The sequence below is a fragment of the Accipiter gentilis genome, chromosome 8 (assembly GCF_929443795.1).
Source record: "Accipiter gentilis chromosome 8, bAccGen1.1, whole genome shotgun sequence".
Taxonomy (NCBI): Eukaryota; Metazoa; Chordata; class Aves; order Accipitriformes; family Accipitridae; genus Astur; species Astur gentilis.
The window spans coordinates 39,590,493-39,724,510 of NC_064887.1; the positions used below are offsets into that span (position 1 = coordinate 39,590,493).

Here is a 134,018-nt window from a genome sequence, read left to right on the forward strand (position 1 = left end):
CACCCCCCACCCTCCCAGCACCTTTGTCCCCCCATGGTCCCCTCTGAAATGGGGGTGCAGAGCTGGACGCAGCGGGGATGGTGCCATCCCGGAGTAGGGATGGATCCCGAGGATTAAATACCACAGCCTTGTGCTCAAAAATGCCACATCTGATTTCTCGCTTGAAATTTGTTGCAAACGATGCCAGGTTGGAAAGGGCATGGCCTGGCAAGCTGGAGGCTGGCGAGAATGCGCCAGACCCTGCAGAAAGCTCGGTGCTGGGTGCCCCCAGCCCCGGCTGCCTTCACCGGGGAGGAGGACAGGGGGTGCCAGGCTCGGCCAAGAGGCATGTTGGGGACAAAAGCCGCCCGGCTGCTTGAGCCGGCTCTGAGCTTGCAAGTTCCAAGCACTGGGGGCAAAAAAGGGCGACTGAGGTGGGAGGGAGCTGCGGGCACCCCCCCACAGTCCTCCTGCGGGACCTGGTTTGGCCTCTGTCCCCGTGCGGGGTCACGGCTGTGCTAGGGGCTGGGGCAGGGCAGAGGGTCCCCGTATGGATCCTGCGGCCCGGGGATCTCTCCAGCAGGGTGGTGTTTGCTAATGCACATCAGGGCTGTGGTGCCGGGTGATTCAATCTCCAGCAGAGCCTAAAAGGATGAAATTGGGGTTGTTTTTCAGTGGCAAAGCAAAGCTCTGACAGAAACCTCCCAGGGCAGGGCAGGAGGCAGCTGGGATGGGCTTCCCTGACCCCAGGCTGTGCCGGGGGGTTCAGCTGCTCGGCAGCCCCCGAGCAAACTCCAGTCCGGCTCCACGATGTCCAGTTGGCCTCAGCCCACAACAGCCATGTCAGCACTCTCGCAGAGCTGGGTTTTCCAGCAACAACCAAACAAGTGGGTGTGAACGGGTGCAGACATGCACCCGGGAGATGCCGGGTTCCCAGATTTCAGGGGCCGCACGCGCCAGAGAGTCCTGGGCTCAGAGCAGAGGCGAGAGCCACCATTTTGTGCCTGCACGTTGCACTCTGCAGCGAGGGAAACGCCTTTGGGGTTTGAACTCCAGTGCAGCTGGGTTTGGGCTTTCCCGGGATGCCTGGCCGTGTCACTGCTCGCCCAGTGGGTTAGTCCCCCACCCGGTGGGTGGCTGGCTGCTCTTGCCGCCACGTCCCGCCACAGCCTGGCTCCCTGCCGGGCCCGGGTACCACCGCGCGGTGACTCGCCGGCACACGGGCAAGCCCACACGGCTGGCAGCAGCCCACGAGCATGGAGCCGGGGCACGGCTCCGATTCAGAGGTGCCTTCCTTCAGGCTGCTTAGTGTGGAGGCACGGAGCCAGGAGGAGGTTAATGGCAGCAGGGGAAGTTTCCCTCCTCCCTGTGCTCCCAGCACCCAGCCCAGCCTGGCGGTGATCCCCTGGGGGAATAGGATCCCAGGGCTGCGGGGCAGAGCCCTTAATCCCGGGAGCGCGGATCTGCCCGAAGGACATCATGGAAAGGGGAAAGTTTGGTAGGGTCACTGCAGCCCGAGGGGATGGGGACTGAGGGGATGGTTGGGACACAGGGTTTGTTTGCAGCCAGGGTGGTGCACAGGGAAGGGCAGCAGGAGGGGATGGGCTCCATGATGCCCCGGTGCATGCATGGGACCCAGTCTTGGCTATTTGGAAGGGAGAGCTGGGAGGGTGTTGCATCCCACCAGTCCCAGTGCTTCCCCCAGTCCGTACTGGCTTCTGATGGGGGACCTCCTGGCCAGCTGTGCAACGTTCTGCACCCCCCCGGGGCTGAAAAATGCCGAGGCAGCCACAGCACCCATGGGGATAGACAGCAGGTGCCCTACGGCCCCAGCAGCAGGGATGCCAGGGACAGGCACCGCAGACCTCGTGGGGCACGTGGCCGTCGCAGCAAGGGGAATGCAGCTCTGCAGGGCACCATGCACCCAGCCATGCTGGAGATGGGATCAGTCTGGGCTTGTTCCAGCGGAAACATCCCGTTAACTTCGGTGGGGTTTGGGTCTGGTCCAGGGGGGCTGAGCAGAGCCGGTGATTTGGCTGACATTGGCTGTGCCTGGTGTGGCAGCAGGCTGACCGTCCCCCCAGCTTTTTCCATCTTGTTCCCCAGTAAATTTGGGGCTCTGGCTCCTGATGTACAGCACTCCTATCCCTGGGCAAGGGCAGCTCCAGCGGTGGCAGCCACCTCTCAGGGAGCAGAAAAGTCCCCAAACTGGGCTCAGACCAGTTTCCAGGACCAGACTGGAGATACTCATGACCAAAAAGGGCTTTATCCTGCCCAGACCTTTGCCGGCACCAGCACGGCCACGGTGCCTGTCGCCCACCCTGGTCCCCAGCATTAACACTGCTTCTGCATCCCGAGAGGAAACTGTTGCATCATTTTGTTGTTGTGGCAACTGCAGCCGGAGCATCCCCGGAGAGATTTGGCCCAGGGAGCTGCCGGGACAGATGGAAAGGACAGATGCTGCTCCATCATGTGGAAGGGAACTCACCGGCATGATGCAGGATTGACCCCGGGAAATTAAAGTGGGGCTTGGAAAATTGCACATGGGCCATTTTGCAAGGAGGGGAAGGGAAGCTCTGCGCGGCCAGGTTTGCGTTCATGTTGTCAAACGTCCTGCCTTATATCACGGGGCCATCGAAAGGCTAACGGGGGACTGAGACGTGCAGTTCCAGCTGGGGTTAAACAGCTTAACTGCTCCATGAAACGAGCTGTGCAATGGGAGCCATTTGCAGAGCCTGACTTTTATTGGTCCTACCATGAAACAGTGAACAGAGCTTGGCGGTGCTCCAGGCTTCAGGGGGAGAGAAGGAAAAACCACGTACCACGAAGGGCACCAGCAACCCCGTCCCAGGAGAGACTGAATTAGAAATAAACAGAAAGATGTGTACCCAGAATGAGAGGAGGCTTTTGCAGGGCTGGGCTGTCAGAGCAGGGAGCTGCCCCCATGCCCCGGGGCTATGGACCACCAACGGCGGGCCGTTATGGGGGCAAATGCATGGGGCTCCGGTTGGAATATTTAATCTGATGGGAACAGACTTGCCCTCATTAACCTGCCTCGTGATCTAACTTGTTATTGTCAACTAAATTGGGTCAATACTCAAGATGAGACATCACTGAAAAGGCTCCGGAGGAGCTGACGTGCACCTTGAGCCCCCGCGCCCACCTTGGCCCCCACCCCGCAGCCAACCACTCACCCCACTGGTGCCACATCGGCCACGAGGGTCAACGTACCCACGAGTGCAGCGGCGTGCCGCTGCGGGAAGCTGATCCCACAGCCCTAGGGGAATAACACCAGTGTGGGAAAGAGCTCAGGAGGTACCTTTGCATGTGGCTTGTGCAAGGTGTGCTCGGAGCATCGCTTGTGCAAGCCGTCCTTGGCGCATTAATGCCCTCCCTGCATCCCACCCATGCCGGCAGGAGCTGGGATTCCCTGTTCTGTTCCCGGGGGTCCCCAGGTGGGGACCAGGCTGCTGCGTGGGAGCAGAGGTGGGACGTGGGAGCGGTGGAGCAGGAGGGACTGCTGGCCGGCTGCCCGACAGCCTCCACAGGGCTGGGTGCCAGCCGTACGCTGTACCTGGCTCCTGCCAGGGAAAACTCCTTTCTCCAGCGCCCCAGAACCGCAGCTGTGTGTGGGGAGCTGGACGGCACTTCCCAGTTCCTCCCTCAGTCAAATGTGGTTTACCTGGTGGTGGCAAAAAAAAAAAAAAAAATTCACTCTGAATTACGCCGGCACGGAACTGGGAGCTGCAGCCGGGGGCGGGGGATGCAGCAGGGGCAGCAAACCCAGGGAGGAGACAGGCACCTCTCTCCGCACAAACCTCCGCACCAGCAAAATCCAACGGCTGCTGATTTCGGAGCCGGTCGTGTGACTCTGGAGTAGGCGAAGCTGCAGGTCGCTGCCTGATGCCCCTGAAAAATCATCGGTCCGTGGAGCCCCAGCAGCACATGGCAGGTCCTGCTGCAGCACAGAGCTGAGCTGCGGGCAAGCATGGGGACAAGCAGGCAAAGAAGACCCAAAAAAGCAAAATTTCAGAGCTGTCGAGGGGGCAGAGCTGGCTCCCACCTCTTGGCGGCCAGTTCAGCTCACTGAACCGGCAGAAAACAGGGCATTGACCCTTGCTCGCTTCTCTCTTTGCCTGGATGGAAAACTCAGAGAAATAAGTGAAAAAAAGATCTTCTGGTCAGGGCAGGTGTTTCAAAAATGACCTGCTCTCTGCTACCTGCCAGAAGATAGCGGCGCTGGTGCTGAAGCCGTGCACGGCAGCCAGATGGCCGGGCGCAGGCTGGGGCTGTCCGGGAAACCCTTGTAGCTTCGATACCTCTTTATTAGCAGCCCAGGAGCCTGCTTGGGCCACACAAGGACTTTGACGACAAACTGATTAAAGACCAACCTAACGAACTCAAAGAGAATTCTTTAAACGGAGCCTGCTGTGCCTCGGAGAACTCCTGCCATGTCTATTTATTTAAATTTAATGGAATTTTTGTGGTAAGCTAATTAAATATGAATTGATTATTTAAGAGGCAGTCAGAGCAGTTTAAGCACTGCTGACTTGATGATTTTAGTGTTTTCTTTAGAAAAGCATTCCTAGTTATGCAGCTTTCTGCACGTATGGACATTTAAGGGGGAAAAAAAGGATACAAAGAAAAGAGTGGCCAAGTTTGGACCTGGACTCGGAGGCATTTCTGGACGGGGAGCAACCTGCGGTGGGGACAGGAGCAGGGGCACGTCCCAGCCCGAGGTCTCGGCTGCAGGGCTGCGCAGTCGCCGCCAGCAAACGGCTGCTCGTCTCAGCTGAAGGCAGCGACCTGTCAAGAAATACAAGTGTTAAATAATGCACAAAATACCTTGCCAGAAAACAGCCCACTCTGGCACGCGGCAGCTCCGGGATGCATTTCAGGCACGGTGCATGCCCCTGCCCTCCCACGCCGCGCTGTCGGGGCGATGGGAGCAGGAACATGACAGTCACAGGCTGCGACCCCAAACATGATGCGGGTTTTCAGCCCAAATATTGGACGTTCCCGTGCATCGCTGAGGCGGAGGGAGCAGGATCCCGAAGGACTTTGCAGACACCCACTGAACGCGGGTGGCCTTGCCCAGCCCCGGAGCTTGCAGCCCAGCGCAGGAGGAGAGCAGATGCGATCGCACCGAAGCAGGGGGACCGCCGGCTGGTGCCAAAGCCCGGCTCCGTGGCAGGCGGCACCCCAACCTCCCCAGCATGTTTGTGGCTGACCCACATCCTCTCCAGAAGGATAAAAGGAAGATAAGATTAATAAGCTGGGGGACAACAGCCAGAAGAGACAGATGGCAAAAGGATCCGGCCATGAGCTGTGTTTACCTGTCTTTGGCTGAGAAAGCGAGAAACCAAGTGGGAGTGTTACCAACCCCACGCCTGCATTGCAGGGAGGCAGTTCCCAGCGCAACTTCCACTGCCAGTTTGATGGGGAAAGGCTCGATTTTCCTTCCAGAAAGCGTCTGGCTCCGCTGCACCCGGTTGCAGGTCAAGCTGCACCGCAGAGCCCGCGCTCACCGATGCCTGACCGGGCTGTGGGTGCCTCCCCGGGACGCTCTTGACCCACAGGGACGCTCCTACCCGGCAGACACGGGCTCGCTGCTGCTCTTCCAGTACTCAGATGGAAACCAGCACCCGTCGCGGTGTGGCCATGCCCCGGCCCCATCCGACAGCGGGATGCGAGCGGAGGCGGGTGGCGAGGGTGCGGGTGCTGTGCTGGGTGCCTTTCCCTTGGGGTTACTCACTGCTGAGCTGGGGGCCGGAGAGCCCCGATGCGCTGGAAGCTGCAGCCTGGTGATGCACTGGTGTGCCACGGGCTGAAAACCACTTAAAAAACCCACCTGCTGGGAAAAAAAACAACTGCTTTCGAGGGTGACAGAGGAGCGAGTGGCTGCAAGGCTCTGAACCGACCCGAGGGTGCAGGTGCTTCACCTGCGAGAGCTCTGGGTGCACCGACATCACCCAGCTGGAAACACTCCTTCACCAGAGCAAGGACCGCATCTGGCGGCCGAGACCGGCTCAAGCCGTCGCGACGCGGTGACGGCACCTCCCCAGGTCCTGCTGCGACCTTCGGCACGGACGCTGCCTTTCGGGGAAGGGTATTTCTCCAGAGGGCGGCCGAGCCGTCGGTGGGTGTCGGGGCACACTGTCCCTTTGCCAAGGTGCAAGCGTGGGGTGAGGTGACCCCCGTGTCGCCGGCGGGTGGAACTCCCGCATCGCCTGCCCCGGTTGCGCCTGCCCGCATTTCCAGCCCTGCAGGGCTTGCAAGCTGTAGTTAATTTGGGGGAGCTGCACACAGCACCGGCAGCGTTTCCTCCCGCCTGAATTTTTTCGTCCCCAGAGGTGGCAGGGCAGTGTGGCAGGGCACCCAGATGTGCCTGCATCCCAGGGCACCCGCATGTCCTCAAATCAGGGAAATTAACACCCAAAAGGCTGTGAGGGGGAAGCTCTTGCCTGATTTTGTCACTCAGCTCCCATGGAAAATGGTATGGCTCAGCTCCTGGCCACTGCTGGGCACCCATAGAGATGCAAAACGATGTCAATTCACCTCCTCGCCATCACAGGACACTGTGATGCAGGATGGTGTCACTCTGCTCCCGGTCACGCCCCGGCAGCCCCAGGTTGGGGAGAGGGGCCAGGGGGATGCCAGCCCTCACCCAGGACACTTGGCGGCTCACCACGTGCCCAGTGCCAGCTGCACTGGTGGTCAAAGAGCCCCAGCCGGGTGCAGAACACCAGCCGCAGCACTGAGACCGTGCTGGGGTGCGCTTCGTCCTACTATCACGTTACACCGTGTCGTAAAGCTATAGTTGCTGGCGCAGCAGCTCCCTTGCCCCCCATTGCTCCTCTCTGCAACCCGTCCACCGGTCCCCGTTGGAAGATGCACTGATGCACATGCAGGGGTGCTGCCTTGGTGCATGGGATGGATCCCCCATCCCAGTAAAGCTCCTACTCGGAGACGCGCGGAGCCCCTCGCACCAGCCTGGCACCCTCACCCACGTGCAACGGGAAGTCCCCGGCCGCGTCACCCACGTGCAACACACGTTCCTCGCACTGTGACCTTGCGGCGTTGTGCAAAGCTCACACTGTCACTTGGCGTGCAGACTTTGCACCAGCAGCCACGCGGCACGTGGGCTCGTTCCATTGTTTTACTGAACCGTGTACATGCTGTGCCATCACGCAGGGTGCTCCGGCCTTGCACGAGCCCCCCCCGAGCGGCGTGCCAGCCTTGCGCAGCCACACGCGTGTGGCACCGCAGCCTCGTCCTGCTACCTGTGTGCAACGTGCCAAGCCTTACCCTGTCACATGGAAGGTTCCAGCCTTGCACAGTCCCCCGAGTTGTGCTGCGTGCCAGCCTTGCACCGTCACCCAGGGTGCTCCAGCCTTGCACGCCCCCCCCCCCCCCCCCCGAGTGTCGGGTGCCAGCCTCGCACCATCACGTGGGGTGCTCCAGCCTTGCACCCTCCCCCCGCGAGCGCTGCGTGCCAGCCTCGCACCGTCACGCGGGGCGCTCCTCGCACCGCCACCCAACCACCGTGGTGCAGCCTCGTGCAGCCACGCGTGTGTGGCACCGCAGCCTTGCCCTCTGCAGCGCTCCAGCGCTTGCACGATCCTCCCCCCCCCCCCCCCCCCCCCCCCCCCGCCTCGGCGCGTGTGACCCCCGCCCGCCTCGCGCGCCCGGCCCCGGCCCCGCGCGCCGCCCGGGGGCGAGGAGCAAGAGCTCGCGCGCGGGTGCCCCCCCGCGCCGCCTGGCACGCACGCCTCTCCCCCCCCCCCCCCTCCCCCCACGTCTCCCCCCCCCCCCCCCAGCCGACGCGCGGACGCGCGCGGGGGGGGCGGCGGCGGCGCGCGCGCGCGCGCGCGCGGGGAGGGCAGCTGAGGACAGGGGGAGGGAGCGCGAGGCCGCGCCCGCCTCCGCCCCCCGCGTCTGGCGCGTCGGTCGGGCCCGGCCCGGCCCGGCCCCGGCGCCTCATTGTGCTTCGCCTCACGCCGGCCCAAGATGGCGGCGGCGCCGGAGAGCCCCGCGAGCCGCTAACGACAATAGAGGGAGGCGAGGGGAGCGGGCGCCCCCGCCGGCACCGGCCTCCCCTCCCCGCCTCTCCCGCCGCCCTGCCCGCCTCCCCCCCCCACCCTCCCGCCCCGCCGCCGGCGCACCTCGCACACGCCCCCGGCTGGGCCCGGCCGCCACACCCCACCCCGGCCGGCCCCTCTAGCATGGTGCGGGGCCGCCGCCGCCTCCTCCTCCTCCTCCGGCTGCCGACATGGGCGAGAGGCTGGAGCTCCGGCTGAAGTCGCCCGTGGGAGCCGAGCCCGCCGTCTACCCCTGGCCGCTGCCCGTCTACGTGAGTATGGCCCCGGCCCGGCACCTGCCCCGCGCCCTGTCAGCGCCGCCCGCTCCCCGGGCCCGGCCCCGCGGGCTCCTGGCCCCTTCCCTTCCCTTCCCTTCCCCGGCCCGCCGTGGCACCCCCCTCCTCCCCCCCCCCCCCCCTTCCCCGAGCGCTTTCTGTCACTTGTTAATCAAATCTGTTAATGCCTGTCCTTCCTGGGAGCGATTCGCGTTATTTATCTGGTAGCGCTCCCCATGCGGGAGCACCCCCCGCCGCCGCGGGCTGGAGGGTGAGGGGCTGCCGGGCTCCCCAGCCCGGGGTGCTGCTGCTCCTCTCCTGGAAGTCAAATCCCCAATTTCTTTTTATAATTGGTTGACTAAACTTAAGGGCGGGGAGGAGGAGGACTGGTTAATGAAAAGTTTTCGTGTTTTCCTGAGCTCGGCTCGTGTAACTGGTTAATAACCAGAGCTGCTTCGAGCGGGGTGAAATCAAGAGGGCTTTCTGGCTGATAAATATCGCCTAAATTAGCGATGGCTTCGGGTGGCCGGGCGACCCCCCCCCCCCCCCCCCCAAACCAGTCGCAGGAGTGGAAATAAACAGAGGAGAAGCGTTAATTGTGGGTAGGGAAGCAGGGCTTTGCCTTCGGTACGTGTTAGTGGGGTTGGTGCTGTTGCCTGCGTTTCCCTCGATCGAGTGCCCTTGTAGCTTCTCTTTTATTTAGTCTGAAGAGAATTCAAGTCAGGTTTGTCAGTTGATGGCAGCCGTAATCCGCATGCTTTCAAATAAAATGTCACTTGTCCCTGTTTAGTTACATGAGCCGCGTTTTTTTTTCTAACTTGCCTGACTTTTTCCTGCCTCTCCTGAGCCCCTGAGTGAGGGATGTGTGACCTTGATAACAATGTCCATGTTCGAATTAGTGAAAATCTCACGAGAGGAGAAAGGCTTGAGGGGGTTGTTTTTTTGTACGTGTGTAGGGTTCGTACCAGTCCTTGAACAATTTTTTACCCTAACTGTTGTAGCACCTTTGAGAACAGTTGATAAAAAGAAAAACCTCTCTCTATATATATTTTATTTGGCCTGAGTAGTGTTGATTATTCCTTGTATTTCAGGCTTTGCTGTTGTACGTGTGCCGCTTCACGGGGAGAACATGCTGGGACACACAGGCTGGGGCAGCTGATATTGCTGACATTGTTGCTCGCTTGGCAATCGTAACGTGCTTGTGTGTGAATGATTAGACATACATCGCTTGTGGCAGGGGAGATGGCTGTGTGTTCGTATCTACTGCCTGTCTTTTGGTGCTGTTGCTGTATCTGTGGTTTCCAAAACATCCTCCATGGATGCTGGTGTGCTATTTTCATCGGCTGCTCCCAGAGCTGGAGCCTCCAGCACACACTGGTTAACGCAGCCTTTCCTGTTTGGGCAGCTCTGTCATTCGTGTGTGTGTTCGCGGGCGCGCGCTCTGCTTAAATTGACAGAAACTGAAAGCATAACGATGACCAGTTCAGTTTTCTTCATGTTGCCAAATATTAACTTGTGTCTCCACGCGGGTTGCATGAAGTATAGGTTAAAGATTACATAGGTTAGGGATTAATCTGGAAGGAAGGAATGGTTTTGTGGAAATTCACAAAACTTCCTACAGGCTTAAAAAAAACCACAACAAAAAACCCCACAAGCTCTAACACCCCCCCGCCCCCCAAAATGTGCATTTTAATGCTGTTTGCAGCATGGGAAACAAGGATTTAGTTAATTTAGGAAAACTTCAGCAGCTGGTTCTGAAGATGGCAAAGTACATAGATTTTCTTTTCCAGTTAATCACAAATGCAATGGGTAGGGGTGTTTATCCGTATGTGCTATCTGCATGCGTTAGGAAATACCTCAAAACCTGAACATCCTGCCATTAAACTGGCCTCTTTGCGTTGCAAATTTTTCCACAGTAATGCAGAAGTGGATGGCTTGTCTGGAGCCAATCAATATTCAGTCCTGCAGTTTTGGTGAAAAGATCACACCACATATTACAGAAGCGTGCGCTTGTGTGCGTGGGCACGCATGCATACACACACGCACGCCGCTTGCAGCTCTGGCCTTTGCAGCAGCAGATGAACTCTGGAGCTTTAGAAATAAATCCTCCTCTCTGTACATGGCAGTGTTTGGCCTGCTAACATTGTACTCTGCTGAACTGTAGACTTTCTTTCCCTCGTTGGCTCAGCCTTGAGTTGGCAGCAGGCTATATGTACCGTTGTGGTTTTAGAGCTCAGCTCTGTTTGACGTAAGCAGAACATTTCTTAGTTTCACCACTCTTTCTGCTGCTTGGTTCCTAGGAAGCAAGGTGGGATACCTAGGGGGGAAGAAAAAAAATGTAGTTCAAGTAGTTTTATTTAGCAGCATTCTTGCTGCTTCCTGTTGTATGCTGTGAGATACGTTTTCCAAAAAGAGCTGGAGAGAAAGGGGAGGGGAAGCTCAGAGTCCTTGCTAATTATTTTTGGTGAGAGCCCCAGGAATGGCAGGGAATCATCTTTCCCAACATCAGGGGCTGAGTGGTGGCGTAGACCTGCTGCTTGATGAGCACCGCTGTGTGATGTAACCTCGTATTGAGTAACTTGGCTATTTTTATGCTCTTACTACATCTTAAATTAGCAGCATCGGTATTGCTGCGTGAAAGGCTAAGGGTCTAATCTCTTGTATTAATGGATGCCTGGATTAATAACGTGTCTATTATTGCAGGACTGCTGCTTATTTCCTGTATAATAGGAAAAGTGGGGTCTCTTCAGACTGCTGAGTTTGCATAATAGCTCAGCTGACAAACTGGTGCTTGTTGGGATGCTAAAAGAGTCTGGGAGGGTGATGTGAAACATGTATTTCCCTACGAGTCTAATTAGGGCCGTGGGAGGAGAGAGCATTGGTGTTGCAGATACAGCCTCCCACTGGCTTACAGACAAAACTGAAAGTATGACTCTTTCCCCCGCCTTCTGCTTTTCTCAAAGGAAAGGCCACGGTTTCCTAATGAATACATGGTGAGCAGTTCTGTCCGTAGCACACTGTGATGAGTAAGTTGAATAGTACATGGTGAGTAATCTCTCCTCATGACTCACAAAATATTTTCTGATGTTGACCTCTGTTTTTATGACTGCCCTGCTTAATCAGAACTGAAGTGAGTATATTCTTTTGTATGCCGTTTAACTTCTTGACTCCCACATACCTGCCCCATTTTTTGCTTGCATTAGGTTGTCGGAGACCACTGATACTGTGTTAAAATTTTTAATTTTGGTATTGGGTGAGATACAGGCCTGGATAAATGAAGTATTTATGTGCTCAAATGGGTGAGCGAGCAGTTGATGCATCTATGTCGTCTTATGTAGGCTAATGCCGATAGAGGATGGCATTTGTAGTCATACTCCAAGTATTGATATGCACGACTTGAGGCTTATTACTTAGAGGTAGATCTGGTGGATACAAAGGGTGAAGTCCCCTTGTAGTTCCAAGACTTGCATGTGTTTAGGTTTTTTCCAGAGAATTGTCCTTAAATTGGTTCACTCTCTTGTCTCTGACTTTCACTATAGTTAAATCTGAATATTTACTAGGGTTGAACATGGAGATTTTTTGTACCATGATAAGTTCTGCCTAATCTGTGAGGTGTCTGAGGTTGTACTTTGAACTTCTCTTGTCAACAGTTCCTGCTTAAGGAGTCCAAAAGGTGTGTGGGGTGGCTTGGTTTGTTTGTTTGTTTCTTTGTTTTAAATCTGGATCAGTTCCACAATCTGGTCTGGCACAGTTCTGCTGATACATCTCTGGCAGCAGTGAGGGATTTCTTGCATACAGAACTGAGCAACAGGAGGCTTCAGAGCTGCTGAAGCTGATTATTGTCACCAAATCAATGTTTGTTAAACGGCACCCCATTGCAATGTGGAAAAGCCTGTTTTCTGGTAGCGTGTGCATCAGTAAGAGGACACTGTGGTTCATTTATCGCGTCTCCTTTAGGCTTGCACTGAACAGGGTTGCAGTCTGATCAAAGTAAGTGTCAGTGCTGACAAAGGGGGACGGGGAGGCACAGCCAGGTGATGAGAGGAGGGCGAGGCTGGTGTTGACTTTGAGTGGTTTACTGTGTCGTGGCACTGCGTCCTTCACCTGGATGGCTGCAAATGACTCGCTGCCTGTCATGTTAAATAGTGTGCAAGTCCTTTCAAGTTTCAGAATTAGACATCTGCCTGTCTTGCCTTGCTCTTTTCGCCTGGTAGGCCTTCCCGTTGTTCGCCTGCTGAATAGCATTCCCCGGAAAGATAACTGCAAACCTCCATGTGTGTCAGGTTTTTGTGTGTCGTGTTCCCCCCTGCCCTGTTTGACTTGTGAGGGCTAGGCATTTGTGTTGTGATAGTGCCTGGCAACTCCTCCTGCAGCCTAGGCCTCTGACAGGCAAGCTGCTGTGGATCTCAGCAGGGATATGCTCTGGGTATCTATTACCAATTTTGTTCCCATCTTCCAGCCTGGAAATCTCAGGCCCTTGACTCTGTCCCAGGAGGGGACAGTCCTGGTTGTGCCACTGTGCACATCTTGCCAGGGTGAGGTACCTCTGCCGTAAGCTGCTGAAGGTTAAGCCTCCAAATTAGCAACTGTGATGATAAGTCTGGCTTAATAATTCATTGGTTTGTCCGTGTTCCTCCTCTTTGCTGCTGACTTTCCACTCAGCTGTAATGGCAAAAAATTCTCGTTAGCTAATTGAGTGTTGTCAGAGCATCACCCTGCAGCTGTTTGAGAGGTTTATGTGTGTCTGCTACTGAGGAGTAGTGGGATACAAGCTTGATAATACTGGACTTTGTACAGGTGGAAGGGTGCAGAGTGTGTGTGTGGTGTGGGTCCCCCCCCCCCCGGTCGGTGATACAGCTGATACCATTCTGTCACCAAAGGAATGTGCTGTGCATGAAAAGCTCAAGGGCAGGCAGTGATAATGAAAATCACAGCCCAGCAGGGAGTGCCACCTTTGAAATTAAAGATCAACGGTAGAGATGAATAACAAAAACCTTGTTTAAGAATTTAGTGCTTTTTTGTGTGTGTCACTCAGCTTTACTGGGAATAGTTTTTCTGATGACTAGCTTTGACTTCTGAGACAGCAAAGTAGGTGTGGGAGCAGTTGCTAGAGTTGAGTGCCATACGCACAGTACAGTAAGATCAATTTAGGAACATCCTAAATTGGACCTAAATTGGTCCCTTTGGTTGTTGCACCTAACCTGCTGGAGCTTCAAGCCACTGCTGGGGGGGTGGTCCTGTGCCTCCTTTCCCCCAGCCACTTGCTCTTGCTGTTTCCCCTGCACAGGTCCAGCCCTTCCTTACTACATACTCCATTGCACTCTGGCAGAATGAACTGATGAAAAACAGTTTCACGTTTTGCAGGTGTGTGTGGGTTTTCCCTTGGATCAGTCTGTGCTGGAGGGAGAAGGTGGGGTGCTGGGGGGGGCATGGTGCGGCTGCCCCTTCGGTCACTGCCTGCAGTTCCTAAGTGTGGTGGCAGACCCTCTGTTGTGCTGCTGTGAAGCTGTGTGTGGGGCGGCTCTGTGAACTGGATCGCTGAAAATATCTGGGCTGGAAAAAAATGTTCCAGTGTTTTCACAGCCGGCCCCCCCCTCCGCCCTGATCTGTAATCTGACTCATGCTGCCTTCCCAGGGCAGCGGTGCCGGTACAAAGGAGGGGGTGGCGAGCAGAGGAAACTGTTGAGCTGACTTTGCCAGGCAAAACCTCCTCACACCCTGAGTAATCACCCAGAAATTCAGCAGTGGTGGCAGAGGTTAGGGGATTTTCTCTGATTTAATAGGTGCTGTCGATGCAGCTTGTTGGGAAACGTTTGTGAGGATGACTAATTACTTATAGAAACTTCTCTGGTGAAGAAAAGGTTTGAAAGCTTTAGCAGACTTCTGATTTCTCAACACCCCTCTACCCTCCCCAGTTCTAAAAAAACATGGAGTGGGCAGTGTGACTAGTGTAAAACTGGGAAATAATTGACTCGGTCATTTCAAAAGTACTTGGGTTTCTGTCCTGCCCAGCAAATAAACAGAAGCAAATGACAGAGTTGGCACAGTTGCATCATTTTTCTGTACTTTTCTGCTCTCACAAATGCCAAAGGGAACCCAGCAATGTGCTGTTGGGAAGTGAGGTAGCCTCACAAGGCAAGGAAGACCATAACCATACTGTGTTTAATTGTGCAGCACGTGGTTATTACAGAATAGCAGTTTTTTTTCTGGGCTTCACCCTTTGAAGTAGAACTTGCCATGAGTGACAATCAGTACTTGTTCAGTTTTCAGATGGCTTTTGTTCAGAGCTCTGATCTGTTGGGTACAATATAAATCATGAGTTCAGTTAGCATACACTTTTTTCCTAGTATGTCTGTATGAAAAGTAAAAGTTGTTCTCTTGTATTGCATCTTAAGACCACAGTAGTCTTTATTTTTTCATATAACTGAATTATCTGAGAGGTAACTGTTGAAAGACAGAGTAGCTGTTCAAGATTGCTCCCCCCCCCCCAGATGAGTGAGGATTAATGTTCCTGTCCTGGCCAAAGTTCCAGCTCAGGCAGTTCAAATTTATCTACCTAAAATTCACCCATCAGTTATGGTCAGACACTGTATTGAAAGCTTTTAGTGTGCCAAGGGAAATCCATGCCACCACATGCAACTCCAACCCTTGTCCTTCATGGCAGCATTAATATATATGGAGACGATTATCCTTTCAAGTCTCAGATATGTGACTGAATTGTGTTTCTCCTGGGAATTTAGGCAAAATATCTTACCTCTTGGTATGCAAGATTTATGGGAAATTTAATCACCCTTCTCCCCAGACATCCATATGTCTACTTTTGTACTCTTCCTTCTTTCTTTCTCCCCTTTCATACTGTCTTGCTTTTTTTCTTCCTGCTTTGAGTTAACCTTTGACTGTCTGATTAAAGCTTTTTACTGTAATGATCAAAACAAGGACCAGAGGTGGGGTGCTTTATTTTCACTTACAGTATATTTACTGCAGATTGATAATCATAAAATACTTAAAATATTTTTGCTTAATTTATTTTCTCCTTTGTAACAGAAGGATCCACAGAACCAGAAGTTCATATTAGGAATCGTGAACATAATATATTTACTTTCGTAGTAATTATTAAGACAAAACTAACTATGAAGAGGAAGAAGAAATAAAACTGAATATACAATGATATGGGCCACATGGTGCTATAGACACCAAATTGAGTAGGTACTATTTTTAGAGCATAGGAAGAGGGTGAGTATATTTTACAGCAGGAAATGATGGCTTCATAGATATGAACAGATCTATGAATAACGAAAAAGTTCCTGTTCTGAGTATTTTGTTTTGTTTCATTTCATGAGTGAATGAGAGTTTCCTAAAAATCTACACTGAAAGAACTTTTTAGTGTTAGATGAAAAATCGAAGGAACTACAGAAAATGGCTAAATGAAGCATTGGAAATTTTAAAAAAACAAAACACTACAGAAAGTTCTGAATAAGTTTCTTGGCAAAAATTAATAGGTTTTAATACTGTTTCTGTGATTGAGAGTCTTTCAGATGTTCTCTGTGTAGTGTGAAGTGCAGTTTCCTGAGGTTTTGGCATTAATTTGTCATTTATTTCTTGGAGCTCAGTGGTATTATTAGTACTTGACAGGAGATACTTTTGAAATTCTAAAAAGTTTGAGCTTTGAAAACTGCTTTTTCATTCCTCAGCTGGATTTCCATTGGGTTGCAGGTGATTCCCTCTTGTTTGCATATCTGCTGGCAGCAAAGCCCGTCGGTACCGAGAGGTCAGGTGCTGGCGCAGGGTGGCCTCTGACCCTCTGAAGATGGGGATTTGAGTCTGTGTTGAACTTACTTTGGCTTCTGTCCCTGCTTATTAGAACAAATAGTCATCTGCAACATATGAGGATGTATTGGTTTTGTGTGGCAAGGTTTTGGTAGCGGGGGGTGGGGGGGGTTACAGGGGTGGCTTCTGTAAGAAGCTGCTGGAAGCTTCCCCTGTGTTCAAGAGAGGGCGAGCCCATACCAGTCAGCTCTAAGACGGACCCGCCGCCGGCCAAGGCCGAGCCAATCAGTGATAGTGGTAACGCCTCTGTGATAACATTTTTAAGAAGGAAAAAAATGTTGGGACAGGGAGAAACAGCTGCCAGAGAGAGGAGTGAGAACATGTAAGAGAAACAAGCCTGCAGACACCAAGGTCAGTGAAGAAGGAGGGGGAGGAGATGCTCCTGGCACCGGAGCGAAGATTCCCCTGCAGCCCGTGGGGAAGACCCTGGTGAGGCAGGCTGTCCCCCTGCAGCCCAGGGAGGTCCACGGTGGAGCAGATCTCCACCTGCAGCTCGGGGAGGACCCCACGCAGGTGGGTTCCCGAAGGAGGCTGTGACCCCGTGGGAACCCTGCGCTGGAGCAGGCTCCTGGCAGGACTTGCGGCTCTGTGGAGAGAGGAGCCCACGGAGCAGGTTTTCTGGCAGGACTTGTGACCCTGTGGGGGACCCACGCTGGAGCAGTGTGCTCCCGAAGGACTGCACACCGTGGGAAGGACCCATGCTGGAGCAGTTTGTGAAGAACTGCAGCCCGTGGGAATGGCCCACGTTGGAGAAGTTCGTGGCGGACTGTCTCCCGTGGGTGGGACCCCACACTGGAGCAGGGGAAGAGTGTGATGAGCCCTCGCCCTGAGGAGGTGAAGCGGCAGAAAATAACGTGTGATGACCGTAAACCCCATCCCTGTCCCCCTGTGCCGCTGGGGGGGCTTGGTGGTGAAATCCGGGAGTGAAGTTGTGCCCGGGAAGAAGGGAGGGGTGGTGGGAAGGTGTTCTGAGATTTCATTTTATTTCTCATTACCTTACTCTGGTTGATTTGTAATAAATTGAGTTAATTTTCCCCAAGCTGAGTCTGTTTTGTCCGTGACGGTAATTAGTGAATGATCTCTCCTGTCCTTATCTCGACCCGCAAGCTTTTTGTCATATTTTTCTCTCCCCTGTCCAGTTGAGGATGGGGGAGTGACAGAACGGCTTTGGTGGGCACCTGGCATTCAGCCAGGGTCAACCCATCACAGAGGAATACAGTGTAATATTGTAGGGTCATTTACAAGTCTTTAAAATGGAAGCTTTTAAAAATGGTTGGCTCTTGGAAGTTTGTGTATACTGTTCAGAATCTGCACTAGGTATACAGCTCTGCAGCACAAGCTGAAGCTTATGGGGAGGAAGGGGAACTGTAACCATTCATATTTTTCTTTTGTACCTCACAAACCATCTTTCTTTTGGAGCTCAGTGGGCTTCTGAAAGAGCATGAGGTTTTATTGGTAACTTCTGTTATGTAGAATATTTAAGCATGTTAAGTAGGAGCAGAATTTCTGAGCTGTCTGAGGCCGAGTTATCTTTACAGAATGTAAAGTGGTGGTTTAAGATGTTGTTGCCTTACCAGTGGCCTGCAGGATGCTTCCCTTTGGTCTGCCAGTTTTCCTTGCAGGAGGTGGGGATCAGCTGTTCAGACAGCAGATTGCTGACCGATCCCAGCCCCCACCAAGGATGTGGGAAGACTGTGGGCTTGAGAAAGAGATGGTAGCTGCTTTCAGCAACAGCAATTTTGGGACTGGGTATTCATTTCTACCAGCAGTAACCCTTTGCTTACGTTTCAGATAACGGTTTGTTTCTGGCAGTGTGGATGTATATGGCTGTGATCTTTACTGCTCCCCCCTCCTCTGCAGTTACTGCTGCATGGGAGGGTGTTATTTCTTTATTAACACAGGCCATGGTTCATGGTTAGGTGAAAGTTTGAAACTGGTACAGCTGCAAGTAGAAATAACTCTTGCCATCTCTGTCCATGCTGTTGTGTCTAAGCTGCCCTCACCCTTGTAACAGTGTGTTTGTGTACACTGGTGTGGTGAACTGGTTTGGTTGAAAGGTAGCCAAGCCAAAACACCAAAAAGGTTTAGTTTTAGCTTAGGCCTTCCCTGACTTTGCTGTGTGCCTGTACAGGCGCTGCTGGCCCAAAGTAGAAGCTGGCTTTTGGGGAAGCAGTGGCAGGGCAGGTGGCTGTGTTCGTTTAAGCTGTTTGTGAAGTGATGGTAGGGCCGCCTTTCTTGTTGACTGGAGTGAAAGCCCAGCAGTTCACTCTGTCCCAGAATAAGCAAACACTGGACTCCTTTGCATGTACCCATAGTGATTCTTCAGCTGCTGGGATGGCTACAGAATCTGCGTGCTCCCTCCAGCTGTCATATTGTGGGAACAGTTTATAATTGCCTAAAACTTAACTGAAAGGGCAATAGGATATACCAGTGTAAGGTACTGTTTAATCAAAATAGTTGCATTCCCCTATATATTCCAATATAAACATTTTGGACTTTTTTTAACAAGTCTGTCTTTTTGCATAACAGAACTACTTCTTACTTATGTCTGGGCTATGTCTGGTTGACGCAGTCATCCTGCTGTAACTGTCCCATGTGTGTGTTGCCTTAGACACTCCTGCAGAGTGATTGCATGTTAATATATTTATACGGCCCCTCCTACACGCTATCATGGGAACCATTCCCTCTTGCATTTGTGCAGTGTCCGTAGCAACAGTTGGAATTGCTGTGTGGAAAGGCAAAACGGTTTTACTCTGGTTTAGGTAGCTGCAATGAAAGTGCAAATCCCTGTTGGAACCAGATCCATAACTGTCTTGTCTACAAATTCTGGATCACCTGTACTCATGCTATATAAGGATTACCTGGAACAGTTTGGATCTTCTTTTCTAATGCCTATTTCCTTTGTTAACTTGGTAGTTTCGGTCTATTTTGGATCTTGGGCTGAACTTTTTTTTCTTTAGAAGTCCTATGTAGCCATTAAGGAGGCCATAATGCCCTCCATGTTTTCCATTTAGTTTTGTGTGACAGTAAACTTACTAACTACTGAAACTACATCAAACTTGTCTGCTCCCTTGCTGTGTGGGAGATGGGTTTCAAAATGCAGTCTTGGTAGCTCTTGCTTCCCTTGCAGCTTCTCTGAGGCTGGAAGAAAAAGAACAGACACAAGCTGTTCTCTGCAGGAGATCTCTTTTTATACATACTAATATACATGTATACTTGTGAATGTCCTTATACTTTCTTGAGTAAGGGAACAACAGTAATTAAATGCTTCAGATAAGACTTGGTCCTTGTCTCACTTGGTATGAAAACTTGTGCTTTGGTTGCTATGGAAGCTAAATGACACAATCCTGATTTGGGATAAAATCTGGTAATATTAAAAGAAGTCTAGCTATACAATATGAAATATTGTACAGATCAGACTTTCCCTTTTCCTTACTCAAAGTGTAACTAGCATTTGAGCACAAGGCAAAGACCTTAAAATGCGAAGTGATTGAAGGCAGTAGCTGGCAGGACTGCGAAGCTTGAGATCTTTCCTTTTGTTCAGCTGGCCTGCAGGCAGCTCTTTGCTGCTATAGCAGCTGGAAGTACTTCGGTTTCGGTTTTTATAGGCTCCTATCAACCAACCACTGTTTGCAGGTGTATTGAATATGGACGTGGTCTGGACATAGAAGCTGTACTGGTGAATCTTTCTAGACAAGGTGTAAATTAAGTTAAACCCTGGGGGAGGAGGAATGCAAACTTGTGACAGGCTGAAGGCAGTGGTTTTGAGAGGGCATCCATGTGCCACGCAGAATGCTGGATGCTTTCCTGGTTCCTGTGGGGAAGCTGCAGCTGCAGTAGCTCACATTGCCTTTCTTGGTGTCTAGAGAAATGCTTATCATCCTCCACAGATGGAGGAAACCTAGGGGACATTAAAGAGGCACTTGTCCCACTAGCCTTCTGCAAGATTGATTGGCTTTTCCTAATCCATCTTTTTGATCTTTTGCTAACCATCTTGTCTCCAGCTGTAACATCCTCTCCTTTGGATTTATGGACCACTGCCTGGGGAGAGAGCTGCCACTACAGGCAACCAAGCTGTTCTTTAGAACCAGGGGCTAGTGAGACTGACCTCTTTTGTTTTGCGAGTTAAATAGATCATATGCAGATCAGAATTTGGCAGATCAAAATGACCTCTGTTAATACATGAGTGGAGTCAGTGTTTAGTACTTGGGAGCCAGTGTTAGATTGTTGAAGTGTTGGAAGTAGAGCGGTATCTAAAGACAATCATTAAAAGGTACATGAGTGTTGCCATTGAGTTATTTGTAACTAGTTTGTTTCAGGTTTTGTTTTCTCTGAATTGTTTGGATTCATCTGGTGGACAGTGAAAAGCTTATAGGAGATCTCTTCCTCCTCCTTTGCAAATGCTTGACCACAGCTTGTTTGCACATTTCTGAAGAGCTGCTTTGGTCACTTAGCCTGTTTTTAGGGAGGAAGTGCGGTCTGGTGAGTCAAACACTAAACTGGCTCTGCAAAGGTAAGAATTGCTTTTGCTGTAGGGCAGTTTAGTCTTGGGCAGTCAAAGCTGTGCACAAAAATGTTCCAATCTGTGAAGAGTAGATAAGGGGTCTTAAAGTTCTGTGTATGGTGCTTCAAGAGCTACTGATTGAAGGTGCATGAGCTGTATTTCTTTTTTTCAAGACCATTTGTTTTCCTCTCAGGTTTGGGCTTTTTGCTACCTCTACTGTGGAGCACTGTGTAGACTGATTATATTTCACAAGGATCCCATTTGGCATGTGGGGAAAAGAAGTTTAGAAAAATACAGTGTTCACCCCCAAGCCTGAACTTAGGCTTATCCCCAAGGATAAGCATAGTTTCCTAAGAAGGACCTGAATATAGAAAGATGTAAATTTGGAAGGGCACAAGGGTGTTGTTCCTTGCTTCAGGCAATGGTGGCTGCCCAATTTAATTGAACGTGTTCTTTGTGTTTGAGGAAGAAACATATAATGTTTAAATCTGTTGCTTTAGGTTAGAGATTCACTTTAGAGTACAAATTGTTGCACTGCGAGATGACTAGTCCTGTACAAATACACCCAAGAGTCTAGGATACAGTACTGGAACACAGAATTATATCAAAACAATGCTATTAAGATATCCTAAGGGATGTTAACTTGAAAAAATAATGTAACCAAAACAGCCACACCTGGTGGAAGTGTGTGTAGTGCTTTGTATTCAGTGTGAATTACAAGTCTTTGTAACAGCTACCTTGTGGCAAAAATGTAACAAATTGTAATTTTCACTTTACCTTGCTCTTGTAAAGAGAGGTTCTGCAAAACCTTGTGATTCAACTGTTTTTATTAGAAATTTGGTGCTTTGTAGAACAAAGTTATGTATAGATAACTGAAATGTGCCTGGTACTGTTCATATGATGCATGGTATGACTGGGGATCCTTTAGTTTTCTTACATAGGTGTTAGAGTAATAGCTGTGATTACTACTGAGAACTTAAAAGTTCTGGTCATACTGATGATGATTATTATTTTTTTTTTTAAATGTGGGTTAACAAACAGAATATGTGATTATAGAAAATGATAATGAAATAAGAGTGGATAATGATAATGAGGTAATGATAATGAAAATATATATTTGGAAAGAGCTTTTGGGTACTGTTTTATTTGGCCACTAAAACCACATATAGGACTTCTCATATCTGCGAGATACAAAATGTCTTTTTTACAAAGAGGGCTGCCTGACTTGACCATTGAAGCACGCAGGAACATTCATAATTCTTTTTTTTTCTCCTTTTTTCTTTTTTTTTCTCCACCCCCCACCCCATGATCAGAGACTGAACAATCAGGATTGGATACTTTGGAGAAGAGGTGAAGGGAAAGATCAAACTCTTAAAAATTGCTCTATGGCATCTTCTCCATGTCCTAAAGGGCAAAATGGCTAATGCAGCTTGTTGACTTCTGTAGGAGGACTCTGTCTGCTTGGTGTGGTGTGTAAGCAGGAGTTGTGCATGCTGGTAGGGCTTCTGGGCACAAGTGTACTAAAAGTAATAGCAGTGGGTGTGTTTCTGGCTTCAAACTCTTAACTGCTGTGATTGGAGTTGTAGTAACATGTGGATGGAGAAATCTGTTGTAAGAATCAGAACTGCGAAGCTGTTCAATCATGCTGGCTGAAACTGTTCTCCACTGTTTTCCATAGAAAACTGGATTCTTTTATAAGTGAGTTTTGAAAAAGTGTCTGCTTTCTTTCCATTATTTTTCCAATGAAATGTCTTGGCAAAAACTATTGACTTTTCTCTGGGAGCTCGCGTTTCAGTTTTAAATTGGATGTTTAGGTTGAAAATAAGAACTTTATTATAAAGTTCAGCTGGAGAGAATTGACTACAATAACTAACTTTTAATGTGTGTTTAGTTTTTTTTTTTTTATAAACTTGTTATGAATAGCTTTGGGCATTCTCAATAATTATTACAGACTGCAACTTCTTACTTTAAATACTTAGTGCATAGACCACATTAAAGAGATAAGGTCTTGTCCCATGAAATAGCTTCCATTTATGTGGCTCAGAAGATTCCAAGGGCCTCTCAAACTACATAAATATAAGAACATTGCAGAAGTACAGCCAGGCCAACGAGCAGCACGTAGTATGCTTCACATCAGCGTGTAGGGGAGGGAGAACAGCTTGGAGCAGAGTTGGAGGATGAATGGAGCTCCTCTTCGTGACAGAGAGTACTGTGGCATCATCTCGTGACTGTGAACAGAACAGATATGTTTCTTGAGACTCATCCAAAAGGCTTCTGCACAGTGTACTTCATGATTGATAGCCAGTCTGTTTGTAGGAGGCTTTTTATGAGGATATTTTACTGACAAAAGCTGTGCTCTCATGGATGACTGTTTGCCAAAGTATAACACAATGTGCTTGTATAATGTGCCTGCGCTAGAGGTGTAGCTGGCATGCTGGTGTTGATCATGGGTCATTGCAGCCTGAAAAAAGAAAAAAAATCCAACCAAACCAACAACATAACAAAACAAACACCAAACAAAAACAAACAAACAAAAACCCCAAAGCCAAAAATGTGTCTGAATTTGAGAAGCTTCATGCCATCTTCAAGTGTGCTGGGTTGACTGTTGGCCTAGCCAGGTGTAAGGTGTGTCAGACTGCTGTGATTGCAGCAGAGCCATTGGGAATTGCTGTTGGACCCTCCCAACCTGCTGGTTTCAGTGTTCATCCACTGGGTCTGTAAAAGGATCTGGGTTAAAGCTGCTGCACTGAGCTCAGTTGTGAGTCTGGCCAAAACCAGTGCATCTGCTTGAAAGGATGATGGGCGGAGGCTGATGCTGGTTGGGAGTGAAGCCTGGTTTTGGTGAGGTTTCTATTCAATTTGCCTTTTGAGTTGCTGAGGATTCTCTACCAGTGTCATAAACAATTGCATGAATACAGGTGTGATGACTGGTGCTGTTTAATGTCTATTGTTATTAAATCTTATGCTATTCTTATTAAATTTTACAACTGTAATATTGAAATGGGACTAAAAGAAAAGGGAAACTGCTCTGTATTTCCCTCAGATCTGTTTCCCCCCCTTCTCTCCTCCGTTTTCCATGGCCGTATCTGCTTTGAAGAAATGTTAGGAGATCATATCTGATTTTGTTTGCAAGACTTGCATGAGATCTTGGGAGCTTGTCTACTTGGAGAAAGTATGTTCGTTATAGAGTATAGTGAACTTGGTAAGTGTTTCAACATGAGAAGTTCAGCAGCAGTAAATGTGGAACTGTTTTCAACTTCATTATTCCTAGATAATGACACAAACTAAGCTCAGAAAGGCCCCTCTGGCTGGAGTTTCCACATGAAGCTGTGTTAGTAAATCCGCTTGCTTAAATTGGATGATCTGTAGTTGTAGATGTGCATTGTGATTTCTATTTTTTAATTTTTTTAAATTTATTTTTCATTTTTTAAACCCAAGGCAAAGGAATCTGTTAATGAAGCAATTTTGATCATTTTGATCATTTATAGGGGTGTTTTCATGAAGACCTATAGGACAAGGGGTTTCTTCGTGTGTTCTGCTAGCACTGAAACTGTCCAAAACCATCAACGAAGAATATAACTTCTTCAGAGAAAATGGTTATGCCAGAATATGCCTGAATTCACTTTTCCGGTATAATGTGCTTATGTTGATAAAGCATATTCTTACTATACAGGAACACAGTTTACTGGAAGAGCTAGATCAGCCCTAGGGGTTTCTACTGTGATAATTCCACATGTGGCAGAAGGTGAAAATTTATAGAGGATGTTTATGGATGAGTTGACTGTCTTGGGTTATTTTTATACTTTGCAGATAAGAAATGAAAAGAAAGAAAAGTCCTCCTCCTGTATGCTTTTTCTATATGTGCACTGAGAGTCAGGAGCAGATTTTAGTTCAGTTGCTTGGTGGGTTTTCTAGGCCAAGATTTACCAATGGAATTACTTGCTTGACATTTCTGGACTTAACTTGAGTGACTGTTTATTGGTGCTCTTGGTTTCTGTTGGATTTGGATTGTCCCAGTCCAGGCCCTGAGTGAATGCCATAGACTGGACGAAGCAGAACTTCAGCAGAGCTGTTTTGCATGGCTTGCGATGTTTGGGGTGTTTGTGTAGCATCGGCATGTTGTTATGAAACATGACCAAGGTAATGCTCAGCTTCTAGGCCACTGTGTATTCGATCCCAAATGTCCTGACTATTTTTATGTTGGCTGTTTCTCCTTTTTGATATTGTAACTGGAGTGTTTTGTTTTTCTTTGATTAGTCTCTCGTGTGAATCCTAGATATGGGATATATTTGCATTCTGAAAATAAAAGCTTTTCCTAGTAAAATAGGAAGTGTTCCTTCATACCTTTAATACAACAGACTTTCAGAAGTGTTTGCCTGCCTTTCTATCCCTCCCAGTCATGAGATTTTTATCCAAGTATCTAAAGGGTCACATACAAGTTTCTTGAAATGAGAACTTCTACAAGACTGGCTGATCCTAAGTCTGTAAACTGGTTATACAAGGGGAAACCTACTTCCTCATACAAATATGAGGGCTGTGATAGTGATGGAAAAAGTTTCTATTTGACTTATATCATGTCCTTCCATGTCTTGAAGAAATAGAAGTAATCCCAGCCATTTTCTGTCATCTGTCCATTAGTGTTTTTCTTCTTCCACTCCCTTCCTTCCCCTACCCCCAATCCTCTGCTTTCTGTTGCCTGTCCCTACCCTTTGCTATAGAATTTCCCCCTGGTAACTCTATAGAAGTGACATTTCTGCAGCAGAAGACAAGGGCAATTATTTGAGAGTGGGTGAGCCTTTACACCTCTAACTCTGGAAGGTCCTTAGATACTAGGCTGCTAATTAAAAGGTCAAAGCCTCTTCAAGAAACAAACGTCTAAATATAACCTCAGCTTTGTGCAGATGGACTCTGGTAACTAGGGCTTCACAAGATGGATGCAACAATATATATAGGAACTCCTGTAACTTCCCTAAAATAGAATTTTTTTGTAGCATGGTGCATATACATGCACCTCCAAGGGCTTTATTAGCATGAATTTGGAATGGCTTGCTAAACTCACTTGTGCTTCTGTTGCTCCTGAGTAAACTCCCCAATGAAAGTCAACAAACATCTGTGCCTTACAGCCCAGTGTATACTTGTAATGCACAAGTTTTAATGTGTTTTGTGCATGTGTGTTTTGTTTTTCAGTTCATCAAAAGGTCTGCATATTCAGGCTTCCTTTTTTGTGTGTGTGCTGTGAGGTTTTTTATTATTTTCTTTTCCCTTCACTGATATCCACTCCTCCTGTTTATTTGATGCTTTATTTTAGAAAGCCATTCACTGTGCTAGAATCTTACTGCCCATATGGAGATGTGAGCATGTACCAGATGCTAGGTCGATGAAATCAGCTGTTCATTGTGGAACTTGCAGTCAAGTACCTACTGCATACCAATAATCCTCAAGGGTATCAGCTACACGATTCCTGATTTCAGGAAATGACAAAGAAATAAGAAGTAGAATGACGGTTCCTTCATGTAAATCTTATGCTAGTCCATAGAAACTTAAAAAATGTATTTCCTTATGCCTTATTTTTTCTTAGAGGGCTCATTTTGATGGGTTTAATGGCCTGGGTGGCAATCAAAGACTCTTTTCCTAGTATGCTTGCCACCTATATTCTTAAAGATTGTGATTCCTGTAATCTTCTGACAAACAACACACCTGATGTCTCTTTGAACACATCTCTTGTTTTATTTTTATTTCAGGACAAACACCATGATGCTGCTCATGAAATTATTGAGACAATTCGGTAAGTGTTCAATGCAGGCATGGCTAAAACCCTTTCCTGTGTCTTACTGCATCTCAGTGAATGGATGTCTTGAGACAAGATATAAAGGAGGGCAACAGTTATAATTTAGTGGTTCTAAATTATTTTTGAAGCTGGATTGAGATTGTTGCAATACAAATCTCCTTGTCCAACAGACTTTGTTTTAACTTGCTATATTCTATTTTTTGAAAATAATTAAAAATGAGTAGTGATATTTAGCTTTGGTGCTTATGGCAGTCCGTATTCGATCTTTAGAAAAGCAGGGTTAAGAAAACATCATTGGCATGATGTGTTTCATTCTGGTCTTGCATATCCTCTTGCGCACCCTCTCCCTTTCCCCTTGTTGCTGTGATGTTACAGCATTGTTAGCATTTGCGTTATTTGGGATTGATGTCCCTATTAGCATTCCTCTTAATTCTGCTGATAGAATTGGACCAATGTGGGGAACACGGGAGGATAAAGGTGAAAGATGGATACGAAGAGTAGGAAGTCTGAGAATTTCCCAACACAGGCAGTGGTTATGACATGGCTTGCTGTTATTTCATTAGGATTAGGAGGTGACTTGCTGTAGAATAACTTTTATTAAATGCTAACATGAATTCCCCAAATGCGTGAGGGATGTTAATGTGTTATTCACATTAGATTGTTTAAAAGCTGTTCTTGTTAACTGTTTTGGATTATTATCATACAGGCTTCCTTTGTCTGGGGGCTGTATCTGCAGCAGATTTTAATGATTGGATGGTGCAGATACAGGTGAGGTACAAAGAATGGTGTTTTATCTGCATAGCCACCTGAGCCTGAAATTTGGTCAGTTGCATTCGGCCTGTGAAAAGGTAGTGAGCCGTGTTTGCTCCCAGTATGAGTGTGAGAGCTAAGTGCTTGCATGGTACTGTTGATAATATCACTTATATACGTGAAATCATAGCATTGTCCCATGGTCTGTGTTGGGAGAGAATGTGTAATGAGGCTAGGGGCTAAAGCTGAGAATTTTCTTCTAAAGAAATTTCTTTTTCTAAAATTACAAAACCTTGACACAAGATGCACTGCCATTGCTACTTCCAGTTCACTTGTACTGGTGTTGGTAAGGTTCTGTGCCTTGGGAACTTGTGGCTTTATTTGTCAATATGATTATTCAGAAGACCCTTTCTGAAGGGATTTAAACACAAAGTGATTGCTGGAGTCATTGATGCTAGTGGTTTCTGTGCTACACTAGCTGAAGGCAAGGGGAAAACTGTGTTAGAAAGCAGTTGGACCAAACTGATGTTTCACAACTGTGTTGTAAGCATGATTGCAGTGAATACAGTGCATTAGAAGGCTTTCATGCTGCCTTTGCCTGCCTTGTACAAAGTAACCGCAATGTGGTTATGAAAGTGGTGGGTAAAAGAATGTAAAGAAGTATTTATCTCTTGAAGCCAGTGGTAGACAGCTGTTGACTGCCCATTCCCGTAATTTAAGAGAAAAAAAATTGCAGAGGTCAGAGTCTTAATGTTTTTAGGGAGATGGGAGATATTAGTCAGAAGAGTCAGCCATAGATGTGGAAGTTCTGGTTTTTTACTTGCTTATATATTTATTTGATAAGTGAATGAGCCAGAAGGAACCATAACTGTTGGATCTCTAGTCATCATTAATTTTTTTTTCATCACTTTAATAATGAAGCATGCATCAAGGTGCATGAAGAAGAAACTCTCCTGTTCCTATTGGAATTCATCCTATGACATGCTCTGAGGTTTTTTGATGATGATAGTGCTTTCCCATTTTGATGCTTTTGGAGGAAAGTGTGTGCAAAGTTTGTGTGGCTTTTAAGTTGTCTTTGAAAGGAATTAATCTTCCTACATTCCAAGAGTGAAGATCTCTTCTGTGAGATGCCATTGTCAGATGCATTGCAAGTGGATGTGCACTTTCCATTCCTGATGGCAACAACATACAGGGCTTTGTTAACTCAGCATGTAAAACGGATCTTTTATCAAAATAACTTTTGAAAAATCTGTTTTGGGTTGGGTCATGTAAGGTATAAGAGTAGTTTAGAGCACTACACTGAGGAGAATATCCTTGCAGTGAATTGGTTGGTGGCATTAGTTTTGGGTGCTGTAGGAAACGTCTCCTCCACATTCAGCTTTGTCAAAGCTTGTTACCGTATCAGAATTCTTTTGAAATATTGCATTTCTGCATTACATTTTATGTTAGATTAGCATCAGCCGTGGCTTTGAGTATTTTTAGATGCATTGAATAAATTTATCATCTTGTTTTGAAATTGCACCATTTCAAGAGCTTTATGCTACTGCCAGTGTCTACAGGCACCTTACTGTTTATTCAATACAAATGCGAACTATTGCATCTTTCCAGTTAGCATTTTGTGATGTCTGCCTTACTCTTAACAATATTGTGATCTTTCAGGTCTGCTGCAGTATTCTGTCTTTACATATAGCAATGCCAGTCTAGAATTGAGACAGACTGCTTTATTATACTAATTAGACCTGTTTTTATTAATTATTTCTTCTCTCGTTCCAGGTGGGTCTGTGAAGAAATCCCAGATCTCAAGCTTGCTATGGAAAACTATGTTTTAATTGACTATGATACAAAAAGGTGAGAGGAATATTTTTTTCCCACCAGGAGGACAGGCCAGCCCGGTTCACAGTGAATCAGTTTGTAACTAGTTATTCTTAGACACTATGAACTGAAGTTTTCTTTTAGAACTGGCTTCAGACTCTGCAGAGTTATTTTGGTAGGAAATGTGTAACAGCAATATTGGCAAAGGCTGTTGGATTAAGGACATAATTGGAAACTCCACACAGCAGAAAGTTGAGCTCTGGTGTACGTTGGAATTACTCACTCCAAAACAATGATCGGTATCTGCGCTGTTGGACTGTGTCCAGTGTTAGGAATCTGAATGGCACTGAGGTTTCTACTTTTGTAGTAAGAATTCCTGTTTAGAATGTGGCGTGCCAGAGCTGTCTGTCAGCGCCATGTCCTCTTCCTGCCATGACTGTGGGAGGTTAACCTTTCCCATCCCTCCTCTGGTTAGGATTCAGTGCAGGTGGGATGCTGTTTGGGTGGGGGGCTAAATTAAAAGACAACGATTCATACAGGTCTTCTCGGCAGTTAGGAGTAATTTTAAGATGCTTGCAGTTACATGTGAATACTTATTCCACAAATAGCTTAAAATGAATGTACAGTATGTGGCATTCACCTTGAGGCTGGGAGAGTTAGATTCTGACCTGTGGTATATCTGTGGAGAGGTCTGAGGTTCTGTGTATTGACTTGGCTGTACTGAGACTGGAAAAAGATGACCCTCAAGCTGCGGTTTACAAAAACCTCCTTAGCTGCTTTCATGGGAAAGACTGAATTTGTTCAAGTCCACAGCATGACTAAAATTTTAGAATGAGGTTTACAGATGAAACTGCATCGCTCAAATTAATCACTGGCTATTGTCCTGAGCACCAGATCCTTGTATCATGATCTGCTTTAGGTGTTGCTTCCTACTCTCTCAATTTCATTTTAATTGTTTCATTGCAAGACTTGTTAGTCCCTCTCTTCCTCCTGAAGAATTCAAAAGGAGAAATCAGGTTTGAGCATCCCTTGTAATCAAATCTGTTAACTTAGATTTGTGGATTACTCACAGTGACTGCAATGCTGTAACTTTTGTAGTTCTGGCATCCTCCCTGGGCATGTTTAACTGGGTAGCATCAGTGTGGTCTGCAGCAATGCTGAATAAAAGAGAAACCCATCTGGTCCTAAAAGTCACACCCCACTTACCTTTCTGCAGCTTTTCAATGAACTCAGGAACCTGTAATTTTGGTAATGGTTAGTCTTTTCACTTCCTTTGAAAAAATTTGTCAGAGAAATTACTTGTAGCAGATAGACTGACACATGGATGTGCATGAAAAGGAGTGGATTATAGAAATGCATGTGCTGTGCAGGCAAAAACCCATTTCAGCCTCTTGCTTTGTCTTAATGTGGAAATAAGCATGTGCAGTTGAAAGCTTGAAGTCAGCAGTCTTCCTTGGAGAGGTGTCCTAGCCAGCGTAGTAGTAATCAGGATCACAAGAGACTGAAAAGCCACTGCCTTCCGATGTCCCCTGGTCCCCCCACCCCTTTTCAGATTTGGGGATGGCCATGATTTAATTATCTTACTCCTGCAACTCCTTATATTGTTGGTTTTTTGTTTTTTCTTTTTTTTTTCTCTGCTGCTTTGTGGGTCTGATTATGTAATGGATGATGTTCCTAGTAATATCTTTTCTTCCCTGGCCTGAGGTGAATTTATTTAATCCTCTCAGCTTCTGTCATTAAGGCATCTGCCTGAATTGACTGTAATCCCAACCAACCCATGAAGCAATCAGTATGCTTTTCTGATGGGTGAAAATTTAGGTTGTGTCCTGGGTCTATCTGCATTTTCAGTCCCAGAGTTAATTTCTAGAAAAGTATCTACTGTCTCAGGACTGATTATCATGGACAGATGATGGAACAAAGGAGAAAAATTTACAGATGTATTAAATTTCTGTGCAGCTGAGAATATGGAAAAGTAGTAAGGGACTATGAGAATACAAAACTTTATAATAAGTCATACTTTGAGTTCAGTCCTTTTTCCATTAATTAAAGAAACTAATATTATTTGTCATGTGCTCCTGGTCTACTTGGGAATTTTTTTAAAGGAAACTATACAAAGTCCTAAAGCTGTGCATATAATTACATGTTCTGCAAGAAACAAACCCTAAATAGCCACCTACTTAGAGTATGTATGATGAGAAGAAAGCACAAGGTTGTATCTTCAAACCTGCCTTTTAGAGCTCTGTTTTTAACTGTCCCTGCATTCTTTCTCCCCACATAGCTTTGAAAGCATGCAGAGGCTTTGTGACAAATACAACCGAGCCATTGATAGCATTCATCAGTTGGTATGTATTTACCTTTGTTACGCACCATCATGTTTATCTAGCTGGTTTGAATTCACATATAGTGAATAATATCCAGAAAGCAGTGACTGACTTGGCACTGGATTGTATGTGTTACTCTAGTTGCATCACCAGTATTCAGCACTTTCATTCTTTTGGGGACTTGAAGTCTGATCTTAAACCTTATTTTTTTGATCATACCTGGGCAGCCAAGGAGTTAGTATTGGAAGGACATTCTTATAGGAAGAAAAGAAAAAAAATATTTTTTTTTTCTTTCGCAAACTGTGGATTTGTAAGCTATTACTCTTTAGTGTGCACTTCTGGCACCATTATTCTGGCACTTTGAAATAGCTGAGTTACATTTAGGGGGAAGAAAAGGTTTCTCTGCATTTAGCATGTAAATGTTTCATAGGGGTTCATCATACAGATTTACTTTTCCATGGGGAAGTCAGTGGCTTATGGGTACTTAAACAATCCATATGAACTCTCCTGTGTATTGTGGAAGTGATCCATGGCTTAGGAATTTCCTTGCTTGCCACTCAGTTCAGCTGCTCTGTTCTGCAGGATCACCCTGGCGCAGGATCACTGGCAAAACTAGAATGTAATCTGTTTTCAAAACAATTTAACAAGCTTTTTGGTTTTCTTACCCTTATAAAAGGTTGAACTGGAGGAAGCAAAACATGAACGATGAATTAATGTGACTACTTAATTTTGAAAGTATAGAAGGAATTTTTCTCTGCTGTGCTTGTGGGAATTATTTGAAGTGTGCGGTATTATGGCAACAAGACTTTTTTTGCCAGTCTGTCCTTGACTTTGTGCGCCTCCAACTCCCAAAAACTTGTGCTTGTTTGATTCAGGTGTCTTCATGTGTATGTTGGTTAATAGCTAAAAAAATCTGAAGCTATGCAGCATTTGCAATTGCTGGCTGAAATGGCAAACATGGTTGGTTTCATTTTCTTCTTGCCATCTGAATCTCCAGCAGAAGAATGTTTACGAGGGATCCTGGAGCTGTTCTTTTTTGTTTGTTTTTTCTTATCAAAGGGAGAGGTAAACATTTTTAAAACTTAACAAGTTTTATGTTTAGGGCAGGGTTTTTTTTGAAGAATAAAGGAAGCTTGATTTCCATCTCTTTCCTGCCACTCCCTGTTTGAGTACATAGATCCCTCCCATCCTACAGTTCCTGAAAGAAAATGAAACTGCTGTTACATTGACAGTACAGTCAACATCAGTTCAGTGGTGGTCAGTAAATAAAAAATAAGTGAACAAACTTTTACACCTACTCCAACTATATTCAGTATTAAGCTTTACATTGCCTATTGATGTTTACGTCTCCTTAATTTCCCCTTTACCACCTATTTCCAGCAGGTATATTTGAAATTACCTCTTAGTTGAGGTGAGAAAATATAGAGCAATCGGTGTTGCGTAATTTCTTTAGTATCGTTCACTGTTTTTACAGAGCACCTGCAGACCAGCTTGTGAGAGAGGGGATGGGAGGGAATTTTTCTCACTTCTACATTATGCCAATGCAGCCTTGTTTTGGTGACGTTTAGTTGTCCTCACGTTGGGTTCATATCTTCTTCCTGCTCTTTACCTTTAGTGGAAGGGAACCACCCAACCGATGAAACTGAACACTCGTCCCTCCAACGGGCTCCTCCGGCACATCCTGCAGCAAGTGTATAACCACTCGGTGACTGATCCAGAGAAACTTAACAACTATGAGCCCTTTTCCCCAGAGGTTTACGGAGAAACTTCCTTTGACTTAGTGGCCCAAATGATAGATGAAATTAAAATGACAGAGGATGATTTGTTTGTTGACTTGGGCAGTGGTAAGTGACCAATAACTTAAGTGGGTTTTCTTTTTCTCTTTTTGCTTGCTGTTTCTTCCTTTCTTTAAAAAAAAAAAGAAAAAAAAAAAAGTGAAATTTGGAAAGTAAACCAGGACTAAGGATTGTGTTACAGGATAAGCACCTTTTCTAGATAATCCCCAATGATGCTCCTGCTTTTTATCACAAGATTAAAAAGACCAAACACATCCCAGACGTTCTCCCCGTGGTGTTAGTGAAATGTCGTCCTACAAATGCAATAAACCCTAGTTACAGAAAACTCTTGGTTTCTGTTGCTATTGGCGGATATACTTATAAAGAAGAGACAATATTAAAATGATGCTTGAAAGATAACAATAGCAGTTCCATTTCTAAAGATTCATCTATTTTCAGTGGATTCAGTTTATGCCCTTCACATCTGAAAATGTGATTTCTTGACCCTTCCCATGCCAGTGTGAAACATTTGGTGTTGAATCTGAAAATGAAGCAGTTTTTTTCCTCTGACATACTTTTCAGTGGGTCAGAAAAGACTTTATGGTTAGCTTTAACAGCTGCCTTGTGAGACCCCACAAAATCTAGCTTCCAGCCTACAACTGCATCTCGTGAACAGGTTAGAGTCTTAAAAGGAATAGATACTACTAGTTGGTAAAGAAACCAGATAAGCACATGTGGAAGAGATATACTGAGTAAGAAGATGATGTTCTTTTTGTTGCTAAAATCTGGTTCAAAGCAGGAAAGGAGTAATAAGAATTTCCCCTTTTACTGGATGGGTTGTAAAGTTTTAAATGAAGTATGTTTTGGTTTTGTTGCTGGTATGATACAGGACTTTTGGGGAAAAATATTTTAAAATACATTCAGTTGTTAAAAATCTTTTAAAAATTTAAATACATCAGGACTGCCATTCCCCCAAAAAACTTAATACATGTCCAGTCAGGGATTGTCAGTGTTTTTTATTTATTTATTTTTTAACCCCCTGCTTCCTCCCTCAGTAGGACTTATGTCTGAAATTTCCTGTTTCAATGACTTATGTTCAGATGAGACATTTAGAACAGCATCAGATCTGAAAAACTATTTTTCCATCTGGTAGAAAAAAATTGCCATAGATGCTTGCAATTGTTTGTTGAGGAAGGTTAAAGAAGATCATATCTGAACCCCTGTAGTGCTACTGATTATGTAACAAGCTCAAATGTTAGCTACTTTTACTTGCTATCATCAGAAATAAAATCAGGTATTTATTGCTAACCTCCCCACTTTAACCTTGGAGATTGACCAACAGTATAAAAATTCACAGTCTGAAAAACCTGTATGAAAGGAATGGTTTAAATTCAGAAGCCTTTGACTTTTAGTGTTTGGAGCACTGAAACAATTAAAACCAGAACATAGTTGTTGAGTTTGTACTGAGGGAGTAAACTTTTTGTAAATAGTGATCAGTGCAGTATTGAGTGCAGTGTAAATGAAAACACTGTCATAGCATATTATTTCTATCAGTAAATTTTAATGCTGTTCCAATAACTACATCCATACAGCAGTGGCTGAACAGCGGGGCTAAACCCCCACCAGGATGCTGTGGCTCTTCTTGGTAGTTTTGTGTGTGATGCCAGGAATATGTGGCTCGTTGCAGGAAGAATTTATGGAGGTATGCGTCATTAGGCTAACTGAAATTACAATACAGTTCTTGCAAAAAGAAAAGCCAAAGAAATAAAAGATTAATAACTTCTTATGCTGTGTCTTGTGATATCTGACAATGCAGTGTGTTCTTGATCATCTCTTTAGTCTTTGTCCTCCTTGTTCTTCATAAATAAGAAACAGTGAAATGGTTCTGCCTCCGATCCTTGATTGTCCATGCTCTCTCCCCTGCAGAAATTGGTACATCCATATTTGCACGTGTCTAAAATATGCATGTGTATGCAAAATGAGACTTGGCAAAAAAAACCCAAAACCAACCAAAAAAACCCAACAACAAAACCCCCTGTCAGCACTACAGTTCTCATTGTGCCAGACAACATTATAGTGGTAATGGTTTAAATGCAGGAGTTCCACCCCTTCAATTACCAGTGCCGCTTCCTGCCGGCAGCCAATGAAATGGAAAACAGCAATATGTTTTCTGTGCAAATGGGCTATCCTCTTAGATTCACTCTTGTTTCCCATGCGGTCATCTGCAGAATGATTAAGTGCACTGGTGAGACAAGAATGCATTTTGTGTTAGCCATAGACAAAAAATGATACATCAGTGTACTATTGATGAATATTGGATGTTTTAAAAAAATCTGAAGCGACTGCTTTAACAAATGTGGAATGACATTGCTCTAGTGTGTGCAAAATGTGGGTCACTCATACAGGAGAAATCTAATGAATATTTTTCTTTTTTCTTTTTAATGTAAGCTGGGGTGGGGGAGAAGGAGTGCATTCAGGCGAGGTGTAGAAATGGCAGCTAATTACTGCTGGTAGCATCTGATGCAAGTAGAATTTGGAGTGATGGGAAGTTCATGCATTTTTAAGTAATACTTAGTCTTGCTAGCTTAGTGGTTGCTTCTGAAATTTTAAGTATTGAACCCTATAATAATTTCTAAAGTAGTATTCTGAAGTAGCTCATCTATAAATATGCTTTATGTGTTCTCAGAATTTGTGCTGTGTTTCTTGGTGAAAACCAGCATAAATATTGCTAGACTATGACAAACGTTTTAGCCAATCTTTAAATTAATGGCGTAGGTATAAGACCAACAAGTATTTGTTTGGGGATGTGGTAGGGTTTGTCTAACTGTTTGTTCAGTTACTTAAATAGTGAATTACTATGTAAAAACTGTAGATTTGATGGAATGCATTTGTGGACAATTTGTGGACAAAAACATTAAAATGCAGCTATTCTGAAACCTGTGTGAATTTGTAAAAATGAGCCTGTAATATTTAATAAAAGTAGCCATTAATAATTATCAATACAAACATTGCTGTAAATGTTGTAGTCTTATGCTACTATCATAAAAAGTGCTCAATGTATTGAAAAATGCAAACCTCGGAACTACAATGCTAGAAATTCTTTTCTGTAAGAAAGGTGAAATTGCGCTCCTTACTTTCTAGTTAGGATGTGAACCCTATTTACTGAAAACCAGGTTCTTGGTATTTCACATCTTGTAGGGAATTGGGACTTTTTAGTAATGCATGTTGCCTTGAATCTGCTTTTCAACTGAGAGATAGGCAGAGTTCATATGGGAACTGTCAGACACCACTGGGAGTTGAAATTGTGCCCTGAAGCCTGGTCCCACAGATTACCTGCATTTTGCCTGTTGGCCTTTGCTCTAAAACCTCTTATCTCCTCTTGCAGTGGTTTTCTACTGAAACTTGTTCTCAGGTTTGTTTTTTCTTTCCTGCAGGTGTGGGTCAGGTGGTGCTTCAAGTGGCTGCAGCCACAAACTGCAAACATCACTATGGTGTGGAGAAAGCTGATATTCCAGCCAAATATGCTGAGGTGAGTGGTGTTTTGAAGTGAGTTGTGTGTATATGCCTTATTTGAAGGCTAACTCAGTGATTCAGGATTACTGTTAAGTCCTGTGCAGGAAGAAAAGCAGAGTTTGAGTCCTAGCTGCTTTTGCTTCTTGGGTCAGTAAGACCTGGAGCATGGCATGCTTGGGGAAAGAAGCGTATGTCTAGTTGTTTGCTAGCAGTGCTTGTGGAGTGCACAGAAGGAGCGTTAGCATGTTTCTGAAGTGATTTGAGGACCAGGAGATATAAAACTGTTTTAACAGTAATGGTGCAGGACCTATTTGAAAGGAAGTGCAGTGTAAGCTTCACCTGAACACCTGCAATCATTCTGTGTCTGAAATGGCTCTAATATAGGGCTTCCAGTGGCCATAGCATTAAGCAAATCTAGGAATGAATTCACCAAACAAATAGTTCTTAAAGGCTTTAAAGGCTATGTTTCTGCTTACAACAGCGATGCCCCTTTTTGGTGTCCTAAAGCTGAAGTTCAGCTTAGTTATTAAACTGTTGTAGGCTAATTTATGAGGCCTGTGTTGGGTATTTGGTTAATAACTGCTTAGTAAGCACCTAAATGAAGTCATATTATAACAAAACCATAATGTTTAGTCAGGCAGGCAGTTTTCCTTACACCACTTCTAATTCTGTGCCAATGGGGACACACAAAGATAATCAGTTCCAAGGCAAACCTGGAAGGCAAATGAGCTACAAGAAAACAATAAAGGTTAGTCATGCCTTACCATAAGAAGTTTACTTTCTTCAGTAGACTGAACAGAAACTTATCCTTCCGTATTGTTAAAACAAGCTGACTCAGTCTGTACAGGCTAGAAAATTATACCTTCGGAAGGAAGGGGAAAAAAAATAAATCCTTGATCCTCCTTTTCAGTGGTGTGGGCAAAAATGCATAAACACATTGGCAAAGAAGATCAGACAAGGATCTAAAAATCCATTTTGTTTCCCCTGCCGTGCCCCAGTGGAAATTTCCAACTGGAGTGCTCTTTGTAGTCCCTCTGCGTGAGCGTTCTGGTTTCATTAGGGAGTCACTTGCAAGGCCTGGACTCCTGTCTGTGTTTAATAGTAAACTTAAAGATCACTGTTAAAGAGGGAAAGTTAAATTCTCACTTTCACTAATACCCCTTCATGTCATTGTACAAACACAAGGCTTTAGTGAAAATGGTTAGCAAACAAAAAAATTACCCACAAATTGAATATTAGGAGTATTAACTCACGGGGTACCTTCAGTTTCAGAAGTAGCCCAGTATTTCATAAGATTACTGGATGAACAAAATATACTGCGTTATTCTTCTGGTTACAGGCAATGTCCTGTCACATTTCACAACTAAACAGCTGCTGCGGTGTCGGAATGTGTGAAGCTGCCTGTGTACAGCTAATCTGCCTTGCGCTGTGTGTAATGGACCAGTTTTCCTCCCCATCTCTGACAAACATTTGTGGAAGGGATTGGATTAAGTTTCTAGTTAAGATTGGCTGTGGCAACGCATCTCTGGTTACTATGATAATTAATGCAGATGACTTTGAAAAGCTGCAGCTAAAGAGGAAGAATCTTATGGATTAGTTTTAGTGAAGTTGTCTTAAAAAAATAGTAAAATGTAAGTTCATACAGCATATGAAAATACTGAAGATTTTTGTGAGTTATCCTACTATGCTTTGGAGTGCTTTTGAAACATAAAGAATTTTCAAACACATCTGTCAACACACACTGTTTTATTGACCTGCTAATGGAGGTCTCCACCATGTCTAAGTTGTCAGTGAAGCCAGAATTGCTGCTATGCTTCTCCCTTGTCTCCTTTCCCTGCTACTTTGGGCCCTCCCATATGTGGAGTCAAATCCTAAAGATCAGGAGGGTTTTTTTCAGTCTTCCAAGACACTTGAATTTCATTTTCAAATGCGTTGTATAGGTGTAGCTGGACCCTCACTGCCACTCTAAAGTAATGACCTGTGGTGCATATTGTAAATTTATATAGATGGGGACAAGATTTGTAAATGTGGAAATGCATATTTGTAAGGCACCAAGCTATCCTGATGGATGAGATTTTTGATTCCTTTCTCTGATATTTGGGCAATGGAATATCAGTGCCAGCTACAGGGTTCCATCCTCTGCAGCCCTAGTCTTCCTGGTTGCTCCAGCAAGCGTGATGCTCCTTCTGTTGCTGTTGCAATGCTTTGCGTGCCGCGCTCTGCTTTCTCATTCACCCTAGCAGACCTGTCTTTATCCCGTTTGTTCCTTTGCTATCTGGGCTTAGACTGGGCTGCATTCAGTGCCTCCTACTCACTGTGGGATTATGTACTGCAACACGGTGGCTACTTAAGGTTGAGCCGTTTTTAGTGCTGAGCAGTGTCAACTCAAATTGCCTTGCTTATAACATGTAACATTGATGAAAAGGGGGGAGAGAAGAAGGTGCCAGCTTTGACTTGGCCCTGATAAAGCAAATGTTTTTTTTAAGGAAACTAAACTACAGTAGTTGTCTGTCTGCCTGTTCTTTGAATGTTAATGGCACCCCCCTCTCCCCCCAAACCAACCAACCAAACAGTCTTGGGGGTCAATGAATGCTGTCAGAGCTGCATCTCCTTTTACTGTGATGTAACTGGTAACACGAGATGTTCTAATAGGTGGTTTTGTTTTTCCTCCCTTTTCTAGACGATGGACAGAGAGTTCAGAAAGTGGATGAAATGGTATGGGAAAAAACATGCAGAATACACAGTGAGTGAAATTCAGCTGAAAAACTTTGTGATCCATGCTGATGTACAGAATTTGCAAAGTCCTCTTCAGCCTTTCACCAGCCAAGCAGCAGTATGAGTCATATCTGCTTCCTGGCTTTTATCTTGATCCCGAGGATGGTGTTCTCCAAGACATCGTCCCAGGCCCCTCGCTTTGTCTTGCTTGACATGTGGTATGGTGTTATTAGGAGCACTTTCAGATCTCTTCAGAAGCTCCTGGAAGATTTATTCTTCTAAAACATTGTCGTTTTAACTGGGGCTGACATGTGTCTTCTGTTTGTATTATATCTCCTTTTACTCCCCATCCCCCTCTCCATGGTGCGGGGGTTCTGCTGGGTAGACTATTGAAAATGGCAGCGCCTCCTTGGGTTTCTGAAATCTCCTGCTAGAAACAAAAGCTGAAGCTTTGGTTCTGCAGGCAGGTGAAGCTGTGGTCACCTGGGACAGGTGGTGGAGGGGATGGGATAGCAGGGGTTTCAACATGGGGGAGCATGGGGTTGAAGTTCTGGATGAATGCCAGGACTGTGAGATTAGAGCAGAAAACGGCAGGACCAATTAACAGGATAGGTGGTTTGTAGTTGGATGTAAGGGGTGGGTTGTGGGCTCAGGAAGGATGGTGGTTGGGTAGTTCTGATTTGGAAAGGATGGGAATTAGATGCTCTGAGGGTGGAGCTAGGGCAGGAGGAGTAAATGGGTCATCACGTGGTGTCTCTCTGCTTGGGGCTAGGGACACATGTTGAAATAGCTTTCCCCTTCCTCTGAATGTTACTTAAGCATTGTGGATGTGTTTTCCACTCTGTATGATAGTGTGAAGCATGTGCAGTCATACACTGTCTTGTGTCATTCCTTCCCCTTTTCCTTTTCTCCTCTTTCTTAAATGTCATTAAGAAAATCTGCTCCCTAGTTAATCACTTTCCAGTGATGAAATGTATGTAATCATAGTACAATAGGAACCCACTGGGAGTTTTGAAAATAAATATATTTATGCTTCTCCTACCACTCGCCTATAGTCAAGGAAGAGGCTGGATGGATCAGGGTTGTTCCCTAATTGCCCAGAGAAGTTGGGTCACTCTTTCCTGCTCTGAAGTTGCAGCTAGCAATGTGTACTGCAGCTGAAGTGTGAGCAAGTGTTTGGGAAACTACTTCTTCATTTTCCTTTTGTACAGAGCCAGTACTGCTGTGTTACTGGAATGGTTTGAACCACATGGCTTTCAGTGTTCCAGCAGTGTGGGATGAAATGGCAGGTGGTAGATGGCCAGCCTTTATTTCCCAGTTTTCTGTGTCTGCTGGGATTCCTGGTGTTCTTTAGAGGGCTTATCTTGTAATGAAGGATGCTACAACTCTCCCTTTGGGAAGCAGGCTGGAGAAGGTGAGAGTGCCACCTGCCTCTGTGCACTTTCTTCCTGAAATGCCTTTACTGTATAGTGTGATTTTCTTCAGAGGGATGCTGGGCCTGCTGTGGGACTAGTTTGTAGCAGGATTGATATCAGGCTGCTAACTCTTTCCTGCTGTGGAAACACTGTGAAAGCTTTACTTTTCATGAAGTGGCCATATGGCATTTTTCCATTGTGTCACCCAGCTGGCATTACATGAAAGGAATTGTTACTGAAGATACTCTGCTTATGAGCTGTGTAATTTAAAGAATAGGATAGGAACTTGGACTAAAATATTGAAAGCATATTGATTGCCGTAGGCAGCGAGCATTTCCATATTGTGCATTCCAAGTGACAGAGTCTGGTACTATATTGAAACAAAGCTACTTGTTTTTTTGCTTGGCTCTTCGGCTTTTATAACTGTTTTCTGAAAAGCATTTCAAGTAAAATTTCTCTTGAGTATGTAGTCTGCTTTTCTGGGAAGAATTGAACACTTGCAGCACTTCTTGACTTAAGGAAACTTGGTTTCCTATCACCTTGTCGTAGTGATGCTTGAAGATAGATTTTGGTCTTCTACACGTAGGCACACAGGGCAGATTTTATTTAGTTTTTACTGCTTCATCAAACATGCTAGGCTTACATTTGCGTTTTTTTGCCAAACAGTATATTTTCTTTAGTAATTCCTTAGACAGCATCTTCTATAGGTGACTGTTGTTAAGCAGAGAGCAAACTTGTCTGCTAATGCAGCTAGAAGACACTGGAAGGCATGGAATTGAAAGCCTGGGATCTTTATCTTTCTGGAGAACAATTTTGTTGCTGCAAAATACTTAATGGGGTCCCAAAATTCCAAATGTTGGAGACAAAGTAAGCACAAATTGAAATAGTCTGTCATCAGCAGAGCTTAACTTGTGAATTCCACTCTAATGTTTTAGGCAGTCATATGAAAAAATAAATATTTTGAGAAGAATAAAGTGTTGGAGGAGGGAAGCTTGGCAGAAGTTCAGTGGGAAGAAGTCTTGGATCCCACCTGCAGCTTTGTCTGAATAATGTGGACGGTGGTTTTGACTTCATGCACATAACAGCTGCCTTGATGTAAAAGTAAAAATTGTACATAAGGCAGCAATAAATCCTGGAGTTGGGCCTGCAGGTTTTTTTTGTGTGTGTGCGTTTTTTTGTGGTTTTTTTTTTTTTTTAACAGCCAAGAGCCTAGTACAATTAAAAGTTTCCAATACAGATGGATTTTTGATTTCTCACTGAAAAGTGTTCTGCTGCTTGTCTTAAGTCTTGTCTTGTCTTCTAGGTAGGACTGTGCTGGTGATGCAACAGTTGATTGCACTTACCAGCTCTGCAACCATCAGATTTACTTCCTCGCCTTCCCCACTAGAATGTTCTTGTTACTGCTGGAAGTTCTGAGCTTAGGCACATGAATTATGGTGAGCAAGGTCCAGTGACAACATTTAAAATAAACCCTGATTGTCCAGGTATATTTCCATTCTATTTTGTCCACAATCATAGAAAAGAGTCTCTTTTGAGAAACGGTTCCATACAAAATACACAGTCACATATATGCAGATCTTTTCAGTAGAACAAAACATCATTGCATAGTCACTTTCAGATGATAATTGCATGTTATTCTCCAGTAGCTAGTGGCAAAGTGTCCTAGGCATGTTGGATGCCTAAGGCTTCTGCAGAGCTACAGCTGCTAGTAATGGGTCATTGCTGCAGCTTTAGAGTGGGAAGATCCATTTGGGACATGAGAGGAGTGGGAGAAAGGTTGCTCATCATACGTTGGCTTGTAAGTCTCCTGATCTCCAGCTATTGTAGGTAATCGTATCTCATAATCCTGTTAAATGAACTGAGTTTCATTTTAAATGATGAGCTGTTCAATCTCATGATTCTAATTGGAAAAAAAACCCCCCCACACCAAGAGAGTACCACTTCCTGATAAGAATCTTTCTTAGTTTTTATATTCAACTGATATGTTTCAACTTGCTATAAATATTTGCATCCCTGTGCTATGGTTGTATGGTCATTGATGTCCAATTCCTGATCGGTTAGGGATAATCATATTCTTTACTAGTCTTCTCTTTTGCATGCGGAGGGAATGCATTATACTTCTAGGGCTTTTTCATCATTATCATCTACCTCAGTTTTTTGGACTAGAATGTCCCCTTTCCAACACATTTCACTTTGTTTCAACTCCTTTTATCTTCTTGTTTCTCTTCCCGTGGAACTGAGAAGTCTCCAAGATTAGCCTTACCCCATTCTTTTCAAGAAAACTGTTGTCTGAAGGAAAAGGGAGACTACTTCTCTAAGGTCATTAGGCCTAGATAATTACAGAGTCTTTCTTGGGGAATTTCTGCACATGTGCAGTCATCAGATTAAAAAGTGGTATTGCAATTAAGAGGCAGATGGGTTTTCATGGTTTCTAACTGTAAATATCCTCATGTGGCCTCAAAATCAGAGCCATCTCCAGGTATCTAGGGCACAATGCTGAGATTGCCATGTAGCAGAAAGTGCTTAAGTGTTCGTCCTGGGGTATGCTTGACGAAAGTTTTCAGTGTGTCCTCAGTGCCTACTACATGTTGTACTCTTCTGCTAGGGGAAGGTATTCTTCCAGTCATAGGTTAGAGTAGGTCTCTGCAAGTGAAGTTGGTGGTAGCTGCAGTCGTACATTGGACTGCTGCTGAAGACAGGGATTTGTTTTGGTTTTGTTTACTCAGGGTTGTTATAACAGAATGCCTTCTTCTGTTCCTTAAAATTTGTTTTAGCAGTAGGTGAAAATCATCTACAAGTCTTCAAAATAAGTGCAGAAAAACACAGGTCAGCGCTGCTAAAGGCTGGGATTTTGGCTGGATGGACATCTTTGACACATGCTGGCTGTGCAGAGAAAACCCCTGTAGCTTCTAATTGCTGAAGATGCTTTGTGGTGTGGCCCTGGGGATTAGAGGTGATATTTGTTGTGCATAAATCAGTGGAAGTCTGGCATCTGTAAGTTTGCAGGCTTGTCTCTGAGTTTGGGGTGCCCTGTCTGGCTTGTTTTCCTGGAAATCTCTGTTCTGAGCAAAAGCAGAGTGATTTGTGTAGGAGTTTCATTGTCTCTTGTTGCCTGATACCAGCTGCTGGTTTGTGGGGTAACTGACATCACCTGTAGTTAAAACCTTCCATTGCTTAACAGTACACTGCAGCTGAGGAAAGGGCAAGATATCTGTTTGTCCCAGATATTTTTGAATGCCCTATTTCAGCGGGAAACTTGATGTTTTGGTATTTGAAAAGCCCTCCAAACGTCCCCTGTGGCTTTGAAATGATGCCACATTTTGGAGGTTTGGATTCATGCCTCCAGTTATTTTTGAAAAGAACAGGAACCTAAAAATAACCATGTGTACTTTTCCAGGCAGAAATGACTGGTTTTTGTGAGCCAAGTGTTTGCATGGAGGCTGCTGGAATGAGGCATTCTGCGTGTGAATTTATGGCTTTGTGTAGCCGGTCAAACAGAGCGTTACCAGAGAGACTCCCAGCCCAGCGCTGGGGTGAGAATGAAGCCCTCCTCTGCAGCAGAGGGGCTTGACCTTCATAAACTGTTGCTCTGCTATGTGATGAATGCGCACCCGCTGGAGTGTACCTCTTGTTGCTTCCCCCAGGCAGCAACCTACTGGTTTTCTTCCAGTTACAGGAAGAGTTACAGGAATCAGATGCTGTTGAGTGTATTTCTGCAGTCTCTGTTGAGCAAATATATCTGTTTGAAAAACCTGAATAAAAACCTGTTTTGGCTTCTAAATTTAGAAACAATGCAGGCTGGCAGCTCGATGAAGCGGATTTCACTGAGCTAATTATCCTTTTAGATAAAGCACGTCTCCTGCATTGTCTAATCAGATGAAAATATCTGGATTACAGATGGTCCCTTCCATTCATTATTCACTAAGGAGATTAAGTTTCGCAGAGAGAGGAGGAACAGGATGGGGGTGGGGACACTGGTGGGAAGAGATTGAGTGCATCCTGGTAGCTGTCACTGCTGCTTTGCACGGGCGTCCCTACATGACCATAATGGACCATGTTCTTCTACTGGTTTAGCTACTGCAGCCCTTGGCCAGGAGTGAGTTAGCTGGAGTTTCCTTACCAGTTCTTGTTTTGCTGTCAAAATTACTGTAAACCACAGGGTTGACTGGGATTTTTTGGGGGATTTTGTTGGAATCCCTGTGTTAGTTGATGGGGAAGGCTCTACTTTCTTCCTTTTAGGCCATGATTTATTGATCGTTGCTCCCCAAGTACAATAGGTGAAGAAACTGGTTATCAGGAGTAGTCAGTCAGATAGCTTTTGTACTCTGTTTTGAATGTAGCAGACCACTGATCCAGGAATCACTGCCTTGCTTCCAGAGGGGGAAAAAATAACCAATTTTCTCCCAACCACAGTTGACCATCTAGTTATTTCTGTACTCCAGTATTTTTCCTGGTGAGATTTTTTTCCCTCAACTATTGGCTAAGTATGAGCTAGGGTAGCATTACAATACAAAAATAGATGGGTTTAAACAGGGCTGTGGTTCATTTGAATTGTGACATGGCTGTATCTTGCAAAGTAGACAAGGGGAAAAAGTGTTCAGCCTCCATGTGTTATATCAGGTTAAAGCATGGAGATTTTGGTTATAGCTGAGCTCTTCCTAACCACATAGGCAGGACAAACATATAGTGTAACTGGATCCAAATAAAGTATAACAGCCACTTAGGTTAGATTTCAAGACCTTTATATGAAGCTTAGTATTTCAAAATAGTTTCATGTTACACTGGTTCTTTGTTCTCTTGCTAAACTATGGCTTTATAATCATGCTTCCTTATTTTTCAAATGTTTTTCTTTCTTCTGTTAGTGTATGAAAACCTCATGTAGACATTAGAAATGGTGTGGTGTGGAGGACTGCAATATAGAAGCTGACTTGCAAAAAATGGTTGTAAAATAAATATAGTTGCCTTGCATGTGGGTTTTCTTCTGCTGTGTCTTGGTTACTCAACCATGAAACTACTTACTACCAGAGCAGATAAGACTTTGAGACAAAAATATCTCTTGAAAAGAATCTAGAGGTGGTCTCTATTCACAAATAGGGCATATAGAGCTCCGGAAAAAATGTTTCTGTATATGAGGTGAGAAAAACTTGGTGCTCTTTAGAACTGTTCTGATGTTGCATTGAGCTTCCGCTTTAGATTTTGAAAATACCTAGTAGTATGTTGTTAGGTTGGATCTTTCCGAGTTCTGTCTCCAGCATGGACTTTGTTTCTGCTATAGCAGGGATATCAAAACATGCATCCCCTCCCAGCAGGTGTGAAGACAGGTAGTAATTCTGTTTTTAAAATCTTATTTCAGCCAAGCTGTTTGACGGAACAGATCATTCTGACTAACTTTAGTTATTCTAACCTGCTGTTTTCAGCATGTTTAGTTTCTAACACTTAAGGCTTTTTGCAAAGTTCTTGATCTCTTTCCCGAGAATCCTCAATGTTTGCTTTTCTCAGCCCTCTTGTGCAGTGTGTAGCAGTAGGGCATTTGGACTTCTTTTTCGGTTTTTTTTCCCCTCCCTCTTTTCCTCCCGAGAAGCAGACCCACTCCTGTGGGCAACTGTGGCTTTGTCCTTCACAATGCCTCAGACAGGTTTACCTCCGTTTCTTATCCCTTCTGTGGCTCTGAGTGGTGTCAGGCTGCTCTGCTGGGACGAGAAAGCTATGGTGGAAGACACCAGGCTCTGGTGCTTCACTGAGGCAGGTATTCTGGCTTAGTGAGGTTTGCAAGTAGCTTGAGTGTGTCTGCATTGCAGTGCAGGCACTTCTGTTTGAGTGTCACTAAATGAGAATAAGTGCTGGCATGTGAAATGCTCACTTCTTTCCATACAAAGGAATATATGCAGAAAAAGGATGCTAAGCAATCACTGTTGTTGTTTTGATGTTCCTGAGGTTCTGATATAAGCCATCATCTTACTTGCCCCTTCAAAGTGTGTCATCATCATTAATTATATAGTTGCATATTATTTTTTCTCTTCTCCTGTTATCTTCCTCCCCCAACCCTCCTTCTGTCTTACTTGTGGCACAGCAACACAGCATGGCCCATAGATTCCCCTCTCATCTCAGAAGCACGACTGAGAAAAATGTTAAATCTGTGGAAGGGCTATGTAGTTGTGGGTATTAACCTGGGACTTGATGTGGTTTCATAAGAAAGGTACTATATGAGTCACTGAAGTCGTAACTGTAATTATTTTCAAATAAGGCCTTTATGTTACTTGATGTCCAACTTAAAAGTGTTAGAAGCATTTAAGATTTATATTTAGTACCACAGAAAAATCAGATGCTTCTCTGTCTGTTGCAACAAGAGCCTGAATTGTGAGCCAGTGTTTCCAGCAAGCGCTGTGCCAGATCTCTTTGCTGTGGTTCCCCCTGTGCTAAGAGGGGCTGACTGAACCACGGGGGTCAGCGGGGACTTGGAGGCACTAGCTGATCATTTCTGGTATGGGTGCTGTACAGCGTTGCTGGCTTCTCCATGGAGCACAGTCTTCACAGGGCACCAGTGATACCTGGAGACACTCCCCTGTTCATCCCGTGGCAGGAGAGCAGCTGAGGGTGGGAGCAGAGAGGGAGGCACCTCTGGGACCCGAGGAACGGGCAGAGCTAGCTGCTGAGCTCTGGGTGCTTCGTCCTTGGTATTTCCTAAAGACTCCATTTGGCCTTATTTGTAGTGGTATCAATGAGCTGGTACAGCATGTTTGGCCTTCTCCAAAGGAAAAGGGATACGGAGCAGAAAGGAACAATGTTAACTCTTGTGTGTGTGTGTGGTTTTTTTGTGTTCTTTGTCTTTTTTTAAGCTGGAAAGAGGTGACTTCCTCTCAGAAGAATGGAGAGAGAGGATTGCAAACACAAGGTACAGTACAGCAGTTGAATGCTGCTTTATGAACTGAATATTTGGGAGTTTGTATAATGGAAATTGGGAGGCTGGCCAGCTTTTTATATAGAATTTCCACAGCAAATACCAAAAGTCTATCTGCCAACTTCTATACTGGCCTCTTTAGATCCTGTTTTCTGACTAGAAGAATGGGTTTAAATGCATGTCCCATGATATTACATACAAGGGTGTATCCAAGATAAATTCTGGTTATGCAGAGAAGTATAAACCTCTGTTTGTTTTGCATATCCTTGTAGTTTGTGTCAGTGATTCTGGCAAAACACTAGTTATCTTGGCTATTGGTGCAAACAGCTAGGTTCACTTTCCATTTAAAAAAGAAGCAAAAGACCCAAGTGAGTCTGTTCCAACTTAAATTGGGAATTCATTTAAGCTGATTGTCTTGAAGATTTATTTCTCTGAAGATCTGTACAGAGGGTTAGATTCCTGTTTGATGGTAGCAAAAAAAGTGAATTTGTTAAAAGCAATAGAATATTATTCCGTCTTTTTAAAGGCTTTGCATTTTTTCAGCCTTATGGACAGAAAAATAAGTCTTTATTTTTGTATGACCTCCTGGGGCACCCTGTTATGTGGGGGAATGGAGGACAGTTATCAAAGGCGGGTCTCTGAAAGTCTTCAGCATTGTGACAATTTATGGATTGTTTCCAAGACACTTTTAAGAGTACTCCATCAAGAAGGCGTCTGCTGGGCTGATGACTTTTGCATTATTACATATCTCAGTTAAACTTCTGGAGGTGCCTTTTGGTTTGTGGACAGACTTGTCCCAGCCTTGCAGCATAATGGGGATTTGCTTTGTTGCTTGCTGTTCCAAATGCACACTCCTTTGCTGTCTGTGCAACTTTCCTTGGAACAAATTTAATTATTATTTTTTTTATTTTTAGCTGAAGTACATCTAACTGCATGCAGAAATGCTGGTAGATGTTTATTTTGTATGGTATGCAGCTAACTGTATGCCTACTGATCCACAGCCACGCCGCTCTCCGATACAGAAATTCGAAAAGAAGTAGCTTTTTGCTCACAACTGTTACGTGTTTGTGTTTGTTCTGAGTGTGCCAACTGTTCAGCGTCTGCTCTCTCTAATGAGACTGCAGATTGTCTGATGAATTCACACTGGAGCCATCCAATCTTGGAGAGTAAGTTGAAGTGTTACCCTTCCTGTGAGTGTGGACCGGTGGCCAGGCTCTGAAGGGAAGGGTGCGTTTGTACCAGGAAACAGTTCTACGTGGTTGAGTGCTGACATGTAAGCAAGCTGTGCAGCACACAGTATTCCTGTTAATAACTGTACTTGCGGCTTAGCAATACGTGCTGAAAAGAGGGCTGAAGTCAAGGTGGACTGGGGGCTCTTGTGTTTCTGTCATGTGCGTACAAAATGCTGTGCCAGAATGAACACTAAAAAAAAAAATGTATCTGGCAAGCTATGTCTTTTTCCCTTCCTTTCCTGGATGTTTTCTAGTGCCCTTAATATGCTTGGCTCTTTTGCAAGGCCTCTTTTTTGGCACATGGTGGGAAGGAGGAGGAAGAAACCCCTGCTAGCCTTACTTGCCAGGCAGGGTTTCCCAAATTTCCAAGAGCAAGGCGTAGCAAGAATAACTTTTTTCCTTGGTATATAAACATTTTTTTTCATCCATGGTTTTTAATAGCTTTGGCTGCTGCTCTTAAACTCAGTGTCCTTGTTGAACATGTTTCATGTTTGGAGGCACTAGGAGGGGAGTTTTTGAACAGACCTCTTGCAAAGAAATCAGTTCTTCATGTTGAAACAATATGCCAGAATGGCTTTCGCAGTTTATGCATGCAGGGTGCCCGATGGCTTCCAAGAGATCTTGAGGACTCTTGTTGCAAGCTGGTAGGAAATGGGTACCAGGGATAATTAGACCAGGCCCAGGCTCTTAAAAATAAAGGGGTATTTCTTTTTTAATCTGTGATGTGTTCTGTTTCTTTCCCAAACATTTGTATCATTTGTGTGAGTCTACCTATGTGCAGGTTTCTGTGTTTCCATATGACTGGTTTTTTTTTCAGGAACAAAACCCCCTCATTGGATTTCCAAACCCAGAAAGAAGGATACAACTCCTTTGTTGTGGGTTAGGGTGAAGTGCTGAGTTTAGGACAGGAAAAACATGCTGAGAGATGTCAACTGTCTTTTTGCATTATGGGGGAGTTTGGAGCTAGAAGAGAAAATATATTTTGATATTTTGCTGTAATATTTTAAACGCACGTGAAGTAGTAATGGGATGAAATGTGTGTCTTGTGTTGGAGTATTGCTTTTCATGTGTGGATTAACTACTGTAAGCGTGTTCGTAGTTGCTGTGTTGGTGTTTGATCTCACTATGGCAGAGGGGTGAAAACATTTTGCACATTGTTTTTATGTTGAAACATAAGGTGCAAAACTCAGCTGTATGTTGAGAGGAACTGTCAGAACAGGATGCCTTGAAAATTTTTTAAATGTAATTATGTGGGCAGTGTCTGTGAATGCTAAAGGTAGGGTAATGTTTTGTCTCACTGTGCAAGAAAAAAGCATTTTGTTGGATGGAAGTAGCTGTATAGTCAGGGACAAGCAAGTGTTTTTCAGTTTTGTAAGTAGCTGTAAAGGCTATAAGAGACTGTGACTTGTGGTTGGGGGGTAGTTGTGTGTGTACACTTGGGTGCCATTTGCCTGTCCCTGTTCATTAACTAGACCATTATCTTGCAGTGTTATTTTTGTGAATAATTTTGCCTTTGGTCCTGAGGTGGATCACCAGCTGAAGGAGCGATTTGCGAACATGAAGGAAGGTAACAAATCGAACTTAAAACCTTTTTCCATTGGTTTCCTGCTTACTGTGAGAGCTGGTGGTGGTAAGGGCTTAGTTACAGCCATCAGAAGCCAGGTTTGTGGGTTTCATCCTGTGCCTTGTGGGCAAGTGTCTGCACTGCAATAGTTATTTCTTGGGCTTTTTAGTGCCCATCTTAATATCTTCTCTGACCTACCTGATTACTTGGAAGCAGCTCTGCATGTGAAGACTCTCTGTGGAGCTCTGTTGGGGTGGGAGGAACTGCTGGTCCTTTCTTACCTGTTAGAGAAGCTGACAAAATATGTGATGGCCAAGACTGCAAATCTTCCTGACTGCATAGTCATGGCTTTGTATATCCAGTTTCTGTAATTGCATACTGAATTCAGTTACTGGATTATCCTGTTTAAAGTCTTCACATTTTAGTACTAGGTATTAACTAATAAGTATTAAAGTGGGGCACTGTCACTGGATGTCTTGTGTGCTTCTTGAGAGGTTGCATTGCAGACACTAGTGACCAGGGATGCCCAGTAATCCCACTGTGGCCCGAAATGTCTTTTTTCTTTCTCTTAACCACTTGGATAAGTAACAATTTTATTTGGTTAGGGCAGAAATTAGAAAAATAAGTATTTCTGAAAAGAAAAATGTGTGGCATGAACAAAGAAGCTGTGGCTTCCCATATTACAGCGTTGTGCTGAAGTAAATAATGTGACTTTTGGGCTCTGTTGCAAACCATAAAACCCCAAAACTTAAGCTGTCATCTTTAATTTTAAGGGTTGATTTTTTTTTTTAAACTTTTGTTTAGTGGTGGCTTGAGAGAAGTGGCAAGGTGGGGAAGGTTCAAGAGCTCTTTACAAAATAAAGAAACCTTAGTTCTCTTTTTTTTTAGAAGGTGCTCAGGCTCTGTGCCTTGGGCTGAATGACCACAGATAGCTGTGAAATGGAGATTAGCGTTCTTTTTAATAAAAGGGCTTTGGAGGCTTGTGTATAAAAGACTAACTAGGAATGAGATAGTGTGTTCCTAATTGAAATTTCTATAGATTGCTACTGAGAATTAATGCACTTTTTTTTTAAAAGTGTTTTAAGGTCTGTCATTTTAAAGTGAGCCTTGGGGTGTCACCTCATAGCTACCTAGCAGGACTAATATCCTGACTTTCTTGGATGCTGTCAGAATGAGTGTTAAGTAATTATTTTTTTTTGGTAACGATATACAAGTGGTAGTTTTATTAGGGCTGCTCTTTAGGGGTCTGTACTAGGTTATATTTAACACGTAGTAATTTCTAGAAGAAACAGTGGTAGCTGACTGCTTTTTTTTTTTTTCTTTTTCCAGGTGGGAGAATTGTGTCCTCAAAACCTTTTGCACCTCTAAATTTTAGAATTAACAGTCGAAACTTGAGTGGTATGATTGCACTTTTTATTGTTCACTACAATTATGGTGTATTCATTATCTGAACATGTCTGTAGTGGGTTTTTGTTGCTCTTTTTAAAGAGTTGTGTAAGTAAGTAGAAAAATGCTGTTGTATTATTACAGCATACATGCCAAAGTGTTGTGTATTTAAAATCAAACAACCCCCCCCTCCCAATACTGGAACAAACAGACACTCTTTTTATGGGGTTCCTCCTGCTGTGTTTAGATGTCTATAATGTCAATGTTTCCATGGCTGGGCATCTTTTTATAGTTGAAGAGAAATAAAGTGTTTCAAGGGCGTGATTCATTTCTTTGACTACAAGGTGCTGCAGTGACTAACTTGCATGCAAGTTCCTTATACCATAGCTGTCTAAAATTGGACAGGTAAATCCCACCAGTCATGATTTGTAAGGCTTAGAAGCTGAAATGTTCAGCTTTGAATGCCTTGTCTTCTGTACTGTAAATTGATCAAACAGACCTATCCCATAAACACCCAGTTGCTGCGCCTGTTTTATTGCCAACAAAGTTTTGTGTTTTTCTTCTCTTCTGAACATAGTAGACTTGATATTTGCCAATGTTGTCCTTTGCAAGTATGTGAACTGCAGTTTAATGAGATTTTGAGATTACTAACACCCCGTGTTGTTGGTTTTGCTTCTGACCTTTTTTCAATTTTTATTGTTGAAATTTTTCAAGCAAAAGAACGATCCAAGCTGAGTTTTACACATTTACCGTGTCCAGTGCAAAACATTCCCTAAATTTAAAAAATGCCTTATTCCTCTCCATGTGCAAACACGGCAAGTAACATACTGAGTTACAAATCTCAAGCTGTGTTTTCTGTTTTTGGCCTGATATGGTAAACTGCTTTTCAAGAATAGTAATTTGAAGACTGTCATTAAGGCATTTCACTTGAAATAGTGCCATTGTGAGTTATTTTTACTAAGCTTGAATTGTTGTGAATGTCCTGTGCATCAGACACCCAAACCTGCCCTTCTCCTTCCTGTTTGATATTCTTCTGTGGCATCTGATTGTTTGGACCTTATTAACCATTGGGTCCTGGCTTGCCAATCCTTTGTAGGCATGTACTTGAAAATAAAAGGAAAAAGAGGCAGAATGGTACTCCTGGAAATCCTCAAACCACCAGAGAGCTGAGATCAGTCTGTCAGTTTGCTAATAAGACAAAGAGCACCTAAGTAAAGCCTAGTACCTCTTTTCCAGCATACTAGAACTAGATGAAATACAAGAAGGCACTTCTGAGGTTTCAATTAGGAGACCTGCCTATGTAAATAAATTTTTTTGGCCTCTCAAGCCTGTTCTTTTCCTGGCTTCTGACCATTTTGTTATCTCTCTCTTTGCTAGGTTTGGGAGACTGCAGTTATTAAAAATGTGGTGCGGAGGCAAAGGGGCCAATGTGTACTACTTTTTTCACCTAATAAAAACCCAGATTATGACTATCAGTTGAGCTAGTTCTTTATCCTATTTCAGCTTTCACCCCAGTGTGTATTCATTGGGAATGTTTTCTAGAATGCTGAAGTTTTATATATCAACAGTTATTTAATGTTTAATGCGAATGTTGATGTTAAAATTATATAGAGATAGCTAATTAAGATTTGGGTGAATGAGGTCTCTTAGCATAAGAATAGATAATAGCTTCCACTAATAGGAAACTCTTCCAGGGATTCAGATAAGAGATCCTGAAAAGAAATTACCTACAAACAGTGGGGGAAAATTGTGGGAATAAATTTTAGGTCTTAATCCCATTCTGTGACCATGCTGTATTTGGGAAATAGCGATATCAAATGAACATGCATGGGATGTGCTAGGCCTGGGGCTTGTTCCAGTCTTAATGGCCTGTTCTAAGTGACGCTTCCAGGGAAATGTCATCTGCTTATAGCTCGTGGCATCAAATGTGGCCAATATCCTTCACATGCAGAGAAGGTGATTCACTCTGCTGTGCTAGCTTTATGCTGTTGCCCTACAAGGTTTTTCATAATACTTTTATTCAGCAGGGGGTTTTTTGTGCCTGAGTATGCTTTGAGTCACCTGGCTTGCCTGTCTATCTAATGTTTTGATCTAAAGTATGAACAGTTAAATTATTTAAAAAATACAGTGGAAAAGATAAAGCTTTAAGAAGCAGGCAACCTTTTTTCTCAATACCATTTTTGTCCCTAGTAGTTCCATCTGGAAAAAGAAATGGAAATGTGGAAAGAATTGGGACAAACCAAAACAAGTATTAAAATGTGGTTAAAATAGCGGTTGAAGTTGCTGAATCCTGAACCTTGCTTTTTGACTCTTCTGGGTAATTTTCTATTTGATTAGAAGTGTGCTGTAATTTCTTCTCCAGTGATGCCATTCACTCAGTGTTCAGTGGTTATGGAAATGCTTAGACACATCCCATACCTATTAATTCTAGGGAACAAAACAAATATAGGCAAGAAAGCAAATACAAACCATGTTTGTCCCCAGTCCAAATATAGTGCAGTTACGGTTTACATGGGTTGGATCTAATGACGTTCTGTAACTGGTTCTATCTAATTAAATCCTGCCTGTTACTACAGTTGTGTTGTTGCTGGGCTCCTTGCAAATATTGTCTGAGACACAGGAAAGTCTTGCTTGTTAAAAGTTTGCACTAGCACGTAATTTTACTGTAGAATGGCTGACTATCTCTGAAGAAATGAAAGGTAGATCTTCCAAATTTCTTAAGTTTACTGTAGGGTGCAAGTAGCAAGAGAATAAGATATTGCTTTTTAAACTCACCGCAGTGCTTTCTTCTAGGACATTGCTGTCTGAATACAAAATTTCTTTTTGTTTTGAATATGACTTTACTGTTGCATGGCTAGTTTCAGCTGAGTAGAACTGAGTGGCAAACTGGGTGAGCTTTGGTTCCCTAACTGGACTTTCTTCCTTTAGATATTGGCACTATAATGAGAGTTGTGGAACTATCACCACTGAAAGGATCTGTGTCATGGACCGGGAAACCAGTTTCTTACTACCTGCATACTATTGACCGAACCATAGTGAGTATAAATACAGGCCAGTAAATCTCTGGCTGCTTTACCTGCTCTGGAGTCAACATGCCAACTTCAGTTCCTTGTTCTTGGGAACTGTTTTCTTATTCTTTTGTGTATTTACAGACCTGTAGCATGCCTAATTGGAATGGGTGCACTTCACCAGTTACCTGTTCAGTCTAGTTGAATATGCAAATCACACTGCATGGGCTAGCCTTTGGCTGCTTCAATGCAATGTGTTACACAAACAGTGTAATTATGGACAGTACTACGGTAGTCTGTTAATTTGTTGAAGGTGCATAGATGTACAAGTATAATTCCTTCTCATGCTCCAGAATATGCAACTATGCAGCATGGTGGTCTTGTGCTATAGCTTCCACACTGAGTAAAGACTGTGTGGGTCTTTAATTCTTCAGTTTGCTTTGTGGTGTACAGACCATTTCATTCTATCATATTCAAGCAGTAAATCTCAATTTTAGTTGAACTTTCAGTTGCTGTAGAACCAGCCAAAGCTCCATAACAATGCTGATGCATTCACAGGTTTGTTTTTTTTTTTTTTTTATTTTTTAAGTGAAGGAAAATAGAAACAACTCTGTAGAACTGTAAACTTTTGTGGAGAAATAGTTTATTCCCACACTGAGTTTATGCAATATGATAGTAAGACTATTTTTCTAAGTCTGCTGTAGTCTAATAATGCTTTTGTTAAAGAATATGCTAGAGTGCAGATAAATATTTTAGTGGAGTACAAGAGTGAAGTAGCTTCATTGTCATATATCTCCACTCAGCAGAAGGTTATTTTCAAAGCTCTAAAACAAGGATAGGCAGTGTTGAAGATGATGAAACCTTGTTGAGGCTTGGATTATGTCCTGCTATACAGCATGTCTGTGTCACTAAAAAGAATGAATGTAAATGGCTTCTTGATGTAGCTTATCAGAAGAAAACCAGTCAGAATTTCTGCGGTTCTGCATTTGTCTTAAGCTAATATTTTGTTCTTATGTATTCATCTGTCATGACTTTGAAAATGACTATCTTTTTCTATTTTCAGCTTGAAAACTATTTTTCTAGTCTCAAAAATCCAAAACTCAGGGTAAGTTTCAGTCATTTTCTGTAGAAAACTCCAAATAATGGAGCAGCCACTATGAGGAATTTAGTCACTTGTTAAAGATGTACAGAGTTGATCGAAAATCAAATTTTCTTGATAAGCAAGGAACACGGGCATGGAGCTAATTGAAGTGAAGCATCATATGTCATCAAGCACTAATACAATCATGTTCAAGAGCTTTCTAATAGAGAATTAATGGGGCAGCCACAAGGTGTTTTTTCCCTTGCATTGGAGGTCTATAAAGAGCTATTCATTCATTACAGAACTGAAGTTAAAGAAAGACGTGACAGTTTGAATCTGTCCCAGTGTTCGGCTGCATAAAAATGAAGCTGAAGAGTGCTTTGAGATGTTACTTGTGGGACATGCTATCTGAGACATGAAATGTGTCGTCAGTTGCTGAAGTCTGTGCTATTACATGTGGCATTAAAATGCCAGAGGATTTTTGAGACTGTGCTGGGCTGTATTAATCTGAAATAACTGATGGGGCTGGTATTCCCAGTAAGAGAATTAAGTGGGGCCAGTTCATTTAAAACTTCAGGAGAATGTTCATCTTCAGACTGACTTGCTTAGTAAGTGTTGAAAATAGACTAAAGGTAGCTTTGAGACTAGGTTATTTCAGGCTGCTGAATTCAAACTTGGGAGAAAAAAAAAAAAGACTTACTAGGGTCAAAAGAAAAAATGCAGGGTGGCATCCATATACTTCTGAATTTCCCTGCATTTAATGGTGAGGCTATTTAGATCTGCCATTTATACCATCTAGCTGATAACTTGCTTAAATTGGAGAGGTGTTGGAATTGCCAGAATTCTTATGCAAATTAAACCTCATCTGGAAGGTACTAGAAAGGCTTTGAGTGAGCGCTTTGAAATTTCCTGCCCTTACTGCCTAGTAGAAAATCAAGTTTAAAAGTTGCTGCTTTTGTTTTTTTTCAGTCTCCTCTACAGACTTGGCTGAAGTTGAATTAGATGATGATTAATAGCTTTGCCATTTCAAGTCATGTAAGATTTTTGAAGTGTTGTAGCAACACATGAAATGTTGGGGATATAGGTAAAGCTATTGACTTATTTAACAATTAAAAAAACCAAAACAAAAACCTGTAATACCAGTGTGTGATCTGGGGTGTGGGATTAGGAGGGGCAGAATAAGGGAAGAGGTTGGGGCTTAATCTCCTTTGCCATGTGGCTGCATGTTTGAAACCCATTATAGTAGGTAATGCAATACAAAAGGGTGACTTGCACTTACCTTCCTTTTCCCACTGAGTATTGCCTGAGGCAGGGTAAGTTTTTTGGTTTTTTTTTTGTTTTGTTTTTTTTTCCCTCCCCCCACCTTGCTGGTAAGAAAAGGTTTTCGTTTTTTAAATAGGCATTGTACTATATGAGCACTTACACCTAGCTCTTGTGGAAGACTAAGCTGGGAAACACAGTGGTCTGTATTAAATAGTGATAAACATGTGAGCAAATTATTAAGTCTTTTAAAACTTTTATCCAGGAGGAACAAGAGGCAGCTAGACGTCGTCAACAGAGAGAAAGTAAGAGCAACACAACTACTCCAACGAAGGTTCAAGAAAACAAGGTGAACATCCTGCATTTTCGTAGAGTAAATTTGTTTTCTCCTTAGCTGTGCATGAACTCATAATCTGTGTCAGGAAAAGCCTGATTCTGAGGGAAGACTGACTGTGTTTGTTCTGAACATGTAAACTGGTATAGCTGTTGCTGTGGACAAAAATATGATGGAGTGACTTAATAAGAGCTGTACTTGGGAATTGCACCACTAATTCTGAAAAGAAGGTATTGCAAGATGAATAGAATAGTTGGTTGTCCACCCTCGCTTACCTTCAGCACCAGCTTGCAGAGCTTTCCCTGAGTCATAACCCATTAAATGGAGTTCAAAGTGTGCTGAGTCTCTTTTGCAAAGACTCATTTCCTTTCTCATTCCGTTGCATAATACTGTTAGAAATGCAGTGACTGTTCATGCACAAAAATATGAAGTACTGACTTTTTTAATGAAATTCAGTTGAAGAATATAGTCAATACAGGCTGAATAATCTGCTTTTTTTAGACAACAGTTACAAATTTCCTTTTCTCTAATGAGTAAGTCCAGAAGAGAATGAGCATAACTCCTAGGGTGTTTGGGACAGCTCTTATCCCAAGCAAGTCTACTTCACTGACAAGTTATTTAACTACAATGCATCAGTTTCCTTTCATAAAGTTATTAAACAAAGTTATTAATGTTTGCTTAAAAGGAGTGCTGTATAGGTAGGTAGAAGTGACTAAAGAGCTTTTGGCTTCTAAAAATCTCTTAGGATTCTGGTGCTGAAGAAGAAAAGGCTGCAGCAAATTCTGTTAAAAAGCCATCTCCCTCCAAAGCACGGAAGAAAAAGCTAAGTAAAAAAGGAAGGAAAATGGCAGGCAGGAAACGAGGACGTCCCAAGAAAATGAACACTGCAAATACAGAGCGTAAGACCAAGAAGAACCAAACTGCACTAGAACTTCTGCATGCTCAAACTGTTTCACAGACATCTTCATCCTCTCCTCAGGGTGAGTTCAAGGCTGGCAGTGGAAGAAGCCGCCTCCTGCCACATGAGCCTAGATAAGTATCTGAGGCTCTGAATGTGTGCTTGGAGGTCATTCTTACTTTATTGCTAGATTTAGTTTGGTTTTGTGTCATAACTTCTCCCTTGCCACTAAAGCAAAATTCCTCTTGAGATGGTGGTATGCTTCTGTTGAGAAGATGGTGATTGAATCTCTCTGTAGGTACTTGGCCAGAAGCTGGAGCTGAGCTGTGGCTGATAGCTTATCTCTGCTGCTGCTGTTCTAAGGATAAATTGTAAATGTCCTTCCAAGCAATTTGTTACAGTGTGTTGATCTAGCTAAGTTACTGGATCTTGCATTGTAAATGACGTGTCTTCTAATGGTAAAGATACTGTACTTGCCAGAAACACTGACTTTCATAGACTGAAAGGTTGTCTTTGTTTATCTCTTCAGATGCATACAAGTCACCTCATAGTCCATATTACCAACTACCTCCTAAAGTGCAACGGCATTCATCTAACCAGCTACTGGTGACACCTACCCCACCTGCACTACAGAAGCTGCTAGGTAAGACTGTAATTTTGTCACTGTGTTTGTCATGGGAACCTCTACTTTGAGGTTTCTGAACATATGGTAAATCAGAGCGCTACTAACAGACAGCCACTATGGAAAGCTGTATATTGAACAGGAGAGGGGGACAGCTTCTTCCCCATCTTCCCCTGCCTGCCTCACTTCTACTGACATCACCATGAGGTCTCTTCTCTTGCTTGCTGCTGAAGTTGGTGTCTTGGTTTGCATTTGTTTTTTGACATTGTTTCAACTCTGGTTTGGCACAAAAGGAAATACGCTTGGGTTTAGCAGGAATCCAGTATAACTTTAAATAAGTGGAAATGGCTAGTCAGAAATAACTTTATTTTAAATGAAACCAGTCTCTTATTTTTAAATGGTACAGTCTTGGGGAATGTCACTCAATTTTCTCTGCAAAACTTAGAGCAAAGTACATGAGATGCTGTCTGAGTTTGAGGTCACAAAGGTGGCGTGGTTGGAAAATAGGCTCCATGAGCAAGAGGTGATTTAAGGAAAAACTTGGAGAGTGTTTTTTTGAGTCTACTGCTTCCTTCCTTGCCCCCAACTGTTTCTGGCCTTTGGCATTGGGCATGAACCAGTCTAGGATCATCTGGGAATCTGATGTGATGTTCCTGTCTATGTAGAGACCAAGGGCATCTGTGATACCCTTAAGTCCTGCTCTCTTGCTGTGGTGTCTTACAGTTGTGACTGATTTATTACTGTAGAGAAAAAGAGAGAAAAAGAGTGATTTAGAGGGATGTTCCATGTCAGGGGTGGTGGGGGAGTGGGTAGAATGACACTTGTCTGGAGAAAACCTTTCTGCAAAAGTCTGTACACCACCTGTTACATGTTTTGGCTGCCTGTGATTGCAGCAGGCTGAACTTAATCATGTGGTTGGCTTTATGATGAAAGGTCCCCAGTGGTGAGGGCTGGGGAGAAGGAAGGTTCATTGTATAATAGGAGACTGGAGATAGAAGGGCAATGACAAGTAAGCGCTCCTTGGAGGGTAGAGTAAATGTGGGTGTAGAGCTTGTCATCTGTCTGTGTGGAGGTAGGAGGAGTACAGCAAGCCCTGTCTTGTGGTGCTGGGAGGATGAGTGCTCTGAGCTCAGAGCTGGTTTTGGCTGTTAAGCTAATCTCTTTTATTATTTCTACTTACAGTGCATTAAAAGCCATTCAGCTCCTCTTTCACCATGCAAACACACCATTAGCACCCATCATCTTCCTCTGTTTTTGAATGTGTTGTCATGACTTCCATTGGTGTACCTGTTATAAGTAGCTAATGGATCCCAGAGTTCAGCTTGCATCAGAAGATGAATTTTCAGCATGCTCTAAATTGATCTTTAATGGCTTGGCCTGACTTACAGTCCAAATAAAAAGCAAGAGAGAGCAAAGAGGGGAGAGGTGTCAAGGGAGCAAATAGGGGTAAATAGGAGCATTGCACTTACTCTTGCTTGAAATGTATCATCTCCTTATTTATTTTGCAGACTCTTTTAAGATCCAATACATGCAGTTCATGGCATACATGAAAACTCCTCAGTATAAAGCAAGTCTGCAACAGTTACTGGAGCAGGAAAAGGTAGGTCTCGTTTTTAACATTTCTAAACAAAATTGCCAGAGCGCCAGACTACTAGATGGGGGAGGGGGGGAAATGCTGGTGATTGGAATTGTGTACACTTAACACCAGTGCTGCACCAGGCCAATTATAAAGACTCTACCAGAGTAATGCTTAGGCTGTACCTGGGGATTTTATTGCTAACTCGGTCAGTCTTTGTGTGCTTAAATTTCCCATTGGCAAACTGGGAGAGATGCACCTCCCCTCTTCCCTCTGGTGCCCCTCCACCTAATAAGACATACTTCAGTATGTCTGTTTTTTCCTCTATTCTGACATGAAGCTGTGTGTACCTATGCAAGAAGCTGGTATCTTGAACCCTGCCCTTTTCTCCCATTTGGGATTGGCAGCTACTTTTCTTCTCTAAGTGTCTCATGGGTCAGAGGAGCAAGAGGTGGGGGTCAGCTTCTCCAGCAGTATGCACTGCCTGAATACATTCCTGCCCTCCACTTAGAGGGGCTTCCCTACATGGATGCATCCTGCAAGCTGCTAGTCAAACTGATCTTAGATAACTAAACTGTGCTTACTCTAGGTAAAGATTGTAGCAACTTTGAATGAGGACTATCTTGAAAAACACAGATACTAATTGCTTGGAGCTGAATATTTTGGATTTTGACATCTATTGTTTTCCCACTGTAGGAAAGCCTAAATGAATTGAGTACTGTAGCATCAGGATGGCTCATTAAACTTGTAACAAATTGAAGCATGGGATTAAAAAAACTGAACTGTCATCACTGATTTAAGAGACTTAATGAAGCATCCTTAGTATTGATTATCTTAATGTGTCAAGATTGCACTGGTGGGCAAAGTGTAGATTTTCTAAGTTGTGGGTTGAAATACATGGAAAGGTGAAGAAAATCCTGCAGCTGTGAAGTGTGGCATTGTTCTCTGCTATGGAGCCATCTCCCCAGCAGAGGGAGGAGATTTACTGCCTAAACACTTTTTCGTCTTGTATTGCTTTACCTCAATTATGAATAATTTAATTGCTTTATAGATTAGCCCTAATGAGAGAGACTGTGCCTGCTACTTCTATGGAGGAACCTTTCCTCATAGAGCTCAACAATAATCTTTAACTTCTGGCCAGTTCCAGCTTTTGGTAGCACCTCTGGAGCTTTCCTTTGCTCTGTGGCCTTTGCGAAAGTGTCAGCATAAAGCCATAGCATTGTTTTATGGGGTTTTCCGTAATGGGAACTCTTTTTCCAGATGAGAGAGTCTAACTTGTGCCACCCTGTTTGTTACTGGTTGGTGCTGAGGTAGTGTTCATGCAAACCTTTTTTCTACGGTTGTTTCCATTTATTTTCACAGTCAGACAGCACTCTGAATTTTCAACTTTTTCCTTAAGCAGCCTATTTTTCAGCTTGTTCTGTACTTGTCAGGAAAGTCAGCATAAAGTTAACTTACCTCCTTGCACAGAAAATAGCGTGAGAAATGATAGTATGCAAGTATTATGCCGTACACTGAAAGTATAAATTGAGAGTGTGGAAGAGTAATCACTTCGTGTTGGTGTGACAGCTGTTTCGTACTTTAAGAGATTAAAATGAGGAATTCAGTATGAATTTTTTTTAATGGAGTGTTACATGGAGATCATGGCAAGTTAAACTTCACAAAGGCAGAAGCAGAACTTTGCTGGATGAGGTGCTGTTTTATAGTCTATTTAATAACCCCCTCTTACATGAAGGTTTTTCAAGTACAAGAAAAACGTTTCTGTAATATGATTTTAAAATAAACAAGATGCTGTGAGCTGCTAGTTCACCAGATTACCCTTAGATGGTGCTGTCAGCTCCTCCACTGCTTGTGAAGGCTGAATGAAATGACTGATGTTGAAAGCATAAATGTTTTTTTCACCATCACCTATGGCAGTCCGTTTAGCATTGCAGTGACTCAACTGTTTTCCTAAGTCGTTGGCATGAGAGGCAACAAGAACTGTATGCCACGTCCTGTGTTTTCTCGCACGGCTGCTTCCCTGCTTGGAAGATCAAGGTGCTTTTTGCCCTTGTCCTCCACTTTTTCTAGAGTGATGGCTCGGTTTCTGCACCATTCCAATTTGGCCTCAGCAGCAAAAGTTGGAGAGAAAAGTGTAACCTCCAGAGTTCGCTCTTCTTGCTGCACTCATCTTTCAAGTGGGAACTGAATAAATGAGACTCTTTAGCCAGTCCTATTCTTGCCCTTTGCTGCTCACATAGTGCACGACCATGAAATGAGTAAGCGAGTATCTAGTTAAGGAATGTTAGGGGCAGGAAATGTTCTGCGAGTGGAAAGGTTGGGTCGCTTGCTGAAGTAATTTTGGCATTAGAAGTACAAGTGGTTTGGCTTATTTATGACTTTCTTCCTACCTCTCCCACAGTGTCTTTTCATTTACTGCGTGTCTTCCATAGGTATTGTGTAGGAAAACTCTGAATTGAGACTCTGGAGATTTAGATTCTGTTCCCAGTTTAGTAACAGATTTCATACAGCTAATCTTTTCCAGTTCCGTTTCTGCTCTGTAGAATGTGATTATTACTACTTCTTTACAATGCACTAGGAAGATAAAAATGAATTTTTAAGACTGTCCTGATTGTATTTTACCATATAGCAGAAAAAACTACTTAAAAGCTCTTTTCAGCTGACTTAACTTCACCAAGTGTTGAACACTAATAAATAAAGTCTCACAGAAGTCTGAGACAGAGCTAGATTAGTTCATACATCTCCCCTCTGAGCTCAGATTCACTCCCAGCTTGCTATACAAACTAGATGTAAACATCTTATTAAGATGGACCATGCTGCACTTGGTGCTAAAAGTGTATTTTCTCACTCTTCCCTCTTCCAGGAAAAGAATGCTCAGTTACTGGGAACAGCACAGCAGTTATTCACCCACTGCCAGGCACAGAAAGAGGAAATAAAACGTCTTTTTCAGCAGAAACTTGATGAGGTAGCCCTGATCTGGTGGAAGTTGATGCTTCTTAGTCATCTGCGTGCAAACATTTTTGATAAAAATAAGTAAGACCAGAGTAGTCTCAGGTCTTCAGCCTCTGTTTTGCAGCAGATCATGCTAAATAATGTGGAGTCTGTATCGCTCTTTGTTTATGTTTTATCTTCATTGTTGAAATTGTGTGCCACTCTCTATCCAAGGGAAGTAGGTGACAGGCCACAGACACTGTGGTATTTTAGTAAAGGATGCATCCCCTGCTGGTTGAACAAACTGTTTTGCCAGGGCAAGTTCAGAAGCACAGAAGGAAATGTGGTGGTTCTCTACAAAAATAGTGTTCTTATGGCTGGCAAGAAACTAAATGCTGGTTTTAAAGTTGAATTGCTGGAACACAGCTCCAAGTGAGGTACTTTTGTCCTTCCTCATTATCCTCTTGCAATGACAAAGTGCCTTGGAGAATGCTGGGGGACTTCCTATGAGCTGCATAGGTTCTGCAGATCTCCTTAATGTCACTTTTGAATGTGACAGTTGTCTGGAATTAGGGTGTCAAGACCTTATTGAATGATCTCTTTCCTTCTCACTCTTCATCTTGTAGTTGGGAGTTAAAGCTCTAACATACAATGACCTGATTCAGGCTCAGAAGGAAATCTCTGCTCACAATCAGCAACTGAAAGAACAGACGAAACAGCTGGAGAAGGATAACAGTGAACTCAGGAACCAGAGCTTACAGCTGGTGTGTACAATGCTTGTGCCTGAGTAGCAGGGTGATGTTCCCATTTATGTAAAGGAGGACAGGTCATGAGCTGAGGGCTGCCCCTGTCTTCAAGGTATCTTAACGAATGAAAGATCATGCACCTGCTATAGCTTCTCTTAACGGAGAAGAATGATGGGGGAAAGAATGCAAGTGGTCCTTCTTCTTGGTGACCTTTATTTACCTCTAACCAAACGCTGAGGTGACAGTTGGCTCTGGCCTCGGCTGTCCCCCATAAACAGCTCTGCATCTGTATATGCATTTGTCGCTGAATCTGGATCTTGCTGGCCATGAAGTTTGTATAGTGCTTGCTTTGTGGTAGCCTTAACTCTGTGGTGTTCATTGTGGTAACTCAAACTGTTAAGGTAGGTGAGGGGGAAATCTGGATGTGGAAGTGGGTAGGGAGGGTGAATGATAACAGTTTCTAAAATGAACCAGGCTACCTCCTGCCACATTACCTGGGGACCATAGGACCATTTTGATGGCATTTGGCTTAAGCTGAGAGGAGTTTCCAATGGGCTAAGAAGCTTCTTGCATATATCTAGTTGAAAGGTGGCTGGCTTTCAGCTTGCACCTTGGCTGGTGTGAAGTGGTGAAAGTTGTCTTTTGATCTGTTTATCCTGTGTCTTTGCAGCTTAAGGCACGGTGTGAAGAACTGAAGCTGGATTGGTCAACTTTGTCACTGGAGAACTTGCTGAAAGAGAAGCAGGCATTGAAGAATCAGATTTCTGAGAAACAAAAGCACTGTTTGGAATTGCAGGTAGAGAGCAAGAAACAAATCTAGAGTCACCAACTTTGGGTAGCTCTTGGACAATGGGCCAGTTATGGGTATTTGACTAAATATGATGTTAAAGGATAAGCTAGGTGGCTGCTTTTCTCCAGCCCTCCCTCCTCTCCCTCTTCTGCTTCCCTTTTTTCCTCCCTTTTCTGCCCTTCTTTTTTTTTTTCTTCATTTTTTTCCCCCCCAGAGATTAAGCTTTCTATTAGAGGATTTTAGTAAACTTGAAGAATAAGGATGTAGATAGCATTTAAAGGAAGCAGATGTTATGATCTGATTCCTTGGTAATGCTGTGGAAGAAGGAATCATGGTTTACCAATAAATATAATTAAAAAGCATGACCTCATGAAAAGAAAGGTCCTGCTTGTTTGCACGTGTGCTCTGATGTCTTGATTCAGGAATCTGTTCCCACAGAATGTCATTTACCGTAGTGAAAAGAAATTAAACTCCCGTGTCTGTAGAACTTTTCTTTCCCTGTGAGATTAGCTCTAGAGCTAATCCAGCCTTTTGCTGGATGCCTTGACATGGAGTGACCGTTTCCTTCAATGACTGGCAATATTGAGTTACTCCATACTCTCTCTATAAGTTGGAGATATTTTAAGATCTGAAAAGTGCTTTCTAAGAGTTTCTGAGCTATTTCGCTTACTTGTGCCTTTTGGTCTAAGCTCAGAGCAGCATGTTGAAATTTGTTTCTCAAATTTGGGGTCAATTGTTCTGCTTTGTTACTAGAAATGGGGCCACTTTTCCTGAGAAGCATATTGAGGCAAAACTCCATAACGTGGTATAATTGTTAAGTGTGGTCTTTAATCATTGTCCTCTTTTTCATTTAAAGATCAGCATTGTGGAACTTGAGAAAAGTCAAAGACAGCAGGAGCTCATGCAGCTGAAATCTTACACGCCGTCTGATGAGTCACTGTCAGTACAGCTACGCAATAAAACCCATTTGAGCCGTGATCCTGAGGCTGATCATGGCAGGTTCCAACTGGAACTTGAATGCTCTAAGTTTCCTATGCCCCACATGAATGGCATGAGCCCTGAACTGTCCATGAATGGCCATGCTACTCCCTATGAAATTCATAACACCTTTAGCAGGCCCTCTTCCAAGCAGAACACCCCTCAGTACACAACCTCTCACTTGGACCAAGAAATAGTTCCATGCACCCCAAACCACAGCAGCAGACAGAAGGCGGACAAGATGACAAGCTTGTCCTTACCTGATTATACCAGGTTTTCCCCAGCTAAAATAGCACTGAGGAGACACTTGAATCAAGACCATGGAGTCAATGGAAAAGCAGCAACTAATGAGATACAGAGGTAAGAGTGATCCTTTCCCTGGATGTGAAAGGAGGGGTAACTGCTTGTTTTAATAAGAGTGGTTTATTTGGATTGTGGAAAAATATTTTTGAAAGTGGAGGTTTATACACTTTTAAAAGCTTTGTTTCAAGAAAATCAGCAGTGCCAGCTGATTGGGTAAATAAGGTGGTACAGTGCCTTGATTTTGGTACAGAAACTCCTTGCAAAAGAGACTTCGTTAGCTTTTGTATTCTAACGATTGTACATCTCTGTTCCAGAGCTGACCATGTCAAAGAGAATGGCCTTACATATCCAAGCCCTGGTATTTCAAATGGCATAAAGCTGAGTCCTCAGGAAACTCGGCCCTCTTCCCCAGCGGCCTTACCAGTTGCAGGCGAGAAGGTAAGAGATCTGCTTGTGCTCAAGTACAGAGATGTTACACCTGGTAGAACAAAGAAAAAGTTGGCTAAACTAAGGAGTGCAGGCATGCTCCTTTCTGTGGTCAGTTTGGCATGGAAAATACAGTAGGTGTCATACAATAAAAAGGAGCTGGCCAGAGGAGGAGAATACTGTGCTCATGAAAGATGTGCTTACCTCTGAGTTACTGGTTTGCATATGAACTGTGCCAGTAATGCAGTAGGACTTCTTTTTGATCTGGTGCATGTCTACTTGAACTTGAAAAGTAGACTCTTTAACAGTTTAAAAAAAATAAGAATAGCAAAAAATCGTCCACGTAGTTGGTCCAGCCATGAATCATATTGGTGCTCATTTCAGAGCAAGCAGGTGCCTTCCAGTAGGAGGTTACCATGGAAATATTTCTGGCTACTACATCTTCTGCATACAGAGGGCCTGTACAAATTCTGTCAGATGAGTGCTTTTCACAGAGCTCTAACAAAGACACTGGAAAATGAGCTTGCCTAAGGCATCCTTTTCCTTATGCTTCGGGCCAGCAGTAGCTTTAATTTACATATTTCTATGCTGTTGGATATTGCTGTCCCAATAGTCTGGTAACAAAGCTGCTCCATGCATGCCCTGTCTTTGCTATATAGTCATCACTCTTTGTGTAATTCTTTAAAAATGAAAGGGGAGGGGAGGATGACACACAAAATATAAATGAGCAGGTTACCATCAGTTTAAAAAGTCTTTTCAGTAATAGCATGTGGTTAAGAACATTACTTTCTCTTTTGCATTTACAGGTTTTGAGAGAGAGAACCTCTGTGAGTAATGGAGAAACTATCACCAGCCTACCTATCAGTATTCCTCTCAGCACAGTGCAGCCCAATAAACTCCCTGTTAGTATCCCTCTGGCCAGCGTAGTCCTACCTAGCCGTGTTGAGAAGGTGGTGAGTAAGGGATTGTCAACACTTTCCATCCCTAACTAAAATCACACTGGGCAGTAATGGGGTGCTGTGCTGTGCACCAGAATCCTTAGTGGGTTGTGAATCTTGAATGTCTGATGCTTTGGGGGAGGCTGCTGTTGGGATGCATCCTCTTGGCTCTTAGTCATTCTGTAGATTTTTCCTCGTGTGTGTGGGGTGGTGGTGTTTCAGCCAAGAAGGAAAGTAAAGTACCTCCCTCAAGAGATCCTAGTCTTAAGTATCTGGCTGGGTGGAAAAGGCGCACAGTCTGAGAGTTTGTGGCAGTGAAAGCAGAGGAATCGCACGTGTCAGTTTGTTCTTAGTCCCTGCTTTCTTGCATGACCCTGGGAGACAAATTCTTGTGCCTCAGTTTGGTCACCTCAAAACTGTCTATCTTTATTACATACGTGTGTAGGATGAACTTGAATAGCACCTTGAGGCCGTAGTAACTTAACATGTGAGTGACTGCTCTGTAGCAGCAGAGAGCAGCTAGAGAACTTTGGGGGCCATCTCTTTTTGAAATCCTGATAAGTTCATGCCACACTCAGTGGTAGAGGAGTTTTAAAAAGCCTGGTCCAGTTTCTCATAAATGTCACAAAAGTGTTACAGTAGAGAACTGAGGAGCATTTTCTGCTTTCATGAGAGCTGTGCATTTAGAATCCATCCAGAGATGCTTGCCTTACAATCCCATATTGGGAAAGCTGGAGTTGTTTCATAGTATTGAATCCATTATTTTTTTCCAGCTGTAGACTTTTAGTTGTAGCAGAACTACAGTCTGCCCAGCTCCAAGCAGAAGTCTTCTGTCCTCAGAGAGAGAGAATGTTAGCTCTGGATGGCATTTCTCACTTCAACACATTGTTTATGCAGGCTACCATTTCACAATTATTCTGCCTGCTTTAGGAAAATACCGCTTGTTTATCATACCCTCTGACTGTGTACAAGAGAACATAGGCTAATGCATTTCATGTTCAGTTTGGGGTTGTTTTGGGAAACTTCATGTGTGCAGACTTGGGGATATGATACAACCATTTGTTTCCTTTCCGGCTGCTTGTGAAACAGCGGACTGAGGCATTCGTTCTCTGATTGCAGTGCTGTCCTGAGTCTAAACTTTCTGGGACGATGAGCCTGTTCTCCCTCTGTCTGCATGGTATCTGTTGTGTGCTAGATACTATTGCAGTATAATTATTCACGGTATTTATTTTTGTCCCATAACATGCTGATCTATGTTTTCCTCAAAACAAGAAAAATCTAGGACATTTAGGAAGTAGAGCCACTTTCCTTGTAGATCTACTAATGCATGTAAATTTTGTTTAAACTGTTGACTTTTGAGTATACTTCCTATACTAAAATGCCTCTTTCTCTCCCCCCAGAGAAGCACACCTAGCCCAGTTCATCAGAGTAGAGACTCATCGACACTTGAAAAGCAGATTGGTGCTAGTTCTCATAATGGCGTAAGCAATGCTGCTGGAAACAAGCCACTGGCTTTGGCTACCTCAGGTAACAGCCTCGTCTATGTGAAGGTGCACTGTCTTCTTGTGACAGCACCCCCAAGTACACGCATCGGAGTTTTTCGAGCACTTCTTGTCAGGTCATTCAGGCAGTAGAGTGCTAGATAAATGTGTGTTTTGTAACAAGACCAAAGAATCAGGGGTGATGATGTTTTGAGACAGTACGTGCCTACAGCTTGGCTGCATTCTGGCATGAAGTACTCGTTTGACATGCCTTTACCTGAACGGCAGCACCTTGCAGTGTAAATAGAAGAATTGACAAAAGCAATTATTTACGTGGATTAAGAGATTCCTACCTGTGGCAAAGTGTTGCATAGCTATGCTATGAGCCGATGATCTGGCTTTAAACATTTTATTTTACAGGGTGGTGGAGGTTTTTTAATAACAAAATTAATTTCTTGATGTAGGTCACAATGGTGCCTCCTGAGCAGTTGTAAAGGCACAAGTATCTGAGTAGGAAAAAAGGTCAAATGGGAGAGGGTAGTGATACCTTTAAGTGCAGACATTGCTTCTGAACTTGCTCATCTGCTGAAACTGTGGCCTTTAGCTATTCAGGATATGGAAATGTGGACCAGGAAAAGTAGGTTCTAGCATACAGAAGCTATTCTACAGCTGATTCCTCATCAGAGAGTGCACTTGTTCTTAATGTTTACCACCTCAAGGGGCTTGTGTTGTTTCTAGCATCTGTTTTGCAAAGAAGGGCTTGGCTGCAGTTTTCTATAAAACCAATGAAGTATTTAAAAAAATCCGCGTTGTAAAACAATAATATATTCCCTTCTACCCCCTTCATTTAGACAGCCCGGAGACGAGGCCTTACTGGAGCACTAAACCCATTTATGATACACCGTGACAAATATGTAATTCCCTTTCCAAGCTTCCTCCCATATGGCATTCTTCTGCCACAATTTCTTTGAAGATCCCCTGTCACTTCCTAAGCCACAGCCTTTTGTTTAATTTTGAGAAGGAGGTGAGCTGTGTGGATGACAAAGTCCCTTCTTTTTTGGGGAAGGAAACGGACTGAATTTGGCTGTCTGTTTCCTTGATGATAGGAAGGAATTGAGAGTAGAGGAGCCCTGATTTCAAAAGGCCTAATAATTCAAAAGAAACTTACACTTGAATTCCATTTAAAAACCAGGTAGAGCATAGGATATCTCCATATAACACCTGAATTTTCCTGAACTGGCAAAAGAGTAGTGAAAAATCATTAACCCCTGACTGAAACTGTCAGCACACAGAGCCACGTTCTCAACTGCACTGTGTAAAAAGCAGCTGTGCAGTTTTCCATGTAATACACGGCCACTGGCTGATCTAATGCAGGTAGAACTGAAATCACTCCCAGTCATCCCAGAAATCTAGCACTGTGAACTATCACTCAGCAGAAGCAATGATGTATAACTTTCCCTTTCAACAGGTTTTTCTTACTCTTCTGGCTCCGTGGCAGTCAATGGAAATCTTACAAACAGCCCAGCCCATCTTAACCATAGTGTTGATCAGGCAGCTCTGGACGACTCTGGGAGTCTGTTTAACTCAGTAGGGTCTCGGAGTTCCACTCCACAACATCCTTTGCTAATGATGCAGTCAAGGAACTCTGGGCAAAACTCCCCTGCTCACCAGCACTCAACAAGCCCCAGGTTAAATGGCACCTCCCAGAGCCTGGTAGGGGTATTGCAATATGCAGATGCTCAGAAGATGTTTGCCGAAGGAACAAAGGGGGATCTTCAGTCTGATGCAGCGTTTTCAGATCCTGAGAACGAGGCCAAGAGAAGAATCATCTTTACAATCTCTCCTAATACAGGACATGTAAAACAATCCCCTTCCAACAAGCACAGTCCTCTGCCCACGAGCACTCGGCTGGACTGTGGCCAAGCACACGTGCAGGATGGGAAGAAGCGAGGCCGGCGGAAGAGATCCTCTACTGGGAATCTCAGCGGGAACTCCGGGGTCTCCCCTAAACGCAAATCCTTACCTACTGTGTCTGGACTCTTTACACAACCATCAGGTTCACCGCTCAATATCAACTCCATGGTAAGGGCAAAAATGAAGAGCTCTAGCAAGAAAGGCAGGCCTGAGAAAGCTCTTTGAATTAGAAATAAGGTTCAACTGTTCTGTTCTTCAGCATACTTGCAGGCTGTTACAGTGCTAGTAGCTAGAATTGGTGTGAAGATCCTTTGTGAAAATGGCCCCTCTGAGCGGCGAGAGAACTGCTGAAAAGTTGGTGAACTATTTCTGTATAGGTAGAACATCTTCAGAGTTCTTTGCTGTCAGAATATTAAAAATTAAAAATAATCTCTTCCCTTATGACAAAGAGCTTGTTTCTGCAGTGAAGTTGATTTTTAGGCTGTAGGTTAAATATTTTGAAAATAGTTTAAACTAAGATTGACTAAATAGTGTAAGAGTGCCAGAAGCATATGGCATTCTTGCATAATTAAGCCAGCTATACAAGTTGTGTTCATGTGGATCCTGCAATGGTAGTTTGAAAAGAAACGTGATTATCCCATGTCTTCATTTTTGCGTTTAAACATAAAATCAAAGAATGAAAATTAGATATTTTTCCAAGTTATATTTAAGCTTTCATTCCGGGTTCTAATGCAGGGTGGTGGAATATACCAGCAGCAGCGCTAAACAAGCAGCTGCCGGCATATCCTAGAGCTGAGCAAGTTAAGGCTGCTTTTAATATCCTTAACAAGATGCTTTGTTTCTAAAGGGATAGTCTCATCTGTAACTGCTTTCTTTCCTTCTTGCCCAGGTCAATAACATTAACCAGCCTTTAGAAATAACAGCCATTTCCTCTCCTGAAAACTCCCTGAAGAACTCTCCTGTTCCTTACCAGGACAATGACCAGCCCCCGGTACTGAAAAAGGAAAAGCCCCTCATTCAGACCAATGGCGTTCATTACTCTCCTCTAACATCAGATGAAGAGCAGGGATCTGAAGATGAGCACAATAGCAGCAGGTGAATACAAAGGCATAGGTTTCAGGATGAGATTTCTCTGAGAGCTGGTAACGGTGCTCTAAACTGGAGAGGTGTGTTAAGCCTTCTTTGTTCCCTTTGCTTGGAGACCAATTGCATTATGCCAAGCCTCTTATACAGATGAAATTGTGAATAGGGAAGGTATTTAAGAAGTAGTACTTGAATGTGGGGACCTACTGTTGCTGTGTTTGCAAGGCTGATGGAGTCTGGCCTCTGAAAGAATTAGTGTAGAGATGATTTTATTTTTTTTTTTACTATGTTGCTTTGTAGAAGTACTGAGGCTGTGTATATAATCTTTAACTAAGAATTTGTCTCCTATTCACTACCAGTTTCAGCTTGATTCAAAATTCTTCACTTCCTGCCCCAAACTGTGGATGTGTTGCTCTGAAAATTGAGTACTTGCTAGCCTTTGCCTGCCTGTGGGGTGTAATTTTTTTCTTGTTTAAGGTGCTGGAAAAGTAACCACTATAGAAATGTGAGCAACAGCCTACTACTTGTTGTGAAAGAAAAGCAACAATGAAGTCCTCTGAATGTGCACTAATCTTGGCAAAGAGCAATAATTCTGTAATAGCTTCTACTTAAAGTTTGTGGTGGTTGTTTTAATGCTTTTAAGTTCCTTTAGTGTAACATACAGCAGCCTAGCTGACAGCTTTACATACTCTAGTCAACTGTTAAGACGTGAACATGAGGAAGATAGGTTATGAGGGTGAATGCGCAACCAAAGGTCTGCAATGAGAGCTATAACCTTTTTATTTTCCCACTAGAATTGAGAGGAAAATTGCAACAATATCATTGGAAAGCAAATCTCCACAGAAGACTGTTGAAAATGGTAGGTATGAAGAATGTTAATTATTTCTTCTAAAGGTTGGACTTGGGAATGGGTGTCTGCCACTGGCTGAAGTTGTTAGTCACTAGCAGGCTTTTCTGTGCTGCTGAGGGGGGTGCAGTTTTGCCAGGGCTTTGCATAATTGTGATTAAGACTGATAATTGCAGATTTTGGGTCAGTTCTTTCTGTAGTCACTGGTCACCAAAGATCTGACCGTTTTCTCTGACTCAGTATTTGGGGAGAGATCTGTAGTACAAAGACTAAGGAAAAAGTAGATCAGCATTCTCAAACTTTTTCAGAGCATTAAACTAAATTTTAAGGACTGTTAGGTGACTTCACAAACATTTCTGCCTTTGGACCAGAAATAGAATTACAGACTGATAAAATGGGGGTGTCAAAAAATAAAACCCTGTTCTTAATGAGCAGATTCAATGAATGCTGTTTTTTGACTTATAAATTTTCTTTCAAACTAGGCATCAGCTTATCTGGGAGGAAACAAGCACAAAGCAACGAAAACATGAACAGCAGTAAATGGAAATCTACTTTTTCACCAATATCTGACATCAACCTGACCAAAACTACAGATAGTCCCTTGCAGTCGGTTTCATCTCTGAGCCAGAATTCGCTGTTTGCCTTCAGGCCGTCCTCTGAGGATAGCCTTGCCATCGACGCCAAGATCACAGCACACACAAGGAAAAGCATTGCCATGCCCTCGTCTGGAGCAGATGGGCTCAGCCCTAGTACAAATTCCACTAATGGATTCACATACAATGGTGGACTGTCAACTGACATTGGTTTACACAGCTTTATCGATGGTGCTTCTCTTCCGCATAAGGCTTCAGATGTGACGACTTCCAACTGCTCCCTGGGTTTCCAGTCGCAGCGAAGCAAAGATGTGGGGGTATCGGAAACAAATCCTTTTTTGAACAAGAGGCAACTCGAAGGCCTCAGCAGCACGAAAGGAGAAGACTTAAATCGGTCAGGGGTCAAAGGCAAAGAAATTGGTGAAATAAGCATTCGTACTGGGGGTTCTTCAGAAAAAAACTCTTTGCAGCATAACGGAAAGGTTGGCAAAGGAAGGGACCGAGATGTGGAGTTTAAAAATGGCCACAACCTTTTCATTTCTGCTGCTGTTTCATCTGGTGGCCTTCTGAATGGTAAAAGCCTTTCTACTGCTGTTTCTTCAGCAGGCAACCCAGCATCTTCTGTTCAGACACACCATCCTTTCCTAAACACTTTGACCACTGGATCGCAGTTCCCCCTCGGCCCCATGGCCTTGCAAGCAAACCTCAACTCGGTGACAAATTCCTCAGTATTGCAGTCCTTATTTAATTCAATGCCAGCTGCTGCCAGTCTGGTCCACGTGTCATCAGCTGCAACCAGACTGACTAATTCTCACACTATGGGGAACTTCTCTCCTGGGGTTACAGGTGGAACAGTTGGAGGTAGGCAGAACTCTTTCTCTGGTATAAGACAGGGCCTAAAGGAAAGTCTGACACTGCCTCTCCAGGGGTGAAACCCTTTCATTTCTGCAGGATGTGAAGCAGATCTGTCCCACATAACCAGTCTCCTCTATCTCTCGGAAATGCTAGGATGAGTTCAGTTCCCCACAGTGAAATCTCATGAGCTTTGTCTACTAGATGAGCTTGTTGTATCACCTTAATGAAAGAATACACCCAGACTTTGTGATTTCATAATATATGCTTGTTCAGATGTTGCTGTGTTGGAACCAACTTAGGTCTGCCTGCAGGTAAAAGATTTAACTTGTCCTGGTACCAAGTTAAGGATCTCTAACTTGTCAACTTGAGTAAAGGTTGAGATTAGGCCTTGAATGGATTTAGCATGATCCAGGAAGAGCAAAACATCAGTGCCTCTTCAGAGGAGATGGTGTTGGGAATTGCGTAGCATTCTGGCTCTTGAATGGACACGAAGAGCATTTCTTTGCCAGGAAGGGCAATGCCATATGCACCTTGCACTTCTGGGATTCTGCACAGGCTTGGCTTCTGTGGCCCAAACCAGAGACAAGCTGGCAGGACTAGAAGATAGTCTGAACCTGCCGTTACTAAGTGTCCAAGGCAGTTTTTCTTACCTGTCCATAATCATTCAGGCACCATGTCGGGAAATCCTAACTCTCACATCTCTCAGCACATAGATTTGCTGGAAATACAATCTCCCCTCTGCTGCCCTGTAAGTGGGAAAGCAGGAGGGTGGGGAGGGAAGAGCAACAGTTTGAGTCTTCAGATAAACAACTCTAGAGACCACGTAATCTCATCAAAAGTCTACCCGTGTGGTATAGAACTGAGAGTTCTTGGGTCTGACCATTTTTCCTCGTGGCATTTAGAGGTTGGCAGTAGGAAAGGTAAGTGAAATCTTTTGTACCTCCTGGCCTGCACCATTATCTCTCATTGCTTGCTGCCTTCTCATGCTGCATATTTTTGTATGGGGCTGTAACTATTATAATTTTGCTTTTTTCTTTTTTTTTCTTTTTTTTTTTTGCTTTTTGTTTTGTTTCTCTTGTCACTTGAGACTGTACAAAGCCCATCTGTTGAAGCTGAGTTTTTCTCTCCTGTTTGCAGGTATTTTTAACCATGCGGTGCCTTCTGCCTCCTCTCCTCATCAATTTGGAGCCAGTTTCAGCAGCAGTGCTGTCTCTAGCAGCACAGTGCTAAGCTTAAACCCTCTGCAGGCTGTTGCCAGCACCTCATCCTCATCCTTCCCACCCCCTTCCTCTAATTTAGTAACATCTAGTGAGACTAGATCTGCTCAGCACCTCAACAGAGCGCCAGTGCAATCTGTTTTTCATTCCCCTCCACCTCCTCCTAACGTGTCATTGCCCCCACCTCCTCCATTACTTGCTTCTAACTCCGAGCCTGCGCTTCTGCAGAACCTGCCATCCATCCCACCTGGTGAAGCTTTTTTGCCATCTTCTTCTGCTGCTTCTGTCCAATCTGCTAATGCTTCTTTGTCTATTAAGCTAGCTTCTCTCCAGCACAAAACTTCCCGCCCCTCCTTTACAGTCCATCACCCGCCTCTGCCCCGTTTGGCGCTGGCACAGTCCGCGCCCATGATCACGCAGTCCAACGCAGCTGGCACGTCCGCTATGTGGGTTACACTTGGCATGCAGTCTCCTTATGCTTCGCACCTTTCTGGGGTTAAGCCACGATAAAGAGCTTGCTTAGCTAACAGTTCTTATTTTGTAAGGTAAGGCTAGAGAAAAAAAAAGAGGAGTTTTGTACAAGATGCTGAATGATGCTTCTTCCTTTTCAGAGATAGGTTGGGGATGGGCTCTGTGAAACAGAGAAAACTCTAAAATGTGGGAAGCAAATAATCTGATGGCAGAGGATGGAGAGTCTTAATGTTCTCCGTTCTGGGAGTCAGGATTTCTCGACAAGGAGTGCTCGCAATGGTTAACTCTGATCTGTCTCATCTGACGTTAGGATTATGTTCAGGTTGAGATGACTTAATGAAAATGTTTATTTCTGAAGATCAGTAATCAGGAGGAAATGTCTATTTTTAAGTATGGTTTTATACAGTTATTGGAACAGGTTGTTGCCTACTTTGATTCCCCCCCCTCCCCTTTTCTTGCCCTCTGACACAGACTGTTGCATCTCCACAAGTCCACGTTCGCATAGCTTTAGGATGCATGATGGTGCTGCTTTGTGACTGTATGTGGCAATGCGGTGGTCTTGGTTTTACTGTCAGTCAACAACAGCTGCTCTATATAATCATAAAGTTAAAAATCTCTAGGTTACAAGCTGCAGCTTTGTCTTAGAGAGCAAATGCACTGGTCTTGCGTTGCAGTTAATGTGCCTCCTGCATCAATGGAAAACACAACCACAGGTAGCAAAGAAGGGTTGTAAATTTATCTGTGCACTGCAGCTTTATTGGACTTGTCTACTAGGGCTAACAGTAACAGACTCCATCAGATGCTGTATTTATGCTCACTTGGTGATCACTGGCTTACGGGGTAGACTGTGAATGAGAACATAGGGAATGTGCAGGGTTAACTGTGGTCTGTGCTTCATAAAGGCTGGGGCCATAGAAGTGAAGAGGGTTTCCGGAGACTGTATGCATTTTTACTGAAGCAGGTATTTAAATGTCTTTAGAGTAACTCCAGAATAAAGTGTACCACCACAGAGTTGGGTACTGTTGTTAATGAAAATACTCTGTGGCATCCTGATGTAACAACTTGTGCTTGCAAAGTTAAATCAGTATGTTAGGCCCCAGAGCTTGCTCCGTGCTTTTCTTGTAGGTCTTTGATGTTGTTGCTGTTCACTGATACCAAAGCTACATACAATATGTGGTTGAATACTCTTTGCCGCTTATAAAACATATGACTCAATTACAATATACCTGAGAGATTCTTTTGACTGTGCATTGTGTATAGTGTCTTCATCATCAAATTGCTCCACAGACACGAACAAATCCTCATTAGGCTTTTGTGAGGCACGTAAGTATTACCTCTGTGCTTCTATACAAGAAAGTGAGGCTGAGGAAGAGTTTTGAGAAATGTGGTCCCTACGTGCCAGCAGAGACCAACAGTGTGTGATGTGGTTACAGAATGGGCTTGAAAGACCCTGAATAGAAGCAAGATGGGGGAGAAGGGGCGAGAAGGGTCAGGCTTGGGGTTTTGTATACATGAGCGACTCAAGTGAGAACAGTGTGAAAGCCTTCTGCTGAAGCAGTTGCCTTACCTGGAACCGAGGTCTTATTGGGATAGACTCCATACCGTTGGATGTGATGGTCCCTGTCACAAAAAGGTTCCGAGCAAAATAGGCAAGGCACAAAAGTGATGTACAGAGAAAAGTAGCTGGTTGACAAAGCTGGATTGTGGAGCAAAGGAGCAGAAATAATGCTACCAGGAGATGGTGTATGACAGACGTACCGTAGTTGTGGTCCCACTCTGTGACTCTTTAACATAGGTCAAATATTTGACCAGTTTCATTGACTTCAGTGCAAATACGTGTGCTCAATAGTGAATGAATCAAGGTTGAAATCTGGAATTGGAGGCTAAAATAAACTGCTTTGCTTTGCTTCTCATAATGTTTCTCACCTAAAGTAATAAAAAATTCAAAGCAGATCAGTGCGTGCTAGAAAAAGGTGAAGTACTGAGTGGAGGAATACTTCCCCCCCAACCCGAGGTCAGTCCTCTGTCCCGAGGAGGACAGAGTTCAATATGATTGCACTGTCAGAAAGCTTTAAAAACTGCAATGGCTGGGAGGGGCCACGTGTCACTCTTGCAGGCATCCTTTCCATCTGATTGTGGTTGGTGTCACAAATTGCTCCTTCTTTGCTGGCTAATAAGGTCTTGGAGCAATGTAGAAGTGATTGACACATCTAACACTCGGTAGATTTTTGTCTTTTATTTAGATGAGTCTCTTCCTCTCCTCCTGTTGTGCAGGTAACTAGGATTTCTACCTCAACCCAATGTGACCTATGCAAGGACAACGTGGACCAACTTCACTCGGCTTCCACTGAAAGGTGCTCACCTGGCCTGTGCAGGGGTTTCTACTCTCTTACTACTGGACAAAAAAAAACCATAAAAAGACCTAAATAACAGAGAAAATATTTACTGTGAATCTGAGTAAAAAAGAAAAAAGGAAAAAAAAAAAAAGGCAAAAGAAATGCTTAAAGCTCCAGTTTGTATTGTTGATAGTTTAGATAAAGTATTTATCTTTTTTTAAAGTGAAAACAATTTTGACTTATTTTATTCCACCTAGAATCATAAATACAACTTATTATTAAATTCTCTGAATAATAAAGGACTGGCACACCAGCAGAGATGTAAAGAGCCTCCTCTCGGTGCTATTTCATCCGTCAGAACTGTGCCTCTAGTTTGAATCCTTGGTGCTGAATTTGGAGGGTTGACCAATGCCAAACCCAGTTCTCAGAAAGGTCTGCAGTTTATTTATTCAACTTACTCTGTTCATATACCAAAATCCACTTGGTTTGCAGCAGTGTGAGCTATGGAGAAAAGCAGTCTTCTATCTAATGTTTTGTTTTAATTTGAACTGAGCCAGGCACTCTGTTAACTGGGTGGTTTTTAATTATGTTCATTACAAACAAGAACTCAGTACTCCCCTCTGGAGTGGCAGCTAAAGTACCTGGGGTGGCCCAGGCAAGCTCAGCCAACGCAGTCACAGTTTGAACAGAAGAAATTCAAGTCCTGCCCCATTCAAACTACTTCACTGGGCCATTTGCAGTTGCTGGTGGCACTCAAGTCACTGTGAATTTTGGTAGCTAGTCTGGTAACTTGTTTGGGGATGTCATTGGCATATGAACAGGGTGCATAATCACTGGTATTGGTCAGGCCCTTTCTACCAACGTTGGGAAGACTGAACTTAGTGCTTCTGTACTGGTGCAGGTAGCAGATTTTCTCAGCTTGTTTTTGTTCCAAGTACAATGTATTTTGTTAGTAGGGTTTTGATACTTGATTCAGAAATGGCTTAGCCGTGTACATTTATTGACAAAGTGCATTTTGCTTTTGTATCTCTTTGCTTTAAGTAGGTCTAAATGGTAGTTCACAAAAACACCACAATCTAGCTTACCGTGCTGCCACACTATCAAACTGGTGCAGTTAATTGTATTGTGACTTGGTGTTCTGTGTACAGAAAGTGCCGCTCTGAGCAGCGGCTGTATTTTATAGAGATGTAATGAAAAATTATAAATTTCATATACTTTATTTCATTTATTTTTAGATTGTACAATGCACAGTAAACTTGTAAAAACTTATTTATTCGAGTGCACAAAGTGAGGAGAAGGATGATCCATTGAGTAGAAATCACACTGATCTGTAGTTCAGACTGGACCAAGCACCAATAAAGGAAACTACAGTAAACGAAGGGGAATTGCAACAGCAAAATGACTGGAAGAAAAACATGTTTAGGCTTTGGGAAACATCTGCCTGCTAGCCCCAGTGCTCTGAGGGGCAGCATTGACTGCTCTGCATCAGAGGCACTCACTGTCCTTAAATCCTTTCTAGGTTGCTAGCGCTCCCTAATGAGTCTCCCACCTCCAGCAACTGGGCATTCACCTTAGACTTGAGCCCTGCCTTACCAGCCACCTGAAGGAGCATCCCACAGTCACAAAAAGCTGGGCTGAATGCATTAGCTGTTTTAACTCCTGCCTCTGTGTTTGAAGTAGGCAAGACATCTCTGCCCTCATGTGCTCTCTCCTGCTACCTGGATCCAGGTTGTAAGTGCTGTGCTGGCTGTGTTCAAGAGAGTGGTGGGGGTGAGGTGGCATAGCAGCCTACCCTCTACAGACTTCAGTTAGGCCCTTTTCTCTGTACCTCATCCCTGGCAATCTTAGTAGAGATTTAGGACAAAGTGCAGTTATTTTGTTGATTCCTAAGTATGTCTTCCATAGGCAGCCTTTGTGTGCAGAAACTGGTGATCTAAATTTGCCACCTTACTCGCCAGAAAGGGAAGGGATTGATAGCCCTGGAAATTAGGGACATTTTGGAACTGTTTTCTGCTTTGTGTGTGGGAGAGGACTTGACAGCAGTGTGCCCTGCTGAGTTACTAGCAGCAAGACGAAAACCTAGAAAAGGGCAAAAATGCTCAGAGGGTGATAGCTGAGAAACATCCAGTAGCTTCTAGTAGAAGCTGTACACAGTGTATGTCCTGGAATCCAGGAAGACAATGTAACCCAGATGTTTTGCACCTGGGAGTTGGGCAGCTCCAGCTTCTTCCAGATCCTTGGGTAACTGGAAGTTGTAGAGCTGCCTTAGCATCCTTCCCAGCAAACAGTGGAGTGCTCAGGTCTTTGAAGACTTTAACTGGTAGGCTGTGCCTGAGCAATTGCTGGAGGGGCAGCAGCCTTAATTACATCTCCCCCCTATCATTTATATCCCTGATGAGAGAGATGAGGAAATACAAGTAGAAGGTTTTAATCACTCTGCTTTTATCAGATCCTTTTCTGAAAAGGGACCAAGATACAGTGCTCCTTGGACCTCTTGTGCCCCCCTTAATCTCAAACCGCAGAAGACATCCAGCAAGAGAGCTCAGCTGCCATCAGTTGTTCTGTATGGCTACAGTTTGCTTGTGCTCATACCCGAGGCACTCGCAGGACACCAGCAAAGATGCCTGTTTGGAGAAGGAGCTGACTTGCAGAGCTCTCTTGGACCTTTCCAACACCTGCTCGAGGCCTGTATCCTGGCACTCCTCCTTGGCTGAAGAGGAAGGCCAGATCCTTGTTGCGGGAATGACTTGCTTTGCCCCGAGGTTCACAGCATTTCAGGAATTGGTGTCTGAGGAGCAAGGCACAACTGTCAGACATGGTTTAGTGGTGGACTTGGCAGTGTTAGGTTTATGGTTGGACTCCATCTTAAAGGTCTTTTCCAACCTAAATGATTCTATGATTCTATGACCCTTTGGAGCAAAGGCCCCGGCTAAGGAGTTTGTCATCTGCTCTCCAGTGGGTGTTGTGGAAAAGCAGAACTCCCTCTGTCCCTCAGCGTCACCTGCGGTAGCAGGTACTTTGGTGATCGGTAGTCAGCCAGTGTCTATTGCAGGACTTGCTCATGAGCAGCCATCGGAGATCAGCAGCACGAGCCCACTTGCTGTAGCTGAGCACGTGTGCTATCAAGACGTTTTCAACTCCCCAGCATTTTGGAGTCTGTGACTCTCCAGCCATCATCCAGGAAGGCCAAAGGAAACCAGATGCTGACCCAGGAATAAACACGTAGTTGGGACATACTTGAAAGAGATTCAGTCTGCTGGCCAACCTGCTGAGCATCTGCATCAGTCTCCTGGAGTCTCTTGGGACTGGGTCTTCATCTACCTCTGCATTACCTCTGTGCTGTCGTTCCCCGTGACCTGACATTTCCATCTTGGCAGCCCACGCTGCAGGAGTCTGGAGCTGCTCTGGCCTTGCCAGTGTCTTGCACCCATGCCCAGCACCGTTGGCACCTTCACCTTGCGATGCATTGCATAATTGCAATGCATTTCACTTGTGTGGCAGCTCTAATCTAAATCTTTGTAGTAATCCCCACTGAGATGTGCTTCCAGGAAGGTGTCTGATAAGCTAATGCTTGTCGGGAGTAGCACGAGATGGGAAGCCAGGCGAGTGCAGGTTTTGGACTGATGTCTTAGTATTGCATTAGCTGGGAGATGTTGTTGCCAAGAGATTTGTGGTGTTGTCTTCCCTGCTTTGCCTTAATCTCGGGCAAGTTCAACTTGTTTCTCCTCTGTCTGCAAAATGGGGAGAGCGTTTACCTTGCTGTAGGACTGCTGAGGGAATAAATAGCTTTGAGATGTTAAGATCTGATCCATGTGGCTACAAGAATAAGACCCTCGTGACCCTACTGTAGGAGTGCTGTGCCAGAGGTCTGAAACCTGTTTTCAATAATTGGAGATACTTTTGAGTAATCAAAGCCAAACACGCAGTTCCAAAAAGGAATTCCTTCTGTGTTACCACATCCTGACGGGTCCAGTTGTTTCGTGGCTGTCACACATGTTCCTTCTCCTCCACGCCGCTGCTGCCAGCGAGCGAGGGACTCATCAGGAAGCTAAAATACATCTTGTAGCACATATGTTGCCAAACAAAATGGAACTTCCTGAGTGTTGTGCTGAGCAAAACCTGTGTCCCGCTGCTAAATGTCAGCCTTGAGGAACAAGCCTTGCACGCTCTTCCTTTTTTGGTGATTTGCTACCTCTGGCTTGTGCTTGCCGGGTTCAGTCCACTGAGACCCGCCGTGCTGTGAAGCTGGGAGTGCTCCAAAAGCACTAAACGTAAACTCACTATTTGCTGCAAATTAGTCATTCAGCAACAATTCTTCCATTAGCCAGGGGTGTGTGGGGCACCCAGGAGTCGGATTTCTCTGCTTTTCGTGTAGCGGAGGGATAAAGTGGGAAAACATTGCTAGAGGACATAGACGGTTGGGTTGTTGAAACTGAGTTGGTGTGCAGGATGACATGGAATTCAAGCTGTCGCTGTGTCGCCTCGTGTTGGTGCAAATGAGGCTGCTTCCTTTAGGAAGGTGTGGATCGGTCTGGACAACCACAACGGTGGGAAGCATCTTCACCTCTCTTAGTTCAGGTTGTAGATGCGGTTGGGGAGAGGTGAAAGGGAAACTGCTTTTTGGGGGAGCTGGCAACAACAGGGAGTGCAGCGCATCCTGGATGTACATGACATTTGGAGATAGAGCACCATCTCCGACTAGTTTCTTCTAATAGCAGCAACTCATGTCTCCTTGGCCAGACAAATGTAGAAATATTTTCTTGTGCTTCTATCTCATTTCCTTCCTTCCTGGTGGTGATAGCCACTTTATCTTTTAGCTCACAGTTTGTGCTTACCCTGCTGTTGGCTGGGGTTTGGCTTGGCTCTGGGTGTGGGCTCAGCCTGGGTTGTGAAGCCTGAATTCCCCGTGCCAGGACTCGCTGGTGGATGGGCATGTGGGGATGAAGGTGAGCTTGTAGGGTCTGAATCTGTGATTGCACCTATAGTTGCTGAAGTACCCCAGGCAGGAAGGTTGCATCACTTGATCGTGAAGGGATCTAGTCAGGGGTTTTGTGAATCAAGAGCTTTCAAATCCCCAGGACTTGACACTCCTCAGCCTGAAACTCACCCAACTGTTTGTCATACTCAGTTACTAAATCTCAACGTGTTGAGTAGCTTGCTTTTTCCCTCAGTCAAACTAATACCCGAGCAAGTAACTTCTTTATTTGAAATCTGCTGAGCAGATAGGTTTCAGGCTTGATAAGCTCTTCCGTTGCATCTGAATAACATTTTAAAATGGAGCATTCCTTCACTACTGTTTGGCCATCGTGGCTGGTTGGGGTTGATTGCGTGGCTCGGTGCAGCGTGGTCAGGCGTGTGGCTGCCTGCCTTCACCCTGCTGGGGACAAGAGATTCCTTCTCGGAGGCATTGATAACACTTCTTCCTCAATCATCTTCAGGGGTTGGATTAGATGACCTTTAAAGGTCCCTTCCAACCCAAACTATTCTGTGATTCTGTGATTCTCTGTACAGACATATCTGGGATAGTTGCTTTGCCTCAGAAAATAAATGGGAGGGGTGTGAGCAAGAAGGAGATGGATGTAAGCCAGATCTGCCTTGCCTGCTTTTATTGCAGTGCAGATTCATTGTAGCCCCACTGCCCCGAACACAGTGGGGCTACAACAGCGTTTGCAGGTCGGGTGCTCCACACCATGGTGGGTTTACTCCCCATGGTGATCAGGTTCTGTCTCATACCAGCCTTCCCTGCAGAGGAGGCTGTTTCTTCCCATACTGCTGGGCTTCCCCTTCCAGGAGAAGGTCTTTTGTTCTGGAGTAACGAGGCCACGGACAGGCAGCTTGGGGTTGCCTCCAGGGACCTGTGTGGTTTGATTCTTGCTAGGATTGTGTATTTAGAAAGCAGCATCTGCTCCCCCTACCCGTTATTTTTCCACTTGGAAGAGAGTCCAAGCAGAGGAGAGGCTGAGTGATTGCATGGCAGGGGAGAGCATCAGCAGATGCAGAGCTGGTATCTGCAGCAGGGTAGACTTGGCTTTTGTTCAGGTGATTGGTTTTTTTTGGGGGGGGGGGGGGGGACACACGACACACGACAGTCACTGGGAGCAGTTTGAGGGCCAGCATGCGCTTTCATCTCCTCTGAGTTTATTCAGAGGACCCACCTCTTTGTGACTCCTGTGGATACGACGGTGGCCCTCGCACGAGGACCTGGGGGACCTGTGCCCTCATGATGCTCCTGCAGCAGGGACTCACTGGCACAAGGTGATCCCCAACAGTGGTGTTGCTGTAGGCAGCAGGATGGCTCTGCAGAACAAAGCACGTGTCCACGTCCAACCCTGCAGATGGGAGGTTTGCAGGATTAGACCTTTACATTACAAAAGGCTGCTCTGTCAGCCTGCGCTTCCCTGCCCCGCTCGAGGTTTTGCTGCGTTGCTGTAAGAGGAGACTTCTAGCCCTGGGAGCTTGTTTTCAAGCTGCTGATCGTGACTCCCTTCCCGGCTCAGGCTTCCCCGTGGCCCTTCCTTCCTCAGCCGGGTCTGGAGTTGGTGCTAATCACCTCTGAGCACTAGTAACAAACACGCGCTTCCCCAGCCCGGGGTCGCCGTCCCTCACCGGAGGCGGCTGGTGCCGATCGCAGGTGCTGCTCGCAGAAGAGCCATTTGTTAGGACTTGGTAATTTTGTCCTAGTGCCGATGTAAGGTGGCTTTGGTTGATCAAGTCCTATGTATAACCCATTTGTTTTCTCTGTTGAAATCAGTCCTTTTAATACAGGGTATGGAAACCTGAAGATTATTGATGTGTTTTTTTCTTGGAGGGAGTTATCCTAACTCACACAGGTGGCTGTCTTGAAAAACTGCTTTTGTTCTTTTGCCTGAGCCAAAGCATAAAGAGGGTTAAGCATTGGGAGCTCCAAATGATGATTTCTTCAGTTAAGGAATGCACGTTGTACAGTGGACTGCAAAACAACAATAATGTATTTTAAAATCAGTTTGGGGAGAAGAAACTAGACAGTGTTTTTGTGAACTATCTTTGCAGCACTGAGGAAAAATCACAAGAATTGGATTTTTTGGAAGCACAGATGTGTAGTCAGTGTACGAGTATTTGAAGTTTTATGGCTGGCTTTTTTTTTTTCCTCCTTTTTTTTTTTTTTGCTCCAACACTTCTGTAGCTTGCATATCAAGTTTTCACTGAGATGGATTACCAGTTTTAAAAAATGTTGTTGTGCCATATTTTATTTATCCTTATGCATTATAAACATATAAATATTTAGACTGAATATTGCAATAAAAGATGCTATTATTGTGAACTTCAGGGTTTAAACCCAAGACAAAAAAAAAAAAGGGAAATACTTCTCCAGTATATTTGCTGTTTGCGACCTTCTTTCTGAAGAGGTTTCTTAAGTTTTTAGTTTAAAAACAATATCATGTCTCAAAATTCAAAGTTTTACGATGCTAACCCTGAAGTTCTCAAGTTTGTAATCCTTTGGTTTTTTCAAGGTACATCTGGTTGATTTTCTGGTGCAGTAACATAATTCTTTAGAAAGGTCTTGTTTCTGGAGTTAATGAGGAAAAGGTGGAATGGGTTGATCCATCCTGCTTGGCTTTTTTAACCTATTAATCTTTTAAGTGATCAATTTCAAATTAAAAACCAACTTTTTAGGTCTCTGTTCTACTTAAACTTTTTAGGAGTGAGAGCCTGCCCTCGCTGAGTGGGACTTTGATGGGGAAAGCAGTAGATTATGAGGTTGCTGTTGCTCAGGAATTGATTAGTAAACTTTTAACTACTAATAAAAATCCATTTTTCAATGGATTTTTTAAAAAACCCATTTTCTTAGAACAGTGATATGGGATGTTTCCTAGTGAATAGGAATTAGTTTATATAATTTAGCCTATTAAACTGAATTATTTAAAATTCAAACTTCCCCTAATTTATCTTTTTTTTTTGTTGTGGTTTTTTTTTTTATACTGTCATTCCTTTCATTCCTCCATAGAAGTAGTGTGAATTCTTCCGGTGTGTATATATGTATGTATAATATATATATTTCCACCCTGCCTTTCTAATTCTCCAAAATGTAAGAGTTAGTTTTTTCTCCCCTCCCTCCACTTAATTTCTTGTGTCTTTACCTTGATTTGTAATTGAAACAATGCTTTGAAGTTTTGTCTTTATATTAAAGTGTATGTATTTTAATACACCGTACTGTTGTGGAGTTTCACTGCTTCAGCAGGACAGGCGTCAGCAGGGGATGGCACTTGGCGTCCGCCAAGGAAACGAGATGTTCCGGACCACAGCTTTATCTGGCGGCAGTGGTTGGCGCAGGCAGGGACAGGCTCCTGCTTCTCTCCCTCACGTCCTGAATTAGCAAATTTAGCTCTGGCAAAGCTGAGGACAGTTAAGCTCTCAGGGTTTAGTGTGCTCGTGACATTACATACCCACCCTAGTGACATTTTCTCCTTACCCTTTTAGCCAGTAATTTTACCAGTATAATAAAACTGAAATCAGCCAGGCGATGATGTATTTAAACTTTGGAAGTGATGGCCATAATGCTTTCTAAGCTAATTCGCTCTAGGGTTCTTAAAATGAGATGAAGGCCTTGCTTCACTGAATGCTTGCACAGCTCATGGTTTTGGATAGGTTTTTAGATGCTGGAACCAGGTTGCAGGAGCAGTCTGACCCAGCTCATCTTCCTAAGCATGTCTGTCACTCCAGCTATTGCCAAGCGCTCGGCTCCATTAGCAAAAAGCCTCTAAAAGAATCACATTGTGGAGCCATCCACAGCTGGCTCCTGAGCAGGCCCCTGACCTCCAACTATCCCACTGCTCCTGCTCGTGGGACTGAAGGCTCCGGCTCTGCAGCCCATCTGCTGCAGCTTGTGCAGCTGCTGCTCCTCCGTCGGCGATCGCTGCTGCAGTGCCGAGGCACGGAGCTGCTGGTGGTCGTGTGAGATGCCCGGTCCCTCCAGGGCTGCGCTGGACAGCCACCCCTTCCCAGTGAAGGTTTTGGTTTGTTAGCACAGCTCTGACTGCCATAAAGATTAAAAGAAGTTTTTATTAGAAATGTTCACTGTACAACAGATAAATGGCTTCAGTACACTTTCAGGGAGCCTGTACACAGCGCTCACTGGAACAGGCCACTGAAATAAAAAAAGCAGTGACCACAGTATGAAAAATGAACAATTGTCTATAAATCACCAGCAGTTGATGCAGATCTCAAAGTGTCTAGAAGTACCATCTGCCCTTACTCCTGAAACCTAACCCAGTGTGCTAGCGCTAGTCTAGAAGTTGATCGAAGTTACTGGGCCAGCTGCTGGCCCGTGTAACTCTTCACAGCATTTGTCTTACATTCAGTTAAGAAATGTCATTGTTGCCTCTTAAATAACTGTTGGGATTCTCTCTCACTCGCCCAACTGTTCCCCATAACATCTAAGTAAAAAATGCCCATTTTACATACAGTGAAGATGGTGGGTGTCGGCTCTACCTTCTGAAAGGCATGCAAAGAGAGGACACTAGCGATAGTCCTGGAAGGCACACGGTTGAGAACTGTTAGCTACTGAAGGTGGCTGGCAGAAACTCTGAGCCTTGCTGCAGCGCTAGAATTTTGTTTGCTAGAAATGACTGAATGTTGGCAGAGTTCCCAGGGTTTTGTTTATATATGGCTTGACTTTGCATATTGAAGAACTCACTAATGCTGAACCCTGGGGAGCTGAGTTTGGATGTGGACGTTCTGCCTCTGAAACTGGCTGGCAGAAGCGTTCACGGCTGGTCAGCCAAAGCCGAAGCCAGAGAGCTGCGATACCTGTGATGGGGGAGCCCACTTCTGCTCTGCTCGGCCCATGCTACAAAAGAGGAAGCAGTGGCTGCAGCGCAGCTCTGGTTATTCCACCGCCGAGGCTGGAGTGTGTATGTCTGTCCTCTCTCGAGCGACCAGACAGATGAGTCTCTTTTTCACAGTAAGTAAAGCTGCTGCATACCCCACCAGCATGTCAGGAACGTGCCCCTGCACTGAGGTAAAGCAGAGTAGGCTTGTGAGGATTAAAATGCACTTTAAAGTCATCTGAGGACACTAATTCTCTGAAGCGCAAGCTCTTGTATGTTCCTGCTTTTAATCCCTCATTGCTGCTTCCATTAGAGTTGCCATCTGTCTTCAAAACCACTCCATTTTCTGCTGCCACTCTGTCATGCCCTCAGCTTATTATGCAGGACAGCTGCTTATTTTGGTAATTTCTGGAGCAAGCACCTGGAATGATTGAAGGGAAAGGGAGTATCTGGGGAGGGAAAGGAACAATCTTGGCTTTGAGGTTAAAAATAAAGCATCAGTGACATCTGCCACTCTCCTGGAACCCAGCAGCATGAGGTAAAGAGGGAAGGCCAGGCCACTAAAGCTTGCAATATGGGCTCTTGTTTCGGCATTAATTCCCAGCCAGAGAGGAAGAGACCCAAAACTTCCTTTTAACCCCAGATCACAGCACAGGCTGCTCTACCCCACCTCACTTACCACATGCTGGTTAGCTGCAGAGCAGCATTCCTGCTAGCCATATGGAACAAAGTCCAGAGCTGCAAACCCCCAAAGCTCAGGCCAAGCCCTTGTGCTGTGTTTACCTGCCCCAGCGGTGAGCCGAGTTCCTTCTGTCATCAACCGTCTGACAATGTTACCCGGGATCTTCCCAGGGGCCTTTCCTGGAGGTTTTCCTGGTCTAGTTACAGGGGAGCTGCTGCAGGCAGCTGCGTCCTCTGCTCCTGTGGGAGTCGGGAACCTGGATCTCCTGAAGCCCTGGGTGCAGGTGTGGGGAGTGTCTTTCCGTCCCTCATCTCTGGGCAGTTTTCCTTCGTGCAGCCAGAGCCATGGCTGAAGGTGCGGAGCCTCGAGGAGAGACAATCCTTAACACTTATCTCTTCATTACAGGAGCCCCAGGGAAGGCAGCCCTCATTCCCTGGCAGCTCACTGTGACCTCAGCAGTTTTCTGGTCTTTCCCTTTGGATGCTTACAAAGGGGAGAAAAGCTGCAGCAATGGCTCAGGGAACAAAGGGTTAATGGCTAGCTGTCACATGCTCCCTAGGCTTAACTTCTGCATGCCCTGAAGCTCAAACATCCAGCCAAAGTGGAGCAGTTCCTGTCTTTACAAATCTCTCCATCTGGCTTTCCTCTCTGGGAAGCTGAATAACTGCACAGCTTAGCCCAGCCCACAGCACTGCAGAGGGAGGCAGGATCACGCCACAGATCTCTCAGGCCCGTCTCTGCTCCCTTGAGCTTTGCAGCTTTGTTCTCCAATGCATTTGTGAGAGTGCTCTCAAGCCTCTAGGAATTAGCACCACCTGCCCAAAGAAGGGAAAAGAAGAAAACAACCCCAAGAGGCAGGTGCTAGTGGCTGCACAGACTCTGCTGCCTTGATGGGGTGGCTGGGGTGGATGCCCCCTCCCTGTCAGCTGGAGCTGTGGCTGAGCTCTCCCCATGTTAATGGAAAGCTTCCCACTCCTTGCTCAACAGCTTGGCCATCAGGCTCTGCCAGCAGATCTCAGCAACTGAAATGGCTTTGCAGTGAACAGGAGAGGGCATGACGGGGTTAACCCTGCAAGCATAGACATGCAATCAGTTGGAGCATCCTCTTACAGCAAGGGGATGAACAACCCTACATGGCTCCCTTGGAGACTGCAGGAAGAGCCTGAGCAAGAAAAGCTGAGTAGCTCCCTGCAGGAGAGGAACAGGAGGGCTAGAGCTGGCCCAGGGCCTGCCCCAGAAGCTCCAGGCCAGAGGGCTGCAAGCCTGTGCTGGAGGACAGCAGGTGCTGGGAGCTCTGTTCAGTCCCTGCCTCCTCTGCTCTCCCGAGGAGCCAGGGTGGTTTTACTCCCACTGCCACAGCGGTGCGGTGTCAGCTCAAGGGCACAGTCTGCAGGGAGTGTTTAAGACTGGCTGCCTCCGCAGCTGGGGCAAGTGGGAATGTGCAATGAATTCCCTTTAAAAAAAATCATACAAAATTATTTGGCTAATAAATTAAAAAGTCACTTGGTCACTGCTGTGGGGAACTGCTGCTGTTCTTTCCTGGAGGGGGGGCTTGGGGGTGACCCTCCGCGGCCAGAAGCCAGTTCCGCGCAGGCGAGGGGATTATTGCTTGCGTGTTCCCAGCTGGAAGCGGGCTTCCTCGGAGATCCCATACTGCTCCAGGGGGTCCTGCAGCAAGAGCACAGGGAAGGCACCAGTGAGATGCAGACAAAGGGGGAGGCCAGCAGGACTGTCCCACAACCAGCCTGCACTCTGGGGCTGGGCTGGGCACTCATTCCATTCATATCCTGGATTTATCCCAGTCCAGCCCCTGGCTGCTGTTTCTGGCACAGAAAGTCAAGCAGCCCTCAGGGAGGACACGGCAGATAGATAACCAAGGTTCATGGGCTGTATTCATTCCACGCTGGCACAGGAATGCAGAGTTGAGCCGCAGCCACTTCAGACACCTCGAGCAGGGACGCTCTGAGGAGCCTGGCAGGGTGTGAGCAGCATTGCAACCCACGTATGCTCTCATTTGGCCAGGGCTGCCTGTGAACTCCTCCAGAAAACCGGTGGGAGTCTGGGCTAGCCCAGGCCAGACCTGTCCAGCTACAAACCTCAGGCCATTCTGCCACTGGGAGAGTGCATGTACGAGGGTCAGAGCTGAGCACAACAACGCAGGCTGCTTGGCAGAGGAAGGTCTGGCTGTTGAGACCATGGCTTCAGAAACTGGCTTACTACAGGATCTCTTCTGCGCACATGGCAGCAAACAGCCTTGTGCAGGACAGTCAGCAGCAACACCTGAGATCACCAGCCCCTGCTCCAGTCCAAACCCATCGGTCACCACCTGACAAGCTGACTTCAATGGACTCACCTTCCCTGTCATTTTCTGGATCTCATTCCGGTAGAAAATCAAGCTCCTCCTCATGAACTCATAGCTGTAAGACAGGAACAGACCATGTGGCAGGCTGAGCAGAAAAGGATGTGGAGAAGTTTCAGATGCTATTTAGAGCTGAAGGGAAGCTTGCATGGGAGGAGACAATGGCTTTCCTCCCTGGGTTCACCACAAGCTGATCCCAGAAAACAAACAGCACAGAGAGCACAACACAGACCTCACGCTAGTGGCTTAGCCTACCTGGCTCGCTTGAGTGCCTCAATCCACTCCTGACACTGCTCTTCACTGTCACATTCGAAGCAGTATTTCCTCTCTGGCTCCTCAATGAAACCTGCCAGGGATAAAGAAAAGGCTTAAGGGAGGTCCTGGCAGAGCTGCCTGCGCTCCACTGTCTCCCTCCCCAGCAACAGCCAGGCTCTGCCAGGCCACAGTTAGCATGTCTGTTCAACTAAGATGATCTGTGAACAAGCTGGTAACCCAGGCCTCTGTCCTGCTCCCCTACCCTGGGCAGCTCCTGGCTGGCTGGGAGCAACTGCCTACAGCATTTGTCAGCTCACAGCAGCCAAAGACTTCAGGAAGAGCAAGTTCTCAAAACTGAGAGCAACAGCTTGGAACTGAACCGGATCAACGTGGCCAGATTCGGGACTGAAACTCCCTGAGCCTCCTTGCAAAAAGTCACCAGAGATTTAGTAACCCAAGTGGAAAATGGCCCTGAGGAAGCGATTTTGATATATGCAGAGGGCAGCCATCTGAGGAGTTAAACTGCACTCAGTGAAGGCACTGACCTGTCTTTGCTCAAGGCTTTGGGAAATTTGGTACTGTGCACAGTGGAAAGCAAGTCCCCATGCAACTCCAGTTCTTTACCAAGACAGAATCAGGACATCTAATTAACTACATTGTCCCTAGAGCTCTGCTCTTTAGTACACATAGTCCACTGATATCTAGGCTGCTGCTGTGAAATAAGTGGGTCAGACTGCATCTAAACCCCTCTGGGCTGCCGTGCAGGGACACAACCTGACACCAACTGCCATCAGCTTTGCTCAGGAATCTTCATTCACCAGGGCTCCCGACAGTCCTAAAGCCCCAGAAATTTGGAGCACGGTGCTTAGAGAGATCAGTATGTTCAGGCTGTTTGAGGGTCCTTTGCAGACACTGAGAACACCACCTCTCCCGGCTAAAAGAGGAGACAAGGCTCTGCACAGAAAAGCAGCTGTGCCTGACAACCAGGCCAAAAGATATGGGGATGGCCTTGGAGAAACATCCTGTTATTTTCGCCACATACCTCTCGCACAATGATTAGTTGTTGGATGAAAGGCTGCTTACAAAGGACGACACACCACGAGCCAGCTGGAGCCATGGCTATCAACACAAGGACAAACAGTGTGGCGGGAGGACTGGTGCTAGATTAGCCTGACAGATGGTTTATCTGAGGCTCACTTTTTTTTTTGATAAAATGCAATAGCACAGAAGCAGCAATCTGTCAATACCAAACCCTCCTAGAGAGGGATTTGCACAAGCACTAAGCCATGGTCCGTCTGTTGTTACTGCTTCTGTCCTCACATGCAGCTGTGCAAATCACACAGACTGTTTCAGCCAGCGATGAAATACCGCTGTCCTCAGGATGGGGCACGGCAATGCCAAAGTAGCAACTGGCAGCTGAGGAGGAGAAGGCTGAGGAGCCCTAACCCCACTGTTAGCAGAGAAACAAGAGTGAAAAGCAGGAACTAAGCAGCACAACATTTCGTTTTATGTAGCACTACTTGCCCTAAGGGAAACACAAAGGGAATGCGTACGCAGAACTCACTGATTGAGAAGACGTTCTCCTCCTCTTTGGTGATTCTGCAGTGTTCCAGCAGCAGAGCTCCAATGGGCTGGAAAAGACCCGGACAGAGGGTTCAACCCACGTCGTCCACCAGCACGACAGTGGTCTGAACCCACAGAGTTTGCCTAGTGCCTTTTAAGCAAGTTTCATAACCAGATGCTACTTTTAAAGTAATGCAGTCTAATTGCATGTTCCATGTTCTTTTAATCGACCTTTTTGCATCTACTGACGTGCTTCATTGTGCTAGTCTTACCCGTAACACCTTGTGTATGTTAATTAGGTGTTAAAACATTTCTACTTGCTCAGATTCAGTCTGGGCTTTAGCATTCGTTTCTGTGATGCGAAGACAGCAAAGAAGTTTACTTCCGTGCTCAGTAAATCAAACAAAGATGAAATATTTAACATGACACAAAGAACAACTCACATTGTACGTTGCACGGGCAGTCCTGAAGCCTTGCAAGAGGTTAAGAACAGTGTGTTGATGAACTAGAACAGCTCAGGATAAACAGACAAACAGTAGGTACTATTTGCTCGCCAGCGCACACTGAGCAAGGACATGAGAACCAAAGGGTGATACAAGCCGTAAACAAAAGCAAGCCACAAGTGAATTGTTTTGTCCAAGCCAAACAAAATGTGAGAGGCAAATGAGGCAGCAGAGAAGATACTGAAAAACCTGGTTTACTACGTATTTCTGGCACAACCGTTCTACATTAGCATCCTCCACCTACCTGCTCAACTATTTTGATCTATCCAAGAACATCATCTCCCCTCCCTCCGAACACACAAAAACACTTACAAATAACCACCAGAAAAGAAGAGAGCAGAGCAGCACTGGGTGGCAGCGAAGGAGACGGGCCGTGTCCTCAAGAGCCTCATCCTACACCAGCGCAGGAGCCACAGCTGAGACTACAGACACGTGCCAGAGTGACTGCTTGGCGTCTCGGCCCCACCCAGAGAGCTGTGACTGCAGGTCTAGCGAAGCAGCAATAAGTGACTGCACTTTGGCAGAGATAAAAAGGGTACTTCTGAAAACAGGCGCTCAGCCATTATCAGGATAAAATACTTATGATGGACTAAGTCTAAACATACCACTAAAAGCTTTCCAGTTCCTTTGTTTGTAGCACCAGCATGCACACAGCACCTTTCTTCACACTCATTATTAAGATTGCTTATATATTCATTTTCCAGCAAGAGGATCTTTAGCAACAGTTATCAAGGGATTCATTAACAATCACCAGATCTCAGCAGTGGCAAAGCCAGAAACAGAACCCAAAGGTCCCATCCCTCACTGCTTTTTTTCTAGAGCCAAGCAGGGCTTCTGCATGCCCAAACTAACAATATTGACAGGGTATGGCCACAAAAGTTTCCCAGTAACAGTGAGCATTGTACACTAGTAAAATTCCTGGCATAAAAAAGAAGAAACAGTGCTAATGCTTCTCTTGGATGAGCAAAATATAAGCTTCCCCTCTCAGTTTGGCACAATAAGGCACAGTCCTATAAACAAACATCACAGACTCCACCTTTTTCAGTTTTGGGGCAACAGTTATGTTTAAAAGATTCATTCCAAGCTCACAGGAGAAGCACCAGGGTGTGGTTAGATGGCAGCGCTGCTTCTCACCCCCATGAATTTTCACCAAGTTGATGGAAGAGGAAACGTGGGCGCTCTGTCCTGGCTCTGGCAGCCTGTTCCCGTACCATTTTACAAAGCCCACGCAATCAATTCACAGAAAAAGAAGAGAGAGGGAGGAAAACAAACAATGACAACAAAAAAAGCAGATTCCATACCTCTGCTTCATCTGTCCGGAAGTAGAAGAGAAAGTTGACAACAAGCTTCACGAGGCGTTTCTTTAACACTGCAAAACAAAAAGAGCATTGAGGTAGGCAGAAGGGCCAAGCCAGCTGGTACAGGGGGCAGGGGGAAGCCCCTTCCACCCCTGCCAGCACCCAGCACGGCGCTGATTCAACCAAACCTACGGGGAAGCTCCGGTATGGTTTAGACTTTTGGTCCTAGAGGAGCTTGCGACCCTCAACCTGCTCGGGAAAGGCATCCTCTCCATTGAGCCCACCGGGCTGTCCTCAGCTGAAATGCAGCCACAGGGTGACAGAAGTCACTTTGCAGCTTCTCGAGTGGCTTCTGGGCAGACAGAGCCCACGGCACCATGTCACTGACACACAGACGATGCAGCTGCCCAGCCGACAGGACCTCCCCCAACCCCAGGGAGTGCTCCAAATCCCGGGGGATTCCCTGCCTGGGGCTGTCAGCATCAATGTCACCTCAGAGGGACAAAGTCCCCCAGAATGCTGCCAAGTCCTTGGGGGGAGGAAAGACCCTGGACAAGGGAGCGAGTTCCTTTAACGCTCGTACTCCAGTGCTGGTTTGCAAGGAAATTTGCTGGGAGATTTCAGGGAAGAGCCTCTTCCTCTGATCCCCGGGTCCCTCATGGCCCCTACAGCCAGTGGCCCCAGCCACACCCCATCCCTCCACTCCAGCCCCCCCCCCCCCCAACCAGATACCACCACTGGTGCTCCCCAGTCCTACACACCAGTCCTCCCAGTCCTGCCTCCCAATACCCCTAGTCCTGCCCACCCAATACAGCCAGTCCTAATCCACCCCCCTACCCCCGCCCCTCCCAGTACTCCCAGTCCAGCCCTAGTCCTACCCGCCCTTTCCCAGTCCCGATTCTCCAGTACCCAGGGCGCCCAATTCTCCCAATCCCTCTCCCCAGTCCCCCTCTGAGCCCTATCCACCCAACAATTCCAGTCCTGGCCCTCCACTTACTCCCAGTCCTACCCTCCACCTCCACCAGCCCCCACCCCAGCCCCTCCTCACCGCTCCCCTTCTTGGGCACCCGCATCAAGATCTCGGCCGCCTTCTCGGCGGGCTGCCGGGCCAAGGACAGCAGCTCCCGCTCGTTGTACCGCATGGCGAGGCGTCCCCCCCCCACCCCGCCGCTGCCGCCGCCGCCGCCGCCGCCCGCCCCTCAGCCCTCTACGGCCGCCCCATCCCGCCGCCCTGCGTCCCGGAACCGGAAGCGTCCGCACCGGAAGCTGCGCGCCGTGTGCGGGGAAGGGAGGGCAACGCGCATGCGCGGCGCGGGAGCGGGGCTGAGGGCATCGGTACGGGTCGGGGGCTTTGTTGGGGGGGTCTGGCTGTCCCTGAGGGGTGTGTGTGGGTGATCTTTGATGAAGGGCGCTTGGGGAGTGTTTGGGGGGCGCTTTGGCTCTCGCTGAGGGGCTGGGGGTGTTTGGGGGGGGGCTTTGGTCCTTGCTGAGGGGCTGGGGGGTGTTTGAGGGGGGTTGCTGACCCTTGCTGAGGTGTTAGGGGGCGGATTTGGCTCTCGCTGAGGGTTTGGGGGTGTTTGGGGGGGGTTGGCCCTTGCTAGGGAGCGTTTGAGGGGGGTGTTGACCCTTGCTGAGGTGTTGGGTGGCTCTTGGGGAGGGCTTTGAGCCTTGGTGAGGGGCTGGGGGGTGTTTGGGGGGGCTCTGACCCTTGCTGGGGAGCATTTGAGGGGGCCTTTGGCCCTTGCTGAGGGGCTGGGGGTGTTTGGGGGGCGTGTTGACCCTTGCTGAGGTGGTGGTGGGCGCTTGGGGGGGGCTTTGAGGCTTGGTGAGGGGCTGGGGGGTGTTTGGGGGGGCTCTGACCCTTGCTGGGGATCATTTGAGGGGTGCTTTGGCCCTTGCTGAGGGGCTGGGGGTGTTTGGGGAGGGTTGACCCTTGCTGACAGGCTGGGGGTGTTTGGGGCTGAGGGGGTATTGATCCTTGCTGTAGGGCTGGGAGGTGTTTGGAGGGGAGCTTTGACCCTTGCTGAGTGCTTGGAGGGTATTAGGGTGGGACTTTGACCCTTGCTCGGAGCATTTGAGGGGGGCTTTTACTCCTGCTGAGGGCCTGGCGGTCTCTGTGGCCTTCCTGCAAAGGTCTGACCCTTGTTGGGGGATTTCTCTATGTGTGTGGGGGCTCTGGCTCTTGCTGAGGGAAGGGGGGACTCCAGGACCGCTCTTGGGGGTTGGGGACAGTGTGCAGAGGCCCTGACCTTGCCAGGGGGGTTTAGGGGGGTGCCCTCTGACCCTCACAGAGGGTTTGGGGCTTTGTGGCGGTGGCTCTGGGTTCTTGGGGGGGGCATCAGGGTGGTTGGGCAGCGGCAAACCTTGGTGGTGGAGAGGGGCTTCGGCCCATGGCAGGTTCAGGAGCTGTTGGCTATAAAGGTGGAGGGTGGGAGGCTTCTGCTTTGAGGGGGAGCAGGGGGGGAGTTGCTAGTGGGGCTGCTGAGCCTTGCTGGGGCCCCACTGAGCTTGGGGAGGAATACGTCTGCGTGGAAGTGTCTGAGGAAGTGGGAAGGGCTCTGGGGGCTTGTTATTTTGGGTCATTTTACTTCCACTCAACTTACTGAGTCAGTAGTACAGGACCTGCTCCATTTGAAATTGTGTCACGTGGCGAGAGTCCAGGGCATGGTTTGTTGTGCTCGTCTCATGTCCTTACTGATGGGTCTAAATAGTGGTGTGAACTCCAGGTTAGGGAAAGCGTTACTTATTGCTCCCATTGCTTTTTCTTATTTTTCCAGACTCTCTCTTTATCCATAAGTAGCTGAAGCACAGAAGTCCCCATCATGGATTTTCAGCATCGTCCTGGAGGTAAAACTGGAAGCGGAGGCGTAGCCTCTGCCTCAGAAAGTAACAGAGATCGCAGGGAGAGGCTCCGGCAGCTGGCTTTGGAAACCATCGACATCAACAAGGTGAGCCTTGGCCTCTGCCTGCACAGGAAAGAAAAGACACAGGGTTCCTGTCCTGCAGACTGTTGTGGGGATAAGTTTAGAGCTTTGCCCGAGCAAAATGGCTTGGAGGGCGAGAGATTTAGTGGAGAGTTGTGGATTGGAATGAAATATTTCTCCTGGTGATGTGGGAGTTGAATGAGAAACATCTGTGATGGGGCTGACCAGAGAGGTGCCAGCAGTTGCGTATTCGAGTAGCTGTTACTATGTTATTTTCAGACTTCTCAGGACTGGCTGGTATTTTGCTCTTTCTTGCCTGCAGTTGGGTATGCTGTCATCAATTAACAAAGTTGCTATTGTTTCTCTCTGTTTTCATAGTCCTAAAGCAGTGTTATGCTACTAATTTAAATCTACAAACTCAGTTCTTCCAGTGCAGCAAAAGTTCAGCAGTATTTTGATTATTCTGTTGTTTTGCCATGTATTGTGCTTGTAACTTTTTAATAATTCTCTTCCTAGGACCCTTATTTTATGAAAAATCACTTGGGCTCTTATGAATGCAAGCTTTGCCTAACGCTGCACAACAATGAGGTGAGTTGAACAGCTGTCTGTCTGGATCTCGGCAGCAGGTATTTTAGAATAATAGTAGCTTCAAGTGCGAGAACCTGGGATGTGCCTGATGACTGACTGCTGAAGAGATGATGGGTGGGTAGCGGCTTGCATGTGTTAAGCCTGACAGTTTATGACAGTTCAGCAGCTGAGAGCAATCTGCAATTTTTGAGTAAGATTCCTCTCTGCTAAGGATTAAAATATCCTTGTCAACGTGTGATATAGTATCTCCTCTGTGACAAGTATCTTTCAGTGTAGGAACAGTCCTGTCTTCATTTAACTTTCTTCTACTTTGTTTTTTATTACAGGGAAGTTACTTAGCCCATACCCAGGGGAAGAAGCATCAGACCAATTTGTAAGTTGTTCTCTGCTCTAGCTTTATTCTCTATTACCTAAGCAACTTCAAATTATCACTTTAAAAGATCACTAAAAAGCATCTATAAATATTGAGCTCCATTATACAGTAGCACACTGTGCTTGAATGTTCTTTGACTGTGTTTTGTTTCCTAGTGAGCAGCCTGGCACTAGCCAGGAGGTACAGACTAGATTGGCTCCAAAAAATGGTGCTGACAAGCTCCATTTCAAGCTCAAGTTCAAAGCCAGTTGTGGGATTTCTGAAGGGAGGGGGAGAAAGAGTTATAAAGGCAAACTGTTTGAATCTAGTTATAAGGATCTGGTTTTGTGAATACAGGTTGGGAGAAGTTCATAAGTTTTATTTTAAGAAATCCAGTTTGCTTTGGTTTAGATGACTTGCTTGTGAGTTTGGTTTTTTTTATTTCAAGAAGTAAGTCTTCTCAAATCCAACTGTGGAGAGGGGCACCGAGGTCATCTCAGGGGTGGATAAGATATTTGAGATGACAGCCTTTAGTCAGGGGAAGGCAGGGATACAATTGGCCTGTCGTGGTGTGTAGAAGAGAAATAGCAGTTTTCCTGGTGTGCTTTCTGTGAAGCACTGAATATTCTGTGGTAAGGGATTCAAACTGCTCCTAGTGTATCCTTTAGAAACAAATGCAGCTAACCTTTTAAATTTGGGACGTTTCAAATTAATCCAGGGCCCGTCGAGCTGCCAAGGAAGCTAAGGAAGCCCCTGCCCAGCCCGCACCAGAAAAAGTCAAAGTGGAAGTGAAGAAATTTGTGAAAATTGGACGACCAGGTTATAAAGGTATGTCAGGGATGTCTGTCATAGGAGACACCTAATGCCTGCTGGAGCTTGCCTGAAGTGCAGAGCTGTGGTTGTGAATTATTAATTAGTCTTTTTAGCAGATCTGTCCATGAATAAGATATGGGCTTATCTCCTGATGTCCTTTATTGTTTAAATTACCCATGGAACATCACTTTATTGCTGACAGAGAACCATTTTAATAATAGATTGTTATGTCTCAGTCTTTCAGCTCTTAGTAGTCGTGCAGGAGATGATGACATTGTTTCAGCCTCTCTTCTCCTTTTATTGTGTTGTACCATCTTTCACTAATGCTCATAAATCACTCATTGCATGTACAGCTCAAGTTTTTTCTCTGAACTACTCATTGTTTTGTTTTGGCCTTCAGTACAAAACTTGGCTTCTTTATCTCCCAGCTTTGTTCTGCAGTGCACAGTGTCTTTGCCCCACAGCTACTGAATTTCGGTAGAGATCCTTAGTAGTTTCAGTTAAAGACAATGTGGTGTTTTGTTTGATAAATGGGAGAAAAATCTTGTAATACTTTGTTGTTGGAAGCTTTGTGTGTTTCCTAGAGCAGATAGCAGGGTTAGAGCAACATTATATGTGATGTACTGAGCTTTCTTACTTTCTTTACAGTGACCAAACAGAGAGATCCAGAAACAGGCCAGCAGAGCCTCCTCTTCCAGGTAAGGGCACTGTTACAATTCTTGGTGTCCAGTTTTATCCAAGTAAAAGTGCTGCTAAATGAGCAGTTCTTTGCAGGATTCATGAAATAAAAAAAAAAAGGCCTTACCTTCCTGGCCCTCCGCTGCTGATTGTGTCAAGCAAATTCATGATTGTAGTTGTCAAACCAATTCCTTTGGTGGCACTAAGTTTCCATTTGGAACTGATCTCTTGATATGCTTCATAGTTGAGGGCTTGTTTTCTGTGAACGGGGAGTGAAAAGGGGACATTCTCCTTAATGCTGCAATAACACCCCAACAGATTGATTATCCGGAGATTGCAGAAAGTATCATGCCTCGTCATCGGTTCATGTCAGCCTATGAGCAGAGGATTGAGCCCCCCGATAGACGCTGGCAATACCTTTTGATGGCAGCGGAGCCCTATGAAACCATAGCTTTCAAGGTAAGATTTGGGATTAACTGAATATTGGGAAAGTTCCTTTCCCACGTTTTCCAAGACATTAATTCCAGTGAACATTATTATAGACTTCTGTTCTAGCCTTCAGGGGGTTAATGGAGTGGAAAGGGGGGTCAAGAAGACATGACTGGAAGTCATTAAACCCTGCTGAGAATTAGTGGAGGACTCTGGCATGAAAACTAGGCTGTGTGCTGAGCTCTGGGGAGCCATTGAATTCTCAGTGTCTGGCACAGAAAGGAGCCTTCTGGGCTTTGCTCCTCAGCCTTTGTGCAGATGTTAGGAGAGGGTTTTTTGCCAGCACACTTGTCCTTGACTGATAGGGAAGTAACTTAATTCTTTCCTGCCCCCATCTCTATATCTAATAACATCCGACACTAGTGCATCTTACAAAGGCCTGGAATAACTGCGCTTATCTTGCAGGCTTTGGCGCTAAAAAGGGCTATTGAGCTAATCTGGTGGTGCTAATAATAGCTCCTTATTCTTTTTCGTTGCAGGTGCCAAGCAGAGAAATTGACAAAGCAGAAGGGAAGTTCTGGACCCACTGGAACAGGGAAACCAAACAGGTAGCTGGAGCACTGTAACATCTTTCTTGAGGGTTAAAGGGGGAGCAGGAGGGCAGAGCAGCTTGGGGAGAAGGCAATGCAGGAAGAGCGCACAGCAGTCGTATCTGTGCTGGCTTTGATGCTAAAATCTTCATTCCTTCAATGCAAGTGTGCAGTGACTCCTCCTAACAGAAGGATCTTCCTGTGTGTGTGATCTTTGTGAAAATTCAGCCTGGGAGGTGGAATCCTCAGTTGCTGTCAGCAGCAGCAGGACGGTGCATAAATGTGCAACACCGTGTCCTCTCTCTGTGGCTCCTTGCTGCGTGTTTCCTGCATGCAGCTGTCTGTGGTGAGCCCGCAGCATGGATGTACTCACTGGGTATCATATGTGAGAGCAAGGGACAAATGCATAGTGGGGTACTGACTGTCACAGATAGCTTAGCGCTTAGAACAAGTTTCAGAGGCGTTAAAGCACTGGACGACACTGGTGCAAGTCATGAATGCCGCCAGGGTAGAAAGGCAGCCATGATCTGTGAAGGTAACGGGAGACATCCGAGCCGTGTTCCTGGAGGCAGAGAGCAGCTGTGTTGTGTGATGGCACAAAGTTGTCCTGAGGATTAATTGTTCCCTTCTCTTTGCTTTTCTCCCCTCCCCTCCCCAGTTCTTCCTTCAATTCCACTTCAAGATGGAGAAGCCCCCAGCTCCCCCAAACCTCCCTCCAGGGCCCCCAACTGTGAAGCGGCCTCCTCCACCTCCACTGATGAACGGCTTGCCCCCAAGGCCACCTCTGCCGGACTCCATGCCACCGCCTCCTCCAGGAGGCATGACTCTGCCTCCTATGCCTCCCTCTGGACCAGTGCCACCACCTCCAGTGCCACCTCAGTTGCCACCAGCACCCGGTGTACCCCCTCCTGCTCCTCTGCCACCCATGATGAGACCACCTCTCCCCACGGAGGGGCCAGGCACTATCCCCCCACCGCCTCCCTCCAACTGAAGCCCCTCCTGGACTCAGTCCCGCTGGACTCCTCTAGCTCGTATCTTTTTTATATGCAGATCACAACTGATTCAGAGAAATATTTCCATTTTGTATGCCTGTGAATTTGACTAAACCCTGTAGGTGCATTAAAAGGTTTTCCATTTTCCTTTCTCTATGTTCTTCCTGTGTTTTGGTTAAAAATGTTGCCATGTGTTCACTTTCTTTAGCCCTTAGATATATAAAACATTCCCAGTCTGGTTACATTTTGGAAATTCTCCAAAGAGGAGGCAAAGGATTGGAAATCTCTAGGCACCTCAGCTCCTTCTAAGTGAATAGCTACATCAACGTAACTCAGCTGTGTTGGCTTAACGTATTACCCCCTTTAGACTGCTTGCTGAGTATCCCATAAATCACCAGCCAGTTAATCAGTTGCTATTCAACTGAAGTCCCTTATGGAGCTGTTCATTCAGTGATGGGGTGACTTGTCATAGACACACAGAAAGGATTCTGTTACTGCATCACCAGTAATCACAGTGGCAGGCAGAATGGAGCAAGCAGAATTTTCTAAATCCAGTTTTCTTTTGTCTTCTTGCTGAATTACAGTTGCAATCGGAAGAGTATCACTCCTGCTGCATTGGGAAACCTCCTTTCTCCTCCTGGTGCCAGAGCACTGTACCGTGCTCAGGTGTTGCCAGCTAAAAGCTGGAAACATCTCTACTGAGGAAATCAGTTTGGACTGCTTCTCAGGAGTCCTTGAAAAGCGCCAGACAAGATTTCATTGACAATTTAAGAAAGAATCATCCTTCCCCAGTATGCAGCTGCCTAGCTCCTACCAGCTGCTTACTAGACTGTTTATGCCAAATGGGTTCACAAACAAAAGCGTTAGTGCTCTCATCTAACGGTGGCAGGGATTTCTGGGAATGTTTAGTCAAAAGAAATCACCAAAGCTGCAGTGATACAAAATCTTAGGTTATTATTATAATTCATTAAATGTTGTCTGTACCATTGTGAAGCACCTGCTGTCATGTATGATTTTTATTGTATATATCCTCCCACTAGAAGACTAGTTTTGGCAAGCTTTTAGTTCTCTGTGGTTTTATTTATGCTAAATGTTTCCTTCAAACAATCATTTGGTTCCCATTAAAAAGCAGAGGTTCTAAGATTTCTCCTCTTTGTCCTTTCCAGGATTCATTTCATTGAACTGGGGCGTCTCAGCACAGGATACCAGGGTGCTCGGTGGGTAAAGGTATCACTGGGGGCCGGGCTGCCTGACCTGGGCTTGCTCTTGGCCAGTGCCCGGCTTGTTTCACAGACCGTGGGGGGAGTCTGTGCTTGCAGCCCTGCAGCTGCGTGCCCCTTTGATGGAGGAATCAAAGTGTTCTCCTCTTTTGCTGGCCTGACACGGTCCCACCCAGAGTGTGTCCAACATTTGCTGGCTTTCCTGCTACGCTAGAAGCACTTTGCCTCAAGCTGAGCTGGCTCGATGCCTGAATCAGCTTGTGTGGGTCTCCCCTTTGCCAGGAGCGTGTCCTTTGTCATAGCTCCCATAGAAGAGAGGTCCACCTTCACTAGCCCTTTGCTGTGGTGCCGTTTGTCCCTCTCTGGTTCGGCTGCGCAGTCCGTTATATGACGTGCTGTAGGCAGATCCTGAGCTCTGAACTGCAAAGTCTTGGAAACTCAGAGAAGGGTCTGAATGTGCATTGGAACTTTTTGCGGGTACCTTTCCCCCTGCCCTCTGTGCCAAAAAAAGGAGATACCTTGGGTGGGGGGGAGCTTTCTCTGGGGTGGCTTAGGTAGGTGGCATTGGTGATTCCAAGTGTTGACAGCGAGTATTGGCATCTCATAGAGGGGAAGTCCTTACAATACGTGTGTTGTGAGACTTTCAAAGTCAACTCTTAAGTGATCAAGTCATCAGGCTGCTGCTGCACCTGTGAGATTCTCCTTCACAGCTTGAAGCAGTGTGGGGCTCAGGAGATGTGTTAAGAGCCCCTGCAAGGCGGCCTCCAAACTGCAGAGTGTGGGGTGCCAGCTGAGGGGGGAGGCTTTCCATACATTTACTTAGTTTCTGCCCATTATCTATCTCTAGCCCTCTCCTCCTAGTCTGGCTAATTCTTCCCTCCTGGTGTTTCACTGCTGATGGGAATAGTATGTGCCAGTCCCCATGAAGATCCAAGTCTACATGTCCATCCTCCTTTAGAAAACATCTGAAGTCAAGGACATGCATCCCGATGAGTAAAAGAAACAGCTTTAATTTTTTTATGCTTCCAATACTAGATGCAAACCCAAAAATAGAACAAAAAAGTTTCTTTGAAACATCCCTCCCTCGTCTCTAGCGTGACAGCCTTTGAGTTTCTCAAGGGAGGTGTGTTGTGCATTGTCAACTCAAGGCCACGGGTTTTTAAAAGGGAGACGCCGTCCTCCCCTTCCGCCCAAGTGTTTTGAGGTGCGTGTGAGCAGCTCTAACAACTGCGTTGGGAGTAGCTGAAGTGAGAACATGAAGGCTGCTCTTCAGGTGCTTTTGCTATGGCTGGTGCTGTTGCTTCCCTCTGCAGCACTTCCAAGAAAGGGGAGCACTGGGGAAAGGATTTCCCCAACTAACCAGCTGGAGCTGAGCCTGCCGGAGGAGCTGGGACTTGAAGCAGAGGAGAGAGAGAAAAAAAATGCAAGTTTACAGGAAAGAGTGAGACCGAACTCTGCGGGAAGATCAAGGATGACTGCTGCTACTCGCCTCTTTTCTAAGCCTGACCCAGGAGCAAAATGCCTCCAGGGGATGGCTGAGGATGGGGGCATCGGCTGGTCCGGCTCCAGCCTGCACCCGTGGCCACTCGGGGGGCTGGAAGGGCCCGTGTGCAGGGTGAAAATGGACCAGGATGGGCTGACCCCGAGGCACCTGGAAGTTGTGGGTGTTCTCACCCACTATGAAAGCAGCTTCATCAAGCTGTTGAGACAACGCACCAGCTGGGATGAAAGCTATCTCGAGACCTTCGGGCTCTGCCCAGCCGGGGAGGCAGATGCTGCTCTCCATCCCCTGAAGCACATCCACGCGCATGTGGTGGAGCCGGGGCAGGACCGCTTCCTCGTGCTGCATCTGGAGGAAGGTTGGTGTGAAATCCCTGTGCCGAGGCTGAGCGGAGCAGGGCGAGCACAGGGCTCGGGGAGGCTGATGCTGTTTGCTTGCCCTAAATCAGAGATTTAAACACAGAATTAAACTCGGGGGGTTGGCTTCCTTGTAAAATTAGCAAAGCGATGCAGTAATATGTGTATCTGGGTACATTTTGAAGAAGTTTTAGTAGCGATGATAGCTTGTGTGCAACCGGGTGCCTTGTCCCTGCCTGTGACTAATGCACATGTGCCTCAGTCTTGGTAGCTTCTGCTCTGCTTTCGAGATTATGAGCGTTTCTCACTTTATGCCTTAATGATGTGGATGAGGATCCCATCCCAACTCTGTCTGACTGGGAAAAGAGAGGAGACGGTTGGATGATAGGACGGTTGGCATAAGCCTGGCTGCTCGCCAATCCCTCATGCTTGGTGCTGCCGAGGAGCAACCTTGGCAAGGTCCTGGGCTTGCTTGTGCAGCTTCAGCCTTAGGCGAAAACCAGTGACGCACGTTCCCCTGTCCTGTCTCAGTGGTAAATGCTGTGCTTGAGGGAGAGCACAACTCTCAGTTTTAATCCAGCCTCCTGTGTAGCAAGAGGGTCATGGTTGTTTCTCTCCTTGAAATCTCTTCCTCCTCGCCTGGATTTTGAATTTTCAGCTGAACTTGCCAGTGCTGGGCAGCTGGGGAAGCGACTTTTCACCAGGCAGTGCTGCTGGCTGCAGTGTGATGGCCACAATGTCCCCGAGCTACTGGAGGAGCTGCCACAGGAGAAGAGATTTCCAGGGGAATCTGCCCGTGAAAATTTGCCAGAGCCGCTCTGGGAGCGAGGCAGCCCCCTGCTCGCCGGGGCTGCAGGGTTTGCCCCGCTAACCACCTCCCTGAAACTGAGGATTTGCTGTGTCCCTCCACCCTGTCGGCTCCCATCCCGGACATTCTGGCCACCGCATGGGACCGGTGCTCGGCCCCAAAGCTCCTTCCTCACCCATTGCCCCCCCAGGAGCCCTGTGGCTGCTGGAAGGGCGATTCACCCCCTCTGTCTTCTTCTTTCCAGTGAAGTGGGAAGCCCAGGCGAAGCTGCAGTTCAAGCTGGTTTTCCAGGCAGAGGTGGGCCGGTCGCTGGGAGAGCTGCGGTTCGCCTTGCTGCTCTTCTACCTGGGCAGCCGAGAAGGGCTGGGCACCAGGCGTCGAGAGGAGCTGCTGGCCACCGGCATGGGGCTGGCGAGGGAGCAGGTGGGTGGCCACGGCTTGGGGTCGGTCCTGGGTGCGAGTAGGGGTGGTTGGAGGGGGGTGTCTCTGCTCTACTGGCCCAGCACTGTTACAATCCCCTCCCAGTCCTGTGCCGTCCCCTCCCAGTCCCTTTGCCATCCCCTCCCAGTCCCTGTGTCATCCTTCCCAGTCCCTGTGCCATCCCTTCCCAGTCCCTGTGCCATCCCCTCCCAGTCCCTGTGCCATCCCTCCCAGTCCCTTTGCCATCCCCTCCCAGTCCCTGTGCCATCCCCTCCCAGTCCCTGTGCCATCCCTCCCAGTCCCTTTGCCATCCCCTCCCAGTCCCTGTGCCATCCCCTCCCAGTCCCTGTGCCATCCCCTCCCAGTCCCTGTGCCATCCCCTCCCAGTCCCTGTGCCATCCCTCCCAGTCCCTTTGCCATCCCTCCCAGTCCCTGTGTCATCCCCTTCCCAGTCCCTGTACCATCCCTTCCCAGTCCCGTGCCATCCCCTCCCAGCCCCTTTCCCATCCCCTCCCAGTCCCTTTGCCACCCCCCCCCAGTATCTCTGCCCTGCCGCACCCTCCCGCCGGCCCCAGCCGTGCCTGAAGATGGTGCTGTTACCCCGTCCCCAGCTCCCGGCAGGGTCAGAGGGACGGCCCCGGGCACCCAGCCCCTTCTGGGGGTCCTGGCTCCCCACCTACCCCCGGGGTCTCCGGCCTGACCGGGGGCAGCAGCCGTGGCACCTCTGCCTGGCTCAGCGGGTCTGGGGCCGGGGTCACCCGGGACTCTCTGCCCACCCGGGGGTCCCGGGGTCTCCCTGCATCCCACAGCATCCCCAGAGCAGCTCTTGGGCTGGCTGGTAGCCAACTGGTGGGCCGCTGGGGACTGGGTGACCCAGAACCAGCGGGGGGGCTCATTTGAGTGCCCCCCTCCCGCCGTGACGCCTCACCCACGTCCTCGCTCCTTCTGTGTCTTTTGCCTCCGTGCAGAGCCTCTGCCTCGCCAGGGACACCCAGTACCTGGTCCTGGGAGCTGCCGCGGCATCTGTCACCCGCAGCAGCGAGCAGCTCACCTTCGAGGCTTCCCTGGCCATCAGGCGCGGTGGAGAGGGAGGTAGGGATGCGGGAAGGCTGTGGCGGCGAGGGACGGCCGTGTCTGTGCCCTCTGTGTCCTGACTTGGGCGTTTGGGATCCTCTCAAGCCTGTCTGTAACGAGGGGCTATGAGGATGTGTGGGAGATCCCGGACCACCGTCCTCACGGCTCTTCTCCTCACCAGGTACCCCCTTGTCCTCCACGGAGACCCAGCAGCTCCTTTTTGGCTCCGATGACAAGTGCTTCACCAGGATGACTCCTGTCGTGCTCCTGCTGGCCAAGTCACGGCAGGAGGAAGAAGTGGCTTTGGGTCCTTTTTCCTACCTCTCTGCCGAGGGGGTGGTGGACATGGCTCCGTACCCACAGCTCAGGTCTGTGGCCCTCGCTGCAACCATGGAAAAACACAGGGGCTGGGAGTCAGGGGGGGAGAGGGGCAGCTCCAGTCCTTCTGCTGCGGGACTGGGGTGGGAGGATGTGGGGCAGGGCCCAGTGGGACCCCTGGGGTACAAGGGGACCCCGTGACGCTCCCTCTGTTCTCCTTGCAGCCCACCCCAGGCCGGGACCGAGGAGCTGCTGTCCCCCACCGCCCCAAGCCAAGCCAATGCTTCATCGTTGGCACCCAGTGGCAGCGGTCAGTTCCTGAGCATCCTGACCCGATTCATCCGCCAGGTCCTGAGCCCCTCCAGCGAGCCACCCACCCAGCCCAGCTCCCGCCACTGGCTGGACTTCCAAGTGATGGAGACCCTTCCTCACCAGCTGCTCAACCTGTCGGAGGAGGCGGCCCTGGAGCGTCTGGTGCAGTCGGAGGAGCCTTCTGTGCTGCTTTTCCCCCAGGACGGTGGAGCCGTGCTGGAGCAGCACTTGGGGGACTGGCAGCCAGAGGGAACCGTGCTGCAGCTGCTGTTGGGCAAGCTGCAGACGGTCATCCAGGAGCTGAAGGACATCTCGGCTTTCCAAGCCAACATGGGGCTTTTCCAGCATCTCCTGAGCTTTTGCTACTACCCGCTGGGGCCGGGTGAGGGTCAAGCCGGTGAGCAGCCGGCCGGCTCCAGGAAGCTGCACACGCTGCTGCTGCTGAAGGCGTTGCAGACGGTGCGGGCGCATTGGCAGGAGCGGAGGAAGGTGCTGCGGCAGAACCGCAGCGCGCGGCACCAGGCCCACTGCCGCCTGCAGGAGCTGACCATCGACCTGCACGACCGCAAGTTCATCGTCATGCCCACCGTCTACGCGGCCAACAACTGTGAGGGTCCCTGCAAGCTGCCCCTCTCCACCCGCATCCCCAGCTACTACTCGCACACGGTGCTGCTGCTGGGCATGCAGGAGCGGGGTTCGCCCCTCCAGAGAGCTCCCTGCTGCGTCCCCGTCCGCTACTCGGACCAGCTCATCATCAGCCTCTCCACGGAGGGGCTGGAGGTCCGCAAGTTCCCCAACATGGTGGCAGAGGAGTGCGGCTGTCGGTAGAGGCGCCTGCCCGTCTCCCTGCTCACCCTCAGCCTGTTCCCCCCTACCCAGGTTTGCCCTCGCAGCTCCGGAGCTGGTGCTTCTCGCCGAGACGGGAGCTCCCCGCATGTCCTTTCCCCACAGTTTGGCTCACTAGCGTTGCTCTGGTTCTAGGTTTGTCTGTAGCCGTGCTGGTCCCTGGGGGCTGCTCTGCAGCGCGGCATTACCCTGCGCCGGCTGCAGATGCCGGGGATGCCCGAGGTGCCTGCGGGGCCATCATGGGAGAGCAAGGCTTGGTGGATCCAGCCAGGACCACACTTCTTTATCCCTTGCCTTCTGTTCCTGTAGTGGCTGGGTGGGTCAGTTGTTGCTTCCTCCAAGCCCCCCCCACCTGCAGCATCCTCTGGCCGTTTCCCAGCCCACGGCCCATCGCTAAGCCCCTGCCGGCCACGCAGCTCCACCTGCAAAGGCAGAACAAGAGGCAAATCCCCTCGCAGGGACCAGCCTTTATCTGGGGACCTGTCCCCATGTGAGCCAGGGGCCATGGTGAGCCGCTGGCAGTGGCTTGGGGCTCCCTGCTGGGTCATGGCTGCAGCGCCCCGCGCTGACCCCACTCCTGGGATGCTGCCAGAGCTGGGGGGCGAGGGGAGGGAGGGACGGAGGGCTGAGATTGGGGAGCGATCCCGTTACACCTCCTGGGCTGCTCACACCATTAATAGGAGCGGGTGCAAACGGCTGCCAAAGCACCTGCTCTGTGTCCCCGACAGTATCAGCGTGGAGAGCCCGGCTGTCCCCAGATCGTCTTCCCAGCTAAGCCCAACCCTCAGTGAGACCTGCTGGGGCTGCCGCAGGGTCCAAATCCCTGGAAAGCAGCTCCTGGGCTCGTCCTGGCTGCAGCCTCACCAGTGCTGGGACCAGCTCTTGGGCTTTGCAGCGTTGCCATGGGGCTGGCGGGGGCATGGCCAAAGGCTGGCACACACTGGCCCCGTCCCACAGCCCACGTGGGAACCGGGGTTAGCCCTGAGCCCTGTACATCAGGGATAGGGGGGGCACAAAAAACCCCCACACAAACATAACCAGGGACAAGCTCTTTTGTTTTTTTGGTTTTTTTTAAAACATTCAATTTAATACCTTATTAAAAATGAAAATATTTTATTTTAACCTCTATTGATTTAGCAAATACTTAAACCTGCCGTGGGTTGGGGCTGTGAACGTCTCCTGTAGTTGCTACAGCGCTGCGTGATTTTGCACTTGTGTTTTCATTCCTAAAAGCGACTCTGTGAAGGCAAGGCCCGAAGGGATCCCCGGGTGATGGGCTCTCCAGCCCTGTTTTGTTACCAGCAAGCTTCGCGCCACCCTGCAGCAATGGCACTGGGGCCCGGCGAGGTCAGGGTGGTCGTTTCCCTGACATCCCCCTGAGGATGCGTGCAGCCTGGCTTTGTTAACCCCAAATACACTCCTCTCTTGATTTGCTTTGAATAAAACCATTAACTGAATTAAAGAGCTACAGAGTCTGGAGACAAATTCTGTTCACTGGGATCCCTGTGCCCACTGCGCCGCCATGATGCTTCAGGGACCACGGGTGAAAATGAACTGCAAGAGAGATTTCGGGTGGGGATGGGGAAATAGCGCGAAGCCCAGAAGAAGAGAAGATCCTTCCCCTGGTCCTTTCAGGTTGCCTTTGTGCATCTAATCCAGGGGGGGCCCAAAGTCCCCAGGGAGGCTCGTGCCAGGCTCCCAGGCTGCTCTGCCGCTGCTCGGAGATCCTGGAGCGCTGCCTGTGCTGCCCACGCCGCCAGCCCGGGGATGTCTCCGAAAGCGGGCAGGGAGCGGTAGGGTGCCCTTGCCGGGAACGGTGGCAGGGTTGGGCCCCCCCCGGGTTCAGCATCATCGAGCCCCTCGGTCGCCCCAGCCTCAGTCGCGCCTCTTGCCCTCCTTGGGCCTGGCAGTGCCGTCCTTTCCCGGGGCGGCTGCCATCTCCCAGGGCTTCCTGCCCTTCTGCTGCCGCCAGTCCCTCTTCGGGCTCTCCCTGTCACCATCGGCCCTGCCGGGACGGCCCTTCCACCCCTCCTTCCTGGGCTCATCCCGCTCCCGCCGGCTCTCCTTCCACTCCCGGCTCCGCTTCTTTTGGGGTTGCTGCTCCAGTTCCCGGGGGGCCCGGGGAGCTCTGCGGGGCTTCTCCCCCTGTGCCCTGTCCTTGGCTCGTGTCTCCCTCCGGCTGCTCCGCTCTGCCTGGGCAGCACGCCCCTCCCGGACCTTCTCCTCCTTCTTCTCCTCCTTCTTCTCTTCCTTCTTCTCCTCCTTCTTCTCCTCCTTCTTCTCCCGGCTCTTCTTCACCTCCGTCACAGCTGGCGGCACCTCAGGGACATCCGTGGGCTCTTTGTCCGCATCCTCCGGTGCTGAGCGGCCAAACCACTTCTTGAAGATCCAGGGCTCTGCCTGCGGGGCGGAGGGGGAGGGGATGGAGGGTACCAGGCGGCGGTGATGCAGCCCAAGGGATGGGGACCCCTCTCCATCCCTCCCCCCAGGGATGAGATGCTCCCCCCTCCCCCCCCAGGAGGTGCCCTGAGGATGCTGTTTCTCCCCCCGACCCTGGATCCATACCAGGTTGCTGTCAGCATCACCATCATCATCACCGTCATCGTCGCCATCGTCGTCACCATCATCGTCCTTGAACATGCTGCTCTCTGGCTGGGCAGGCTGGGCAGTCACCACTTCTTGGACCTCCTCCTCCTTGGTGCTGACCACCTCTGGGAGGGGAGAAGGACAGGCCACCGTCAGGAGGGGACAAGGCTCTTGGCGTGTGGTGTCCCAGACGCGGGGTCCCAGGGCCACCCCAACCTGGGACATGGTTCCGTCTCAGGCTGGATCGAGGGGATTGGGGCAGCCCGGAGCATCTGAACCCACCATGAAGGGGAGGCGGTGGAGGGTCCTCCCTGCCGCGGCTGACTCCCTCCCTGGAGCACGGCGCTGGAAGAGAGGAGGGGAGAGGAGGCAGGAGGTGGTGGCAGGTCTGGCCACCCCATCCCCCTCCGTCCGGCTCCCAGCTCACCTTGGAGCACCTGGAAGGTGACGCTAAGCAGGGCGACGACGGAGGCCACCAGGATGCACTTGTTGAGAGTGAGCCCTTCCCAGAGGAGCGGCTCCTCTGCGGGGTCCGGGCTGGGGGGCTCCACCTTCCTCTGCACGGGGAGGCTCTTGGGGACTGGGGACCCCCAAGGAAAACAGCGTTACTGGGGGAGCTGGGAAGCGGCAAAGGGCTCTGAACTGGGCAGGTGCGAAGGGCTCTTAACATCCTTCTGCACAGCCCATTCCAGGCAGGGACAGGGGCATGGGCAGGGGCAGGAGCTGCCTGCCCTGCTGCCGCCAGCAGAAGAAGGTGTTTGCATTGCAGGGGTGGGGAAAAGAGTGTTATGGGGGCTGAGTCCGAGCTGTTTGGGCCACAATGGCATTACAGCATCCTGGGGAAAACCTCTGCCCGTGCTCCCGGCCCTGCTTCTCCATCCCCAGCAGCAGATCTGGGCTGGGATGAGGAGGAGGAGTGGGATTTGGGAGGTGGATGAGAAGCCCCATCTCCATATCGCTGAGCTCCCAGGGGACTGTGGAGAGCAGAGCTCGTCCCATCATGGGTCTGTGGCCAGACGGTGTCTCCCAGGCTGGCCAGGGATGCAGGACAGGGTCTATGCCTCTGTGGCCACCTGGGGTCAGGCTGGCCATTTTGGGGCAGGGAAGGGCTTTCCTGCACACCTACCTGGAGGGCCAGCAGTGCCGCCTTTGGCTCCCACCTTCTCCACCCGCTTCTTCTCCACCGCTTTCTTGTCCACGCCGAGCGGCGCTGGCTCTGGCATACTCAGCTCAGACTTGTCCAAATCCTGCTCAGAGACGCCAAGCTGGGTCCTTGCCTCTTCTAGCCCCTGCAGGGAGGGCCATGAGTGTGGCTGGGGGTGTAAGAGCATCGCATGGCCCCGCGGGGAAATCGAGCAGTGTGGCTGGGTGGGATGAGGGGCATGGGGCATGTCTGTGCCCCCTCCCAGAAGAAGGGGTGCTCAGCGCAGCCATGGGGGGACCCGATCCCTGCGCTCCGCAGCCTGGTGTCACGGTCCTGGGGTCCCCCCGGGGCTGAGCCAATGTTGCCACCAGTCCCAAGTGGCACTAACCAGGCTCATCACCGGCTCCTCGAGCATCTAACTGCAGTGCATGTATTTGCATCAGCAGCCTTAAAACACGCTGGATTTTTTATTTTTTGTTGTTGTTGTTGTTTGCTAAGATGGATTTAGCCACTAGCTGACTCTGTGCAGCAGAGCAGGCGCTGGGATGTGGCCCAAGCACATATGGGTGGGCTGGTGGCTGCTGACCCCTGAGCTGGGCTTGAGCCAGTCCACCCCAGAGTGGCCCTCGGGGCTGGATTCGCCATGGTCACACATATCCACTGAGGGCAGTGGGTTGGATCCAGGGCACGCTCACCAGTGGAGTCAGCGTGGCTGGAGGAGAAGGAGCACACTGTGCATTGGGGTCTGGGCTTGGTGCTGCTGGGGATGGGAGGTTTGGTGGCCGGGCTGGCTGCTGGCTTGTGTCAGCGGCACCGGATCAGTGCCGCGATGGAGAGCTGCCCACCGGCACGGATCAGTGACAGTGACAGCTGAAGGACGCGGACTTCGGCTCCCCTGGGATGGACATGCTGCAACACCCTGCAGAACCCTCCTGGGCTGAATGCCGCTGCAGGACAGCACCCTGCTCAGCCCCCCGCCCCGGTGCAGGGAGCCCCCCCGGCAGCCCCCCCGGTCCCAGCACACTGCACACTTACATGGGCTCTACCACTCTCCCCGTCGCTGCTCACTGGTGCATCAGCATCTGTTAAAGAGAAGCCCAGAGCGGTTCATTAGGTGGCGAATTTGGGGATGTGGGAATAGCCAGGGGCTGGGGGTGCGTGGTCTTCCCACTGCCACCCGCCAGCCTGCAGAGTGGGGACATCACAGCCACATCCCCCCCCGTTAGAGCAGCCGGGTCACCCGTGGAGAGAGGTTTCAGAAGACAGGCAAAAAACCCCCCCGGCCATCGTGGCAGCAGCTGGCAAGGTTGGGGTGTAAAAGCAGCAGCGTGAAGGTCAGAGGCTGCTGAACCCCAAAATGTCACCATCCTGGATATCCCCAGGGAGCTGCAGTCGAGGGGGATGGTGACCTCCCTGCCAAGGCATACGGAGGGGACGAACAGCCCAGAGTGCACACAAACACCCTGAAAACACATGGCTGGAGGCAGCTCAGGATCTAGCCTAGAGAGCAGGACAAGCTCCAGGTACCATGGAGCAACCAGACCACAAAGAAGACCCCAAACCACCCAAGAGGACCAGGAAGCTCAGGGATGACTCTCAGGTCTTTTCCCAGATGTGAAGCGGGAGAGAAAACTGGAGGGTCCCCAGGGCTCTGCAGCAGTTCGACGCACTGAAGGGCTGGGGAGCGTGCCAGGCTCCTCGGGGTTTCTCTGCCCCTGGGTGAGCTATGGGGGGGGTGAGGATGCACCAACAAGGTCCCAACACCATGCAGCCTCAGCCTTCTCAGCACCTCCGAGTGCAGCTCTCACTCATGGGGATCCGGATGCCACATCCTTGCAAGCCCTCACCAGAAGGAGGAATTTTTGCCCCCTTTGAGCCAGATTTAGTTTATTTTCCCCCAGTGGAAGAATGAACGCTGAGAAAAAAATACCAGTTCCCAGGACAAACTCTAAGATGTGATACTGGAAATAAATTAGAGGAAATCTCTTGGCTGGGAACCATGGCCTGAAAGGTATTTGCTTTCAAGAGGAAATAAAAAAAAGTCCTCAGTTTTGTTATAGTGATGGTGAGTCTGGTCCTTTCTCTGCTGGGAAGTGAAGGAGCTCCCCCAGGATTCTTATGTTGGCTAAGGGGGTTGCCAGCCCCAGGGAAGGCACAAAGATGGAAAGTTTTTCCTTAAAGAGTTTTTCCCCCAAGTGCTTGTCATTTTTTGACCTACACAGCTATTCACACTTTCTTTGAGCAAAGATGGGTGTGAGGAAGATGGAGGAGGGCACAAGCCTCTGTTCCTCTTCACCCTGGCCACAGCCGACATCCCTGCGGGGTCGGTGCCGCATGGGTCCCACTCGATGCCTGAGGTCACCCTGTGATTTCATGGTGTCATCTCTGCCGGGCTGAGCCCTATCCTGCAGGACCTCGAGCATCACGGCAGTGATGCTGGCACAGCCACAGCCAGCACCTCCTGGCCACCGGCTCATGGTGAGGACAAGGTACCTCTTCTCCCGTCCTTCCTTGGCTGCCTCTGAGCACTTCCCACCCGCCTGAGCAGCTCATCGGTAGCCTTGGGGCATCCCAAGTTTTTCTCCAACACCTCACGGGACCTGCTGCCATGTCACTTCGAGGGACTCTCACTAAACCAAGATGGATAAAACAAATGCCAGGCGGTCAGCAGGCAGCAGCACCGGCGCTGGGCAGCAGTGCCCTGCAGCGCACAGCCGGCCCACCACATCCTCGCTGTGGTCCCCAGTCCTTGGCTGAGCTCAGGGCCCTGTCACAGGGTGCCAGACTGTTCCCACACCTCCGTCCCTTGAGTTTCTCCCAGACGGAGGAGCCCAAACTGCCTCCACCCCCCGGGCACGTTTCCAGGTTTTGCCGCGATGGCTTCTGGGCTCCGCGACAGCCACGCTGCGACCGGGCAGGCAGCCATCCTCCCCCTGCACCAAGTGCCCCACAGGCGTTAACTCGGTCCCAGAGCTGACCGGCTCCGTGTCAGGGTCTATTCCCCTCCGGATGGGAGATGGGGATCCGTGCCCTGGCAGGAGGCAGATGCATTTCAGGGCTCTACAGCCCACGCGAGATCCTCATCCCCAGCCAGGACGGGTCGTGTCACCTGCAGGAACAGGCTTCCTGGGGCCGGTTCCTATCGGACCAGCGCCGATGTAACATCCCAAGCAGGGCAGGGATGGCCACCGATGCCAGGGACATTTTGCCCACGGCAGGGCTGATCACTCAGAGCCCAGCTCCTGCCCTTGGCTCACACCGACTCCTGCCCAGGAGACCTCCCGTACGACTGCTCGACCCCTCCATCCCCTCCCCGGCGCTGCCTGCGTTCCCACTCCCTCGGACGCATGCTCCGCATGCCAGATCCTCTCTTAAATGCACAAAATTGCAGACACTCAACGAATAATCAGCTCCGCTCTGCTGTCGCTGGGACTGTTCCTGCACAAGCTCCTAAGGTTGCTTCTACCGCTGACTCACATCAAAGAAACTTCCAAAAATAGTCCCCTCGCCTGCCCTGCTCTCCCTGTGCACGCTCGCATGGCAGCACCGGGACAGGCCCCGTGGCTCCCATCCGCTGCCGGCCGGCAGCGTGCCCAGCGCTGCCTCGCGGGCGGTGCCCGTGGGGTGCCCCACGTGAAAAGGGGGGGCTAACTGAAAGGGTTAAAAGCCACAGAAAGTCGTACCTGGGGCTCGACCACCGCCGCCTTGCCTCCAGCCCCCCGGCCGGCTCTGGCTCTCCGGGGTAATATACAGCAACAGCTGCCGAACCGTGCCGGAGCAAAATAGCACCCAATCACCGGGAGCCGGAGCACCCGCGCCCCAGCCCCAGAAAAGGCAGTTTAGCCCCAGGCATCGAAAGCAGGGGCTGCGGCTAGCAAGGCGGGTGCAGGGGCATGTGGCTTTCAAGGGCAGCCGGGACATGGCTTGTCCCTCTGTGAGCCCCCCCCCCCCCCCCCGCCCTCCATGGAGAGCAAGAAGAGGGGAGAAAGGACCGTTTGCTCCCCGACCTGGGGTCTCTGAGCCAGCTGTGGGATGGACACGGGTGTCGGGGATTCAGAGAGGCAGATCAGAAATCTGCCAGGCATGGTTAAGAAGGTGGTGGGAGGGAGAGAGGGGAGAGGAGGAGCAATCCCCTGGGACCAGCAATGCTTAGACAACCCCAGTGAAAACCACTTTTTACCAGCGTTTAGGTCCTTTGCCCTCCGACTCCTCCGATTTTCCCGCTGTAGCGGTTCCTGCAGCCAGGTCCCCAGGAGCCCTGCTGCAGCCACAGGCACCTCTTGGGGAGGCAGGGAGGGATGTGATCCTCACCGCAGCTTCCCGCTCACACGAGGCAGCGAGGAGATGAAGCATCTCTCGTTTGGGGAGCTGAAAAGGACCATCAGGCTCTGGCCCTGCCTATGCCAGTTACCCAGAGCCCCCAGCTCAGCACAGGCAGGTACAGCCTCAGGCAGAAGCACCTGGCGCAGGGAACGTGGTGCAGCTGTGACTGGTACCAGCCCGGCACATCTTGGAGGCATCCTGCTTTGAGGACATCTCTTTTATGGAGACCCACTTCTGAAAGGCTTCAGGTTTATAAAAAAACCTGAAACTGTAATGTTTCACGGCTGCAGTATTGACATTTTTCTTTAGCAGAGGTGTGAAAAGTCTTTAATTGCAAGATCTAAAGGAGGAATAAATTGGGCACTGGCATCCGGAGGGGACTTAGCCTTTTTCCAGGGCTCCGGACACCCGGTGAGCCTGGGTCATGGTCTTGCTTTAGGACCATGCAGCAAATGAACTCAGGAGCAGTCCTCTGCTTTCCAGGGCAGGGATTTCCCCTCTTTGGCAGAGACAGGACCAAGCATGCCGTGAACCCTGCTGCGGTATAAATAATGCGCCGCAGAAGCTGAACGCAGATGGAGAAAGGGATGGAGCTGTAAACACAGCCCCCCACACCGTGCCGGGGTAGTTTTCTCAGTTTTATTCCCACTCCAGTAAGGTCAGGGCTGTTAACTGTTCGCTTTATAGGGACATAATGAAAGCAGAAAATCATAAACAGGCCAAATTAAAATCCCTTCTTCTCCCAGTTAATTGTTTTCCATGGTGCTTGCAGGTTCGTAAGCCTCCTCCTGCCTCCTGTGGGCGAGATGCTCCTCCCAGGAAAGAAGCTGAGGTTTAATAGGCAACATCTGCACGCATACAGCTCAGGCAAAACGTCCTCCCACTTCGTCCCTGCGTGGGGCCACGGGACAGAGAGCTCTCCTCACTCTTTCCAGGACCTTTCAACACCCTCCCCTGTAGCTGGGAGGGACCAGGAGTGTTTTTGCCTCCACATGTTTAGCTCTGAGCAGTACTCCGTCAAGCTGCAAAGCCTCCACCTCCATTGGACAATTTATCCCAGGCAGGTGGAGGAAAGAGATTCCCAGAGGCAAATTCTTCCCTAATCCCTTGAACCCCCCCAAATCCTGGCTTCTCCCTTGCCCTGAGACTGATAACAGTGTCTCTGGGATGGGGTTAGCTCAGAGAGGGGGAAACACGATCCGGCTGTGAGACCAGGCAGAGAGAAAGCTGCTGGTGGAAAAGCTCGGGAGGGCAATCAAGCAGTGTGATGGACGGCAGCCTGGCTGCACACGGACTGCGCTCCATGTCCCGGCTAAATATTGACTCTCTGGCTTTGGCTTGATAACAGTCTTCTCTGACTTCCCAGGCTGTCAGCTTGCCTCAGATTCACGCGGGTGCGTGACTGTCTGCCATGCACCGGCCGCCCCCAAGGCTCTGCTGTGGCTTCGTGGTTTGTGGTCCAGACAGACTGAGTTGTGCTGCAGCATCCCCTCGCTTCTATGGCAATGCTCATTTATCCTCCCACAAGGACAGAATCTTCTTTCTCCCCATCTTTAATAACTCGCAGTCAAAAGGCAATCATAAAGACATACAATTAGTCACTGATTATTTTTGGCACAGGTTAGTTCTGGGGATAAATTTTCCTTTTCTCCATGCAATTCCCCCTCTCCCCAGAGTCCCTACTGCTATGGCAGCCCCAGCCCGACTCCGTCTCCTCCTGACACTGGTACAAGGGGAGGCAGATGCTCGAGCTGGTTGTGCTGGTGGGTTTCCTGCTGCCCCGGCTCTCAGCCCAACCATGCCGTCTCACTGGGCTGGCTTCAGGTCTTTCCCCGCCAATTTCATCCCTGGCTCCACCAGACCCACCCGACCAGGTTCCCAAAACCTGGGAATTGAAAACATCCTTCCAGCCCTTGAAGCATTTATCCTCCAACCCTTCACGTAGGCAGCATTGGGCTCTTGACCTGATTTTAAAGACAAGAATCTGGATGTTGTCTGCTAAGTCCAAGTCCTCTGGGCAAAGCACAGCTCTGTAGATCGGTCCCTGCTCCAGCAGGAGCCGTGTCACCTCCACACCGGCATCGTCCCTTTGCGCAGCTGCGGGTGGCAGTGGGTGCCGGCTGATCCGGGGCTATACAGGTGAGTGCCCCCCCCCCACCACTGCCAGCTAAGCCGCAACGCGCTGCCTGGCAGCTGTTGGCACCAAACAAATACCTGCTGGAGATGCACATGGTGCTCAGGCCAGGTGTTGCACGGGCTTGTTGTAGGTGCTTCATGTCTCGGAGCCCTCCACCCTTCTCTTAGATGTGGTCGGAGGTTGCCACTGGGCTGAGATGTGATCAGAGGGGAGGGGGGGGGCTGATGGCTGGAAGAGACGTTCACAGAAACACGATTTCTCCGGGAAATCAGGTGAAGGAGCATCCTGATTCCTCGCACGATCAAAAACCTAAAGGCAAAGGTGTCCCCATAGCAACGTGGCCACGTCCCAGTGCTGACAACAATATTCTGCTGACCCAAAATTCCTCTTTCAGTTGGATCCAGCATACATCAGCTCTTCCCATCCTGAACAGTTGTGCAATATCTGTGTGCTGAAACACAGCTGCTGCCTCCTTACCCTGAGGTAGCAACACATCAGCGTCAGCCAGGGAGATGATTTCTCCGTGTGACTGCAAGAACCACAGACCTTTACGAGTGTTGGCATTATTAAGAAGTGCTCAGGAAGTTACAGGAAGCAAAGAGATGTCTTCTCTCTGCCAGCTGTGCTTTTCCTGTCAAATCACGATCTGTCATCATGGGAGATTTTAGATACGTTGAACTGAGCAATCTCCTTGCGGAGGTGCAGCTAATTGAAAGCCTGGAGCATTTTGGAAGCTGGATGTTCCTGTGGCTTCACGCCACCAGGCATTGCAGTGGGGTTGGGTAGCACTGCCCGTGTTGGAGGGAGCCAGCGAGAGAGATGGAGCATCCTCTGCACAAGCCGATACCCACAGCTGATATCTGGACGGGCTCTGCTGTCCCGGTGCCATGCCCTGGCTGGCTGCTTGCAGGTCACAGCCCTGCTCTGTTCGGCTAATGGAAAGCATCTGGTAGAGGAGAACTGCTGCAGGAACTCAGACCTGGGCCCTTCCTCATAGCTGCAGTGATTTGGTTAGCCAGGAAAACATAGCCAAAGGTATCTTCTGCCTCCTCTCCTGGGGCAAGGGTTTGACATGGTGTGGAACTGGAGAGGAAAAAGATGGGAGCTCTGCGGAACAGGTACCGGCTCAGGCTGGTCCCTGGTTTAACAAATCACAGCTTGCAGCATCTCTGAGGACCTTCTTCTTCCTCTTACCCTGAGCTTCTAGCCATGGGTGAGCCTGGTGGGACAGCAAGCCAGAAACACTATGGGTCTTTGTTTAAAAGCAAGGGGACGTCCTGCCTATGGTCCGGGCTGGGAGGACACACCACCCCACAGGGTCGTCAGGAGCACGACGCTGCAGTCTAAGCACCAACTTAACGCATTTGTCCAGCCGAGGACGGCAAAGGTGATCACATCCGTCAGAGGAACACTCTCCCATGTCACCTCTGGCTTCCCAGCCCTGAGCTACAGCTGGCCATCCATCCATCCAGGTACAGAGCCGTGGCCATGCCGGACACATGTACCCACCTGGAAGCAGGATCCCAGTTGCGTTCAGGGTCTGGGTTGTCTCATAATTGTTCCCAGTGATGGAGGAATCGTGCCGGGGACAGGCCTCAGCTTGGCAGGGCTGAGCAGGACAAGGAGCAGCCGTGGTCCTGCCCTGAGGTCCTGGTCCCTGCAGGTCACCATGGTCCAGTTACAGACCTCAGTCCCAGGACTGGCTGGAGCTTGAGCCACTCAGTACCATGACAAGAGATCAGACTGGCAGGGGCAGAAAACACCCCATTGAATACATTCGTAACTGGTCAAGAGCTGGGCGGATGTGCTCTTAAACGAAATGAGCTTGTTAGGTCTCTGCAAAGAGCAGAAGAAGCAACAGAGAGGGTGCGGGAAGCCCCTTTTGCCCTGCACGTCCTCCCTTGCCGTGACATCGGTGTCTGAGCAGGGACGAGCACAGCACAGGGACGTACCACAGGCAGTGATCCCACCCGCAGGGAAAGCTCCCGGCCCCCCCCCCCGCTCTCAGCGCAGCAGCTGGGATCACACACGGGTGAGTAACACCCACATCCCACCGCGCTGCTGGCGGCCAGTACAAAACACCCATGCGCCGTCGGAGGGAGAGCCTTTCACTGGGCTCACCTCATCACCTCGCTAAAAGCATTGATCCCTCAGCGTGCTATATGATCTATAGATATTCCGAGCAGCTCTACATTAAAGCCACTCTGATCACACTCTAATCCACGTGTGACCTAAATACTCTGACTTACAAATCTCAGAGGTTTTCACTCTCTTTGCCTGGCAGAAGGAGCAGCATTCAGGTCAGTGGGAACAGAAGATGCCGGATCCCATTAAATGCTACTTTTAGTCTCGGCTGCTTTCAGTAATTGTTCCATGATCCGTTTTCTAACAGCCCAGCGTCGCTTAGGGCTAATCATTATTCTTTTTGAAGATTTACAGCTGTTAGTACCTCCGAGGAGAATACAAGTATGCGACTGTGAACATGACATTTCAAATGAACTGTCCTTGGAAGTGCCATTTGGGAATGGGGAATGCGGCCGCGATGCTTGTCCCTTGAAGGGCCGCTGCTGGGGGTTGTTGCTTTATCAGTCTGAAACAGCCATGTCAGGGGAAACTGAGGCAAAAGGAGATTGGGGGGGAAGCGAAGCTTTGGGTAAGGGGTGCTGGAACAGTCTGGAAATAATAATCCCAATGATCACAAATCTTCCCCCTTTTTGACTTTACTGCAGGAGGGCAGCGAGCGGTTTGTTAGTGCCTTTATCCGCTGAGGTTTGGTCCCCCCACGCTGGCAGTGTGGGGGCTGTAGATGCCGACCCATTCCTTCCTTTCCAAATCACACCCAAGAAAGGAGCTGCTTCCCTCTGCTCCAAGCAGGTGCCCTTCAAACAACACAGGGCATCGGGAGTGAGAGGGGTCTGCTACTGGTGCTGCCCCATGCGAGTGGCGAGGGGCATTTCCCAGGGCACCAGGTTGTCCCCACATCATTAATACCACTGCGAAGCCCCAGCGGGACTGAGCAGCCATTTGAAAAGCAATCAGCCTGTGTCTAGAGAAATGTCTTTCTGCCATCGTTGGGGGGATGCTGCCGGGAGCTGCCGGGCTGCAGGACGGCAGAGAGGAACCTCAGCCCCAGCACCCTCACATTGGCTGCGAGATATAGCAGGGGGAGGAGATGCCTCAGGCAGGGTTCAGGTCTTTAGGGTTAGGAGGGTCATAAAAGAACAAAATCTACCACAAAGTACAGCAGAAAGTACTGCAGCAACAGCAAAAATAGAAGACACTTCCTACCCCCTCCCAGACCGTCGGCTTGGGTTTCCCGGTTTCCCCATGCCTCCCCACTTGGTTCCCCATTTCTCTCTCTGTTATCAGACAAGAAATTCCCAATTTAAAATTCAGCAGACTTCAGAAACCAAGGGCAAAAGTTTCATACGTGCCAGGCTAGTCTGTTTTCTCCCCCCTGCCTCACACCACATATTTCTCGGTTTCTTTGTGACAGTAAAGGAAAGCTGGAGAGGTTTGGGTTCTGCTTTCTTAATAAAAAATCCCCTCCTTGACAAGACCAGGACTGTCTGCTCTGGTGCTGCTTGCCCCTGTAAGGCACTTGCTGGGGTCCTCACGGATGTGTTTTGTCATCTCTCCAAGGTTTGGAAACTTTGATGATGACTTTCCTTCTCCAAAATTTTAGCTGGTCTCTAAACTACTTTGTTAATTGTAAGCAGTGCAGAAAAGGCTGGGACCAGGGGACAAGGTTTTTGAATGACGTTCCCTTCTGCTCCAGCTTTCCCTCTCCCTACTTGCATAAAGTAATGCCAAATGAAATACATTACGTAACAAGCAAGAACCAAACCATCAAGGCCTCAAAATAGCAGCAAACTCCCTTTCCCAAGCCACATTCTTAATTATTCCATTTTGTCTCCTTTTTGCCCACCATCCTTAGTGTCATCCTGCAGACCAGGTTTTGTCCAGTGCAGGCAATTCCCCTGCAACAAGGCAAATAAATAATTGTTTGCATCTGCCCTGCTTGCAGGTCTGTAGGAACTGTAGGGCTTTCAGCTTTCATCCTCCTGGGCTAAATTAAAAGACATCAAAGCACATGATCTTTAATGTTTTTTAGTCCTTTCCCAAAATGTCCCTGCTGGTCATTTGTTCCTAAACTATGTCCCGCTCAAACAGCACGCAACATATTTAAAATAAGCCTTGAGACTCCCCACAGCTGTGACCAAACTACAAGAAAACCATGACTGTGGCTGGCTGAAGCAAAGGACAAGCAGACGAAGAGACGGATAGAGAATGGAGCATCCCCCCTTGCCATAAACCCCCTTGCTTCTGCTGACCCCCCCCCCACCCCAAGCGCCCAGAGCCCGGGAAGCCAGCACCCTGCTCTGCAACACCGGAGCCAGCGTGCTTTTGGCTGGAGCCGACGGTCAGCAGCTAAGCAATTAAATTTCCCCTCCACCCTGTAGCACAAACACAAAAGCCTACCAGGAGCGTCGCTCCGCTTTCGGCACCTGCGGCCGGGAGCTTGCGCAGAGCCCATCCGTGCGGCACTAAGAGGAGAGATGCCGCTGTATTTTATGCTCGAGGGTCATCGTAAATACCCGCAGCCTGCAAGGGCTTTGCTGAATTGCAAACACTTCGCTCGAGATGCTGAGTTGCAGGTCAGGAAGAGCGTTGCCAGCATAAATCCAAGGCAGCTTCTCTGAATCCATGCGGTTATGCTAGATTTATGAGGAAATTATGGAGCTGTGGCTCTTTGGCATCATAAAGACCCGTTTTTAGGACTGATGCTTGTTCACAGCTCCCTGCCATCACCAGAAGAAAGCAAATGTCCTGGAAAAGCCAGGCTGCAATCACCAAATTGCCATGATTAATACAAGCCTAGGTAGAATTTTCTAATGAATGACAGAGCAGAAGATTCAAGAATGAACCTTGAATGAAAGCAGGCTCCTTGAATGAAAGCAGGCTCTGCCCACCTGGCTGGAGGAAGGTCTTTAAAGGGACTTGGACAAGTACCTCCACCCAGATGGCTCCTGAGTTGAACAATCATTCAGTCCGGAGCACTGCCCTGGTTTTTATGCTGTTTTCTCACCAATACCACATGGCAATGTGAGCATCAAGGCTTGTTCTGACTACTGACCCGTCTCTTTTCCCTCCTGAAGAAACCTAACCACCTCATTCGCACTCTGGTTTCAGCAGCCTGTGGTGTATTTTGGGGCAGGACGTAGCCCTCCATCCATGATCACACCTTGGATCGCAGCAGCAATGTTCGGCACAGACTGAATTAGTTCCCATGATCGTCTACGACACCAGTCTGGTATTTCTTGGCAAAAAGGCACAAAGTAATGAAATGCGCCCCAGGATGGGGCAGGTAGATGCAGAGACACGCACGGGAAATGGCAGCGTGCCGGTGTTTGCTTGCGTGCGCAGCCAGCGAGGACTTGAGGCAGAAGCCTGCGGGCTCTGGTAGTAACAGCTATTTAAAGTGATGATGGAATTATCAAAAAATGGCAACACTGGTGCATGAATGGGCAGAAGAGCAGGAGATGAGCTGCTCCATAGCCTTCTCCCAGCACCAAGTGAGAAGGTGGGAGCCAGCCAGGCTCTGTCCCCCCGTTGCACCCTCGCATCTCTTGTCTAGGGACTCCTCAAAGCGACCACTGAAGATTTTGTGACTTTGGTTGTACATCCCAACTAAAGGACCAGGGACCTGGATCCGGGTGTAGGCTCCATCCTGGGAAGAAAAGCCAGGCGCAACAGCTGGAAGGGGGGTTTTGGCAGGGCACTGGGCAGGAATTGCCTTGTCTTTTCCCAGCTCTGGGGCAGGCATTTGACTTTGAAGCGTGGCTGCCCTCGAGTGGTGTCTCAGGGGCACGAGTGAAGCCCCTTAAAGGCATGCACGCTTGCAACACAGCTCCAAGACATACCCATAGTTTCATCAGTTCCCTTCCCTCCTCCTCGCCCCACATGTGCCCAGCCTGCTTCATGCTGGGAGGTATGAAAGCAAAGCCAGCTGAGTCCTTTTGCTGTTTTTTTTTTTTTGTTCCAGTGTAATGCAAACAGCAGCCTGAAAGAATTTCCTCCTCAAGCCCCAAGTTAGGCCCCAAATTAGACATTCAAAACCACGAGGGTTTTCTTTCTGTAGGAAATGCTGCAGGAGTCTTAGGCATCAGCAGCTCCCTGTCTCCAAATACCATGTTTGCCAGGCTCAAGCCTCTGCATCTCAGGAAGGAGCCAGGTCTCATCAGCACAGCCGAGCACGGTCTCCAAGCCAGTCCCAGGTCTCTGCAGTGATGCAGCTGATTTCATATTCTAGATATCCAGGGATTTTAATAGCAAAAGCAAGGAGAGCACAAGACACCTCCCCTTCAACCACCTCTGCCCCTCCAGAGATGTGGAGTGGAAGAACCCGCTCCATCCCCATCAGCCTCTTGCAGGGTTGGATGGATCTCATACACCGCCTGAAAGCCTGGTAGTGACACCCACCTCTAACAACCCGCTGCTTATTTCCAACCCTACATAACACAAGAAGGGTGCTATAGAAATGCTGGGGGGGGGGGGGGGGGAAGAGGCAACTCCCCCCTTTCATGCCCACAGAAGCTATCCCCAGCTGGAGGACCAACCACCCCCAAATTGCTCTATGGTCACCACTGGGCTCTTCTGTCCTACAGTGACCAGGACCAGAGACAGAAGGTGTGGGGGCCCAGCAGGTGATAAGCAAGAGAATGAGGAATATGTCTGGAGAAACGAATCAGCCCGCGCCAGAATCCCATTTGGAGTGTTTTGCTGCTGTACTCGGAGGTGAATGATCTCATCGGAGAAGCATCAAAGGCAGCAAACCATTTCTGCAGGTGAATGAACAACAGAGCCAGGCTGGGAACCGCGGGACAAGCCGAGACAGGTCACAGCACAAGGCAGAGACGGGGCTTGGCTACAAGGAGGTTCGAAGCTCTGGGCTGCCTCGTGGGAATTTCTTTTAAAGTCAGGCTGGGGAGGAGCGTTGGTGAGTAATTGCTCCACGACAGGTCCAAGAAGTGAATAATTTTCCAAGAATAAAGGTTAAAAGCCTAGAGACTCCAATGAAAGGCGCTCTATAAATAGGACTAAGTAGGCAGAGCAGTGGGAATAACGGGCAAAAAAACTTGCTGTGGAAAAGGGGTGGAAATGATCTGACACCCACGTCAGGATTGGACATGCGGTTGTCTCTGCCAAGCATATGTTTTACATAAGCTAACATTGCAAAGAGTTTTGGTTTTGGTTTTTTTAAAAAATAAACTTTCGGACACCCGTCTGAGAGCACGGCCCATTGCACCTCGTGCCTGATGAGAGCAGTGAGCTGTCCGAAACCATCCTACCCCAGTGATACATGACTTGACTTCTCCCTGGACCAGAGCATCGTGCTGGTGTGTGGGACAAGGCACCAGGACAGCAGCTGAAATATGGTGTTGCTCAAACCATCACGTGAGATGACTTCTGTGCCCAGAGGAACCAGAGGACCCTTTCTACTGATTTCTGTCCTTTGACCCCATCCCTTGGCAGGGACAAGCAGGGTGCCCTGGCTGGGGTGCAGGCAGGCAAGATGGTGGGCAAGGACAGCCTAGCTGCCAATGTGGGTGCTGCGCAGCGGAGCTCTGCCTGCCCGTGCACAGACGTGCGGACCTGCATCTCCCTCTTCCACTCAAACAGGAAAAACAGCCATCCTGGGGACATCTATCCCTCCTTCCAGTTTACCTGTTGCTGGTCAGTGCTTTCTACAATTCCGAGAAAGAGGGGTGGGGTGCCAGATAGCATGAACACGTACGCTTTGGTTCTTTAAAAAACAATAGCCCAACTGCAACAACAGGCTGTAAATGAGCTAACGCTGCTCAGAGATCTTCGAGTCACTGTGGATGTAACTGTGCAAATGTCAGCTCAGAGCTTATGACAGTAGAAAGGCATCCCAGGGAATTGCTGCGAGTGGTGCAGAGATGATGCTAGAAAAGCCCATCCTGTGTTTGCAGGAATACCCTGGGGAACCCATGTCTCAACTGCTGCCTGCAGCTCTGGCCACCTCCAAAAAGACACAGATAAGCAAGAAAAAAGGCTGGGAGCAAACGGTGCATACAGCAGAGCTCCTATACGAGGAAATGGTGAAGAGAGGAAAATGTCAGCTTGGAAGAGAAACAAAAACCTGAGAGAGCTCCAGAGAAGGAGCAGTTACTCTCCAATTCACAAAGCACAAAAATTGGGGTCCCAGATGCAATTAGCAAGCAACAGGTTGAAAACCAGCAAAGGTCTTCTGCAAAGACACGTAAGGGAGTCATGGATCTCGCTGCCATGGGATGCGGTAGGAGCCAAGTGAAGACCTACTTTGCAAAAGGGTCTAAAACCTGCCTGGAGGATGGGTCCGTGCTATTAGACTTGAGAGTCCAAGTTTAGACTCGAGAGCCCAAGCTCAGCAAGTTGGTCAGCCAGCCGCGGCGCTGCACGCCTGCTCAGCCTGGCTGCGCTCGCTGACTTGCAGTTGCAGGGTAGATGCAAATCCAGGAAAGTCAGATGATTTACAGGAGCTTTGCAATTGTGTCCAAGGTTAGAAGTGAGGCCCAGATCTGCACATCAAAACAGATTTCCCATAAATTACTATGTTAAGGCTTTTCATAAAAGTTTAACAGCATGAAGTATGATTCATGAGGAACCTGTAATGTTTAATTAAAGGGGAGAAAATGATCCTGCTGTGAAAAACTTCCAGATCCCATGCCAAGCTCATCATTGACTTAATTTACGGGACATAAACAGGCCAGAAAATGGCATGAGCAGTAAAGTCGTGTAACTTTTGCCAATTCGGGATAGAACGGCTGTGCAAAGGGAAGGTGATTTACAAACTGAATGAGGCGAAGGCGGAGATGTAGCAAGAAAACAGTGAATAAACTCCTGGGCAGTGCAGGACAGGAGGATCTAACCCATGCTCTGCTCCAGCTGCTCTTTTTGCTACTGCCCCGGTTTCTGCCTCCTGGCATGAAGGTCACTGGTCTTATACAGCCATGAAATTCCCCATTGGCTTAAATTACATGTGTCCTTCAGGCTTCTAACCCTAGATGTCAAACTGTCAAGGCTGCCATGTCAGTGACATGGGCATAACTTCTGGTCTAACTCCAGCGAAACTGATAGAATTACTTTGGATTTACACCAGTACCAACCCTCTGCACCCCACCCGCTGCTGGGGAACGTTTCTCCAGTTTCCCTGGGGCTCCGACTTTCTTGCCCTGTGCATGCCTCTCGGTGTAACCATGCCCATGGCGGGATGCGACGTGTGCCCAAAATGGGATTCTCGGTATTATTCATATGGAAAAAATGCTGTGGGATTGGTTCCCTTCACGTAACTAACTGGTCCCATGACCTCAGTTTCATGATTCTTGATTTCTGAGTGAAATAATTTCCAATACCGAGAAGGGAGAGGCTGCCGGATTTGTGGGGAAGGCAGCTGGGAGGCTGCAGTGAGCAATTGCTTGCAAAAGAGACTGGCTTGAGAGCCACACCTAAGATGAGCTTGGGTCTAGCCTTGCATCCCCACTCCATCTTTCCGGTGCCTTTTTAGCAACCATGAGCAAGCCAGTGAACTGGGACCCTGAGCAATACCCAAGAACCACAGAAACCTGTTGCTGGAGACCCCTTTGATGGGGTGTTCACCAGTCCCTAAATAGAGCAGCTCTCCGCTTATGTGGAAAAGAGGGACGTGAAGAATTCAAAACCAAGAAGGGAGAGGAGGTCACTACAGAGCTACTCAAGTTCAGCTGCAGTTTCACAAACGCTTTAAATATCGCTCCCTGCTGTTCTGTCCAGGCCTGGGCAGGGTAGAGAAAGCTGAAAGCTCAAGGTTTTTGGGGAAAAAAGTAAATAAATAGAGGGGAATGACAGGAGCGGCTCCCTGCTTGTAGAAGGAGATACCTCCAGCTCCCTTCCTTTCCTCAGTCGCTGTAGGCATCAGATTTTGCAACAAACCTGAATTTGACTACTAGAGAGTGAAAGGAACTGCAATGGCAATATCGGGTGGCTCATGTGACAGCCCTGAAGCATCCCCTGGGCAGCCCCAGGCTGCAGTGCCACAGCTAAGTACCTGGGATGAAAAGCAGCCTGCCTCCTGTTCCATCCCCGCCTTGGGAATAAGGCTCTTACCACGTTTCAGAAAGACACCAGGTGGACAAGAGGGATTTCAAAGCAGAAGAAAACAAATAAAAAAGGCAAGAATATATGCAAAAAAGCCCAACTCGGGACTCTTAGGTGCAAAAAGTGTTGCAGGTGCCAGCAACACCAGTGCAAGGGGACTATTTGAAGAGAAGCACCAGCTCACACCACAGGTGAGAGTTGATCAGCCTGTCAGGGCAGCCCGTTGCATTTCTGCAACAGGATGGGGCTGAAGCGCACAGACTGGAGAAAATAGTGCAGGAGGGTCCAGGGCAAAGGCAGAGGCTGACCAAGGCCAAGCACCGAGTCTGGACCTGCTGTGGGCTCTAACCGGGGACAATCCCACCGCCTTGCAGTGTTGTAGCTTCCCTTTCAGTAAATAGAGGGAATAATATTTGCCGTGCTCCTCACATCACAGAAAGGTAAATAAATTCACTAATACGGGTTGTAGAGGATCCTAGATGAGTTTACTAGAGTACTTTGCATTTTTGTTGCAAGGTTTAACCCTAAATCCACCAACCCCAACCATACAACAGTATCTTCCAGAGCTTTGTTCCATTCAGCTTCCAGTGTTCAAACAACATTTTTTTCTGTTCCTCCTCTTGAGATACGATCCACTGCTTGCCACATCCCACAATCAGAAATCATCCTCGACACCCAGCCTATAATTGCCATTTATTTAGCTTAATCCCTTTCACAATACATCATCCATGCCGCTGCTTTCCTCCTTCGGGCGCTCACCACTTGTGACTGGCTACGGCAGCTATTGCTCAGCCGACCTGCAACATCTGTTCCCATTTTCTCTGGTTTTTGGGGACAAATCCAGGCCCAGCACAGAGCCAGCTCCTGGGAAGGTTTCTGCCCTGAACCTTCCAACCTCCATCCTCACAGTGCAAATAACTGAAGGTGGCTGGCGGCGCCAGCACGTGTCTCACAGCACCAGGGATCTGGTGGGGAAAGCAGTGCAGGGGTAACGCAGAGAGGCGAGGGAAGGCATGGTTTGCACAGGGAATTCAAAAAGTCAGCCCAGTCAGCCCTGATCGCTAATGAAAGCCTTATGGCCATGTATCACTGGGATTTTCCTTTTCTTACACCTGAGAATGTTGTCATCAGGACCACAAAGAAAACACAACGAGAGCAAGGGCAGGAGATAAAGAGCAAAGCTGGGCAGCACTAGGAGTGGGGAGAGGGGGGAAATATAAAAGGGAGAAGGAAAAGAATCAAGGAGATGGGCGTGCAAATGAGCCAGAAATTTGGGTAAAAAAAAGGCAGAGTCTGAAAAAGGTGAAAAAAAGAAAAATGGAGCACCATGGCAAAGCAAAGCCAAGGGGAAGAGCCAGGAGGAGAGTGCCCAGTCAGCCCCGAAGGATGAGAACTGCAGAGGGGACAGACGGACAGAGCTCCTGGGGTGGGTTCACGGGATGGCAACTGGCAGCCTAAGCACCGGAGCAGTGCCCACGGCCAGCGCGTGTGCCCCCACGTCCCTGCCCATTCCCCTGCCTGTGGAAGTGCCCCCCACCGCAGGGGAGCTTGCACCCAGTGGGTGCTCAGGACCAGCAGCGATGGACTGTAGCCCATGTGGGCAGTGGGACCAGCACCCTCTGCTGCGGCCCCACCACGGCCACCTCTCCCATCTGTTTTTGCTTCTGCCAGATGGGAAGGGGAGGGAGGGATGGGGGTTGGGGCCGCATCACTGGGATGTCAGGGATTCATTTCTTTCTATTCTTTTCCCAGTGACATTTAAATGGCTGGCCCCAAAACGCTTTCTGATTGCTGTGTGTTTTTCCCAATGACACAAAGGCGAGAGTCTTTCAGAATAAATCATTTAGAGGCAGGAAAAAAAAAAGCAGCAGCTCTGACCCCACAGGCACATACACCTCCCTCCTCCTTGCCCTCCCCTACAAGCATGTTTTGGAGCTGCTCAAGCAAAGGGGAGAGTGAGCAGGAGTAATTTTCCACGGATGCAGGGAACAATTGAGCCCCGCATGGTTTTCATCGTTAAAATGCTTCCCTCCAGCAGTTTATGTTCACCCACACCAGACAAAGGCGATATGCATGCAGAGACCAGTTTAGTCTTGCTCCACCCGCCAGTGGTGAGGAGTCGAGGTGCTGGGTGACGGGGAGGAGGAATGGGGGAGTGATGCTAACGCCACGAGGTGGGACCCGCTCCAGCTCCTCTCCCTGCGCTGGCAGGGGATGGCTGAACCCAGCTCTGAGTCACCCTTACTCAGCCCTGGCACAGCCTCAACCGTGCCCAGGTACGTGGGCTGGTTTGGGGAGGGGAGAGAGGACAGGGCAGCTTTGGCACGGAGAAAACGAATGTGTGGGTTAGGGGGAAGCACCGCTCGATGCTGCTGGTGTGGCACCATCGTTTCTGCATGCAGACGGGTGGCTGGGGGAGGAAGGAGGCCACGTCACTTCACAGCAGTGCTTGCTTCAGCCTCGTGCCATCAGCCTGGCTTCTCCTGGGATCCAGCCCCTCTACTCACACAGGGTGTCCAAGCACCCTGCAGACATAGGCGACCACCTTCCCCATCCTTCGTGCAAACACCAGCCGGCAGCGGGATTGCTCCCTGCATGGAGTACATGCTCGTGCTGAGGATGGATGCTGGTATCACGTTCGTGCTGAGAGGCTTTAAAGGGTAGCAAGGGGACGTGGGCATCCTCAGCACCTTCTCCCCAACAGCACAGCCCAAAGGGGGCTGCACACTGCTGGAGCTGGGGGCATGAGACTGGGGAATGGAGCCCGAGCCCTGAAGAACAGCAGGGAGATCCCCAAGTCGAGCAAAGCCTCACCACAATCCTTTTCCCTCTTTGTCCTCAATTCCCTTCCCATCTCCACTCCTTTCAGATGGAGGAACATACTTCAGTCACTGGCAAGGAGTTCGCCAGTGCAGAGCATCACCCACAGCCCCCTCTGGAGGAAGGAGGACAGGGTTTGAGCCCTCAGATGTCCCCTGCCCAGATGTCAAACCTACACAGGGCTATGAAAAGCTCAACTATTTTTTATAGCACAGATCTGTCCAAAATATGAGCTCCAGGCTTTTGCAACTAAAAGAGCTTTCAAATGTCCATCTCAGGGACCTGCAGAACAGCAGGGTGCAAGTTTGTGGCTGGCAGCTTTGCTGCTCTTGCACATCAAGTCACAGCATCGTTTCTGAGCCCCTTTTGGCACCTCTTCCCTGAATGATGCCTATTAAACCCACCATCCTCAGAAACTTGCTGCTTGGTGGGAGCATGCAGGGCTGAAGGAGCATACCACCAGTCTCATGGGAACCATGTCAGGAGGACCTCTAGCTCTGAGCGTGAAGAAAGATGAAAAGTGACCAGTTTTCACAAAAAAAAAAAAAAAAAAAAATTTCTTAGTTCCTTATTAAAGATTAGCACATAGGAGCTAAACAGACTCAGGCCCAGGCGCCTGGTGGGAGATCTCTAAGCAACATTTTTGTGGTGCAGTGTAAGGTTTTGCCAAACTCCTTCCACCTAGATGCTACTGAGCCAGTGGTTCAGACCAACGCCGGTTTGTATCCCTTTGCCAGACCACTGAAGAAGGCTTTCAACAAAACATCAAAGCAGAGACCCAAATGAATCACAGGATCCAGTGCTGAGGCTCCAACAGCCCTTTCATGAAGCACAACAGCCTAAGCCCTAACATCCTCATAGAATTATAACCACCCCCAGGTAGATATGCCAAGCTTTTCGCTCCTTGTTCTGCTTGGATGTGTGTGCTTTTTTAGCTCCTTTTCCAACATCCAGCAAATGCATTTATAAATAGTTGGGTTTTAGCTAAGACGTGGTGGCACTTAGGTCGTCGTGGAAAGATGCTTTACATATATAGCTTGTGTGGGAAAGATTTTGGATGGCTGAGGTACTTCCTTGACAAGAAACATAACAAGGAGAAAGGAAGCTTTTACAGAAGACGATCTCAGTTTGCTTAGCCTAACAAAACAAAGGCCAGAAATGGTAGGATTGCTACACATAAAAGCACCCAAGAGACAGCTGAGACATCTATTTAAGCGTAAGGACAATGTTGGCATGAAACCAATTGGAAAAAAAGTTGGCTACAAATAAATATAACTGGGATTAAAAAGGAGCTTCATAACTCTTAGAGCACTTGGCTTGTGGAATGGCCTTGCCGGGGACACACTGGAAGCTGTGAGGGTGGAGTAGTGTACCTTTATGAATGGGATCCTAGGACCACGTGTGGACAGCAGGTCTGGATTTGACTCAGGTCTCTCCTAGCCCTATGCCTCCATCAGTAAAGACATCCCACCCATAGGTGTCTGAAACTGGGAATCTAATCCTTGCAGCATGGGGAAGTCCCAGTGCTCAATGTCCCCATAAAGCTGTGTCAAGGGCTCTTGAAATCTTTCCAAATGAAAAGTCAATGAAAGAAGATACATGAGCTGACTTCCCTTGGATTGCATGTGCCTTGAGATTGGTAAACTTTTCAAAGTACT

At 47.4% G+C, this 134,018-nt stretch overlaps 6 protein-coding genes across 13 annotated transcripts; 3 read left to right on the plus strand and 3 right to left on the minus strand.

Moving 5' to 3' along the window:
• Positions 1-497: 497 nt before the first annotated feature.
• LOC126041943 (uncharacterized) lies at positions 498-7,371 on the minus strand. Its single transcript, XM_049808376.1, has 6 exons — positions 4,645-7,371; positions 3,806-3,888; positions 3,554-3,661; positions 3,174-3,256; positions 2,735-2,836; positions 498-623 (listed from the first exon to the last, which is right to left on the minus strand). Exons 1-6 carry the CDS (start codon positions 4,935-4,937, stop codon positions 498-500), a joined length of 795 nt encoding a protein of 264 aa, XP_049664333.1. The 5' UTR covers positions 4,938-7,371.
• A 774-nt stretch (positions 7,372-8,145) lies between these two features.
• Positions 8,146-78,703, plus strand: DOT1L (DOT1 like histone lysine methyltransferase). 6 transcript variants are annotated; one of them, XM_049808020.1, is made up of 29 exons: positions 8,146-8,332; positions 26,408-26,451; positions 28,978-29,052; positions 31,295-31,358; positions 32,953-33,181; positions 36,547-36,641; positions 39,306-39,368; positions 47,592-47,647; positions 50,373-50,452; positions 51,779-51,847; positions 54,764-54,870; positions 55,907-55,948; positions 57,450-57,533; positions 58,264-58,498; positions 58,946-59,059; positions 60,547-60,638; positions 63,478-63,579; positions 64,172-64,309; positions 64,962-65,087; positions 65,938-66,419; positions 66,677-66,800; positions 67,595-67,741; positions 69,127-69,253; positions 70,676-71,289; positions 72,011-72,216; positions 72,999-73,063; positions 73,534-74,505; positions 75,637-76,261; positions 78,462-78,703. In XM_049808020.1, the coding sequence occupies exons 1-28, from the start codon at positions 8,252-8,254 to the stop codon at positions 76,224-76,226; spliced, it is 5,223 nt and encodes a 1,740-aa protein (XP_049663977.1). In that variant the 5' UTR covers positions 8,146-8,251; the 3' UTR covers positions 76,227-76,261; positions 78,462-78,703. The 6 variants fall into 6 exon arrangements, with proteins under 6 accessions (XP_049663977.1, XP_049663974.1, XP_049663981.1 ...); XM_049808017.1 differs by having other exon boundaries at positions 75,637-78,703; XM_049808024.1 differs by lacking the exon at positions 75,637-76,261.
• An 8,839-nt stretch (positions 78,704-87,542) lies between these two features.
• On the minus strand, positions 87,543-96,149 carry PLEKHJ1 (pleckstrin homology domain containing J1). 3 transcript variants are annotated; one of them, XR_007506995.1, is made up of 7 exons: positions 96,038-96,149; positions 94,993-95,060; positions 93,190-93,256; positions 91,626-91,716; positions 91,365-91,428; positions 90,515-90,679; positions 87,543-88,750 (listed from the first exon to the last, which is right to left on the minus strand). XR_007506995.1 is itself a non-coding variant. In XM_049808037.1 (6 exons), the coding sequence occupies exons 1-6, from the start codon at positions 96,129-96,131 to the stop codon at positions 90,614-90,616; spliced, it is 450 nt and encodes a 149-aa protein (XP_049663994.1). In that variant the 5' UTR covers positions 96,132-96,149; the 3' UTR covers positions 87,543-90,613. The 3 variants fall into 3 exon arrangements, 1 of the variants encoding a protein (XP_049663994.1); XR_007506994.1 differs by having other exon boundaries at positions 89,113-90,679; XM_049808037.1 differs by having other exon boundaries at positions 87,543-90,679.
• A 99-nt stretch (positions 96,150-96,248) lies between these two features.
• Positions 96,249-103,419, plus strand: SF3A2 (splicing factor 3a subunit 2). The gene is made up of 9 exons (XM_049808004.1): positions 96,249-96,324; positions 97,767-97,937; positions 98,430-98,501; positions 98,828-98,874; positions 99,572-99,681; positions 100,315-100,364; positions 100,663-100,803; positions 101,313-101,381; positions 102,022-103,419. The coding sequence occupies exons 2-9, from the start codon at positions 97,812-97,814 to the stop codon at positions 102,352-102,354; spliced, it is 948 nt and encodes a 315-aa protein (XP_049663961.1). The 5' UTR covers positions 96,249-96,324; positions 97,767-97,811; the 3' UTR covers positions 102,355-103,419.
• A 246-nt stretch (positions 103,420-103,665) lies between these two features.
• AMH (anti-Mullerian hormone) lies at positions 103,666-109,280 on the plus strand. Its single transcript, XM_049808003.1, has 5 exons — positions 103,666-105,434; positions 106,485-106,663; positions 107,629-107,752; positions 107,916-108,102; positions 108,277-109,280. The coding sequence occupies exons 1-5, from the start codon at positions 104,831-104,833 to the stop codon at positions 109,190-109,192; spliced, it is 2,010 nt and encodes a 669-aa protein (XP_049663960.1). The 5' UTR covers positions 103,666-104,830; the 3' UTR covers positions 109,193-109,280.
• Positions 109,281-109,308: 28 nt separating this feature from the next.
• Positions 109,309-117,293, minus strand: LOC126041944 (junctional sarcoplasmic reticulum protein 1-like). Its single transcript, XM_049808377.1, has 8 exons — positions 117,252-117,293; positions 116,624-116,699; positions 113,976-114,022; positions 112,923-113,085; positions 112,224-112,376; positions 112,079-112,141; positions 111,776-111,921; positions 109,309-111,610 (listed from the first exon to the last, which is right to left on the minus strand). The coding sequence occupies exons 1-8, from the start codon at positions 117,291-117,293 to the stop codon at positions 111,086-111,088; spliced, it is 1,215 nt and encodes a 404-aa protein (XP_049664334.1). The 3' UTR covers positions 109,309-111,085.
• Between the last annotated feature and the right edge of the window lie 16,725 nt (positions 117,294-134,018).

What these genes read in the sequence shown, in the direction of transcription:
- DOT1L (XM_049808017.1), top strand. Translation starts at nt 8,252, where the DNA reads ATGGGCGAGAGGCTGGAGCTCCGGCTGAAGTCGCCCGTGGGAGCCGAG. An exon ending in ATACTATTGACCGAACCATA is followed by an intron (nt 54,871 to 55,906) that starts GTGAGTATAAAT and finishes TTCTATTTTCAG; the next exon opens with CTTGAAAACTATTTTTCTAG. An exon ending in GCAACTAATGAGATACAGAG is followed by an intron (nt 66,420 to 66,676) that starts GTAAGAGTGATC and finishes TCTCTGTTCCAG; the next exon opens with AGCTGACCATGTCAAAGAGA.
- PLEKHJ1 (XM_049808037.1), bottom strand. Translation starts at nt 96,131, where the DNA reads ATGCGGTACAACGAGCGGGAGCTGCTGTCCTTGGCCCGGCAGCCCGCC. An exon ending in GAGGCACTCAAGCGAGCCAG is followed by an intron (nt 91,429 to 91,625) that starts GTAGGCTAAGCC and finishes CCTGTCTTACAG; the next exon opens with CTATGAGTTCATGAGGAGGA. An exon ending in TCCAGAAAATGACAGGGAAG is followed by an intron (nt 90,680 to 91,364) that starts GTGAGTCCATTG and finishes CTCTTGCTGCAG; the next exon opens with GACCCCCTGGAGCAGTATGG.
- AMH (XM_049808003.1), top strand. Translation starts at nt 104,831, where the DNA reads ATGAAGGCTGCTCTTCAGGTGCTTTTGCTATGGCTGGTGCTGTTGCTT. An exon ending in CGTGCTGCATCTGGAGGAAG is followed by an intron (nt 105,435 to 106,484) that starts GTTGGTGTGAAA and finishes TCTTCTTTCCAG; the next exon opens with TGAAGTGGGAAGCCCAGGCG. An exon ending in CAGGCGCGGTGGAGAGGGAG is followed by an intron (nt 107,753 to 107,915) that starts GTAGGGATGCGG and finishes TCTCCTCACCAG; the next exon opens with GTACCCCCTTGTCCTCCACG.
- LOC126041943 (XM_049808376.1), bottom strand. Translation starts at nt 4,937, where the DNA reads ATGTTCCTGCTCCCATCGCCCCGACAGCGCGGCGTGGGAGGGCAGGGG. An exon ending in AGAAATGCCTCCGAGTCCAG is followed by an intron (nt 3,889 to 4,644) that starts GTCCAAACTTGG and finishes ATGATTTTTCAG; the next exon opens with GGGCATCAGGCAGCGACCTG. An exon ending in GCAGCCGTTGGATTTTGCTG is followed by an intron (nt 3,662 to 3,805) that starts GTGCGGAGGTTT and finishes TGCCACCACCAG; the next exon opens with GTAAACCACATTTGACTGAG.
- LOC126041944 (XM_049808377.1), bottom strand. Translation starts at nt 117,293, where the DNA reads ATGCTTCATCTCCTCGCTGCCTCGTGTGAGCGGGAAGCTGCG. An exon ending in CGTGTGAGCGGGAAGCTGCG is followed by an intron (nt 116,700 to 117,251) that starts GTGAGGATCACA and finishes ACGGTTCGGCAG; the next exon opens with CTGTTGCTGTATATTACCCC. An exon ending in GGGAGAGTGGTAGAGCCCAT is followed by an intron (nt 113,086 to 113,975) that starts GTAAGTGTGCAG and finishes CCCTCCCTGCAG; the next exon opens with GGGCTAGAAGAGGCAAGGAC.
- SF3A2 (XM_049808004.1), top strand. Translation starts at nt 97,812, where the DNA reads ATGGATTTTCAGCATCGTCCTGGAGGTAAAACTGGAAGCGGAGGCGTA. An exon ending in AGCAGAGCCTCCTCTTCCAG is followed by an intron (nt 100,365 to 100,662) that starts GTAAGGGCACTG and finishes ACACCCCAACAG; the next exon opens with ATTGATTATCCGGAGATTGC. An exon ending in ATGAAACCATAGCTTTCAAG is followed by an intron (nt 100,804 to 101,312) that starts GTAAGATTTGGG and finishes TTTTCGTTGCAG; the next exon opens with GTGCCAAGCAGAGAAATTGA.